The following is a 127,772-nucleotide window of genomic DNA, read 5'->3' as shown; positions in this document are numbered from 1 at the left end:
ACCCACAACTTCTGGAACCAAAGACTGTCATCTATCGCTCTGAAACCACTGTAAAAAATTCAGTTATCAAGACAAAAATCTGAAAATACACATATTGCAGCATGGAGATGTTGGTAAAAATGATTGATTTGCTCCATAAGTGAATAACTGGTGTTTAGCTATGTCATTATTGCATTGACTCCAGTTGTTCCCATGAAGGAAAAATTTTAAATGCTGTGAAAAATTCCGTTTTTGAGGGTCAATTTTTGATAAATCAAAGGAGGAGAGAGGAAATAGGTTTAAGAAGTTTTACAGTTTTTGAAAAAAAACTGAGTGATGTACTTCATAATTTTTAATAGGTTTAAATGTACAAAAGTTTCTTCAACATTGAGGCTACAGTTTGATGAAAGTTCTGAAGCTGTAGCAAGTATGGTTGATTTGTTATGAATTTTCAAAGGTTTGAACTTTAGACGCTTGCTGTAGCACCACCATCAGGACTATTGGCTTGGGTTTACAGCTGAGGTAATCTGGCATGAGACTGGACCTTTGTGCAAAATTTGGTGAGCTTTCGTCCATGGTCCAGTCCAAGCTATTTGTTTTTATTTAATTTAAAGGCTTGCTGTGATGCCACCGTCAGGACAATGGGCTTGTGTTTTATGTTGAGAACATCTGACATTTCGATCTGTCATCATCATCATCCTTGCTGGGTCTTGAACCCACAACCCCTGACACCAAGCAGCAGCTCCGAACTCACTGAGCTAATTGGCTGGAAGTGGGGCCTGCTGTGTAGCTTCATTTGTCGACTCAGGGAGTCACTGTCCGGGCAGCTGTTGTCAAGGCAGATTTCAAAAATGGTCAAAATGTCAGAAGTTCTGTTACCTGAACAAAAATCTGATAATACATAAATTGCATCTTGACAGCATGGAAATGTTGGTGATTTGTTTTTAACTTGAAGTGTTTTGCTTCATAAGAGAAAATTTGATGTTTAAAAATGCCACTCTTCCATTGACTCCAGTTGTTCCCATGAGAGCAGAATTCAAAATGTTCTCAAAAATTCAGTTTTTGAGATAAAATTCTGATATTTGCCAAACTCCATCAACCATGACTGCAAAATATTCTCAATTTTTTTCAGGAAGATTGAAAATGTATTTAGCAAGAATTTGATAGTATATGTTTACAGTACTGTTTACAGTCAAACATTTTGATGCACTGTAGGCTTAATTTTTGATAAATCAAAAATCCGAGAAACAAGTTTTGTGGAGGACGGTCTGAAGATGCTCTCTAGCAAGTTTGGTGACAATTGGGCAAAAATTGTGGGAGGAGATAGGTTTTATAAGTTTTACAGGTTTTGAAAAAAACTGAGTGATGGACTTCGTAATTTGTAATGAGTTTAAGTGGACTAAAGTTTCAGCAGTATTGGGGCTACAGTTTGGTGAAAGTTTCAAAACTGTAGCATGTACTGTTGATTTTGTAGGTATTTTTAAAGTTTTTAAATTTAAACGCTTATTGTGCCCCCCCCAGGAGGAATATTGACATGTCCTTGGAATTAAGTAAATCTGGCATGGGGCCGGACATTTCTGTAAAGTTTGGTGAGTTTTCGCCCATGGGAAGTATGACTTCCTCGGAAGAAGAAGAAAGAAAGAAAGAAAGAAAGCAAGAAAGAAAGAATTCCTAGGAATACAATAGGTTCCTGGCAGCTTAGCTGCCCGGACCCTAATAACACTAATGTTCAGAGCCCTGGAGTGGCCATAGAGGGGAGATATGCATCGCAGCCACGTTTCACCACATGGAGCGAACATACGAGTGTTTCCCTCGTTTGGTTCATTCCACTCCGGGACTCCGGAGGTTCTGAGTGCCCGCTGCACGGCTGGGCTCCGTTCTATAGGAGACCGCAGCGAAACTCAGTAGCGCCGAGATCGAAAAGTGGCCAAAGTTATGTCGATTGCTGCTCAGCGGCTTTTACCGATCCCCAGACTCTTATGCCGTTCCTCGGAGTGGTGTGCCGCTGTTAAGCCGCTGATATTCCACCGACACATGACGGTGTGTGTCGCTACAGACTGTTTGCTTCTGAGAGACTGTTGGATGGGAAATGTATACATTGTTGTAGTCTTTTTTGACAATGCTTACTTAACACATCGCCGTAAATAAAGGAACGTAGGCTATGTGTGTCTTTTGGATATTATGTTGGTGGGATGTAGGCATAGAGACAGTAATGAGTTCCTGTTAACTGTTTATTTAGAATTGTATCATTAAGCAAGCGTGATCATGGACAAATGTTTTGTTAAACAAATCACAGTCAGCGGATTGCTGTTACTCTGTAACCCGTCGCCCAGAAAAAGGATGCAGATATTCGCATTACAATCACAGTTATATTTTTGCTGTTGAAGTGTTATAATTTGTCATTGGTCAAAAAAGGTGAGGAGGTCATGGTTTGGACTTGACTCTCCTTTCGTTGGTGCACAGGCTGGTCCCAGCCTCTTGGCAACACGATTTCTCCAATCCGTGAAGACATCGCCCTGTGGAAAGAACCTCCCTCTTCCTGGTCTCTTCCTGTCTCATCCTGCACTGCTTCTGCACTACTTTTGAGTTCTTCTAAGTTTCACTTTGCTATCATTCCACAGACAGATAACGCTCACCACAAGGTCATATGCATGAGCAGGCAACATTTTACAGAGATAAAGGCAGCTGTGTTCTCTCTCTTATCCTGGCTTGTTTCTCCAATGTCTTAACCCTTCATAACATGGGGTCAATGCTTCTGTCAACCTCATCAATCAACAGGATAAGTACAGCTCTATATGGGGACATTATTAAGTGAACATGTAAAGTAGCATATGACTAAAAAGGTGAAAAACTATTAAATCTCAACAATTCTTGCGATATGATAGCAAAGTAATATGTCTAAATTTGGGCCTATAAACTACTTAAAGCTAATGAAAGAGATAGCCTTAGCTAACATGGCTACTGTGTTAGCCCAGCCACCGAAGCCAGTCTGACTAATCGATAGCAGAAACTTTGAGCCAACTAAACAATACTAACTGACAGGTTTGCTTTACTAGGAGAACACAAGAATACATTACTTCGTATAAAATCTACTTCGTCGAACATTAACCATTGTGGCATATTATGTATCATGTTCACTATGCATTTATTATGTATCATGTTCACTGTACATTGAGATATGTTTTAACTATAGTTGGTTGGCTCAAAGTTTCTGCTATCAGTTAGTCAGACTGGCTACAGTGGCTGGGCTAACAGTAGCCATGTTAGCTAAGGCTATCGCTTTCATTAGCTTTAAGTAGTTTATAGACCCAAATTTAGACATATTACTTTGCTATCATATCGCAAGAATCCCACGTGTAATTACTGTCTATATGCCTACATCCCACCAACATAATATCCAAAAGAAACACATAGCCTACGTTCCTTTATTTGCGGCAATGTGTTAAGTTAGCATTGTCAAAAAAGACTACAACAATGTATACATTTACGGCAGCACTTGTCGTAAAACCAGCCCAGTGGCATTATATTTGCATATCCATCAGGGGGCGGTACCGATCCAACAGTCTCTCAGAAGCACAACAGTCTGTAGCGACACACACCGCCATGTGTCAGTGGAATATCAGCGGCTTAACAGCGGCACACCTCTCCGAGGAACGGCATAAGGCTCTAGGCATCGGTATAAGCCGCTGAGCAGCAATCGACATAACTTTGGCCACTTTTCGATCTCGGCGTCACTCGCGAAACTCCACTCAAAAAATGCTGATTTTACACACAAAACGTTCAGAAAACTATGAGGAGCACTAAAACTCAACAGAAAGAGGTGTGTCTCAATAAACCTATTATGAAGACATGTCGGCATTGACTTTGAGTCAGTGGGTCAGATGATCTGGAGACTACTAGGGAAAAATATAGATTTGACATTCAAAACATTACTAACAAGTTAAATATTGTTTTTTGCCAAATTCTACAAACACTGGAACCAAGGTATGAAATACAGAGCAGAAAATTTCTGTCTTTTTTACTTTATCAACAGTGATATGTTGTGGTTTCTTTCTTGAGACAAATGTTCTCATTGTAAGTCGCTTTGGACAAAAGTGTCTGCTAAATGCCCCCAATGTAAATGTAAACATAAATGTTCCAGCTCTTTATGATGAGACGATTGAAAAGACCGTAACCCTTCGCGGCCACAGAGTCCTACGTGAACCAAGGACTGCCCATTTTATTGATAAAGAGTGGGAAACACACTCCTACATGCTACAAACAAGAGGGATGCAGGAGACTCATACCGGTGCTAATCACCACTCAGAGAAGTGCACTCACCTCTGAGCATGCTGTTCAGTTGCTGTTCCTGAAGAAGAACATGCATATTTGAGGATGAATTGAAATATGCTCAGGTTTACATAATACAAGTTACTACAAATAAAGGTTGATTGGTTGATTAAATAATCTCTGCCTTTTGTTCTCTGTCCCTCCAGAGCTCCCACAGCAACATGTCTGTAAGGAGGAGGAGGCTCTCGCTGACCAGCAGGTCTGTAACCAGGAGAGGAACTCCAGTCTGGACCAAGAGGACCCAGAGCCTCCAGAGATTAAAGAGGAACAGGAGGGACTCTGCACCAGTTGGGAGGGAGAGCAGCTTGTACTGAAGGTTGAGACGGATACCGTCATGTTGACTCCAACTCATGAGGAAATTGACCACAGTGAAGCAGAACCAAAAAGTGACCACCAGCTCCTCTCTAACAACTCTCATGTAGCTGAGAGCCAAGATCAGAAAGGAGGAAAACATGGAGATTCAGGATCAGCTGGAGATGGAGATCCAAAACAAAAGAGAAGACATCACGGAAGCAAAAGACACAGTGATAATGCAAAAAACTCTACCTCATCAGACATTCACCACAACACTCACCCAGGTAAAAAGTCTTTCAAATGTGACACATGTGGAAAGGCTTTTAAGTTTAAGTCCCTATTGAATGCACACCTAAGAACCCACACAGGTGAGAAGCCTTATTCTTGCCAAACATGTGGGAAAGCTTTCACTCGAAATGCTTACTTAACAGGCCACATGAGAATCCACACAGGTGAGAAACCGTATTCTTGCAAAACATGTGGGAAAGCTTTCAACCGAAGTGCTCACTTAACAGTCCACATGAGAACCCACACAGGTGAGAAACCGTATTCTTGCAAAACATGTGGGAAAGCTTTCATGACTTGTGTTGAATTGAATCGGCACATGAGAATCCACACAGGTGAGAAGCCTTATTCTTGCAAAACATGTGGAAAAGCTTTCAGCCAATGTGCTCACTTAAAAGTCCACATGAGTACCCACACAGGTGAGAAACCGTATTCTTGCACAACATGTGGGAAAGCTTTCAAGCGAAGTTCTCACTTAACAGTCCACATGAGAATCCACACAGGTGAGAATCCATAATTTTGCAAGACCTGGGGGAAAAGTTTCTCTGATCAGTCTGCTTTGAAGAGACATTTGAGGACACGTACAGGCGAGTAGCTTTGTATTTGCGAAATATGTTGGAGGTGATTCAGTTCTAGTGTTTCATGCATAATTGCAGAACTGTAATTTGAAATTATATACTTGAAAAATCCTCAGAGGTTCAGTATACACAGGAGAAATGATGAGCTGAAAGCTGAATGTGTACAATTTCCACTTGAGAAGTTGTCACAATATATGTGTCAATATCTTTATGCTGACTTTCCCATATTTGTGAAAATGATGATTAAAAAGTCAAGCTAATCGGTCTCGTGTCCCACCTATTATCGCTCCTTGTGTCATGCTTTTCTATAAACATTTATATGTTAAATACTTGTAGTTTTTCCAGTAGCTTCCATGTAAGTAACCAAAAAGTAAGCTGTTAGTTGAAAGTAGCAGTTTAGAAAAGAGTGGCACGTTTCATTGTGGAATTAAGCAGAGTAGATCTACACCTTAATACAAGGAGTACAACAGACATAGTGTAAACACAGTGTGTAATAACAGTATAAAAGTGGTGTTAAATAAAGTTAATTAAAATAATATAAATAAAGTTATGAAAGTATTTTGTCCAAATTATTTATTCAGGTTTAAAAGTGTAGTCAGATATGTTTTAAACAAGTTCTGAATAAAATGTGTTGAGTCTGAAGCGGAACTAAAAGCCTCCGCACTTCCCCTGTCGGAGCTTAACAGCGTGACACTCAGCAGAAGTAAACAGCAGCAGCTAGTAGCATTAGCTGCCTGTGTGTGATGAACGAAGTGGAAGACGGTACTGAGTCACAGCGCAGCTCGTTATTGAATTAGTAATTAAAGAACAATGAGTTCAGTTGAGACTTTGAGAGAGTTTGTCAACGAGCGACTAACTGCTGCTGCTGAAGAAATATTCCGAGTTTTTAAAACAACTATCGTCCAGTACGAGGAAGAGATCGACCGGCAGCGCGTCATGCTGGATATCTGCTGGAAACCCCAAGTAAAGTTACACAGGATAGGTGAGGAGAAGTTTCTTATTTTAATAACACTAATGTTCAGAGCCCTGGAGTGGCCATAGAGGGGGAGATATGCATCGCAGCCACGTTTCACCACATGGAGCGAACATACGAGTGTTTCCCTCGTTTGGTTGATTCCACTCCGGGACTCCGGAGGTTCTGAGTGCCCGCTGCACGGCTGGGCTCCGTTCTATAGGAGACCGCAGCGAAACTCCACTCAAAAAATGCTGATTTTACACACAAAACGTTCAGAAAACTACGAGGAGCACTTAAACTCAACAGAAAGAGGTGTGTCTCATTGAACCTATTATGAAGACATGTCGGCATTGATATTGCGTCAGTGGGTCAGATGAGCTGGAAACTATTGGGAAAATGTAGATTTTATATTCAAAACATTCATATTGAGGAAAATTATGTTTTTTGTCAATTAGTATATACACTGGAACCAAGGTATGAAATACAGAGCAGAAAATATTTCACAGAAAAAGCTATTCCAGCTCTTTATGATGAGACGAGAGGAAAGGTGGAGGATCGCTCCAGTCTGCAGAGAGAATTGTGCTCACCTGCGATGGATGGACTTCACGGGCCACAGAGTCCTACGTGAAGCAAGGACTGTACATTTTATTGATAACGAGCGGGAAACACACTCCTACATGCTACAAACAAGAGGGATGCAGGAGACTCATACCGGTGCTAATCACCACTCAGAGAAGTGCACTCACCTCTGAGCATGCTGTTCAGTTGCTGTTCCTGAAGAAGAACATGCATATTTGAGGATGAATTGAAATGTGCTCAGGTTTACATGATACAAGTTACTACAAATAAAGGTTGATTTGTTTATTAAATAATCTCTGCCTTTTGTTCTCTGTCCCTCCAGAGCTCCCACAGCAACATGTCTGTAAGGGGGAGGAGGTTCTCGCTGACCAGCAGGTCTGTAACCAGAAGAGGAACTCCAGTCTGGACCAAGAGGACCCAGAGCCTCCAGAGATTAAAGAGGAACAGGAGGAACTCTGCACCAGTCGGGAGGGAGAGCAGCTTGTACTGAAGGTTGAGACGGATACCGTCATGTTGACTCCAACTCATGAGGAAAGTGACCACAGTGAAGCAGAACCAAAAAGTGACCACCAGCTCCTCTCTAACAACTCTCATGTAGCTGAGAGCCAAGATCAGAAAGGAGGAAAACATGGAGATTCAGGATCAGCTGGAGATGGAGAGCCAAAACAAAAGAAAAGACATCACGGAAGCAAAAGTCACAGTGATAATGCAAAAAACTCTACCTCATCAGACATTCGCCATCACACTCACCCAGGTAAAAAGTCTTTCATATGTGACACATGTGGAAAGGCTTTTAAGTTCAAGTCCCTATTGAATACACACCTAAGAACCCACACAGGTGGGAAGCCTTATTCTTGCCAAACATGTGGGAAAGCTTTCAGCAAAAGTACGTCCTTAACAGTCCACATGAGAATCCACACTGGTGAGAAGCCTTATTCTTGCCAAGTATGTGGGAAGACTTTCACCCGAAGTACGTCCATAACAGTCCACTTGAGAACCCACACTGGTGAGAAGCCTTATTCTTGCCAAGTATGTGGGAAGACTTTCACCCGAAGTACGTCCATAACAGACCACATGAGAACCCACACAGGTGAGAAGCCGTACCCTTGCAAAACATGTGGAAAGACTTTCAAGCAAAACAGTGAATTAAAAGGTCACATGAGAATCCACACTGGTGAGAAGCCTTATTCTTGCAAAACATGTGGGAAAGCTTTCAGCCAAAGTGCATCCTTACCAGTCCACATGAGAACCCACACAGGTGAGAAACCGTATTCTTGCAAAACATGTGGAAAAGCTTTCAGTCAAAGTGCATCCTTACCAGTCCACATGAGAACCCACACAGGTGAGAAACCGTATTCTTGCAAAACATGTGGAAAAGCTTTCAGTCAAAGTGCAAACTTAACAGTCCACATGAGAACCCACATAGGTGAGAAGCCATAATTTCACAAGAACCGGAGGAAAAGTTTCTCTGATCAGTCTGCTTTGAAGAGACATTTGAGGACATGTACAGGCGAGTAGCTTTGTATTTGCAAAACATGTTGGAAGTGATTCAGTTCAAGTGTTTCATGCACAATTGCAGAACTTTAACTTGAAATTATATACATGAAAAAATCCTCAGAGGCTCAATATACACAGGAGAAATGATGAGCTGAAAGCTGAATGTGTACAGTTTCCCCTTGAGAAAATGTCACTATGTTTATGTGTCAATATCTTCATGCTGATTTGCCCATATTTGTGAAAATGATGATTAAAAAGTCGAGCTAATCGGTCCTATTTGTCCCACTTATTATCGCTCCTCCTGTCATTATTTTCTACAAACATTTATATGTTAAATACTTGTAGTTTTTCCAGTAGCTTCCATGTAAGTAACCGAAAAATAAGCTGTTAGTTGAAAGTAGCAGTTTAGAAAAGAGTGGCACATTTCTTTGTGGAATTAAGCAGAGTAGATCTACACCTTAATACAAGGAGTACAACAAAGTGTAAACACACTGTGTAAAAACAGTATAAAAGTGGTGTTAAATATAATTAATTAAATTAATATAAATAAATGTATAAAAGTATTTTGGAGTTTGCTTCGCAACTGGGCAACATTTTTGTCCAAATGATTTATTCAGGTTTAAAAGTGTAGTCAGATATGTTTTAAACAGGTTCTGAATAAAACGTGTCGAGTCTGAAGCGGAACTAAAAGCCTCCGCACTTCCCCTGTCGGAGCTTAACAGCGTGACACCCAGCAGAAGTAAATAGCAGCAGCTAGTAGCATTAGCTGCCTGTGTGTGATGAACGAGGTGGAAGACGGTACTGAGTCACAGCGCAGCTCGTTATTGAATTAGTAATTAAAGAACAATGAATTCAGTTGAGACTTTGAGAGAGTTTGTCAACGAGCGACTAACTGCTGCTGCTGAAGAAATATTCCGAGTTTTTAAAACAACTATCGTCCAGTACGAGGAAGAGATCGACCGGCAGCGCGTCATGCTGGATATCTGCTGGAAACCCCAAGTAAAGTTACACAGGATAGGTGAGGAGAAGTTTCTTATTTTAATTATAGCTGCTGCGCAGCAATGGGTCGGGTCCGGGCTATTTTTGGCAAATTTAGGCAATTCTGAGCAACAAACAGGAGAATAGGAAGACAAGACAGTTGACAACAATGTTCATTTTGGACCACTTGAGTATTGAACCCACAACTTCTGGAACCAAAGACTGTCATCTATCGCTCTGAAACCACTGTAAAAAATTCAGTTATCAAGACAAAAATCTGAAAATACACATATTGCAGCATGGAGATGTTGGTAAAAATGATTGATTTGCTCCATAAGTGAATAACTGGTGTTTAGCTATGTCATTATTGCATTGACTCCAGTTGTTCCCATGAAGGAAAAATTTTAAATGCTGTGAAAAATTCCGTTTTTGAGGGTCAATTTTTGATAAATCAAAGGAGGAGAGAGGAAATAGGTTTAAGAAGTTTTACAGTTTTTGAAAAAAAACTGAGTGATGTACTTCATAATTTTTAATAGGTTTAAATGTACAAAAGTTTCTTCAACATTGAGGCTACAGTTTGATGAAAGTTCTGAAGCTGTAGCAAGTATGGTTGATTTGTTATGAATTTTCAAAGGTTTGAACTTTAGACGCTTGCTGTAGCACCACCATCAGGACTATTGGCTTGGGTTTACAGCTGAGGTAATCTGGCATGAGACTGGACCTTTGTGCAAAATTTGGTGAGCTTTCGTCCATGGTCCAGTCCAAGCTATTTGTTTTTATTTAATTTAAAGGCTTGCTGTGATGCCACCGTCAGGACAATGGGCTTGTGTTTTATGTTGAGAACATCTGACATTTCGATCTGTCATCATCATCATCCTTGCTGGGTCTTGAACCCACAACCCCTGACACCAAGCAGCAGCTCCGAACTCACTGAGCTAATTGGCTGGAAGTGGGGCCTGCTGTGTAGCTTCATTTGTCGACTCAGGGAGTCACTGTCCGGGCAGCTGTTGTCAAGGCAGATTTCAAAAATGGTCAAAATGTCAGAAGTTCTGTTACCTGAACAAAAATCTGATAATACATAAATTGCATCTTGACAGCATGGAAATGTTGGTGATTTGTTTTTAACTTGAAGTGTTTTGCTTCATAAGAGAAAATTTGATGTTTAAAAATGCCACTCTTCCATTGACTCCAGTTGTTCCCATGAGAGCAGAATTCAAAATGTTCTCAAAAATTCAGTTTTTGAGATAAAATTCTGATATTTGCCAAACTCCATCAACCATGACTGCAAAATATTCTCAATTTTTTTCAGGAAGATTGAAAATGTATTTAGCAAGAATTTGATAGTATATGTTTACAGTACTGTTTACAGTCAAACATTTTGATGCACTGTAGGCTTAATTTTTGATAAATCAAAAATCCGAGAAACAAGTTTTGTGGAGGACGGTCTGAAGATGCTCTCTAGCAAGTTTGGTGACAATTGGGCAAAAATTGTGGGAGGAGATAGGTTTTATAAGTTTTACAGGTTTTGAAAAAAACTGAGTGATGGACTTCGTAATTTGTAATGAGTTTAAGTGGACTAAAGTTTCAGCAGTATTGGGGCTACAGTTTGGTGAAAGTTTCAAAACTGTAGCATGTACTGTTGATTTTGTAGGTATTTTTAAAGTTTTTAAATTTAAACGCTTATTGTGCCCCCCCCAGGAGGAATATTGACATGTCCTTGGAATTAAGTAAATCTGGCATGGGGCCGGACATTTCTGTAAAGTTTGGTGAGTTTTCGCCCATGGGAAGTATGACTTCCTCGGAAGAAGAAGAAAGAAAGAAAGAAAGAAAGAAAGAAAGAAAGAATTCCTAGGAATACAATAGGTTCCTGGCAGCTTAGCTGCCCGGACCCTAATAACACTAATGTTCAGAGCCCTGGAGTGGCCATAGAGGGGAGATATGCATCGCAGCCACGTTTCACCACATGGAGCGAACATACGAGTGTTTCCCTCGTTTGGTTCATTCCACTCCGGGACTCCGGAGGTTCTGAGTGCCCGCTGCACGGCTGGGCTCCGTTCTATAGGAGACCGCAGCGAAACTCAGTAGCGCCGAGATCGAAAAGTGGCCAAAGTTATGTCGATTGCTGCTCAGCGGCTTTTACCGATCCCCAGACTCTTATGCCGTTCCTCGGAGTGGTGTGCCGCTGTTAAGCCGCTGATATTCCACCGACACATGACGGTGTGTGTCGCTACAGACTGTTTGCTTCTGAGAGACTGTTGGATGGGAAATGTATACATTGTTGTAGTCTTTTTTGACAATGCTTACTTAACACATCGCCGTAAATAAAGGAACGTAGGCTATGTGTGTCTTTTGGATATTATGTTGGTGGGATGTAGGCATAGAGACAGTAATGAGTTCCTGTTAACTGTTTATTTAGAATTGTATCATTAAGCAAGCGTGATCATGGACAAATGTTTTGTTAAACAAATCACAGTCAGCGGATTGCTGTTACCCTGTAACCCGTCGCCCAGAAAAAGGATGCAGATATTCGCATTACAATCACAGTTATATTTTTGCTGTTGAAGTGTTATAATTTGTCATTGGTCAAAAAAGGTGAGGAGGTCGTGGTTTGGACTTGACTCTCCTTTCGTTGGTGCACAGGCTGGTCCCAGCCTCTTGGCAACACGATTTCTCCAATCCGTGAAGACATTGCCCTGTGGAAAGAACCTCCCTCTTCCTGGTCTCTTCCTGTCTCATCCTGCACTGCTTCTGCACTACTTTTGAGTTCTTCTAAGTTTCACTTTGCTATCATTCCACAGACAGATAACGCTCACCACAAGGTCATATGCATGAGCAGGCAACATTTTACAGAGATAAAGGCAGCTGTGTTCTCTCTCTTATCCTGGCTTGTTTCTCCAATGTCTTAACCCTTCATAACATGGGGTCAATGCTTCTGTCAACCTCATCAATCAACAGGATAAGTACAGCTCTATATGGGGACATTATTAAGTGAACATGTAAAGTAGCATATGACTAAAAAGGTGAAAAACTATTAAATCTCAACAATTCTTGCGATATGATAGCAAAGTAATATGTCTAAATTTGGGCCTATAAACTACTTAAAGCTAATGAAAGAGATAGCCTTAGCTAACATGGCTACTGTGTTAGCCCAGCCACCGAAGCCAGTCTGACTAATCGATAGCAGAAACTTTGAGCCAACTAAACAATACTAACTGACAGGTTTGCTTTACTAGGAGAACACAAGAATACATTACTTCGTATAAAATCTACTTCGTCGAACATTAACCATTGTGGCATATTATGTATCATGTTCACTATGCATTTATTATGTATCATGTTCACTGTACATTGAGATATGTTTTAACTATAGTTGGTTGGCTCAAAGTTTCTGCTATCAGTTAGTCAGACTGGCTACAGTGGCTGGGCTAACAGTAGCCATGTTAGCTAAGGCTATCGCTTTCATTAGCTTTAAGTAGTTTATAGACCCAAATTTAGACATATTACTTTGCTATCATATCGCAAGAATCCCACGTGTAATTACTGTCTATATGCCTACATCCCACCAACATAATATCCAAAAGAAACACATAGCCTACGTTCCTTTATTTGCGGCAATGTGTTAAGTTAGCATTGTCAAAAAAGACTACAACAATGTATACATTTACGGCAGCACTTGTCGTAAAACCAGCCCAGTGGCATTATATTTGCATATCCATCAGGGGGCGGTACCGATCCAACAGTCTCTCAGAAGCACAACAGTCTGTAGCGACACACACCGCCATGTGTCAGTGGAATATCAGCGGCTTAACAGCGGCACACCTCTCCGAGGAACGGCATAAGGCTCTAGGCATCGGTATAAGCCGCTGAGCAGCAATCGACATAACTTTGGCCACTTTTCGATCTCGGCGTCACTCGCGAAACTCCACTCAAAAAATGCTGATTTTACACACAAAACGTTCAGAAAACTATGAGGAGCACTAAAACTCAACAGAAAGAGGTGTGTCTCAATAAACCTATTATGAAGACATGTCGGCATTGACTTTGAGTCAGTGGGTCAGATGATCTGGAGACTACTAGGGAAAAATATAGATTTGACATTCAAAACATTACTAACAAGTTAAATATTGTTTTTTGCCAAATTCTACAAACACTGGAACCAAGGTATGAAATACAGAGCAGAAAATTTCTGTCTTTTTTACTTTATCAACAGTGATATGTTGTGGTTTCTTTCTTGAGACAAATGTTCTCATTGTAAGTCGCTTTGGACAAAAGTGTCTGCTAAATGCCCCAATGTAAATGTAAACATAAATGTTCCAGCTCTTTATGATGAGACGATTGAAAAGACCGTAACCCTTCGCGGCCACAGAGTCCTACGTGAACCAAGGACTGCCCATTTTATTGATAAAGAGTGGGAAACACACTCCTACATGCTACAAACAAGAGGGATGCAGGAGACTCATACCGGTGCTAATCACCACTCAGAGAAGTGCACTCACCTCTGAGCATGCTGTTCAGTTGCTGTTCCTGAAGAAGAACATGCATATTTGAGGATGAATTGAAATATGCTCAGGTTTACATAATACAAGTTACTACAAATAAAGGTTGATTGGTTGATTAAATAATCTCTGCCTTTTGTTCTCTGTCCCTCCAGAGCTCCCACAGCAACATGTCTGTAAGGAGGAGGAGGCTCTCGCTGACCAGCAGGTCTGTAACCAGGAGAGGAACTCCAGTCTGGACCAAGAGGACCCAGAGCCTCCAGAGATTAAAGAGGAACAGGAGGGACTCTGCACCAGTCGGGAGGGAGAGCAGCTTGTACTGAAGGTTGAGACGGATACCGTCATGTTGACTCCAACTCATGAGGAAATTGACCACAGTGAAGCAGAACCAAAAAGTGACCACCAGCTCCTCTCTAACAACTCTCATGTAGCTGAGAGCCAAGATCAGAAAGGAGGAAAACATGGAGATTCAGGATCAGCTGGAGATGGAGATCCAAAACAAAAGAGAAGACATCACGGAAGCAAAAGACACAGTGATAATGCAAAAAACTCTACCTCATCAGACATTCACCACAACACTCACCCAGGTAAAAAGTCTTTCAAATGTGACACATGTGGAAAGGCTTTTAAGTTTAAGTCCCTATTGAATGTACACCTAAGAACCCACACAGGTGAGAAGCCTTATTCTTGCCAAACATGTGGGAAAGCTTTCACTCGAAATGCTTACTTAACAGGCCACATGAGAATCCACACAGGTGAGAAACCGTATTCTTGCAAAACATGTGGGAAAGCTTTCAACCGAAGTGCTCACTTAACAGTCCACATGAGAACCCACACAGGTGAGAAACCGTATTCTTGCAAAACATGTGGGAAAGCTTTCATGACTTGTGTTGAATTGAATCGGCACATGAGAATCCACACAGGTGAGAAGCCTTATTCTTGCAAAACATGTGGAAAAGCTTTCAGCCAATGTGCTCACTTAAAAGTCCACATGAGTACCCACACAGGTGAGAAACCGTATTCTTGCACAACATGTGGGAAAGCTTTCAAGCGAAGTTCTCACTTAACAGTCCACATGAGAATCCACACAGGTGAGAATCCATAATTTTGCAAGACCTGGGGGAAAAGTTTCTCTGATCAGTCTGCTTTGAAGAGACATTTGAGGACACGTACAGGCGAGTAGCTTTGTATTTGCGAAATATGTTGGAGGTGATTCAGTTCTAGTGTTTCATGCATAATTGCAGAACTGTAATTTGAAATTATATACTTGAAAAATCCTCAGAGGTTCAGTATACACAGGAGAAATGATGAGCTGAAAGCTGAATGTGTACAATTTCCACTTGAGAAGTTGTCACAATATATGTGTCAATATCTTTATGCTGACTTTCCCATATTTGTGAAAATGATGATTAAAAAGTCAAGCTAATCGGTCTCGTGTCCCACCTATTATCGCTCCTTGTGTCATGCTTTTCTATAAACATTTATATGTTAAATACTTGTAGTTTTTCCAGTAGCTTCCATGTAAGTAACCAAAAAGTAAGCTGTTAGTTGAAAGTAGCAGTTTAGAAAAGAGTGGCACGTTTCATTGTGGAATTAAGCAGAGTAGATCTAAACCTTAATACAAGGAGTACAACAGACATAGTGTAAACACAGTGTGTAATAACAGTATAAAAGTGGTGTTAAATAAAGTTAATTAAAATAATATAAATAAAGTTATGAAAGTATTTTGTCCAAATTATTTATTCAGGTTTAAAAGTGTAGTCAGATATGTTTTAAACAAGTTCTGAATAAAACGTGTTGAGTCTGAAGCGGAACTAAAAGCCTCCGCACTTCCCCTGTCGGAGCTTAACAGCGTGACACTCAGCAGAAGTAAACAGCAGCAGCTAGTAGCATTAGCTGCCTGTGTGTAATGAACGAAGTGGAAGACGGTACTGAGTCACAGCGCAGCTCGTTATTGAATTAGTAATTAAAGAACAATGAGCTCAGTTGAGACTTTGAGAGAGTTTGTCAACGAGCGACTAACTGCTGCTGCTGAAGAAATATTCCGAGTTTTTAAAACAACTATCGTCCAGTACGAGGAAGAGATCGACCGGCAGCGCGTCATGCTGGATATCTGCTGGAAACCCCAAGTAAAGTTACACAGGATAGGTGAGGAGAAGTTTCTTATTTTAATAACACTAATGTTCAGAGCCCTGGAGTGGCCATAGAGGGGGAGATATGCATCGCAGCCACGTTTCACCACATGGAGCGAACATACGAGTGTTTCCCTCGTTTGGTTCATTCCACTCCGGGACTCCGGAGGTTCTGAGTGCCCGCTGCACGGCTGGGCTCCGTTCTATAGGAGACCGCAGCGAAACTCCACTCAAAAAATGCTGATTTTACACACAAAACGTTCAGAAAACTACGAGGAGCACTAAAACTCAACAGAAAGAGGTGTGTCTCATTGAACCTATTATGAAGACATGTCGGCATTGATTTTGAGTCAGTTGGTCAGTTGAAACTATTGGGAAAAATATAGATTTTACATTCAGAATATTAATAACAAGGAAAATGATGTTTTTTGTCAGATGGTACAAACACTGGAACCAAGGTATGAAATACAGAGCAGAAAATATTTCACAGAAAAAGATATTCCAGCTCCTTATGATGAGACGAGAGGAAAGGTGGAGGATCGCTCCAGTCTGCAGAGAGAATTGTGCTCACCTGCGATGGATGGACTTCACGGGCCACAGAGTCCTACGTGAAGCAAGGACTGTACATTTTATTGACAACGAGTGGGAAACACATTCCTACATACTACAAACAAGAGGGATGCAGGAGACTCATACTGGTGCTAATCACCACTCAGAGAAGTGCACTCACCTCTGAGCATGCTGTTCAGTTGCTGTTCCTGAAGAAGAACATGCATATTTGAGGATGAATTGAAATGTGCTCAGGTTTACATAATACAAGTTACTACAAATAAAGGTTGATTGGTTGATTAAATAATCTCTGCCTTTTGTTCTCTGTCCCTCCAGAGCTCCCACAGCAACATGTCTGTAAGGAGGAGGAGGTTCTCGCTGACCAGCAGGTCTGTAACCAGGAGAGGAACTCCAGTCTGGACCAAGAGGACCCAGAGCCTCCAGAGATTAAAGAGGAACAGGAGCAACTCTGCACCAGTCGGGAGGGAGAGCAGCTTGTACTGAAGGTTGAGACGGATACCGTCATGTTGACTCCAACTCATGAGGAAAGTGACCACAGTGAAGCAGAACCAAAAAGTGACCACCAGCTCCTCTCTAACAACTCTCATGTAGCTGAGAGCCAAGACCAGAAAGGAGGACAACATCACGGAAGCAAAAGTCACAGTGATAATGCAAAAAACTCTACCTCATCAGACATTCACCATCACACTCACCCAGGTAAAAAGTCTCTCAAATGTGAGACATGTGGAACGTTTAAGTCCCTATTGAATGCACACTTAAGAACCCACAGAGGTGAGAAGCCTTATTCTTGCCAAACATGTGTGAATGATTTCAGGTTTCCTTCTGACTTGAGAGTTCACATGAGAACCCACACAGGTGAGAAGCCGTATACTTGCAAAACATGTGGGAAAGCTTTCAGCCGAAGTGCTCACTTAACAGGCCACATGAGAACCCACACAGGTGAGAAACCATTTTCTTGCCAAACATGTGGGAAGACTTTCAATAAAAACAGTAACTTAACAGTTCACAAGAGAACCCACACAGGTGAGAAGCCGTATACTTGCAACACGTGTGGGAAAGCTTTCAGCCGAAGTGAATCCTTAACATTTCACATGAGAAGCCACACAGGTGAGACACCGTATACTTGCAAAACATGTGGGAAAGCTTTCACTCGAAGGGCTGACTTAACAGTCCACATGAGAGCCCACACAGGTGAGAAACCATTTTCTTGCCAAACATGTGGGAAGACTTTCAATAAAAACAGTAACTTAACAGTTCACATGAAAATCCACACAGGTGAGACACCGTATTCTTGCCAAACATGTGGGAAGACTTTCAATAAAAACAGTAACTTAACAGTTCACATGAAAATCCACACAGGTGAGACACCGTATTCTTGCCAAATATGTGGGAAAGCTTTCAATCAAAACAGTAACTTAACAGTTCACATGAAAATTCACACGAAAATTCACACAGGTGAGAAGCCTTTTACCTGTGATATTTGTGGAAGGGCTTTCAGGCTTCATACTCACTTAACTCGTCACATGACGGTCCACACAGTTGAGAAGCTGTATTCTTGTTAATAAATGTCAAGATGTTTAATGATTCATGTGTTTTGTGTCAAGACAGTCCACATTAAGCCATGGTTTATTGTTTATTGTTTATTAAGGATCCCCATTAGCTGGTACCTTAGTAGCCAGCTAGTCTTCCTGGGGTCCACAAGGAACAACACAGAATATACATAAGATATACATACATACATACATATACATATACAAAAACATCACATCCTCAACATATCATACATTTACACATACAGTCTATCACAATATACCTAATGTTGAAAAGTTAAGACAAACATTTGAAAATTTCCACAAATCTTAAAGAGTTTTACTTACTACTTTTACCACTCGTACTCATGTACAGCTCGTATAAAATAGGATTTCAATTTCTTTTTAAATACCTGTTTCCTTTCAGTACAACAAAGGTAGTGAGGCAAATTATTCCACAGAGTTATTGCTCTATAGATAAAAGATTGTGATAGAGCCTTAGTTCTTGGGTGAGGCACGTCCAGCTGACCATTGCTGGACCCTCTACCATCTGATCTACCATCAGCCATGAGAGGGAATCATGCATGCGGTTAACATTTGATCGGGTTGAGCAGCCCAATAGCAACCGTGCAGCCTTATTTTGGGCAATCTGCGGCTTTTTGAGCTCAGTTTTGGCAGCAGATGCCCAGACCACAGAACAATAATCTAGGTGGCACAACACCAAACTCTGCACAATCTGACACATTAGGGGTCAAGCAACAAAGGAAGCACATTTCCTGGAGATACCAACAGCTCTTCCCATTTTTAAGATCGTTTGATTAATGTGATTACTAAAGGAAAGCCTGGAATCCAACATTACACCCAGAAGTTTAACAGTTTCTGCTTGTTCCACAGTTACATTATTCAACTTTAAATCCAACTTTGGGCTACAAGATAACTTATGTCTTGAACCTATTAAAATACTTTTTGTTTTAAGAACATTAAGGACTAACTTATTACAAGAAATCCAGTCATGTAGAATTACCAATTCCTTATTAAGGACATCGTTCAACTCACTTTGTGAAGGCGCAGCATAATACAAGGTTGAATCATCGGCATAAAACACAATTTCTGCTCTGTCAGTAGCCCAAGCAAGATCATTAATAAACACGGTGAACAGTAAAGGTCCGAGGCAGCTGCCCTGAGGCACACCACATACTAGATCCCTACTATTTAATATACCACCATTTAAATGCACCTGTTGTGATCTCAGATAGTTATGAGTCCACATTAATGCCAGTGGACCAAAACCATAACATTCAAGTTTTTTTTAACAGGAGAGTGATCAAGCACATCAAAGGCAGCAGTTAAGTCTAACAGCACAGCCCCCACCATTAAAGAATTGTCAATAGCTCTAAACCAGTCATCAGTCATTTTTATCAAAGCAGTGGACGTGGAGTGGCTAGTTCTATAAGCATGCTGAGACATAGTTATCAAATTATTCGTAAAAAAATAATCATGAATTTGCATATATACAACTTTATCCATTATTTTGCTCAGGGCTGGAATAATGCTAATTGGTCTAGAGTTGCTCTCATTAAAGATTAATTTCTTATCTTTGGGTATGGGGATAATTTTAGCTGTCTTCCACAACAAAGGAGTTTTGCAGATACGTAAACATCTATTAATAATATAGGTCACTGGAGATGAAATACAGCTGGCAGTAATCCTTAACAGTTTACTGTCCAGGTTATCTACACCGGCTAATTTATTGTCAGGAAGAGCACAGAGAAGCCTTTCCACCTCATTGACTTCAACCTGGTGAAATTCAAAAGTGCATACTTTGTCATTCATTATAATGTTCGTGATTATGTCTTTGGATCTATGGTTGTCTGGGGTGTTCATGCTTTCTCTATGTTGAGATACTTTTTTTTTAATAAAGAAATTGTAAATAACATTTGCTCTGACTTTCTGAAGCTTTGTCTTTCTGGTAACAGCAATTATGTTATGGTCACTAAAACCAATTGGCACAGAGACAACTCTAGAACATAGGTCAGGAACATTAGTATAAATGTGATCAATACATGTATTCAGGATGATACCATCACTATCTATACTATTTCTTGTGGGCAGAGTGACAATCTGATACAGGTTGCAAGCATTCAAAATAGAAAAGGACCTTGTTCTTGTTTGTACCAGGCCTACCCAACCAATCTATGTTCATATCACCTAGTAAGTAGATTTCATTATTCATGTCAGATTACGTATCAAACATATTACACAGATCATTAAGATACAGAGCATCAGCACAAGGAGGACGATCGAAGCAGCATACCAAGATAGGCTTGTACACAAAGAGCTTCAATTTCATCCTTCATTAAATCCTCACGTACTTTGGCAGGAAAAATATTCTGAACATAAAATTGACCAAATTGATTCCTATCTTTTCTAAAAATAGAGAACCCCTCAATATTTACGTCTACGTCAGTCAAAACATCATCAAGATGTGTTTCAGAAATGGCAAGAATATTAATACTATTACTGCTAACAACATTTCTAATTCCTCGACCTTATTACGCAAGCTGCATACATTAACATGAGCTAAGACTAGCCCCTTTTCAAGACCCAGTTCAAGTGTCAGGAATGACATTAAAAGACATATGGACTCAGTAAAAAACAGCAAAAAGCCATGCTAAACCATGTTAAAGGAGCCAGGGAGTTATTTTTGAGTCTTTTGACATTCTGGGAAAGGTGAAACACGATTTGAAACATTAAAATGTTAGTTTCTGTGAGTTCTAGACTTGGATTCTCATAATAATAAGTTAAAGTAGTTCATCAGTCGGAGCCTAAGAATCACCACTCGGAGCGACTGAAGATCATCATCGTCATCCTCTTCATCATCTCCAGCATCATTAACAAAGACGTTGCAGCGACAGGCTGTTTAAGAAACCGTGTGAGCGATTTCCAACGAAAGAAGTTCAGGAGAAATTTGGTTAGGGCTCTGTTTGCATTACACTATTCTCTTAATATTTGACTGCTTTCACCCTACCTGCAATTTCACCATCCGCCCATATTTCATTCATAAACTCATTACATTGGTCATTACAGACTCAACATCCTCCTGAAACCTGTTAATCTTGTCATTTGTTTAGTTGCCATCTCATTTACTTAAATGGGAATAAATAAATGGGAAAAAATCGTCTGTGGAGGTTTGTTTTACTGTGGAGAACCAATGGTAACTGTGTGTAGAAGCCACTATTGCAGTAATGAGATTAAATACATTGATTTGAATAAATTGATATTGATTTAAGTTAACCTTGTCTAGTCGAATTTGATTAATTTCCTCTGGATCAGTCAAAGAGATAAAAGAACGGAGGTGGTGCTCCTATTCACGAGTGCTTTATTAATCTCAAGTGATTGATACATTTATTTATACGTAGTGTTTCTCCTACATTAGCATGAGAATAAGTCGACAGTTCCCAGATTTTACTCCACATTAAGAAGAGATCTTAAATGTTGAGTATAAACGGGAGGAATTATTACTGCAAAAACCAACAAACGGTGGAGATAATTATCTTGAAAGTACTTTATATACTGCTGTGGAGTTTAACCTATGAAATGCATACTTTATTAGTAGATTTATATTTTGTATTAAGCAATGTTTTAAAAAAAGGAAATTAATACAAGTACGTAAAGTAGCCTAAAAATGGAAATACACAAGTAAAGTTCAGTACTTCAGTAAATATACTTTATTATATTCCACTTGTAGTTGGACAACAACACAATGAACATGGTCAAACAAACAAAGTATTTTTATTTCATATCATTTTGTTTTATTCGTTTTTTGTATTATTTTATTTTATCTCACCTTATATTTTGTTTTAATTTATCTCACTTTATTTTATTTTATTTCATTTCATTTTATTTTTTCTTCATTGAACTGTTCATTTAAAAGCATCGACCTAAAGAAGTGCCATCACGAGTGGGGGAGTCTGTTACCAGATTAACATTTATATACTTACCTTTTTTTCTGTTAGCTTTTTTTTTAATATATATTTTTATAACACCCAACATAAAAGTAAGACCATAATTTTACTCAATACTCATGAAATCTGACCCACTTTAATCATTATTATCTAAATTAAAAGACATGTTGACAGCGCGCCACCCCTCCGGACCGAGTTGGTTTCGCCCGTGTGTCCCCAGCATCAGACGCACATGTTGGGTGTGTTGTGTTGAGGATTGCAGCGATATTTCAGCGTTTCTCAGAGCCGTGTGTGCTGTCACGGTGCTGTCTGCTCTCTACAGACCGCAGTTAACATGCGATAAGCCTCACAGTCAATGAGAAACTCTTTAAAAAGCAGAGTTACTGGAGGAAACAGAGCAGAGGAGGCTGACACGCGTCCCGACGTGGCTGCAGGCGGCTGCTGAGTGACTCCACCTGACTGAAGGTATGTCCGCAGACACACACACACACTGCCTGACTGTCCCTGTGTGTGTCTCTCTGTGTGTGTGTGTGTGTGTGTGTGAGCCTGCATCATCCATTTAATAATCGATACATAATGCACATGTCCGTGCACAGTCTGCTGTGCGCTGTGTCGCCGGCTAGCAGCTCTGTTAGCTTCCAGTCAGCTGTCAGAGCTCCATGTGAGCGTCACACTGCTGCTGCTCCGCTCCATGAAATATTAATGAAACCTGATTCAAGAGCAAGAAATGAGACGGTTCGTGGAGGTGATTCGGTGTTTATGTCTGTAAAAGAGTCGCTTTTTGTTCAGTGAATGAGAAAACGCCGAGTTAGCCGCCGGGTGCTGAGCAGTGCCACGTAGCTAACCGGCTAATGAGAGCGGAGCAGCCGGGGAGGATGTGCACAATCACTGCAGGAGGACCGGAGGGCTGTGCAGGGGCCGAGTACTCGGATACTTCACTCAAGAAGGAGTACTGATAACACACTGTGCAGAGGCCGAGTACTCGGATACTTTACTCAAGAAGGAGTACTGATAACACACTGTGCAGAGGCTGAGTACTCGGATACTTTACTCAAGAAGGAGTACTGATAACACACTCTGCAGGGTCCGAGTACTCGGATACTTTACTCAGGGAAGAGTACTTATACCACACTGTGAAGGGGCTGAGTACTCTGATACTTAATTGTTACCACACTCCACTGTGGAGGGGCTGAGTACTCGGATACTTAACTCAAGAAGGAGTACTGATAACACACTCTGCAGGGTCCGAGTACTCGGATACTTTACTCAAGAAGGAGTACTGGTAACACACTGTGCAGGGGCCGAGTACTCGGATACTTCACTCAAGAAGGAGTACTGATAACACACTCTGCAGGGTCCGAGTACTCGGATACTTCACTCAAGAAGGAGTACTGGTAACACACTGTGCAGAGGCCGAGTACTCGGATACTTTACTCAAGAAGGAGTACTGGTAACACACTGTGCAGAGGCCGAGTACTCGGATACTTCACTCAAGAAGGAGTACTGGTAACACACTGTGCAGAGGCCGAGTACTCGGATACTTCACTCAAGAAGGAGTACTGATAACACACTGTGCAGAGGCCGAGTACTCGGATACTTCACTCAAGAAGGAGTACTGGTAACACACTGTGCAGAGGCCGAGTACTCGGATACTTCACTCAAGAAGGAGTACTGATAACACACTGTGCAGAGGCCGAGTACTCGGATACTTCACTCAAGAAGGAGTACTGATAACACACTGTGCAGAGGCCGAGTACTCGGATACTTCACTCAAGAAGGAGTACTGATAACACACTGTGCAGGGGCCGAGTACTCGGATACTTTACTCAAGAAGGAGTACTGATAACACACTGTGCAGAGGCCGAGTACTCGGATACTTTACTCAAGAAGGAGTACTGATAACACACTCTGCAGGGTCCGAGTACTCGGATACTTTACTCAGGGAAGAGTACTTATACCACACTGTGAAGGGGCTGAGTACTCTGATACTTAATTGTTACCACACTCCACTGTGGAGGGGCTGAGTACTCGGATACTCTACTGATACCACTCTGTGGAGGGGCTCATTACTCGGATACTTTACTCAGGGAAGAGTACTAATACCACACTGTGAACGGGATCAGTACTCGGATACTTTACTGATACCACTCTGTGGAGAGGCTGAGTACTCAGATACTTAACTGATACCACACTGTGAAGGGGCTGGGTACTCGGATACTTTACTCAAAAGGGGTACTTACACCACACTGTGGAGGGGCTGAGTACTCGGATACTTTACTGATACCACACTGTGGAGGGACTGAAGGAGTACGTGGATACCATATTGTAAAAAAAGTACTCCATTACAAGTTAAAGTCCCGCATTGAAGATGGTACTTAAGTAAAAGAACTGATACCACACTGTAAAAATACTCCATTACAAGTTAAAGTCCTGCATTAATAATCCTAACAAACTAAAAGTATTGATGCCACACTGTGGAGGAACTGAGGGAGTACTCGGATGATTTACTGAAGGGAGAGTACTGATACCCCTGCAAAAAAATACTCAATTACAAGCCCTGCATTAAGTGCTACTTAACTAAAAGTACAAATAACACAGTGTAAAAATACATTACAGGTAAAAATCCTCCATTGAAAATGCTGCTATTGTGAAAGTACACAGACGAGCTGTAAACCGTAGTGAGAAGTGTGTCGTCAGAACCTGATTGGCTGGATTATGAAGATTTTTCTCTAGTTTTAACTTTAGACGAGCAGGTTTTTACTTCACGGAGAGACAGAAGGAATATGTTTTCTTCTCCTGCTGACGGCTGAGGTTTTAATTTCTTTGTCTCCTTCCCATCAGGCTTTGAGGCTTGCTCTGCGACACCATGAGCTCCAAGGTGTGTAAGAACTGCGGCAGCTCGGACATCGATGTGGACCAGGCGCGAGGCGATGCCGTCTGCATGGGCTGCGGCTCCGTGCTGGAGGACAACATCATCGTGTCCGAGGTGGAGTTTGTGGAGTCGGGCGGAGGAGGGTCGCTGGCTGTGGGACAGTTTGTCTCCGCAGGAGGTGAGAAGGAGGAAACGACCCACCTGTGGACGTGAAATACAAATAAGAGGTCGTTGTACTCGAGTGGCTCAGTTTTATCTCCATTTTTCCTCCATATAAAAGAAAATTTAACATTAAAATGTGTTAATAACTGATTACTTATACAAGAAAGTCCGTTTTTCCTCATCTGAAGTCGTAGGAGACAAAATCATTTGTTGGTCGTGGATGTTTTGAAGTCGTCGCTTATTGTCCAAATAATCAATCGATTGGATTTGATCGACAAAAGTCTTGATTTTCATCTGCATATTGATGAGACAACCTCAACTCAAAGTCCACTTACTGGTTGATTGTTGAGCTTTCAGCCACATCACATGGTCTTGATCGGTGGGCAGAGTTTGTTCAGGGACTTTAAGGACATCTCGTCCTCGTTTGAAGCCACCGTGAGAAATAAGAGGTCGTAAAAGTAAACATCCATCATCCCACGACGGCGATATGAAGTAAACACAATTTACTGATGAAGACAGTGTGATGGGGTTGAAAGTTAGTTAGTAAGTTAGTAAGTGGATCTTGAGTTGAGATAGAAAAAGTGATTTTAGCATTATATGATCTCCTAACATGATTGTAAAATACTCATTTTGCGTCGTATCTTCCTGTTTGGTGTTGAACAGTTTCTGTTAAATTCGACCTTATTTTTTAAAGTTGAAGAGGATGAACAACGTTAGGTCCACCTGCAGAAGTTTAAGTCCTGGTGTTTATTTTAAAAAGGCACTGAAGGAAACATAAAATCAAGAGCCACTGGGAGTCGGAGAGTTTCTCCTTGTCAGATGAGCGTTTGGTGTTTTAGGAACAGTTTGGGAACACTGATCTGTGTGTGTGTGTGTGTCGCTCCACAGCTTCTTATCAGTGTGTAACATTTACCTCCAGATTACGTCTGACCTTCAGCCTGCAGGACTTTTCCCTCCTGCTGCGTCTGCACAACGTGTGTTAGATATATTTCCTGTGTGGTTGTTCCCTCGACTGTCCACTAGAGTGTGCTGTTGGATTACTTCTCAACCTCTCAGAGGGGAAAAGTTAGTTTTTTGTAGTCGTTCCTGGTGGGGACAGATTTAAAGCTCCCATTGGGAACAAAAAAATGAATTATACTCTTTTATATTAAAGCCAGGACAGTAAAGAAATGACAGTTAATCTTGCATTTGAATTCTGTAAACGTTTGCATTCATATTAACAACTCGGATGTGATGATAAAGGCTTTAAAAGTATGGAAGTATTTGGTTAAAGTCCCTTAAAGGTGTTTGATTTGACCCTTTAAAGCTGAACCTGTACCTGACGTGAGTGTGTCTGCTGTTTGTCTTCAGCTGGAGGAGCCATCCCGTCTTTTGGAGATGGACACTACACAGGCATGGGGAGAGAGTCCAGAGCTCAGACGCTGTCCAGAGGTGAGTTACCAGCAGGGGGCGCCACGTGTCTGCATTGAAGCCTGTGCTGCACGTTTAAGCTGCTGCTTGAAGGAGAAGTGTTTGAGGGTTGTTGAGGGTCAGGATCATCATTCATGCACATGTTGTGTACTTTTATTGTCTCTATAGACGCTTTTATTCAGCACACAGATGAGGTCAGTCCAAGAAGGAGACGGAGAGCCTTAATTCATGTGGATTTTCTGTATATTTTGTTTGAATTGCAAATGTTCTCTTATGAAGCAGCTGTGTTGCAGCACGTCGGTGTTTTAAACCTCGTCTGACACAACAGCCGAGTAATTAAAAGCTTCTCAGGGCAGATTTACCTTCAATCTTTTTATCCTGTTTGCTCAAAGAAACTCCTCAAACCGCAAACGCACCTTTTCAAGTCCCAGCAGCCTTTATATTCTCGATAAAGCTGTTAAATCAAACGAATGCTGTTAAACATCTGTTTTATTAGGTGAACTCCGTTGTTAAAGCCAGACCTCAACTGTTGAGTGACAGACCCACACAGGACTGTGGCGGTGTGGCTTGATCTCACCGGTGAAGCCTGTCAGAAGAAGTTTTATTCCCTCCGTCATGGAGGTGATGTTTGATTTAGATTATCTGACCTTAGAAGGAGGCACCAAATCACACATCTGTCATCTTCTGAGCAAGTCCTTTTTTTAAAGTGTAATAAGAATGATCTATGCTGGTTTCACTTTTGTTCCATCTCTGAAATGTTCCTGCATGCTGTCCTGGTTTCTGGGACCTGTGTATCACTCGTTTCCCACCTCAAGACTCTGCCGCATTTCAGGGAAAATGACGGTACGTCTGTGCTGCAGAGACGTTATCTTCTCACAAAAGATGCTTTGATATGGAGTGAGCACGTAACGCGTTTCAGAATGTGAGGCGGCGTGTCCCCTCAGTATTGCCGTAGGGAATGAGTTGCTCATTTACGGCGATGTAGTCGATGACTGTCAGCTGTCGTGGATGGATGATGACGTCGTTCATCGGCTCGACCCTTGGACGACATCACCCCGTTGAAAAACTGTCTATTTCTAGTTCACTTTTTTTCTCAAAAAGCATGTGGAGGAGGTGGCAGTGGGTCTCTATTACAGAGCTCCTCTTGTTTGGATTTTGGCAGCTGGACAGAAAAACTTTCAAGAGATTTCACTGAATGAGTCAAACTGTAGGTGAGAGGAGGATGTGTCCTCCCTGCTCCAAGAGGGATTACTTTTAGAGTTTTCTGTGTCTGTGTCAGCTCGTAACATCGGGCTATCAGTGTATCTGTCAGGCTCTCAGTGAACCTGTTCCTCATTCTTCTGGGGACCCTGAAGGGACCCTCAGGGGCCCTTGTTGGCATCCCTGAAAACTCTCACTGACACAGGAGTTTCATCTCAACGACTCCAGTGTAGAAACACGTCGACAACTTGCATTTAGAGACCAAATAAAACCCCGTCTCTCTGCTGAGAAGTGGCAGACTGCCGGGCACGGAGCCAGAGCTCGGATACGACGGCGAGCAGCTGGTTACTGCGGCGACGACCGTCTGCTCCGCTGATGATGTTTCAGCGACGAGCTGCAGAGTCACAGAGCTGTCAGACTGCAGCAGACGCTGAGTAATGGGACTGTGTGTGTGTGTTAGAGCGAGTGCATGGTGGATTAGTTTAGTGTGTGTGTGTGTGTGAGAGTGTGAGGAGGATGAGAATTGGGGAATACTTGATATATTCTGACGGTGTGCATGAGGATAAAAGTTTTATAATTGTGTGTGTGTGTGTGTGTGTGTGTCACACACTGATTAAAGGAGTCGTTTTTTGGGGAAGTGCACTTTTAACTGTCGCCCTCCTGCTGAGGATGAGACGAGAGGCTTAGCATAAACAATGGAAACAAGGAGTCTGTCCAAAGCTGACAAAAGCTCACTGACGGACCAGTTTCACAGCCGACATTTTGACTCGCAGATGTAATATAAAAAAATGATGCTACATTCAAGTGAGCTGTTTGATTAAACACACCTTTGGACAGAGCAAAGCTAGCTGTGTCCTCCTGATTCCAGTCTGTATGCTAAGCTAAGCTAAGTGGCTGTAGTGTTATGTTTTTATGGTGCAGACATGAAATCTTTGAGACGAACTATTCCTTTAAGTGTGTGTGTAGGAGGTGTGTGTTTTGTGTGTGTGTGTGGAAGATTACGTTTTATTGTCGGTGGTTTTGGGAATACCCTCATGATGCTGTGTGTGTCTGTGGGGAGATTTATGGCCGTCTGTGAGTCTGCAGCTCTTCTTCTGCTTCTTCTCTCTTTGTGTCCTCCAGAAACTTTCCCCAGCGGCCGTCTGCGCCTCCTCCGTCTCACCGCCGACTGATTCATATCTGGGAGCTGAAACCCGGCCTCCTGCTGTATCAGTGTTGGACGATAACGTCTCACCGGTCTCTCATGTATCGGTCCACAGTTGCGCCGCGGTGTCGGCGTCGTGACTGGAATTTAAATGTAGCTTTTAAAAAGCGGCTCCGGGCGAGATTTATGTATGAAAAGCGACTTTGTGTGAGTCACAAACTGCAGCTGCAGTGAAAGGTCTGATTCCCTGCAGTCTGGACGGAGAGCTGGACGGTGTGTGAGTGTATTGACACAGTGATACAGTGATATATGAGGCATCGTCCGTGATGCTCGTTAATATTAACACGAGTCACTCGTCATCATCACCTCGTCTCTTCAGAGGCATATTTAGTGTTCAGGCTCAGTCTCAGTGTTTCCAGCAAACAAGCTCACAAGTCTGAAAGTTGACACGAAGAGATTCCTGTTAAAGAGACGACTTCTGTGATCCGGCGAAACTAAAGGTTCACTGAAGAGCTTTCTCTGGAGCTTTCAGTCACATGTCACTGTCTTCAGCTCTTCTTCCGCGTCTTCTTCCTACGTCTCCTCCGCGTCTTCTTCCTCGTCTTCTTCTTCTTCCCCCTCCTCTTTCCACGTCTTCTTCTTCCTCTGCCTTCTTCCTCGTCTTCTTCTTCTTCCTCCTCCTCCTCATCAGTATAGTGTGTAAATGCTCCGTGTCCATGACTTTGACTCTGTAGTTTTAGTCTGGTGTTCACAAACGGCTGATGCTATCTCTGTTATTCAGCTTCTGTGTGCAAGATGAAGACTGAACTTTCCCTCTTGTTTTCTGCGTTCAACAAACACGAATGACAAGTTGTTCCTGTGTGTAGTTGGACTGTATGTGTGTCTCTCTACCTGCTCTCTAACTCAGGTGTGTGTAGTCACTTGTGTTAAACCTCCCTGGACGGTTTTCTTCAGATTCAGTGGACGTATAAATGCCACTCTGCTTCGGGGTTGTCCCAGTTTTTCTTCATGTAAATGTTATGAAGTGTTATTATTATTTTTTTTTTATTCATTCAGAGCCTCCTGTTATGGAGTCAGTTGCTGTTTTTGAGGTTTGAGCTGAAGAGTCACGCAAAGGGCAAGAAAGTAAGTGAGGAGAGCGCTAATTACAGCTGCAGCGCCGAGCGTCTGCCCTACTTATCATCTGAGAAACGAGCTCGCTAGAAAATTAGGGTAGCAATTAACTTTCATCTTCGCAGTAGCTGCTGCAAACCCAAAGCTGCACATACAAAACTGCTTTTGTACCTCCGTGATGTTACATCTCTGAAGTGGGGTTTATATTTGGGGGGTTTTATTTGGTCTCCTGCTTCGAGGTCTTTGGTTAGTTCTTGTTTTTGATCGCGTCTGTTTTTTTTGGGTTATATTTGCACATATTTATGTATTTCAGTACCTCGTGTCCTCTGTTGGGTTTAGTTTGGAAACAAAGTGAAGTGATGTTGAGCTCGAGGAAGCGGCGTCGAGCATCAGAGCAGAAGATAATCACGCAATTATGTTATCTTCATTTAATTATGGTTTAAAATCTGATCAGGCAAAAAATAAACAAGCAGTTAGATGACTGCTAAAGAAGAAGATCCGTGTGATTTAATCGAAAGCTCCAGAACCATAAATAATAAATTAGACCCGTGATGAGATTGTTTTGTTGTCGTCTTCATCTGAGTCGATGCAGCAGCTGTATGGACTCATCCTGCTGGAATAATGAGAGACAGAAGAAGAAGAAGAGAAGCTGAGACCCAGACGTGGTTTAGTGTGTCTGTGTGCGTCTGTGTGTGTGTGTGTGTGTGTCTCATGCCGATGTTGAAATCTTCTGGTTTCACTTCTGAAAGTGTGTTAAACCGAACATGACGAAACACGATGAGCTCAGAGCCTCTCACATTCCCAGACACACACACACACACACACACACACACACACACACACACACACACACACTTCTTTGTATGATGAAACTCAACATGGTGAGCTCATCAGAGGCCATGAACTCCACACACAAACTCTTTTGCGTGTGACGACACAGTTATGCAGGCTTGTGAGCACACATGTTTATTTGCACACATGTGTATAATCACGCTGTCTCCAGGCGTGTGCGTCGGGACAGACGGTGGTGTTTACGTGCTCGTGTCCTGACGTGTGTGAGTCTCGGTTCATATTTGGGTTCAGACTTTCTCTGTGGTCACTAACGTATCAGATGATGGTGATGATGTCACCTGAACTCGACATGGAGACGTGTGGGACTACGTGTGAACTTTGACCAATCACAGCTCGTTGTTATTCACCAGCAGCAGGACGTGTAAATGTGATCAGGCAGCAGAGACGGACTCGTTCGAGGGTCACGATTCTCAGCAGCCAGCAGCTCAAACTAGAGGAGAGGAGGCAGAAATGATTATGTGAAGTTTGGGTCGGCGATATGAAGACGAATAAAATCCTCTCATCACCACGTCAAAAGATTCGATGTCACAGTATTAATATATATTGTGAGATGAAAATACTACTTCTTCGCCTTCGTCGTTGTCTTCCTCTTCCTCTTCTCCCTCCTCCTCTCGCCTCCTCTTTGTCTTCTTCTTCTACCTCGTCGTCTTCTTCCTCTACCTCTTCGTCTTCTTCTTCTACTTCTCTTCCTCCTCCTCCTCTCGCCTCCTCTTTGTCTTTGTCTTCTTCTTCTTCTACCTCGTCGTCTTCTTCTTCTTCTTCTTCTACCTCTTCGTCTTCCTCCTCCTCCTCTCGCCTCCTCTTTGTCTTCTGCTACCTCTTCTTCTTTTTCCTCTTCCACATCTTCTTCCTCCTTCTCCTCTTCGTCTTCGTCTTCGTCTTCGTCTTCTTCTTCTTCTTCTTCTCTTACTCCTCCTCCTCATCAGTATAATGTGTATTTCCCATTATCACCTGATTAAACCTTTGAACTCTGCCGTGAACTTTCTACTTAAATATATAGTTTTCTTCTCTCTTTGTTTCACTGATGTCAGACGGCCGTTGACCCATCGTACACGTTTGAATGAAAATGGTCGCCATGTTGCCGTTTACTTACATGTTTCTGTGTACGTGTGTCTCTTCAGCCAGACAGAACATCAACACTCTGGGCCACCAGCTGCAGATGAACCAGCACTGTCTGGACACGGCCCTCAACTTCTACAAGATGGCGCTGATGAAACACCTGACCCGTGGCCGCAAGTCCTCCCACGTCATCGCCGCCTGTATCTACATGGTGTGCCGCACTGAGGGAACGCCACGTATCCTTAATGTTCATCCTCTTTTCTTTTTTATCAGAAGAAAAATGTTTTTGAGCTAGAAATCAACATGTATTTGAGGCTTTAATGATGCACACGTTCGCGCGTCTTAACCTGAAGCAGGACGGCACATCAGAGTCTGCAGGTAACTTGTGATGTGAGCCAGCGGAGGACAGGCCGCCTGCCGCTGTCTTTCTTAATGTTTCATAATCCGCTAACGGCAGCTTATTGAAGTGGAGAGTGACGTGTCATCGTAGGGATAATGGGACTTTTAGGTTCATCCTTTTTTCATCAGCAGGGCGGCTCTCTGCTTTTTTGTGCTGCTGTCGGTTTGCTCCTGACTCACTTCGCCTCCGAGGATGATTCTGTTATGTAACGGCAGCACAGGACGGCCTGGATAGGTTTACCTAATGAAAGAGGGCGAGGAGGGTGTAATGCCTTCCTGCTGCATTGTTTACCAGGCTTTTGTTTGTGTGTGTGCGCAGGCCTGTCTGTTTATGCATGTTTGGAGGAGTGAGGCCGGGGTAAAAATAGCTCTGCTCACTTCCTTTTCCACAGCTGGGTGAGTCGGTAATGTTGTCGCAGGGGAGAATCAGGACAAAGATGAAGGCTGAGGGAGAACGGAGCGAAAAGAAAACATCCGTCTAATCTGGAGTTTAATTTAAAGACGACCAACCGCACAGAAAACTGGACTGTTGGCATCTTAACTTCTTTCCTGTCATCCGCCTTTTTGTCTTTCTGACCAAAAGTCAGGGAGGAAGGAAGGAACGGGAAGAAGGTGGAAGGAAGGTCATTTATTTGTCATTTTAAAGCACCACGTTGCAAAGAGAGGAAAATCGTCAAAAACGTGTGTCCTTTAAAACCGGCGCATCAAAACTAAACCGTCATTACCCCATCAATCAGACGTGTCAGCTCGTGGACCGGCTGTCACTGCGCAGAAACTTGATAAATGACAGTAAATTAACAAAGCGTCAGTCGTCGATCCGGTTTGTTGCCTCTGTTCCATCGAGCTTCCTCAGAGAACTGGAAACGCAGCGTCGTCTCTAAGAAGGCAAGAAAACGGATGGAACGATGACGCTATTTTATATTTTGTTATTTTAACTATTTCCCAAAACTGGCTTCATTGCTCCTGTTTTCGTCTCAATAATGCTCCGTGCACATATAAAACGGAGCTTCCAGCTTCTCCTGCGTGAGTTTCTATCCCTCTTTAAAGAAATGCATTACCTTGCGTTGAGCACTAGGGAGCGTACGTCTGTAAATAAGGACACAAAATGGCGTGCGGCTAAACACACAGCAGGACTGAGAGTTTCTGTTCAGAGGAACATGAAGCGTTAAACGGTGAACTGCAGTTAAATGTGACAATACAATGAGTTTATACTAAATAAATGAACTGAAGTACCTCAGCTGAGTACATGTTGGAGTTAAGTTGGTTAACATTGGATCCTGATGTGAAGACTTAATCAGTGGAAAGCTTAAAGCTAATGCAGTTAGCTGTGTGGTCGCTAAATCCTAAATGTCAACAAAATAAGAGCGTTAGTGTTAAATAGGATGTATCGCAGTAAACCTCATAATCTTTGTCTCAGTTTGTAGCCTAAAAACATTAATCGGCTAAAGAACAAAACACTGAGGAAGTGATGCAGCCGAGGAGAGGCTGCGATGAGTCGAATATTTACCCACTTTTTTTAGGCTCTCCGTCAGTTCAAACATCTTTTCTCTGGATATTTAAATACGGGAGATTTTGGGCTTCGTCCTTCCTGTTGCACAACACGAGGTGTAAGGTCCCAGATGTGTTGAAGGACCTGCTGTCGTTTATTTTCCTGATTAAGGGAGTCGTCTTTAATCTCCAGACGGCGCGCTCTGGGATTATCTTTTCCATTTCATCTGCACTGCTGCTAATTCCATTGTGAGGCCTTTTCAGAGGAGCCCTGGCTAATCCACCCGGGGCAGCCTGGAGACAGGTGCTGGGAGGGATGGGACGTCCAGAGGCTGAGGAGGCAGGCGTGTGTGTGTGTGTGTGTGTGTGTGTGTGTGTGTGTGTGTGTGTGTGTGTGTGTGTGTGTGTGTGTGTGTGTGTGTGTGTGTGTGTGTGTGTGGGTCGTCTGGTTGGAGGTGACGGGTTCAGACTCTCATTTGATTTACTGTCACAGCTGACAGAGCCGAACATCGTTTCACTTTCTATTTCATCATCAGTGGGACGCCGGCGTCCTCTGTGCAGGTGTACGCTCACAAAATACACTTCAGATAATTAGTCGAGCTCTTCAGGTGAGCATGCAGGCGTGAGAGCACATTTTTAAACGAACAAAACACAATAAATGGCGTGGGATCATGGGAGTTGTTGTCTTCATTGTTAGACACACAAAAATTGTTGCTGAAAATCTATCTACAGGTTTCTCTGGTCAGAACATTGTTGGAAACATTCGGGATGATATTTGTGCACAACTCAACAAAATAAACAACAGTCATTTTATATCTTTGTCGTTTGATCTGACGGTATGGAGTCTGATGTGGGGTTTTCTCTGTGAAGGAAGCTGTTGGTCACAAAACTGAATGTTCTGGTCTTGTCGCCTTAACCAGTTGTCCTCAGACATGCTGCTGGATCTCAGCGACCTCTTACAGGTAAGACTACAGTCAAATTTTAAACAAATGATCATTGTCACTAAAGTTTAATCTGCTGATTATTTTCTCGAGTAGCCCACGAACAGTAGAAAATAGATGAACGTGTCAATCATGACTTCCCAAAGCCCAAGTTGACGCCATTAAATGTCGTTACAGAGGGGACAATGGATCGCAGTAAAAAACACTTGTGAATATCATCACATGAGACCTGACAAAGCTGTCCAGTGTGATAACATACAGTCTTACAGGATGCTCTGATTTATTTAGGGGAAGCCCGCATATTTTCAGTCATTCCTTAACCCTGAGTGTGTCAGCGTGACCGAAGGCTTTTTAACAAGTTAAAACAGATGTGTGAAAGAGAGGCAGCTAATTTGAACACTCCGGAAGCTGAAACCATAAAATATTTGACATTTTTGCCTGAAAATTGACTTAAATTGTCAATATATTATCATAAAAGTTGCAGTTACTTCCCTGTTTATCGATTAATTGCAACTCTAGATAAATCGCTGCTCTTTTCTAATTGATAAATGATTTATTTTGCGTAGATTAATTCAGTAACTGTGTGAAAATGAGTCTCTCGAAGCACTTTAAAACCTCCTAAACTCAAAAATAACTTTGAAGACAACTTTTTAATCCTCTCTGTAATGTGTGTCGATGGCTCCCACCCTGTTACCGCTTAAACACACACTCCTACCACTCACCACCAGTCCCATAATGCATCTCTGGCTAACCGCTCGGTCCTGCAGTCATCTTGCGTTCAGACTTTCGCCCATGTAATTAAACCTGACTCGTGTGTGTGTGTGTGTGTGTGTGTGTGTGTGTATATTTAGAAACCCCTCCATTTGTCTGCATATTTAATGGCAGCCGATTCACAGTGAGTCAGGGGTGTGGTGGTGCTGGACATTTCTCAGAGTCACAGCTGGTCGGGGGGCTTTTATTTTTATGCACCCAGCTGTCCCGGAGGAGCCGGCCCAGCCCGCCCCTCCCCCGCCGTCCACACCCTGGCATGAGGAGGCTGGGAGAGGATTTGGAGTGGATTTTGGGTGGGTGGGGTTGCGTGGGGGGGTTGTTATTAATGTCCAGCTTTAGCCTGCTGCTGCTGTGGCTGCAGGGCGGAGATATTCCACCAATCACTTTTTATGGATCCACACCCGGGACACTTGTTCTGTGCTGCATTGTTTGGATGAATGAAGAGCTCCGTCAAGCATATTGGTTCAGATCAATACTGGCTGTAAATATCAGCTGTTCTCTGCTTCTTCTGATGCAGTTCAGGCATCCAGATTTGTTATTAATTGGATCACATGCTCTGGATGTTTTTCACAGTAAGATTGCGAGTCTCTGAGCACGTGCAGGGTTTTGAACAACAGGTGTTTTTAAGAAAGTGAACATGTGGAGGATCCTGCACACTGACCACCGCTCCATCTGTCAGGGATCTCTTCAGGCCATCGAGAGGGGAATAAAATAATGTATTTAAAATCTCTGGACAGTTTACAGAAACATCTCCTCTCTGGGAACAGTTCTTATTTATTGGTGGACTTCTTAGTCTTCTGTCTTTTTATTGGGAGGAAAAAATACATGAGCATTTTAGGAGGACGTTTGGCTGCAGAGGAAATAGTTTAGTTTTTATCTTGACGGGGATGATGCTCATTTATGAACATAAAAACGACTGTGGATGAGGCGAAGTTAGCCTCAGACAGCTAATTTTCATCTTTCCAGAGGTCCAGAGTGTCGGAGGACTCGACATGAGTCGACTCGAGTCAGATTGTCACAAATTTGAGACGAGCTTGACTAACGCTGATAAAATACTCGAGTTTGACTCGACTTAGACTTGAGCCAGACGTTTCAAGATGACTTGATTTTGTGTTTTCAACAAGGAGAGGAATAAGAACTCAGATTGCTTCACTGAGAGTAAAAAGATTATCAAAGATTTAAGTGATATAATACAATTTTAGCAGAAACCCAAATATGATCAGACTCTATGAAAGACAAGCTGCAGATCTGCCAATAATCCATCTTTATTACTAAAATATATATCTTTACATGACGTATCAAATTCACCGGTCTTATATTTTTATGTATTCATGCAGCGCGGCAGAGTTTAATCACTCAGAAATTGCTGAATTTGACACGTCTGAAAACTTTCTTCTTTGGTCCGAACACGATTTAAGAATCCGTGTGACTGAACTCTGAGCTCAGGTCTTCAAATTAAATTTAATCAGCACTTTGAACTGCCGGCAGTGGAGGTGTTTGAGGGTTGAAATCGAGAACCTGAGACGAATATAATCCCCTCTGCAGTCCGCCGCAGCGCTAAGTGAAACTTTCCGGGTCGAGGGTCAACTCCGAACGATCAGAAACACGACGAGGTTACTTGATACTTCACGGCCGAGTCTCAACAGGTGGACGCAGCGACAGACGGTTCAAGGAGAAGAAATTTCAATTAAAGGATTCCTGATGGGACAAAACAGCTGCTGTCAACGAGTCTGCAAGTATTCAGCTGCACTGCAGGCAATGGAAAGAGGAAGGTGTTGAAGGCAGACAGAAGATTTGATGCTGGTATTTGCCAGTTATAGACGTGGATGCCTGCTTAGTTAGCACTAAACGGCCCTTGTTGGCTGCTTTTTGGCCAACAATCCTAAGTAGAAGGTAGATCGACATGTTCTTGATTAGAAATGGCTATATTGGCGAGAGTGGTGTCGAAAAAACACGTCTAGTTTCCCCTTTTTTGAATGATGAATCCCTCTACAGTCACCTGCTGGTATGGAGAGTTTCCTCTTATGCAGACGCAGAACATACAAGCTAGTCTTTCTGGTGTGTTCAAGTTGCCTCACAGTCGGCCTTTGTTGCCGCTAGCTCTTGGATGTTCGCTCCGTGTGTCTGGGCCCACAGCAGAGGGGAACTGCAGAGTAAGCTGATCCACTACGAGCGACACCGTGTGATGGATATAAAAATGTTGATTAGTGCAGCTTTGAAATACTTCAAAAGTGTTGTTTTTGTTCCCGAGTTTCTTGAGACAGTCAACGGTCATGAGTGACGACCCACATCCTTGTTTGAGCTGTAATCACACAGTCCTGCTTGTTCCACTTCCTCCTCCACCAACATTTCCGCCTCTGTGTACAAAGTCTTTGCTGGAATTCACTTCCCAGAATAGCGGAGCAGCATCTGCGTCCCTGCCCGACTCCAGAGGGGTCTGAGAGCGAGAGTCCGTCTGTCTGTCACCCCCTCACCCTCCAGCTCTGGAGGTCTGAAGGAATGACAGAGATCTGACCCGAGTTCATGACCTGAATCCTGCAGCTTTCACTGCCGTCTGCTTCAGCTTTCAGCCCCTGAAGCCTCCACAACTTGATTCTGGGCCGTAATGTTGATAATTATTGTAGTAGATGATAGATGTGCAGCCCTGTGGCTTTGTTATTCATCATTAGATCCTTTCAGATAGAGCGGGGGAGCGTCGGGGATGACAGAATTTACTGCCGAGCCTTCTGGAGGTGTTGTGGGTAAAACACAATGAAACATCTGTGAGGGGAGGTGCCAGCATGATAACCCTGATGACACACTCGCCTTCACACACCACCACCAGCCGCCTCCACCCCTCAAACATCCTGCAACACACCAGGTTTCTGCTCAGCCCAGTTTAACTGCATCGTCAGGTCCTGTAGCAGAGAGTTTAAATGTTTCATCACATATTTTATCACATTTAGGACTCGATATTGTTAGAAACATTCTAATTATTTGTGTGTTCAGTACAAATATGAAAATTATATGCTTTCAGTGCATTTTTTTGAGGAATATACACGTTTTTCCTCTCAACTCTACTTTGTTCACTCAACTTATATGAATGTGGCGGTGCAGACGTCTGTGAAACGACTAATAACTGAGTGAAAGTGTGAAAAGGAAATCGATCCGAATGATATTTTGATTAGAAATTAGCACAGAGCTGTTAGTTGAGAGGCTGTATGAGAGGGAAAAATCGCTTCAAACCGCCCAGCGCTGAGCTTTTAATCACACATATTGATGTGACATGTTCTGCTGTAACCTTCGGGTCGATTATATAACCAGAACACTTAACCTGACGGTGACGCAACAGCCTTATTTCATATCCCAGCAGTCTGTTTATTACTCTCAAAACACACCAGTCATCCGCAGTCACATCCCAAACTGATGCTGAGCTGTGAGGGCCAACTGAGGATGTACTGGATCATGTTAACACCAAAATCCAGTTTTTCTCCGACACACACACTTTGCTCTTTGTTTTAAATGATTCGTGTCCTCCACAGGTGAACGTCTACGTGCTGGGAAGAACCTTCCTCGTTCTGGCCAGAGAACTGTGCATCAACGCCCCGGCTATAGGTACACACTTCACTTACCGTCACTTTTTTCTACTGGACTCGCTCTGCAATACTGCGTTGAATTAAGCCCTCAAAATTAACCAATATTTTCATTATAGAGTAATTAGTCTTAGAGCTGCAACAATTAACTGATGAATTGTCAACTTTTAAAGTCATCACCAACTTTTCTGATAAGAGACTGATCAGTTTGAGTCAAAAGTCCCAATTTTCTGATTCCAGCTTCTTAAATGTGAATTTTTTCTGGTTTCTTTCCTCCTCTGTGACAGTAAACTTGAATATCTTTGGGTTGTGGGCAAAACGAGACATTTGAGGAGATGCTCTTGGGCTTTGGGAAACACTGGTCGACATTTTATAGACCAAACAACTAATGATTCATCGAGAAAATAATCGACAATGAGAACAGTTGTTAGTTGCGGCACTATTTAGTCTAATATTCTGTCATTGCTGATGTGATGATTTGTTTAACAGGGCTCAAACAGCTTTTAAGAGTAAAATGCAAGCACTTAAAAGATACCTAAACTAAAAATTATATCAAAGCCTTCATCTAATTGCTTTAAGCTGCATAAAATTATTTTACTGACTTCCTTTAAACCCCCAGCAAGCGACGCATACCGTCACTTTTTATTTACCCAGATCCTTGGTTCATTTTGTCACCAGGACACAAGCAAATATGATGACGGGATCGTTTCATGTCACATATGATGGGATTTTGTGGTTTGTGGTGTATTTAAAGTCGAGCACACTTCTAACCTTGAAAACACAACTATTCAAATTAAGCATTTTCCAAATTTTCAAGAGTTTTAATGTAGTTTTCTGTAACCTAAGTGTGCTCTGTTCAGCTGTATTAGTCAACAAGACCATGATAAACACCAGGTCTGGATCAGCACATCTTATCATAGATATATATTTGTATTATCATGGTTAAAAGGAGAGTCCCTGCTTTCATCTTATCAACAAGACTCTCACAGATCTGTTGAGTAACTCATCTGTGGCCTCAAGAACCTCCTGTTGTCATAAAACCAAGCTGCAGTTCACCCTGCAGTAACCAGAGGGCGCTGCAGCCCCTCTAATGCCCCACTCCCTCACCCAGGCACCATAATAACGTGACATCTGTGGCTTCGATCACATTATAACCTTTATGTTTTATCATCAGGTGTATAGGCATTCTTGTACAGAACACATCTGGTCATCTCTAACAGCATCAAGCTGTTAACAGTTTTACAAAAGACACAACGTTTCTGAGGCCGTCCTCTGAAGTGCAAAACAACTCTGTTTGACAAGATTTCTACTTTTTTTTGCATTTAGATTCATAACACTACATAAAGTTTGCTCCTCGTGTAATATTGCTGCTCGGACTATAGTAACAACATCGTATATAGACTTGCAATTACACAATTTTGAAGCAGTCCCTACTTGTTCCAGTTGTGGAGCTCAGCTTGATTACATAACCACAAATCACTGTATTAATGTTGTTTCTACAGCAGCCGCAGCCTTTGAACACAGGCATCAGAGCGAATAACGTTAACCCGGTACTTAAATAAAAAAATAACATTAAATTAAATAAGATAAAACAACAGCTCCTTGGCTTTTTAAAATAGTCTCTCAAAGAACTAACCAGGCCATTTAGTGTGACATTAGTCAAGTGTCTTTAATGCTACATTACGTTGAAGGCTGGGAGGCGACGATGAGCCTAATTCCCATCAGCAGTCCAGAGCAGCTTATGCATAGAACACCAGCTCTGGGATCTGTCCTCCCTGAACTCCGGTCCCGTTGGTGCTGTCGGAGGAGCACTGGAATTGAAATGTCACCTTCCCACACTGCACCTCCGTCATGCCCTCCTGGCCAAAATAGCTCAGTTCATTCCCGTCCAGCACGGCGCTCACCGTGTAGAAGGCGTCCTGCTCCACCTGAACAGGATGCTCAAACCACACCATGAACGTACTGCTTGACCCGTCTGACACAAACTTTGTCAGGTTCTGCGCCAGCGTCACCCCCTGTCTCTTCAGTTCGATTTTGACGCTGTACTCGGCTTTGCCGCCGCTCGACCCGTACAGCCCTAGACCACCGATAAAGATCCTCTTGTCCACCGCGAACTGAATGCTGTCGCACCGGCCGCGGTAGCGCCACTGATTGCTCCGGTAGGCAGAGGACTGGAAGCGGTGGCACCTCTGAGGCGCCAAACCCTTCCTGGCAGACAAAGGGAAGTCCAGTTGCGGCTTTTTAGCCGCAGTGTACCACAGAAACACATTGTGCGTCTCCTCCAGTGTCAGGATATCACATTGCGCCGCGCCATTGGCAAACTCCTCCAGGCTCATGGTGGGGATGCGCACCAAGAACAGCGCTTTGCCAAGCACCTCTCTTTTATTACGAGTTGTCGGACCCAAACCTTGTCTCTTGCACTCCGCTGTGGCCCAGTTCATAACGGCCTCGAAGACCACCACCTCCTTGGTGTTGAGCGTCTCCCTCTGCAGGATGATCTCCAGCGTCTGCAGGTCGATCTCACAGAAGCCCTCGGAGCAGAGCGAGAGCTCGGCCTGAGCGTCGATCACCTCCCAGCAGCGCTGCGTCAGCTCGGGCTCCTCGAACAGGCGGCTCTGGGACAGTAGCACGCAGGCGTTCTTGGCCTCCAGGCTCGTTTCCAGGAAAGTGACGCAGGCTTTGGCCAGTGCAGGAACGATGTACTTCTTGGCGGCATACAGGGTGGCCAGCACCGTGTCTGCCTCCAGGTCGATCTCATCGCTGTACATGTACCTGCGAGAGGGTAAATGACCTGTTAGTTGCTGCAATTTAAATGCACCACAAGGAACTTTCAATAAGGAGATGGTTCAGGGGGCTATTTTTGTATTGGATGAGTCCTTAAATAAAAAAAAAATGTTATGTTCAAGGACTGAGGATGAATTGAGTGATCTCAGTCTGACTAAAGTAGCTGCTCTGTAGCCTGGTGGTGCGGCACTGATCGTCATGGGGCCGCCAGAATTAACAACAAATGAAAGTTCCCTCTAGCTTTAACCTACTTCGACAGAGCGACATCTTCTTTAACAATATATCACACGACAAGACTTTGGGTCCTCTTGGAAGAGCTGACCTCTCTCATGCCCACTGCATCAAATACCCACAGAGGAGCAAAATGGAAAAAATGATAATCTTTTTTCTTAAAGAGGATTGTGTGCTTAACACATGATGCCCTTTCCACAAAAAGCCCAACACGCAACCGTCCGTGGGGCTGGCATGAGCAACAAAAGCCAGTTATTTATAACTACTAGTGTGTATGTACTGTATTCCCCTCTAAGAAAATTGTCAGGCTGTGGATGAAGGAAAAAGGGAAAAAATGTTTCTAGTTGGACAAAGAGCGCTGAGAAAACCAGCAATTACAGAGCGCTGTGCCGCTGCCACTGCTCTCTGGCGCTCGCAGCATTTTGGCATTCGCCTCCGCTTAGCTTTGGATGAGTAATAATATGCTTTGAAGTGACACTGACTGCGCTTGTCATCTCTCCTTCTGGTTGGCTGTGTGTGAGGGATGGTGAGTGGCTTACTTCAGCAGAATTAGAAAAGCAGCAGGTTCCACATCTGGGATATGGATCTCAGACTCCTCCTCCGCCAGATCGCCGTAAAACATGGCACAGAAGACCGAGCTTCCCACGGCCAGCACATACTGGGAGGGAGGGAGGGAGGAGACAGATGCGTCAGAGAACGAACACATGCGAGCGGATTCACTCGTCTTCAAGTTCAATAAAAGAGCACAAGTAGTTCTTTTCAGTAGCTGCAGAGAGACACAACTTCTCCTCTGATCTAACAGACAAACAGAGAGAGAAATCAAAATAATGTGGTAAAATCTCTTTACCTTGTGTGCTGGAACCTTCTGCGATCCCCCCGTGGGGCCAACAATGAAGTGGACGTCAGCCATCAGCTCATTGTTAAACATCAAGGCGTTCCTAAAAGCAGAGCAGGTTTCATGAATAAGCCTTAATCAAGTATTGTATAACATCAAGTCCTCCCACACTCTCTCTTTGCCCAGAGACATGGGTTTGGGAGGATACAGCAACGGTAGCAGGGCTGCCGTTTGCTTCTTTATCAATTAATCTGCTGATTGTTATCTTGATTAATCGTGTGAGGAAAGCTCGTAAGGAGCTTCAATTGACTGTCCAAGAAGAACAAAAAAAAAGCAGAAAATATTCACAATTGAGAAGCTGGAGCTACTTAATGTTTTAAATACATGCATATGAATCATCTGTCCTTTACAGCACTTAAAGTACAGACTGGGCTAAACACAAATCATGTGAAATCACTCAAAATCAGTCAAAATATCAGGTTGAATGAAGTTTCTTTACATTTTTGCTGAACTTCTTTCTGGTATTCTGCATTTTTAAAAGAAATCAACTGAAGTGTAGCATTTAGGCATGATGCATATGATAGATCAGACATGAGTCTTGACATTTTCTGCAGCAAATGCTCTGTTTTAACCTTAAAATGCTATATAGCTGGTCATTAATGGGTTAAGAGTAGTGTAACTAAAAGAGTAGATTGCAGGAGTGGTTTCCTCCAAAGTAAAGCTCCACTATTGAGTGAGGCTGCTAAAGGCTGAGTTTAATGACCTTGTGGTGCTTTTTTAATCACCTAAACAGAAAGAAATCTGTTGTTTTGTCCCTTGCCATGCTTAAATATACTCGAGAAGAGTAATGTAACTGAGAGAGTAGATGCTGCAGGAGTACTTTCCTCCAAAATAAAGCTCCACTAATGAGTGAGGCTACTGAAAGCTGAGTTTAGTGACCTTATGGTGCTTTTTAATCTCTCTCTTTTTTTTTTTTTTATCACTACCACGTTAACACAGTGAGTTAGAGTGGCTCTGGTGCTCTGTCACTACTTCATAGTGATCTTAATGTTGCTTTCTGGTCGTTCATGCGCAGATATTAGGGATATTTCCAGCAGTTTAGCAGCAGATAGTTGGACCGGGAGCGTGTTCAGGTACCTCTCTCTCAGTGTGGGGTGGCTGCACTGCCAGCTGGGTGGATCGACGTTGTTGTTGTTGATGTTCTGCTGGGTGGTCGGGGTGGTCGCCGCGCTGCTGCTGCTGGCCTGGCTCACCTGCACCTCCTTGGTCTTCTCGGTGTCCGCCACCGTGGTGCCGTTGGACAGGTTGGTGTTGTTGGTGTTGGCGGCGGGGTACAACTCCGCAGCCATCTTCTCCTCCTCCTCCTCCTCCGTCTTCCTCTTCTGCTGCTGCTGCTGCTTCTTGCTCGACAGGGACAGAGTCAGGATCTCATAACATACCGGCAGCCTGCCCGGGAGCTTGCCGACCTTCTTGGACTTTTTCAGCGTTTCTGGCAGAAGGAGTAGATAAGTCAGACACCTCATGATCCGGCCATGATGGAGCAACCTGCAGTCTGCCGTTGGCATCGGCACAAGCAAAGCGGTCGTCTTCTGGTTGTTGGTATCCGGTCAACTGAATCTCTCGCGCGCTGAAAATGAACTAACTGACGGCCGGTTCGTCCGCGGAGGATTCAGCCGTTTTTTCCTCAATGAGATTTAAAACGATATCGACGGCGAAGTTTACACGACAACATGTAAATATCCGTCCAGCGTCCAACTTCGACCGCAAGCACTTTTCGCTCCGTTTCCTGGCGGTCACCTCATCCTCTCCGGACGGAGAAATGTCCGCTTGTTTTCCCTTTTTTCAGCGAGTAGGTAATCCGGATAGTCGCCGCTGGTATTCAAGTCCCTTCCTCCGTTTTCCCACCCCGCCTCTGCGTTAATCCCGTCGGATACTTGTCCCTCTCTCTCCCGACCGACTGTCGACCGAGGCGAACCCAGCTGCCGTGTTCCTCCGGCCGTCCTCACCCGAGGTATACACTCATTTGTGGGGGAGTTTTTAAGGTCTGCTTCATTTTCTCTGCGTTTTTTTTCTCCCCCCCCTCTCGTCGTGATCTCCTCGGACGCCCAGGGCTCGCTGAGGACCAATCAGATCCACGCCCCGCGGTGACGTCAGGAGAGCAGAGGCGCCTCCCCCAGCAGCTCCGCAGAGTGCGTCACCGGGCCGAAGCCCCGCCCCCTGATCAGAGCCGCTACAGGTGTCGTGCCAAAAAGTGATCGTCTGCCAGAATCTGATTTCCGGCCGCGGGAGCGCGCACAGCAGCCCGTTGAGCGGTAGCGTTTAAACGTCTGGTTTTCTCTGGATGAAACGGTCATAATATGCAGATACACACAACTGTACGTCCGCAATTATAGCAAAGGTATGTGTCTTAGAAAGTTTAACGTTTGTTGTTACGTAATTATCACAACTGTGGCCAAAAGAAGTGGAGTTTGTAGCGAAATCAGGCCTGACAATTACGTGATAGACATGTCCCTATGTGCTTGGTATGTATGATGCCTTTTCTTTAGCCCTGTCTTATGAATTAGACTGTAATGAATGTGATTTATAGGTGTGGATTTTCAATAAAGAAATGATCACTTTTGCAATTATCCTCGTGACTCTGCATTATCTTTTATCTGATCTGGGCTCTACATTTGCTTCCCATGTTGGGATGTGTCTTGTACATCTAATATTCTTGTTTATGCCTACTCTTTGGAGACAATACTATGAAAGACATGATTCGGGAGGGTTAAAAGCCTATAAAATAACAGTTTTCACCTGCCAAAAAGTGATTGAAGGACATATACAGTTATTGAAAAGTTATTTCTGCCTAAATATGACTTGATCTCTTTCTTGAGCTTCATAATATAAAGATCTGAGCTCACAGGACAGCTTGAAATTCTTTTAAAGGACCATTACAACAGAAAATGTGCCTTTTCAGCTGCCAAAAAGTGATTGAAGGACATATACAGTTATTGAAAAGTTATTTCTGCCTAAATATGACTTGATCTCATTATTGAGCTTCATAATATGAAGATCTGAGCTCACAGGACAGCTTGAAAATCTTTTAAAGGACCATTACAACAGAAAATGTGCCTTTTCAGCTGCCAAAAAGTGATTGAAGGACATATACAGTTATTGAAAAGTTATTTCTGCCTAAATATGACTTGATCTCATTCTTGAGCTTCATAATATAAAGATCTGAGCTCACAGGACAGCTTGAAAATCTTGTAAAGGACCATTACAACAGAAAATGTGCCTTTTCACCTGCCAAAAAGTGATTGAAGGCCAAATACAGTTACTCAAATGTTATTTCTGCCTAAATATGACTTGATCTCATTCTTAAGCTTCATAATATAAAGATCTGAGCTCACAGGACAGCTTGAAAATCGTGTAAAGGACCATTACAACAGAAAATGTGCCTTTTCACCTGCCAAAAAGTGATTGAAGGACATATACAGTTACTGAGAGGTTATTTCTGCCTAAATATGACTTGATCTCTTTCTTGAGCTTCATAATATGAAGATCTGAGCTCAAGAGACAGTTTGAAATTCTTTTAAAGGACCATTACAACAGAAAATGTGCCTTTTCACCTGCCAAAAAGTGATTGAAGGACATATACAGTTACTCAAATGTTATTTCTGCCTGAATATGACTTGATCTCATTCTTAAGCTTCATAATATGAAGATCTGAGCTCACAGGACAGCTTGAAAATCTTTTAAAGGACCATTACAACAGAAAATGGGCCTTTTCACCTGCCAAAAAGTGATTGAAGGCCAAATACAGTTACTCAAATGTTATTTCTGCCTGAATATGACTTGATCTCATTCTTAAGCTTCATAATATGAAGATCTGAGCTCACAGGACAGCTTGAAAATCTTTTAAAGGACCATTACAACAGAAAATGTGCCTTTTCAGCTGCCAAAAAGTGATTGAAGGACATATACAGTTATTGAAAAGTTATTTCTGCCTAAATATGACTTGATCTCTTTCTTGAGCTTCATAATATGAAGATCTGAGCTCAAGAGACAGCTTGAAAATCTTTTAAAGGACCATTACAACAGAAAATGTGCCTTTTCACCTGCCAAAAAGTGATTGAAGGCCAAATACAGTTACTCAAATGTTATTTCTGCCTAAATATGACTTGATCTCATTCTTAAGCTTCATAATATGAAGATCTGAGCTCAAGAGACAGCTTGAAAATCTTTTAAAGGACCATTACAACAGAAAATGTGCCTTTTCACCTGCCAAAAAGTGATTGAAGGCCAAATACAGTTACTCAAATGTTATTTCTGCCTAAATATGACTTGATCTCATTCTTGAGCTTCATAATATAAAGATCTGAGCTCACAGGACAGCTTGAAAATCTTTTAAAGGACAATTACAACAGAAAATGTGCCTTTTCACCTGCCAAAAAGTGATTGCAGCTCCTTCCTTGTAACTTGAAGAAGTTTTCTGCCTCAAAATGACTGATCTTTATCCTGAAGCATCATATGTGACAGATTACCACCTCACACTGGCCCTTTCCACAGTTTAAAGTAGTGAAAAGTAGTGGTTAAGATATATTCTTCAGAATATAACTGATGAGTGATATGAAGTGACTTTGAGGCAGAGCATCCCTTTCAGTCCAACATCAGGAGCATACTGTGAGCTCAGATCTTTACATTATGAAGCTTAAGAATGAGATCAAGTCATATTTAGGCAGAAATAACCTCTCAGTAACTGTATTTGGCCTTCAATCACTTTTTGGCAGGTGAAAAGGCACATTTTCTGTTGTAATGGTCCTTTAAAAGATTTTCAAGCTGTCTCTTGAGCTCAGATCTTTATATTATGAAGCTTAAGAATGAGATCAAGTCATATTTAGGCAGAAATAACATTTGAGTAACTGTATATGTCCTTCAATCACTTTTTGGCAGGTGAAAAGGCACATTTTCTGTTGTAATTGTCCTTTACAAGATTTTCAAGCTGTCCTGTGAGCTCAGATCTTCATATTATGAAGCTCAAGAATGAGATCAAGTCATATTTAGGCAGAAATAACCTCTCAGTAACTGTATATGTCCTTCAATCACTTTTTGGCAGCTGAAAAGGCACATTTTCTGTTGTAATGGTCCTTTAAAAGAATTTCAAGCTGTCTCTTGAGCTCAGATCTTCATATTATGAAGCTCAAGAAACAGATCAAGTCATATTTATGCAGAAATAACTTTTCAATAACTGTATATGTCCTTCAATCACTTTTTGGCAGCTGAAAAGGCACATTTTCTGTTGTAATGGTCCTTTAAAAGATTTTCAAGCTGTCCTGTGAGCTCAGATCTTCATATTATGAAGCTTAAGAATGAGATCAAGTCATATTCAGGCAGAAATAACATTTGAGTAACTGTATTTGGCCTTCAATCACTTTTTGGCAGGTGAAAAGGCCCATTTTCTGTTGTAATGGTCCTTTAAAAGAATTTCAAACTGTCTCTTGAGCTCAGATCTTCATATTATGAAGCTCAAGAATAAGATCAAGTCATATTTAGGCAGAAATAACCTCTCAGTAACTGTATATGTCCTTCAATCACTTTTTGGCAGGTGAAAAGGCACATTTTCTGTTGTAATTGTCCTTTACAAGATTTTCAAGCTGTCTCTTGAGCTCAGATCTTCATATTATGAAGCTTAAGAATGAGATCAAGTCATATTTAGGCAGAAATAACCTCTCAGTAACTGCATATGTCCTTCAATCACTTTTTGGCAGGTGGAAAGGCCCATTTTCTGTTGTAATTGTCCTTTACAAGATTTTCAAGCTGTCCTGTGAGCTCAGATCTTTATATTATGAAGCTCAAGAATGAGATCAAGTCATATTTAGGCAGAAATAACATTTGAGTAACTGTATTTGGCCTTCAATCACTTTTTGGCAGGTGAAAAGGCACATTTTCTGTTGTAATGGTCCTTTACAAGATTTTCAAGCTGTCCTGTGAGCTCAGATCTTTATATTATGAAGCTCAAGAATGAGATCAAGTCATATTTAGGCAGAAATAACCTCTCAGTAGCTCTACTATGCCTTCAATCAGTTTTTGGCAGCTGAAAAGGCACATTTTGTGTTGTAATGGTCCTTTAAAAGAATTTCAAGTTGTCCTGTGAGCTCAGATCTTTATATTATGAAGCTCAAGAAAGAGATCAAGTCATATTTAGGCAGAAATAACTTTTCAATAACTGTATATGTCCTTCAATCACTTTTTGGCAGCTGAAAAGGCACATTTTCTGTTGTAATGGTCCTTTAAAAGATTTTCAAGCTGTCCTGTGAGCTCAGATCTTCATATTATGAAGCTCAAGAATGAGATCAAGTCATATTTAGGCAGAAATAACTTTTCAATAACTGTATATGTCCTTCAATCACTTTTTGGCAGCTGAAAAGGCACATTTTCTGTTGTAATGGTCCTTTAAAAGAATTTCAAGCTGTCCTGTGAGCTCAGATCTTTATATTATGAAGCTCAAGAAAGAGATCAAGTCATATTTAGGCAGAAATAACTTTTCAATAACTGTATATGTCCTTCAATCACTTTTTGGCAGCTGAAAAGGCACATTTTCTGTTGTAATGGTCCTTTAAAAGATTTTCAAGCTGTCCTGTGAGCTCAGATCTTCATATTATGAAGCTCAAGAATGAGATCAAGTCATATTTAGGCAGAAATAACTTTTCAATAACTGTATATGTCCTTCAATCACTTTTTGGCAGCTGAAAAGGCACATTTTCTGTTGTAATGGTCCTTTAAAAGAATTTCAAGCTGTCCTGTGAGCTCAGATCTTCATATTATGAAGCTCAAGAATGAGATCAAGTCATATTTAGGCAGAAATAACTTTTCAATAACTGTATATGTCCTTCAATCACTTTTTGGCAGGTGAAAACTGTTATTTTATAGGCTTTTAACCCTCCCGAATCATGTCTTTCATAGTATTGTCTCCAAAGAGTAGGCATAAACAAGAATATTAGATGTACAAGACACATCCCAACATGGGAAGCAAATGTAGAGCCCAGATCAGATAAAAGATAATGCAGAGTCACGAGGATAATTGCAAAAGTGATCATTTCTTTATTGAAAATCCACACCTATAAATCACATTCATTACAGTCTAATTCATAAGACAGGGCTAAAGAAAAGGCATCATACATACCAAGCACATAGGGACATGTCTATCACGTAATTGTCAGGCCTGATTTCGCTACAAACTCCACTTCTTTTGGCCACAGTTGTGATAATTACGTAACAACAAACGTTAAACTTTCTAAGACACATACCTTTGCTATAATTGCGGACGTACAGTTGTGTGTATCTGCATATTATGACCGTTTCATCCAGAGAAAACCAGACGTTTAAACGCTACCGCTCAACGGGCTGCTGTGCGCGCTCCCGCGGCCGGAAATCAGATTCTGGCAGACGATCACTTTTTGGCACGACACCTGGATAAAAATACAATTAAAGAGAAGGTCGCTTAAATACGAGCCTGCAGGCCGGCAGCGATGAGGCGTCATGACCCCGAAACGTACAACACGTCGTCCAAGTTACAGTGGGACACCATGCTCTGACGTCAGCTGCGATTTACGCCTTACTCTGTGTGTTATTACCGAGGTGGAGAGGCTGTGACGCGTCCCAACCCTCAGTGCATGAGCCCTCCTCGAGGAAAACACCCCACTAATTAAAACCACAGTCAATAAATTCTTTATTGTGAAGTTATTAAATGGTAATGATAAGCACATATATAGTTATATACTTATTAAAGAGAGTAACATCACGGTTTATATGTTGCATTTGACCATGTTGTCATTTGGTGTGGACTCAATGGGGCTTCCTGGTGAAATGAAGATGAAATTCAGTAGGAAAAAAGTCTCAAGCAAGTCCAAAGTCATTTTTTCTTAGGCAAGTCAAGTTGTGATTTACATATAAAGGGAAAAAAACCCTTATTTTGTGTGTTAATATCAAGGTGGAGAGGCTGTGACACGTCCCAACCTTCATTACATAATCTTTCCTTAAGGAAACCCCACTAGTTAAAACCACAGTCAACAAATTCTTTATTATGAAGTTATTAAATGATAATTATAAGCACATATGCCGTTTTACATCATAAATACTTATTTCAGCCTCCAAAAAGACAGTAACATCACAGTCCATATGTTGCATTTGACCATGTTGGGACTTCCTGGTGAAATAGTCATTTTTCCTTGAGCAAGTCAAGTTGAGTCTTTAGTTTAAGGCAAGTCAAGTCCCTGCAGCCTTTCCTGCACTTTCTGATCTTTATAAAGAGAAAAGACAAGGTAACAAGATAAGAACCTGTCTGATGATGACATTATTGCCCAATTTATGTAAGCGGTTCAAAAAGTCTGATTTATTTCCTAATTTTTGTTTAGCCAGAAATATTCCCTCACGACACAATATTACATTGATTCTTTGAAAAGCGATACAGTATATGCAGATATCACAAAGTCTGCCACGATATGAGACAACATCATCTACCCACTTAACACAATCCGTTACAGAAGAAGCTGCCACCGCTTTGTTTTTCTGTTTTTGGCCATAAAAGAAGAAAAAACAAGAACACAAAGTTTAAAATTAGCTTTAGTCCGTGGCATTTTACATTATATATATTAGCCTAACAGCTAGCAGACATTTCCTCTACTCATTATTTAAAATTTTTCTTCCTCACCACTGTTTTCAGTCACCACATCTCCCAAGAGAACATTTCAGCCTTGCTATTGTTGAAGCAGAGCAGCTAATGGTGTCGTAACCAGAGCCACGAGTTTGCGGACTGCTGTGTTGAATGCCTGTTTTTCTGTGGTCAGTAAATATCCTCATCATCTTGTACTTGGCTGCTGGCAATAACGCTGTTTGAATGTTAAGGAACAAGGTGTGCTCGGCTGGAACGGGGTGACACAGACGTGCAATGAGAGTTTCAAAATAATGGCACATCTTTGAAGTGATGAGAAGGATCAGTTTTTTCACGACACCCCTAATATCTGACCAAACGAACGAGGTGACATCGTATCTACATATTACAGTGACGTAAAACCTCATCAGTGTTCAGTCAGGTTTGGATGAGTGAGGGCTTCTCCTCTGATTATCAACAATCATACAGCAGAAACTCAAACAGACCAATTTATAAACCCGCAGTAACAAAAACATAGACCAGAATCCTCTGCAGCTCCGAGTCAGTTTGGGCTCTTGAGGGACGGGACGGGCGCAGCTTCCCCCCACAACCGACTGATAACACTTTAATGCTATTCATGCAGCTCCGCTCCCACATTTGATTGAAAGGAGCGAGTTCGCGGACCCGTCTCTGGGGGTGGTCCAAGTAATTTTGGGGGAATGTCGGGAACAGAAGTAGAAGCAGGCGATGCGGGTCGAGGGGGGAAAGTGGCTACACGAAAAAAGTAAACTCCAGCACTCCATCACAGAATGACTCCTGGGCTGTTTGAGCATCACAGATTGATTATACTCGACAGTGAAGGAGGATTCCAGGTGCATTTTTTTTACCCCCTTAAACAGCCTCTTTTTTTTTTTTTCTATGGAGATCTTGCCTGGCCTCTTTACAGATGGTGGAGCTCGGAGCAGTGATGGCGAGCTCTGCAGACGTATCATTACATGGTGCGGAGGGGGGGAGGGATCAGCCTGGATCTGATTACCAGCTGGCTCCACCAGCTTTCCACTGGACTGCTCTTTAAACGCAGCCACTGACTTCAAAGATATTTGACTCCACTGTCATGAAACTCTTCTTTTTGTCTCCGGGCTGCAGTGGAAAGAGAATTCCTCCTAATGTTAGTATTAAATTAGATTTCCTAGCAAGGTAAAAACCACTTTCAGAATAAAAACTCAAACTGGCCACCTGCCAGGCTGTTTCATGGCAAAAGCAGGTGGTTCTGATGGTTTTCCTCTCTCCAAGCTGAATCCAAAGTATTTTCCATAAAGTTTACGATACGCTGCACTGTACAAGTTTCTCAGAGACATTGGAGAAGCTAAAGGTTTGTGATTGGAAGGCTGCCCATTCAAATCCTTTCGCCAGCTGTGAAAATCTGGACGGAGACACTGAATGAGGAACAGGCTGCTTCGAGGTGCACTCGAGCTAAATGCTAATCCTCAAGTTCTCCGCTGGAGCCAATTAGCAGCCAGCGGGAGGAGACTGGTTTTACTGGGAAAACACACAGGTGCTAATGATTTAAATCTGATTTCAAAACAGCACATTTTCTTTGGTTTATTTACTGCTCAGACGCAGGTGAACCAAAGCTCACCAACAAAATGCGTATGGACACATAAGCAGCCCGTTTATTGGACAGCGTTCTTGTTAAAGTGTCATCCTGAGAGAGTTTTGGCAGCAGGTTGAGAGAGCCGAACAGACCCGATATCAGCCCCTGAGAACATAGCAGGATGGACTCGTATGCTCCCTCCGCCATGATTTATCCTCTCCAGGAAATCACACGAGACAGACAGAAGCTGAATGTGATCATTACAGGATACTTATAACCATAAACTGTGCAGTTGCTTCAGATTACAGTCGTCTTCTTGAAAAGGAGCTGACGTCCAGGCTGTCTCAAATCCCTCCCATGATCCCTCGTTTACAACTCCCTATATCATCCACCTGACTGTTACTAAAATTACGTTTTTGGACTCCTATGAATCAACAGTTTGTATCATCACTTCTTTAAATTTCCAGGGAGCGTTTTCGGGATCGTTATTAATAAGTAGTGTTCATACCGTTGATGGCACTTTTTAGAGGGCGCTGTGTATGTAAGACTTATTTTCAGACATAATAACGCAGAAAAAGATGCTTGGAGTATTTAACTTAACTGCTTCAGTGCTCTGACGTCTTTTTAGACATTTATGTTTATTGTTGAACTGTAAAATGTCTCTGTTACATATCTTTGTCACAGGTGTTTGGTAACCACATTTTAAGGATCATTACAAAACATGTCTATGTACCGGCATCATGCCCAAAAGTCTGACATTGATCGTACTTTAATTTTGATAAAGTACGATCAGTTCATCTTCAAAAAAATCTGCATCTGGATCAAAATACAGTGCTAGATCGTTTTTTTACATCACATTTTTAGTATAAATAACTACGTTAAAGAACCAGAACAAAAGATAAAGAAACAAAGAACTGCTTCACTGTGATTGTTGGGCAAATGATAAAAAATCCAAACTGAAAAAGCTCCATATTTCCACATATTTCAGTGTTAAGGAATCTATTAAAATGTTCTCTGTCCAACAACCTGATCCGTTTACTTCTCTGGTCCACTGCCCAACTTTCCACATCAAACAGGTCTACAAACAGAACCTCCTTTGGCAGAGGGGAACCCAAAGGAACAAATGCTCCTGATTTTTAAAGGAACGACTGAATCTGAACATGCACTTATGACTTTTCTGTCTCCAGACCCGTGCCTGTACATTCCCCGTTTCGCCCAGATGTTGGAGTTTGGGGAGAAGAACCACGAGGTCTCCATGACGGCGATGCGACTGGTGCAGAGGATGAAGAGGGACTGGATGCACACGGGACGGAGGCCGTCGGGACTCTGTGGAGCAGGTAAGCATCGTGTCTGCTGTCTGTGCTGCAGAGGACTGTTTTTTAATTTCAGGTGAGTGGTGCTGGCAGCCGGCCTGTCATCAGAGGATTCCTGTTTCCAGTCCTCTGAGGAGAGAAAGTGATTAACGCTCACTGTGCTGTTGGCATCTAATCACCAAGGTGCCCTTCAACCTCAGATACTCCTGAAACTCTGCCCAGTGACCATCAGTATTAGTAACTCAGCCTGAAGTGTCTCTTTCTAACCTTACGGTACAATAGGCTCATAGGGGTGAATATCAGTGGATTTCGTGACTCTTGGAAGTTTACTGCCGTATTTAACTTCACAAATAGTGATTTTTATCAATGTGAGGAAAAGATTCAGTGCAAAGGGAACATGTAAATGAACCTGTACAAGGCAAAATATGATGAAAACATAAAGAACACCCTCAACTTTAGATCCTTTTTCATGCACTATATATGAACATTAAGGCAGAGGACTGTGAGCTCAGGGGAAGATCAATATGATACGTTGTTTTTATGCCTTAAACTGCATAAATCTTAAAAGAAATGTGTGAAAATGTTCAATTTTTAAACAAGTAAACCCCCCCGTTAGCTCAAAGTGCAGAATTAGCTGTTGGCATCTTGCCAGCTGGATTTTTAATAAAGAATTGGATCATTTTGTAAAGAAACGTACGAGTAGGAAAGAGTAATGAGTGCTGCAGAGGTTCGTCTTGCTTTGTAGTTCTTCTACACACAACATGCAGCGTTTATAAGTTCACACTACACACACACACACACACACACACACACGCGCCCGTTGCTCACCTGGCGTGTCTGCTCGTCCCCGGAGTCATAGTCCCGCTCAGAGCCGCTGTAAATCAAACTGGTGTCCGCGTGTCTCAGAGGCTTCTCACACAGGTGAGAGTTTAGCGAGCAGCAGTTAGCGGTTATGCTGCCCCCTGTACTTTTGGAGCTACCTTCGAATTCTGGCCATTTCTTACAGATTGCACCTTTTAATGCTTTTACTTGTCACCTGGTAGTTTGTGTGTGATGACCGTGTGTCAGGGCTGCAGCATGCTAAATGCCCTTTTACAGATCAACAGTATAACACACAGACATCAGACAAGGGACACTATAAACAGGGATGATTTGCCCACCGACAGTCCGTTGGCAGGTGAATCCTGACACTCACCTGCGTCTTTCACTGCTTTTGCTGCCAACTAGGTCACAAAATGTATTCTGGCCTTTTGACTGTTGGTTGGTCGTCTGCCAGAGAGACTTGTGGATGAGAAAAAACCTGAGCACCTCCCTCAAACCACACCACAGTTTGTCCGGCGTTGATTTACCACCCTGCCCGTCACCCTGTTTGTGTGAGTTTTGTGGTGCAGTTCATGTGAAACAGCTGAGCTCAAAGCTGCCTCTCCTCCTCGTTGCGTCTCAGCTGGTGTCAACCTGAATACACTCAGCTTTGACGCATTACCAGCCAAGACGTCTTGAAATCGAATCACCGGCTTCCTCTGCGCCCTGCATGTTTACGTTCACGGTTTCAATTTTCGTCTTTCTCTGTTCCTCTGCTGCATTGCCTGAATAATTAATCGCTCATCATAAATCATTGAGAGGGATACAGTCGGATGGAAGGAGGAAAAGTTTGTTCCCAAATATGATGCGGATCCCGCTGTTGACGAATGGGAACGTGTATCTGCAAAGAAGCTCTTTAGGGTGGAAGGAATTTTTTAAATTGCATCACTTTTAACGAGTTAAAGGACAAAGTTAACTCTGCATTAAGGGAAGAAAACTAGCAACTTTGAAGTTACATGGTTTCAAGGTGGAAGCAGTAAAGTGTTTGAGAAAGTCCTCAGTGGAGCTAAAAGCCAGCACTTCAGTCCTAAAGGCTGTTAGAAGTGTGCATGTACAAGTAGCCGCATCTATCTTTTAACAGGCTCTTGAGTGAGGCAACTCTAATGACGGTTATATAACTGTTCCCCTTCAAGGCTCGCGCTGCAACTCATTGCATAATATTAGCGTTGTTGTTACTCCTTTTTAAAACTCGGTTGTCGTGTGTGTGGGCGGACTGTTGGCTCTGTGAGCTGAGGTGCTCCTGTCCTGTCGGCTCAGTCCTTCAGTCTTCAAGGTGCACACGCAGAGATGCCTGAAAACACAACACAATATTTGTGTGTTCAGGCACATCTGAGCCCACGTTCGAGTGCACACGAGCTGTATAAGTGTGTGTGTGTGTGTGTGTGTGTGTGTGTGTGTGTGTATCAACATTTTTTTTTTCCAAAACATGGAGAAAAATAAATCTCCATGTCAGACATACATACTGAAATCCTTGAGGCAGGAGTGGTTATATTGTGAAGCCGGTTGGATGTACTGCCAAATTCTGGTAAACAACATCGTATAGCAGTGAATTGAACATTCACGTCACATGCAACAGCTCCAAAATAAAGGGAGCAGAGACGTTTTATTATTTTGTCACACAGGTTGACGTGTATATAATGCTGATGTTGTTACGTGGCTGCTTGAACCTGTCGTTTAAATCTCATCACGTCGTTTTATTTTTCCCTCCTCAGCTCTTCTTGTCGCCGCTCGTATGCACGACTTTCGCCGCACCATGAAAGAAATCGTCAGCGTCGTAAAAGTGTGTGAAAGCACGCTAAGGAAAAGGTGAGTCCAAAGCTTAACTGTGTTAAGCGTTAACGTTGAGATAAAGTCGTTTTGTGCTTTTATAAACGACTATTTAACTTGACATTCGTGGCAACTTCTCCTTCGTTAGACTGGTCGAGTTTGAGGACACGCCCACCAGTCAGCTGACCATCGAAGAGTTCATGAAGGTGGATCTGGACCAAGAGTGTGACCCGCCCTGCTTTACAGAAGGACTGAGGAAGAAGAAAGTCAATAAGGTACAGATTTTAACACTCAAACCATCAGGAGAAGCAAGTGCTCAGTTAATGTCACAATGACAAATGATCATTTGAGCCTCCACAGTCCAGGAACAAAGATACAACTGGTGATGTGTCACTCAGTTTGTACTGTGGTCTCTCGCCAACAGAAACAAATTAAACTTTGGTGTTTCGTACTTTTAGTAGAAAAAAATGTTCCACTGCAAGGAAAGGCAGCGGCTGTCAACCACCCACAGTCCTTGTGTTATGATTTTCTTTTGTTCTGAGATGTTTTACTCTGTAATCGTTTCACCCTGTACTCTCTGATGGGTTTGGAAGAAGTCTTTAATTCATCTTTCTGTCCTTTGTCTTCCTCCGTCTAGCTGGAGATCGAACTGAAGAAAAAGATGGATGACGTTGAAGGTATGAATGAGACGTCCTTGTCCGTTTGCCATCGCATCAAAGACGTCTTCGCTCTCAGGCTACCTGTGTATTTTTATTTTTGCAAAATGAATTCAGTTTATCTCAGTTTCACATTCATGATGCTGAGAAAGAAAGTTTGGTGAGACTTTTTGTGTTTTCTTCGACCTTGACTAAATGCAGATCAGTGTTGGATGTGGTCTGTACACAGAAAGGAAACGGCTCCCTGTCTTTTGTCTCAGCACAACATGTAATCAACCACATATTATATTACAGTAGTCACATAATATATTGTAATTATGGCAGATGTAATTTAAAGGGTTCAGAAGAACCGGCTGTGACCAAGGACACAAAAGAAGTATAATTTGTATTCCCGGCATGAATTGTACACAGTCATTTCAGGGACATGAGAAAAAGTGGCATTTCTACATTGCGTATAAGATTATTGATCCAGGAGTCAGCGCTCGAGGTTTAACTCTGATGTTTAATCTTCGACAGACGAAATCCAAGGCTACCAGGACGAGATCGACGCGGAGCTTCAGAGCAGCCGACCCAAACTGAGAGGAGTTTACGCCGCCTACACTAAAGAAGGTACGGAGCAGAGAGGAAGTGCCGGCACAGTGTCGGTCTGAATTTATAAGGAAGTATGCACATTTAGTATTTAGAAGCTGCATCCACACCACATAGATAGAAATCAGCACCATCTACTCAGTCATGTCTGATAGGAACAACCTTCTTAGAGGGATTTTAGTCGCATTTCTAACGCTGGAAGTTTTCGCCTTAGGCGAGTCAGCGGCTGGTTCAGAGCCAGTGCCTACTCTGGAACCAGTTCTTTGCGTTTCGACAGCCAAAAAAATGTGGTCCTTGGACCGGAAAGCTGGTTCAAGAGCACTGCTTACTCAGGGCCTGGGGGCGGGGCTATCGTGGCCAAGGACAAACTAAAACTGCTTATGAAGGCCATGTTTAAAAACCAGAGCTTGTGTAGCGTCTTCTGACTTCTCCACGGGAGAATTAACAAAAGATTTTCACCATGGACGCCAAATCGAAGCAACAGTAGTCCCAGGATGAAGGCATTTTTTACCTTTTTAATGCTTAACAGGATCTAAAAACTGCATATTATCTGTCAGTCTCTCTTCGTAAAGCATCGCTGCATGATTTGGCTGCTGGTTCTGCTGCAGACTCGTCGTCTTGATGCAAGAACTGAAGAAATTAATACAGCGTCAGTAACCGAGCCAGCTGCTGACTGGGTTGAGTGGGACGTCTAAATACAAACATCACAGCGGGAAACGTTTGATGTGCGATGATGCTTTTATTTATCTCGCTGTCAGTCAATCAGACAGGAACACACACACACACACACACACACACACACACACACACAAACACACATGCAACCAAACACACACACACATCAGAGTGCGCTACCTGTCACTCTTTCTCTTTATCTGTTTCTACCTTTGGCTCTTTATCTCTGGCCCTCTGTCTTTGTCTGTTTCTGTCTCTGTCTCACACACACACACACACACACACACACACACACACACACACACACACACACACACACTCTCCTCGTATCCCCCTGTTTTCTCGCAGTAGGGGGGTTTGCAGGCTGTCACTGATTTCAGGCGAGTTGCTCCTCCAGCTGCTGCGACACTTTTCAGATCCGGCGGCGTTTTTTCGTTTCTTTCTCAGACTGATAACTGAGTTGCTTCTCTGACTCGTGGGTCGATATCTGTGCGGGGACATTTTAATTATGGCTGATTAAAGGACACATTTTTAATTAGATTCCAGGACTGCGAGAGGACGGCCAAAATTATGATCCAATTATTTTGTCTGGATGTGATTATTTATCGCTGTTTCTGTTCTCAGTTGTTTGGGAAACAAAATCATTTGGCGTTTTATATCAACATCATCTGTAATCTTTTACTACTGTGGTTGTTTTTTAATTGTGAAATTGAAATTCCGATAATTATACCCAGCTAATTATACAATCTGACTATAAACTGTAACCCTCTGCTGCCTTACAATCCTCGAGGGAACACCGAGGAGTCATGAACTGTATAATAAGATACGACGTAGTAAAGGTGAGATAAACTGTTATAATCAGCACCTGCCACTCATTAAATGCGAATAAAAACCTACATTGGTGAATAAAATAAATTAGATCAGCCTCCATGTGCTGGATGCTGCAGTGCAAACTCTCGTCAGGACATTTAAGTCAATTGATCACAAAAAGTGTGTCGATCGTCCTGACGGGACAAACGAAGAGCACGGTTGAAAGAAAATTTCCCAAAATGGCTTGATTGTGATTTTCTGACATTTCCTGTCACGACTCAGTAGAAATTGAACCAGTGACCTTCACTTTGCAGGATAATAATTATTGCTTGCGTCTTACAGACTCAACAACTAACTGATTAATTGGAGGAAATGATTTGCAGACTTATTGATAATGAAAATAATCAGATGTCACAGCCCTAAATGTTGGTAGACTTACTGTGGCACTAAGCTCATGCACCATAATGTCAACTACTGTTGTTCCACTTCTGTACTACATCGGGGCTGATGTGGTGAAAATGTATATTGTTACAAAATAGATTAAACTTTCAGTGTAAAATGACTCAAAAGATTTCTTTTTATTATTTTAGATCACCAACATTTGACCTATTGTATCATTTCCTATTAGAACAGTAACATATATTAGTTTCTTTCTCTAAAAGGAAATTATTTGCTACATTTTTACAGTTTAATATGTGATTATTGTTCCTGTCAATCCTTGAGCCTGTTGGGTGACTGTGTTTAAATTAAAATCAGGGACCTCCTGGGGTTTTAAACATCTGTCAAAGGTCCTGAGCTAAGTGAGAAGTTGCTGAATTGCTCTGTTTTGGTTCGGTAGCTGTAAATGTTTGTAGAAGATTTAAGTTTCAAGCTCCTGTTTTTGTCTGGATGATGTGTTTTGACAGATTTGATCCAGCTGGTCCTGACCTCTAGTTTCATAGTTGTTGCAAACAAACTTCCTTAATGGGATCAATTAAACGCCACACTGACTCCACATCACGCTCTCTGTCTTCCTCTCCCCCAGACTGTGTAGACGACATCGAAGAAGTCATCTCCACGTCGTCTAAGATTGAAGACGACGAGGAACAGGAAGAGGAAGACGAGCTGCAGGCTGTGGCCAAACACTTCGGCAAAGAGCTCGGCGAGCTCACGCTGGAGGCTCTCATCAAACTGGAGCAGAGGGGTCCAGAGGAGGAAGAGGAGAACCAGGAGGAGGGGGATGTCCCGAAGAGAAAAGCCCCGACCTTGGCGTCCATCTTGGGCACGATGCCCACTGCAGCCACTCTCGGCCTCAAAGAGTCCATCAGCGACTGCATCGGAGGAGGGAAGGAGAACGGTGAGTGCGGCTTTATTTTTAAAATGAATTGTTTTATCTGGTTTCATCAGACTGAACGCCTCATTTAAAGCAGAACAATCCCATTTGGAGTCACGTTAACAGACATTAGATCAACCAGATCAGAGTGTTTCTTGGATTTCTGAGACGTAATAATCTCAGAAAACGGCTCTGAAGTTTCTCACCGTGCATCGTTGTCACACTTGTTTTCTGACGCGTCATCTGTTTGTGCTCTGGGATACTTTCCTCTTTTGTACTTTGATGCGTCATCTGTTTGATCCACGCTAAATCTCAGCACACAGTATCAAGCAACAACAATCAGGCAATTTGGAGAATCACATGCTTTTAAGACAACAGTCCGGGCATTGTATTGTTCCACTGAGTAAACATCTTTGTAAAAGCAGCAGTACCCTTGAGGATGATCTGATTTATGAATGCTGCAGTGATACAGCTCATCCTTGACTGTGTCTGGTACCTACCGTATAACCATAATAACCCATAATCAAGTTAAAGAATGCTCTCTCGTTTTTAATTGTCGTAATTACCTCTGTTCCACAATGAATTGGCTGAGCTGCGTGTGAAATTTGTCATCCCTTATTATATTTTACCGTCTTTAGTACACTACAGACAAGAAAGGAGCGTGTGGGAGACGTTCAGGAGACTCAGAAGCTGGATTGTTTAACCCTTCAGGCGCCTGTCGTGTGGATCTGTGCCAACATACTGGAAGTTCCTGTTGTTGTTTTTGTTCGTTGGAGGCTCATTTAAGGAGGCCTCTCTGGAGAGGCAGTCTGTTGATTTGCAGTCTGCTCATTTGCAGTTGCAAATTAAAGCAATTAAACTCAGGTGAACTCAACAGACAGGAGAAGTGAACTACGGAACAGAACGGGTTGTTAGATGAACATCACCTGATCAAATTATAGGATCGTCTACGGTTCAAGGCTTTATTGGTCGTAAGTGGTGCGTGTGGACTTGAGTCACATGACTGGGGCTTGATTCAAGCTCAAATCAGACTGTTATTAATGGATGGATGGATTAATGTTATTAATTGGACTTTTTTGTCTTGAGTTTGGGCGTGTTGTTCTTGACTTGGAACTTGTTCTGGGACTTGTTGGTGTTAAATTCAGACTTGACTTCGTACTTGGTCCAACATCTAGATTTCTGACTTGTTAATTTTGACCTGGAACTTGTTCTGGGACTTTACGTTTTGACTTGGACTTGTTAGTGTTCACTTATAACTTGTTCATCTTAACTTGGGACTTTTTGTTTTGAGTTTGGACTTGTTGGAGTTTTTGTTCTTGGCTTGGAACTTGTTCTGGGACTTGTTGGTTTTAAATTTGGACTTGACTTCCTACTTTGTCTAAAATCTAGATTTGGTTGGTGTTGACCTGGAACTTGTTCTGGGACTTGAGACTTGTTGGTGTTCACTTATAACTTGTTGCTCTTGATTTGGGACTTGTTGGTCTTGACTTTGGACTTTATGTTGTTGACTTGGAACTGACTTGACTTGGGATTTGTTGGTCTTGGGTTGTGTGGTGTTAAATATCAGAAGGGACTTGGGACGTGGTTTTGATTTTGGACTTATTGGTGTTCACTTGAACTTTTTCTTGGACTTGCTGTTAAATGCAGACTTGATTTGGGACTTGTGGGCCGTTGTTTTGGGACTTAATAGTCTTGAGACTTGTTCATGTTGCCTCACAACTTATTCTGGTACTTGTTGATGACAGTTCACCCGATGTCTGTGTCTGTAAATCTGTGAAAACAGCTCACAGATATATTGTTTGTTTTGTTCAAAGGCGAGTGTGCGTTCATGTTAGTGGAGGAACATGTCACCTTGTACAACAATGTGGCTCATTGATGTGTTTTTTAATAGTTTTTGGGCGAAGGATGGAGCTCTGTGGCGCAGAGGAAGAAGATGGCTTCAGTACACACAATACTTGTTAGCAGGATTCCAGTCAGTTTATTTCGGTGTTGTCTTGGGATTTTGTTGACAGTAAACAAAGAAATAACATGGACAGACTTTGAGTCATAATGACTGTTGTGTACCGGCTGTTATTCACATGCCACAGTCAGGTAACGTGAACCTAAATGAGCCGAACACATGAACAGACTGAACTTTACTGCTCTGGTTAGGACGGGGAAAAAAAAGGAAAACAAACCGCAGTGGTGATCACACCCTCTGTCACAGTGACTTATTAACAGTTGCAAAAATAAAACAACTACGGGGATCCATCATGCGTTGCCTATAATTACCTAATTACATGAGTAGGATGTTGTGCGCCCCCGCCCCTCCTTATCTGGGTGTGCAGAGGCGTTGATGGATGCGAGGTAATGGTGCCGTGCAGCTACGTCTGTCCTGATGAGGAAACCTGTGTTTTTATGGCTCTGAGTGGGAGGACGGAGAGCCGGGAGAGGTCCGGAGGTGGGAGGCGAAGTGTGTTTTGATGGATGGATGTGGTGGAGAAGTGGTCTAATGTTTGGCGAACACTGTATCTTAAAGGTCACGTCTGAATCGCAGCAGAAGCTTCTTTGTGGCCATAAACATTGACCCTCACACCTCCCAAAACAGCACTTCAGGCTGAAGGGATGCTGCTTAGAGTGTCTTAATGTTTCAGCGGTGCTGAAGAGAATAACATGGTGTATTTAACTGTCTGTAATCTGTTACACATTAACAAGACTAAGAGTCTGCAGCCATGCTAACGACATTGTGAGGCTTTACTTGGGTACAGCAGTGCTGAGGTTAGCCCCAAGCACTGCTGTACCCAAGTAAAGCCTCGTGATGCTAATGTTGGCATGCCAACACGCTTACACTGACAGCGTCCTGAGTGTCCAGTCAATGGCTAAAATGTTAATTATGCTTCATTTAGTGGCCACATCAATTCAATATGATGAAGGTTATCAAGTTAAATGCTTAAATACAAACCTGAGACTGAGAAGGTTTCTGTAAAAACCCATATCTGAGGTCACACCGGCCATTAACCTGATGAAAATGTCCCCCGATCACGCCGCTGACCTCATTTCATCACGGGAACAGACGACAGGGTCGAGGTTAAGATTGAGACGAGCCACAGTCACCAAACTGCGATGAATCACGGCCCTCTGAATCATGAGCTCTAATGTTAATTGTAAATTTTTTTGAAATGGGTTTTTTGTTAAAGAGTGACGTTAGTGTGAGTCATCCTCTTCAAGACGACGTATCACCAGGCTCATCGTACGCGTGTTCGTGAATGACAAAGTCGGCATTATAAAATGAAACATGGCGGCGATTAAAGGAGGAGGCTGATCTCACCAGGGAGCTGTGTGATGAGAGGTTAGCTGAGAGTGTGTGTGTGTGTGTGTTTTCTTTACTCTGCTTCGACAGTGTGTGTGTTGGCGCTGTCTTCGACTGTGCCGCCATGTTGTTGTGGACGTATATGGATCTCAGGAGACCATCTTAAAACAGAGAGTTCCTGAATTGCTGCTTTTCGTGCATAAATATTGTTATTAAATAATAATAAAATAAGAATAAAAGGCTGTTCACACCAAGAACAATCAGTATAACTGTAACAGTGACACTGTCAGCATCCACAAACCGCTGTGTGTTCCAGCTGTGGCAGCGTAGAAAATTGACCTGTTACTGCTGTACGTTGTGCAGAGAAACAAAAGAAGAAACCCTCAGATGAATATGGTATTACTGATTTCTTCAAAGGTGAGGAGTGAGGACAATCTAGCACTCTGTTTATAAGAGTTATCCTCTTTTGGAAACTAATTTTATTCATACTTTTGGTTGAGGCGACAGAGTAGACCGTCTAAAAAGTGTCATCTAAGTGCCGTCATTAAGTTTACATAAGAGGTCGTCTACAGTTAGAAACCAGTATGATGAGCACTCCTGTGACATTATATTTTATGAAAATGTCTCCAAAATCAAGCTGGTTAATGGTCCTGTAAATTCAGATGGATTATGATTGGCTGGATCTGATACCGTTCCCCACCTTCCCGGCACGGGGATGAATGTCGGATGCTCGCCAGGCAGGGATGTGAGCGCTGATCCTCCGTGGTGACGGGAGACAGTTGGAAGTTGCCGTCAGAGCAGCAGTTGGAAAACGGCAGCGACCCTGAGGCGACACGACACGACAACGTCATCATCCATCGCTACGTTTCACTGCAGACATCGTCATCGACTCGACTCCCACATGTCTTAATCAGAAAACACTACATACATGATCCAAATCAAATCCAGAATATTGTCATAGTCTGAGTAAAAGTGGAAAAGTGTGCATGTGACTTTAACCTCCTCCATGTTCGCTTTGTCTTGTGTTTCATGTTGTTTATTTACGTGTGTGTAGAATCGAACATGTGTGTGTGGTTACGCCTTGACTCAGTGTGTGTGTGTTGGTTTATGTGTCTCCATGGTCCCCAGTAAGTGTTTTCCTGCCTCTGTGTGTTTGTGTTCGGAGGCCGGGTGCAGATGGAGGTTCTGTGGCTTCAGCCCCGGTCCTGGTTTGGTTCTGGCTTCGGCTAATTGTGGTCGACACGGGCGGAGCAGGAGGGTTTGGGGGGGGGAGGTATCGTGACCCCCCCAGAGCTCAATCTTTGAAGTATTAAGTGGACAGGGTACCTTGTCATTAGGGCTGAGCCTTTCATCTGTGCGCTCCAGTGTGTGTTGCTGAGTGTGTGTGGACATTGTTAGCGGAGGGCAGGGCTCTGGAGGAAGAGAGGAGGGAGGGGGTATTTCTGGATCCTCTCAGGAAACGAGAACAAGAAAGGAAACAAAGTAAAAAAGAAAACGGGGATAATTTGGTCACTTTGAGGAAGAAATACAGACGTCCACTCGAGCTTTGGGTTATATGGTTGTGTATTTCCTAGCATGAATACATAAGGGTCGTTAATTTGGTGAATTTCAGCTGATTTTTATCCAGATTTTACATCACAATCACCAAGAAGACTCACCTGACAGAAGTTTACCATAAAAACAAAGACCTTTTATGATGTGAGGACATTTGACTCTAAGCCTGTGATGAAGGCTGAATCCAAATGTCCACCGTCATCACGTCAAGTCTGCAAGGGCGCGAGACTGCAAGGCTACATAATTCAAATGTTTAAATAAAGTCATTGTTTTAAACATTCAGAAATGTCTGCAGCCTTCGTTATTGAAAGACGTCCCAGCAACGAGCCCTCAAAGTCTGCAAGAGCAAATCCATCCAGCTCATCCCTTATTAATTCACAGCAGCCTAAATTACTTAATAAACAATTAATGAGTAAATAATGTTGCTTCTAGTCAATGAAAGTGATAAATGTAGTAAGTTTCAGCCCATTAAATAGATTAAATCCATTAACTTTTAAGCCTTTCCTTCCTTTTAAGACGATGAGCTCTGGATCCATTTTGTGAGCGCTGTCGTCACTGCACCGCTGACAGCTGAGCCTCCCTAGTTAAACTCTTTTCTATCTCTCTTCTGCTGTTTAACGCCGCTGCCTCATCGACGGCCCGTCTCCGTAATGGCATTTTCATTAACTGGTGCAGTCAGAGAAGAAGCTGAGAGCAGCCGGGGCCGGGCCGGCAGAAAGAACGTGACTCCGGCACCTCCGGGTGACTTTGTCACATTCGTCCATAGCCGAGGTCTTCGGGGAGCTCGGCCTCGCACCATTAGAGGCTGCATTGATTGAGGCACACTGTTTTCAGCGGAGCACTTAGTTCAATCAATGACGTTTGGCCTGACCTTAACTACCTCAGTGAGCACAGCTCCCCAGCTCTTGTCAAACCATTCTGCCGTTTTTATTGCCTGAAATCGTTTGGGGAAAAGAGCCGTTTGAAGTGAAACTCTACATTTCAGCGGGGTCTCTCCCTCTTTGATGAACCAGGTTAGTTTTTGAGGATCTAACTCGGTTCCACAACCCGTTTTTTCGTAACCATTTAACAGGTGTTTGGCTGCGTTTTTAAGGAAAGCGTCGTTGCTCCAAAGACAAGGAGTTGTTGTCCTGAAACATTTTCTACCATCCATCCTCCTCACTAACACCAATTACTGCAGTAAATCGTAGCTCTCAGCATTTCGAAGCGTGGCAGAATCTCTCCGACAGATCTGAGCTCTGACAGCAGCTCTGCTGAGTCAATTATAGTCTTTTAAATGAGCAGCATCTGTCTCATCTCTCTCTGTCCACAGAGGAGCCGTTCAGGGATGAAAGCAAATGCAAAGTCTCATCCTGTGCTTCAGCATCATCGCACTTTACCTCCTCAGCAGTCAGATGTGTAGAAAAAAAGGATCTACAAGCTCCTTTGTGCTGTCTTTTTGGTATGCTAATGAGGAGAGAGGCAGCCCTTCAAAACCAGGAGGTCACCGGTTTGATCACAGCAGACACCAGCGCTCCCGGCGCCAAACGTGACAAAAAACAAAGTGATGTTTGGAAATATCCATAATTCAGTTTAATTTTGAGTGAGACAATCTGCTGTTTTTCTGTCTCGTTTAATTATTTTGAGGTTCATTTAGAGACGTTTCATGTTTATTCAGTAAAAGAAACTTAATTAAATCCAACTTTAAATTGCTTTACTGGTATGACCGAAACAAAACACACTATTGCCAAAGCATTGTACTAATGATGGGTCAGGATAATTACGACCTTGAACAGTGAACTGAACTTAAACGGCACAAGAGAAAAATAAAACCATCCGGACAGAACGATGAACAAACACGTTGGTTATTTTTCTTGTTCTGTTGGAAAATAAGTGTTAAAGGCTTGAAGGCTGCGACCGAATGACTTGTGAAGACAGTTATGAATGTGTGTAACTGTTAAAGAATGAATCAGGAAGTTGTTATACATCATCTGTTTATCATCTCTGACCCCCTTAAAAATCATAATACAAAGACTGATAATTGTTGTTATGCAGGTCTAGATGTTCTGTAAACAGTTGCACACACATTTCTTTTATTAAAGTGTTTATTGTTTTAGTTGCGGGACAACATTTGACCACTGGGACAAATTTGTAACAAGGCCAACCGTCTCTGAGTTTAGTCTGACTCACCAGATGTAGACCGCTTGCTTCCTGCAGTGGAGACACAGTGCCATGGAGATACGTCTGATAATCAGCGGAGACGTTTGTGCAAACGTTAGCGAGCTTTGGTTGAGTTTGTCCACAGCGTTGTGATTTTGTTACCTTTGAGCCAGGGTAACTGTTACTAGGGGTGTAGTTTCATCACGATATGATATGAGGGCCTGTGATCGTTATGAGACGATGCCATATGCCCATTTTACACAATCCGTTATATCATCTCCGAAATTGAAATTATTTCCACACTGCTGACTTATTCCCGTCTTTTTCTCTTTCTTCTTCTCGGCTGCTTGCCATTTTCTTCCGGGCGCTAGCTAGCCGAGTTGCGCATGGACGGAGACGGTGACACAGACGTGCCATAGGAGTTTCAAATCTGAAGGATGGCGGCGATATAAACCGATGTTGTCACTTTAATTCTTTCTTGGGCGTTTATGTAGAGGTTGTAGTTAGCCATGTATTTGTCATGTTAAAGTGTTGAGGACGTATGTCAGTGTGTGCGGTGGGGGAGGGGAGGTGGGTTGAAACACTTGAGTCTCGGCACCTGTCTGATGAATATTTGATTCGGTCGTATTGTTCGAACAGATTTAAACCGTGCGGCCGTCCTCTGCTGCAGGACTGTAAAAAAATCAAGTGTACTGTTCCTTTAATTAGTAATGCCTTATTACTAATTTACGCAGCTAATCCATTCACGAAATTTGCTCGTTCCACTTGTTTCCTGTGTGGAGCTGGGACAGCTGGGCAGGCCTGAGTGTGTGTGTGTGTGTGTGTGTGTGTGTGGGAGGGGGTGTGTTGACAGTGCCTGGGGCGGTACAGTAGAGCTTGATGGACATATGGCCGGATGGACCCGACCTCTCAGAGGAGGGGAGCGACTGGATTGGATGGCAGACAGACAGACAGACAGACAGACAGACAGGTGATGACAGCGCGGGGAGACGGGCGTCGCTGATACGCGGCAGAAAACACAAGAAGAAGAAAAGTCTAATGTTTATTTCAAGCTCCGGCTGCTCTCAGTGGACGGCCAATCAAACGCTCTCAGTGAGTCAGTACAAGCTAAGCTACCTCAGCAGCAGCAGTGTGGTGTTGAATATGAAATCAGGCTGTGTGTGTTAGTGTGTGTGTGTGTGTGTGTGTGTGTGTGAGCAGTCAGTCTCTCTGGTGAGACGGCTGTAGCGGCCCGTCACAGCAGCCAGCTGTGATTGGAGATGATGTGCGTCTTCTGGCCCGGGGAGGGAAATGGAAGCCTCCTCGTCTGCCGCCGCCAGCCTGACGGGAGATGACAGCTACCGTTTAGCAGGCAGGCAGAGGCAGGAAACCGCTTCGCCTCTGGCTGTTACGTCACTGCACATTTCACTGTATCAACCCCTTCTCATCCCCCCTCCTCTCCTCCCCTTCAGTCCTTACACAGCAGGACTGGGGTCCAACCTCAGGTCAGGCAGTGTGAAGCATGAGAAGGCAAAAATAAACAGACTATTCCAGACTTGCATCGTGTCAGACTGAACAAACAACCAGTCGGAAGTCTTGGAGGAGTTTAGGACGGACTGTTGAAGGAAAATGAATCGTCTAGTTTGCAGACTGATTAATCGTTTCAGTCGTTTTCAGTGCTGAAATGTTCCAGCTTCTTAAATGTGAAGATTTGCTGCTTTTCTTTGTCATTTGTGACAGTACATGAAGTATCACTTTGGTTTCTGGCTTCATTTTTCATAATTTTCAAGTTTAAACTAAGGACAAAAACCAGATCCTGGTTCTGAAGCGGTAGAACAAACTAAAAACAGGAGAGACGAGTGTAACCGGGAGCAACCAGATGATCGATGCTGCAAAGATCATGTGCAGGAGATTATCTGTTATATGAAGGTATGTTGCAGGAAAGAGACTCTGAGTCTGAGCAGTGGATCTCCAGGTTTGACATAAATGTAATTTACAGTAAATCTCCTGCACACTTTAGTCCATTCAAATTTAATTTAAGGTGAAGTCTTCAGTCGAAGCGGCGTCTCTGCTTCCAGATACATCAGAGGGGAAGTGTTAATGTTGTCGAGACGAGTTGGAGAAAATGTTTCAGTCGACTTCTGAGGCGGCAGCAGGACGACTGAAGCTGAAACTACTTTACAACAGATTAGCACTTATATGCAGGTTTTTTAACAAAGGTAAACCCTCTTTTTTTCAACTCGACGCAGACCGAGCATCGTCTGAGTGCTGCCTGAACAGAAGACGGATGGAAAGTATTTAAGTGCCAAAGTCTGGACTTCAACCCACGTCACAGCGTCGCACTGGGAAGAGGGCTGAATGTTACCACCTGAGTTTCCATCACTGCTGCTTGTTAGTGGGTTTTCATGTCATGGTTCTGCCATCTTGTGCAGCCCTTGAGCAAGGCAGTGACTCCAGATGTCCAATTTTTAGGATTTGATACATGCAGAAGGCCTTCTTCATCCTCCTCTCTCAATTTGACAAAGTTTTAAGTCAGTTTGGCCTCAAATACAGCTGTTGTCAAACAATCTCTCCACAATAGGGCCGCGACTAACGATTAGTTTCATTATCGGTTAATATGTTGATTATTTTCTCGATTAGTTGACCAATTTTTTAGTTGATTAGTGTTTCCCAAAGCCGAAGACGACGTCCTCAAATGCCTTGTTTTGTCCACAACCCAAAGATATTCAGTTCACTGTTATAGAGGAGGAAAGAAACCAGGAAATATTCACATTTAAGAAGCTGGAATCAAATAGTTTTGACTTTTTCTTGGTTAAACAACAACTCAAACCAATAAATCCATTATAGAAATGGTTGAACTAATTGAACAGTTGATAACTAATTGAGTAATCGTTGCAGCTCCTCTCTACAAATCTAGACATTTTGATCAAATCACACCAGGTCACGTACAGCTGTAACAGAAATGCATCTTAAAATGTCCTTTTCTCTGAGCATTTTAAGGGTTTCTTGTCCTCGTTGGTATAAAAGTTGACATTGAAAGTTTTTGCAAAGATCTAACAAAGACGATGTGATGTGATTAAAAGCTCCAGAGCAGCTTCTTAAAGGACCTTGTGCTAAGATTTAAAACGTCAGCTGTACTTGTCGCTTAGAAAAGAGACATTTTTGCACCCACGTTCAGAACATCACGCAGAGAAGAATCCATTAGAGACGAGACGTGGAGACAGATCTCTACACCCACAGCTCAACAGCAGTTAGCTTAAAAGAAATAAACCAGACTGCTTTGAAACTTTGAGACATTCTCTGCGTATCCTTAACTGACAACAAACACAGAAAATCAATTCAAAGAAGCAGAAACACATGTAGAAATCAGAACCGGAGCTCTTTACACAATCGGACTGATGATGTGGAGCGGCCGTGGGCGGATTTTTCCTTTTGATTCGACGTCTCCTCTTCTGATTACTTCCACAGAGAGTTTGTAAATATTCTGATGCTGATGAACAAGCGGTTTTGGTGCATGTCAGACACAAAGCGCAGATTCATCGGCGTGGCAAAGCCAACATTTGGCTAAACATTCCTGCGGCAGCCGTCTGACATTTCAAAATGTTTGATTCTCATGCACAACAATGCCGACATTAAACAGCCGTTGTTTTCACGACGACATTCTCTAAATTCTTGTGCTGTGCTGCCGAGGCTGCGACCTCCTCCTCCATCAAAGAGTCATTCAGGCTCAGTTCAAGATGTTCTTACACTGTAGATTGTCTCAGTGCCGCTCACTGATTCATTCAGCCTCCTGTGATGTAAGATGTTTTGGAAAATAGGCCCGAATATTGAAGCGGGACAAATTGACAGGACGTCCTCTTTGATCAAAGACATTTATTCAAAAATATGGAAAATGTAGCTCACAGTGTTGAAAAGATGTGTCACTCTCGATACAAACATTTGTGTAATTTATGAGAGGAGACACTGTTGTGGCAGCAACAGATGGCAAAGAGAGGAAAAAACAACATGGCTGCTCATAACAATGGAAACAAAAGTGATGTCATGTCAGTTTATCCAGATTGTTTGCTTCTGTTTAGGACAACAGTTTGATTTGGACACAGATAAACGTTCACTTGTTTGTTCAGATGCTCCAAACGACCTCAGCTTGTCTCCAGAAGTGTTATCACCCAGTAACAATAAAGTCTTAATCGGCCAAAAAATGAAAATGTAGTCGTTATCTGCTCACCTCCATGCTGATGGAAAGTCAGGTGAAGTTTTGTAGTCCACGAAACATCTGTGGAGCTTCGCATCAAAACAAAGTTGCAGCATTCTGCTAAACAGCTGAAGTAGCTGGAGACTTGTTTCATGTTTTAAAATGTACAAAAACAACTGCAATAAAACGGCTCCAGAAATGTTTTGAGGACCACGAAACTTAACCGTCACCACTTTCCATCAACACGAGGGTGAGTAGGTGATGACCTGAAGTTTTATTTTTGGGTGAACTGTTCCTTTAAAGGAGCCACTCTGCGGCTTTTCAAACTGACGTGGCAGGACGCCTGCACAAGCTGGGAGGATGATGTGTGACTCGTCATTGTTCAGTGTTAGGTAGTGAAATCCCACAGTGTACAGCACACGAGTGGCATTCGTCCAATCAGGTGCAGCCAGTAGGTGCTTTCGGAGGGTGTAGCCTGCATTGGTCGAGTGTGCAAAGCTAGAAAGTGTCCCACAAAGCCCCTATGGACACGTACCATACTGTAAGTCTACATTATCAGGAATTGGAATTGAAAAATATATCTTCTCCACCAGAAAAGACCAAAATATAAAGTGTTCCTGTGTGACCCTGTGGACGAGGACACGTACACCAGGTAACCAAGCCGGGGACACAAACACCATCCAGACTGAGGACGGCAGAAACAAATGAATTCATTATGATATCATAAATGTCATCTCGGGTGTGAAACGGCAATAAAATGTCAGGCAGACCAACAGATACTGATGCTCGCTTAATAATCTAATATTGTCACATCCTGTTGAGGACATTCAGATAACACCGGCTAATGAAAAAGTCAGATCTGGACGGAAAAACAGCCAATAACAGAGCTCAGAGGTTATGTTTACAGCCCCGTCTGTCTGTTCATTAGGGTATTTAATAAAAACAGTATTTTTTTTTAGGGGCGTTCGCATCAAAAGTTGCTGTTTCTTGACCTTTTTGCACACATTTCTGAGCATCGCGGCCAAATATAAACAAGTGTTATCCAGAGTGCCTCCAGGAGTCTTATCGTCCACCGCCTCCTATATGCATATATCTCCCCGCTCCCCACTCTGTGTCCGGGGGGGCGAGGAGCAGGAGGAGGAGGAGGAGGAGCAGGTGGTTGAGTGGGCGTTCACTCTCAGTCTGGGCTCCTCCAAGGTCGGGGAGGTCAGGTTTTAATGGGCCTGCCCGGCCCGCCCGTGTCAGCGAGAATCTAGCACTCTATTTATTGCCTCGGCCGGCTGGTTATTTCTCCAGGGCAGAGCTGGCACCGAGCCTGATTACCTCATACTGCTGCAGGGAAGGACTTTTACACCACGAGCTGTTTCTGTTTTTTTTTTTTTTTTTGCATTTGAGGCACTTTACCGTCAATCTGATCCATAGATGTTTTAGCGTGAGTGGATCAGTGGATCAGGAGCTAAAGAGTGAACGCTGCAGCATCCTGCAGATAAAACACGTCTTCACTGTTCTGATCCGTTTCTCTGAAAGCTGTTTAATAAGAGTCGAGCAAAGTGGAGGTTCTGCGATGTGCAGGTTAATATCAGCTCTTTAATATTGATTACTAGATGTGAGCAACGTATGTTTATACTTTCGGCATTGCATATTTATTGAGTTTTGTAGATTTTAGATCTGTTTATTGATACTTTGATACTTTCACCTTTGATATTTGATATTTGTCTGTACTGCTGCTGCTTCACATCAGTTTCCCCTCGGGGGAAAATAAAGTTCTGTTATCTTTCGGTTCAAATTCAAACCTTTATTCAAGCTTTGAAGATCACTGATATCTGCCTCATTTGCATTGATGTTGAGATACAGAGAAATACAGAGTTAAAGAGACAAAATAACAAGAAGTGAGTTGAGATTATCGTCTTGAAATTGTCTTAAAAAAGGCAGGACTTGAAGCATAAGACAGGAAGTGTAGTAAGTATTAGTAGCATCCTGTCGTCCAGTTCCTCTTCAATAAACATTTCCCAAAATGTTGGACTATTCCTTTAAGATTTTCTTTGTTCTGATGACTTTTGAAACCAACTAGCTCATCAGACAGGCTCGATTTTCATCTCATTTCCATTCCCAGATTCAAAACGTTGTGTCCTCCTCCTGGAAACACGCGTCGAGCAGCCGGTCTGTTGAAATTCTGTCTCATACCTTCACAAAAACATCAGTCGTTTCATCTTGTTGCAGCAGCTGATTTCACTTCACCTTCAACAGTCTCATCTAAAAGCCAGAGTCCTGACAAATTGAAATATCTACCTTCATGTCGGCCTCTCCTCCCCGCAGCCCCCGTGGCCGAGCTCGGTGCAGGTCGAGGGGCTTTTTAGTTTGCAGGAGAGGATCAGGATTGTTGCTGACATGAAGAGCTGCGAGTCTGGATAATGTGGGAGCCTTTTGAAGTGTGGATGATGGGTGATCCTGCAGCACCGGGGCTACACAGGCCCATTCATCCTCCAGATCACACACACACACACACATACACACACATAACACTCTTTGTTTTTTGGAAAAGGGGAAGGCGGTGGGGGTGAGAGCTGGAGTGAGGGAGGGTGAGGACAGGAGGTGTGGAGGAGTCAGCAGACTGACGCTTCCTTTTAATTTAACCAGCATGACTTGTTTCATTTTTATTCTCCTCTCTCCCCTCGTCTCCTCCGTCTCCTCAGATCAGGACGAAATGAAACACAGCTCAGGATTAGAAGGAGATCAGTGAACTCCTCTTCAGCCTCCATGTTCTCCCTCTTTTCTTCCATCTTTTTGTCTCCACCTTTCTCCTCCTCCTCTCCTCTGTCGTAGCTTCTTTCTCTCATTCGTAACCTCTCACTTTTTAACTTCTTTTCTGTCTTTTCTCTCTGCCTCCTTTGTCTTCGCTCTCTCTCAGCTGCTGTCTGCTCGTTCCTCCATGTCGTCCCTCCTGCTGATTTTCTCCATCAGTCTCTTTGTCTCTCAATCTCCTACCTACCTCATTCTCTCCCTCTTAATCTTTCCTGCTCAGCCTCTCTTTGTCTTCCTCTGCCTACTTTTTCTCCCATCTGAAACCCTCCTTTTGCCATTTTCTCTCTGGCCTTTTCTTCTGCTGTTTACCATTTTTCTCCCTGCCTCTGTAAAGGACAGGGCTGGCATTACTCTATTTTTCTTACTGTCGACAAATCCCACGAAAAGACCAAAACATCACAAAATCCCTGTTTTCCAAAAGTCAACCAGATTGAACGAGTTTAAAGGTGCAACGTGAAAATATGACCACAAGGGAACCACTAACCTACTAGCTGCTAGTTAGCCCACAACCTGTAGCCTGTATAACTGGAGAGCACCACCAGACGTCCGCTCTCTACATGCTCAGCCCCAAAACCACCAATGAATTGATCTACTTACAAGTGTTTTCATATGTCCGTATTCTCTTTAAGAGTAATTTAATGCAACAAATACAAACAAGATAACGCAGATAAAGCGATTACTGTGCTGCTTAACGTTTCTCCATGATGCCCTTGTTTTGTCTTAAGATATAAATCCAGCACCTTCCTTTACAGCTGTTTGCTTACGCCTCCGCCTCAGAGCCCTAACTCAGTTTCAACAAGGCTGCAGCAGGTTTTTTCAGCTCACTGCAGTCAAGTAGAGCCAACGTTGGCAAAAACCTGGTCAAGCCAGCTGCCACTTGGATTTTCTTGACGTGACATTGATCTCCGTTGTTGCACAGAAACTGTTAAACACACATGAATCATCTGTTGAGCCTTTTTTTTATTAGTGTTATATTTGTGATTTGTTTTTAAAGATGGGAATCCTCCAGCTCGGAGCTGAAAACACAGACGGGTCAGAGTATCGGAGTGTAGAGAGACGAACCAACACTTTGTTAGTTTTGGTCTTTTCATTGGATTTGTGGACACTGAGAAAAACAAAGAACAGCAGCCTTCTCCTTTTAATATCTCAGAGTCTCTTACTTTCTATGTTTGGCTCAATCTCTCCCCCTCCCTCCCCCTCTCAGGTCTTTTAAATCTCTTGTTCGCTCCCCCCCTCGCCGCCTTCAAAAGGCCGTCTCCTTCACCTGTTTGTTCCTGCAGGGCACATTTTCTCTGTTTCTTTGTGCTCTTTTTTTTTTTTTTTGTTCTTCTTCTTCTTTGGTATCAGAGAGTGTCTGCAGCAAAGCGTCTTTATCCTCCTGACCACATCAGACAGCTCTGCCGCCGCCTGGGACACTGCGATGTGTGGGAGACGGGGGAGGAGGGGAGGGGATTTTAGGGGTTTTTCTGCAGCAGTAAGGAGGGAGGAGGGGTGAACCTGGGGTCAGGTTACCTGTCTGCGAGGACCAGCGGAGAACAAGGTGATAGAGTTAACGGCTCGCGGGCACGAAGGCGATGCAGATGGATCAGACGGCTGCTGCTTTGTTTCTTACTCGATTTGTCTTCAGGCGCGCAGGATCCTCCAAAAGAAATGTATCTGGCATCTTGTTTTGCTGAACGCGGCGCTGTGTGGCGCACTGCATCCTGGTTGTTGTAGGTTTTCTACCCCTACCCATGTTTGCTAACCATCCATAGAAACCGACATTAACTTTCAAATCATCAATTACCAGGTGACTCACCTTTCCAGGTGCTGACTATGATGTGGTCATTCCAGCATTCATCCTTTTTCTCTCCATGCTGCAGACGTTGCATTTTGCGAGTCTGCTGTTCGAGCCTTCTGCAAAGTTATTATAGCCAAAGGTTTGCAGCTTGTGCGATTTAAGTGTCCTCATATCTGCATCAGGATACAGAGAAAATGTAAACTTTTCATTAGACACTTTATCTAATGAGTCACAATTAGCCATCATCTCGTGTCGTACCTGTTCCCCCTTCGTCCCTCCATCACTTCCTGCTTTTCTTTACGTCTTTTAAAAATAATTTATTCCCTCAGTCTGCATTTTCTTGGAGGACGGCTCCTTCCCTCTCCCCCTCCTCCTCCTCCTCCCTCAGCAGGAGGTCGGAGGTATCTTCCAGAGGGATTTATTGTTGGACAGCAGAAACTCCTCGGACAGAATCGCGGGGAATCCTGTTTTTTTTTTTTTTATTTTGATATGCAGGCAGAGCTGATCTCTGCGTTTTTCTGAGCTGCTGCCAAAAAGACCTCAGGCTTCTGTCAGTGTGGACAGGAAGAGGAAGCTTCTCTCTCGCTGCGTACGAGGTCATCAGGGAGGTGATTTCTGTTTTCCTCCGGGATTAGGGAAGTTTTGTGGAAGTGCTGAAAGTCTTGGCCACTTTTTTTTAGGCTAATGAGATGATGTAATCCTCGTCTTATTTAAAGGGACACTAAATGTTTTTGGCCTGCGACTGTTTCCACTGATGGAGGCCAGACGGCTGCAGAGAGGTTTTGTTTTCTATTAACAAGACGACGGCAGACTTTCTTTTTTCCAAAAAAAAGAGGGGAAAATAAAATGATCTGTGTTTGAACTCTGATATCCACAGTTAAACTTTGTCACCTTCAAATACGAGTTAAAAAATTCTTCTATTTTCTGCCTCGCACTCTTCCTGACTCATACTTCATCTTTACCTTCCTCACGCTCAGATCCTCAGGTCCTGCAGATTCTTCTACACGCTCACCAAGAACAATTTTATGGGTTTGATCAAATTAGCGAGTGTAGATATATCAAAGCAGCGGCTGAATAATAACTCTGTAATTGCTCCCTCCCTCCTCCTCTCTCCGGGGTTGGACCGGTGTTATCAGCTCTGCGTCTCTGCCTCGCGGGGGTCTGCCAATCTCTCCCAGGGCTTGTCTCCATCTTATCTCGCCCTCACACTTCACGGAGAGGAAGTTCTTAGAGGGCTGGGCCCGACAGATAGCGACTGACCCGTCTCTTCCCTCTGGAGCGGTTTCTTTTTTAAGCAATGACTGACTAGATTATCCTCCTGGCTGTGGGGGAACACACCCTTTGCTGCCTGAGGAACGAGTGCACTCCTCTTCCTCGTCGGTGCACCTGTCTCTCCTTAATGAGGCGGGAAAGCTGCCTGTGGACTCAGGTGGCACGTCTTTGAAGTTGCCGCCCTGTTGGGAGTTTGAACTCGAGGAAGGAGGGCCCCTGTGAACGCGTCAAAGGCAGAGAGCTGACAGAAGTTAAACGACTCCTGTAAACCTGCCGCTTTTAAAACGCTTCTTTTCCAACTTTCCTCCTTTTGATTGACTGTCTGATGTCTGCAGGCAGCCAGAGAGGAGCTGCACTTTGTTCCAAAACTGCTAATCAAGGTGGAGGATCTTTGGAGTGAAAGCTGTTGAATTTCTACAGATGGTTTTTCTCTGCGCTCACACTTCTTTCCTTTTGTTTCCGTTATCAAAGCCGATCAGATTTCCTTTCAAAAAATCCCCCCTCGAAAATTGAACCGTGTGCACGTCGAGGGACTCAAACACCTCGTTCTTTTACCAACACATTAAAATGTCTCTTGTTTTTCTCTCACAATCATCTCCATCGCAGGTAAAAAGCGAGGGGGCCGCGTCTCGCAGCCCGAGAAATGCAAATTTCAGCATCTCCCTGTTTCAAAATAAGGCGTGCCGCAATCTAGAAAGCGTATCGTAATTGAAAAGAAAGTGTGTTGAGGTAGATCCGCTTAAACGCGAGTTAAGCCTATTAACGTCTTATCAGGAGTCACAGTGCGTTTTATTTGCTGATTAACCCCCGATGGAAGATGCTCCGCAGCTCTTTCCACGAGGACGAGATGCAGCAGGATGTCGGAGGCCGGCTGCTGCTTCCTGTTTCACCCCTCTGGGACGAGGACACTGCCGTGAAAATGTGCGTTACAGCAAATTTTCTAAGTGTGTCCGTTCTGATTTCTGTCTCCCTGACAGATGGTGCTGCTGACAGCGGGGAGCTGGACCTGAGTGGGATAGATGACAGTGAGATAGAGCTGGTATGTACCTGCTGATGGATGAGATCCACTCCAGCTGAAATGCTGTCCTACAAAAAAATACTCACTGAGCTATATTCGGTTTCCTGACGATGCTGTAAGAGCTCTGAAAACAGTCACATCTGCTTTTGTTTTGAACTGAATTGTTCTGTATTTACTTATTTTAAATGTGACATTTTTCAGTGGACTTTAGGTGAAAGTGTGATCATGACCCAAAACCCAGGTGATCTAATGAAACAGGGAACTTTCATGCAACAAAAAAGCCACTTATTTATAATAGAAGTTAACTAGAAAACATGCATAGGATTCATGTTACAGCATATTTTGTAGTAGATTCATGAGGTCAAGATGTTTTTTATTAAGTTAAATAACCTCAGACGATTGTGCCGCTTCCTTGGGTTTTTGCCCAAGTTGCACGATGACGTAAAGGATTTAGTCAGCGACGAGTCATGTGGTGCAGTTATCGTCCTCCTCCTCTGACGCTCCCTCTTCCTCTCTTCAGTATCTTCTAAGCGACAAAGAAATCAAAGTGAAGACGGCGCTGTGGATGGCAGAAAACTCCGACTACCTCAAAGAGCAGAAAGGTACTTTCAGAGTACAGCATGTAGTTTAACTTTTATTTTCCTTCTGGTTCGTCCCAGACTGAACCTTCAGCTTTCAGTATTTTACCAGCCAAAGACAGTGAAACCTCCAACTGAACCCACTGTGTCATATTGATGTGGTTATCTCCGAGTTTGTGTGTTCAGACTGTTTTTTGTTTCTGCTTTCAGAGAAGGACGCAAAGATAGCGAAGGAGAAGGAGCTCGGGATCTACAAAGAGAGGAAGGTAACTGAATTCAGCCTGAAGGACTTCAATTTAACGGTGGGCTGATCGTCAGAGCGCTACGCAGACAGCAAGCTGATCGGAGGCAGTACGGTGGTCAGAGGCGATGTAGACGAGGTCTCAAAAGTGTCTTTGATGGATCATAAATCAGACAGAAAATGGGCAAACGGACTGAAACACAGACAGTTGGTGAGCAGAGGAAGAACCAGTCAGATGTGATGGGACGTTGATCTGTTCAGGCCCTGAAACACAAAACAAAATAGGCGTCATGAACGTACGTCAGTGCGAAAAGGCCACCTGGTGCAACAGTTATAGTTATGAAGAGCATCCTCCCAAGGTTTCTCAGAGATCTCCTCCTCCAGATCCACCTCCCACAGAGCTGTTATAGAGTTCAATGTAGAAATAGATGTAGGAAAAGGATCTGAAAATAGATTCAATGCAGGTAGCGACTTGAGAAATGCAATATTTTGTTACAGCGAGTATCCCTAACGTCAGTTGGTGAGACAGACGCTGATGCTGTGAGACAGACAGATGTCCAGATAGACTAAACACAGTCAGACAGGCAGTGAGTCCTATGAAACTGGTTCCCTCTCATTTCCCATTACTGGTTCTGGCTCAGCGTGGACCCTTTGTTAGAGCCAACATCTGTTCACTGGTCTTAACTAGCTGGATTAACTGCGGATCTAATGAGACATGCAGCCTCCTGACAGCAGCGGTCCAACCAGCAGCACTCGCTGACAAATGAGTGAATAAATAAATAAAATGGAGGACAGTCTTGTTATTTTCTGTGCATGACAAAGTGAGCCTCCCTTTGGAAAAGCTTCACACTGAACGTCCAGAGTTGATTAGCTGCTGGTGTAGAGGTCAATTTGCTGTCAGCTGAAGAAGGATTTTAAGTTAAATTGCCTGAATCTGTGAAGAAACTTGAGAGATTTACGCCGCTGTTGCATGAAATGTGTTTAAAAGTTTGTTTTCAGTAAAGAGGAACTTTAACAGCTGATCTGCCGCCATGATTCAGAGGGAGGTCAAGGTGAACGTGGAGTAACTGAGGCTGGGTGATAACCCCAATCTGCTGTCTTAATTGAGATAAATTGCCGATTTACACAAATGTATTCAGCTGTAAATTTGCTTGCATGGATGTTCCTCTGGTGGTCTGAAATTACTCACGCTCTTTTTTTTTTTTTTTTTAGAGGGCAAATCGTTCCCAGCTGGGATCTAAATGGTTTAATAGGAGGACAAAATATTTCCAGATAACATTTGACCCTCATCTGCTGATTAGAATTGGAGTAAATTTAGTCAGTTAGAGAGAATACAAGGTCTTAATCATGACCCGGTTAAAACGTGGTGCCGTCATCGCAGCCACGATGGTATCGGCTGTTTACAGGAAGCTTCAACATGGACGAACCTTTAATATTTGTACCTGTCGTGAAGGGTTTTTAACTTTTGGATGGATTGCCATGAAATTTGGTTCGCACGTTTGTCTCTCTGAGGATTAATTGTAATAACTTAATTGTCCAGTGCTTCAGCCTGCGAGCTCACGTTTTATGTGCTTACGTTACCTGTCCAGTTGCGTCCAGTTTGCAGGTCTGTCCAGCAGCAAACTAGTCATTGCTGATCAAATATTAATCATTATTCTGTCACTGCATTGCCCATTTCCCACCTCAGATGTTGACCTTTCAACAGATATTACTCAGATGTTTTTGCACATGGGGGCTCAGGGTTCAGCCTTCTTGACAACATCTGATTTATACTAATGTTTTAAACCTCCGACAGCGCCGAGGACCCACAAAGAAGCATCCCCCGATCCGGGCCAACACCGCAGATGAGGCCATCGAGAAGATGCTGGAGCAGAAGAGGATCTCCTCCAAGATCAACTACGACGTCCTGAAAGACCTCAACGTGAAGCCCGGCTCGAGTCCGGCTCGCAAGGTTGAGAGCCCGAAGAAGGAACCGATCGCCACGAGACTGACCGGGCGCAACCGCAATCCTGCTCGATCCTCACTCAGCCTCAGCACGCCGCTCAGCACGCTGGGAAAAAGGTGCGTGTGCTGCCTGTTTTATACATATCAGTCAGTTTCTATCAGGTGTTTGGGTCCTGATTTCTTTGGAATAGGACACCTGTTATATTAAAGTTTGTCCTGGGGGGGCTCCGGTGTTGAGGGCCAATCCAAACTGTCTGGGTTCTGCCTGTGAGGAAGTCCAATATCCAGTTGCAGAGTGTTGTAATCAGATTCATGGTGAGATTGAACTGAATGCTGAGCTGAAGTCGACAAACAGCATCGTGATGAAGCTGTTATTTTCAATGTGCATGAGGAGCGAGTGGAGGGCCGTGGATGTGGCACCCTCTGTGGATCTGTTGGTTCTGAAAGCATAATGATGAGATAAATATGTGTATCAGTCTCCACTCCACACTGTGAGCATGTTAAACAGCTCTGATGTGAACATTGTAGAGATAACGGCTGTTAGAGGGCAGTGGACATGACATATATATATTATAGATCTAGACCGACATGTTTGCAAACTGACTTCAAATCAGATTTCAGTCTCCACTCTACTGTGAGCATGTTAAACGGCTCTGATGTATGTTCTGTAAACAACGTAAAGATAACAGCTGTTCTGCCCGTTGTGCCTTCATTAAGAGGTTCTTTTCTAAATAATGCCGTCTGTGAGTTTCTCGTGCTACTGCACAAACAATTTCCTGCCTGTCATCTTAAATACTCGTGAATATAATCAGATAATTACTGTGTTCCCTCCTCTTGTTAACACTATTAACTGTAATGTCAACCACCAGTATACCCCTGATAAACAACACCTAAAGTACATAAATCCATATTTAATTATGTTTGGGTCTGCTGAGTCCCTCGAACCATTAAATAATCCTCAATGCAAACAGCAGATGCTCGATTGAATGAAGGGCGAGATGGATGGAGAGTGTTTACTCGCATCTGATGCAACACCAGCCGCTCCTCCGCTGCCACCGGGTCAAATCCACCCGTCTTTTTTCTTTCCTGGCACGTGACGCTGGCTTCGCTCCATAACGATGAGGCGGCACTTCTCCTGTCGCCCAGAATAATCACCTGCGACAGGAGGACAGATGCTCAGTTTTCTGGGTTTTTTTTTTTGCTTCTCTTGTGGGATTTTCTCTTTTTTTTCTCCCCCACCTTCTCTGCCAGGATTTGTCTCTGGCTGTAGCACCCCCTCCTCCCTCTCACGACATGCATTCACAGGACTGATCCACTCCGAGCCTTTCAGACGAATTTAATGGGTTTTCTGCAGCACGGAGAAAAGCTGAGAGGTTTTCCTCAGTTTGTTTGCTGTTGGTGGAAATTGGTTTCCTATGGCTCTGTTTTTAAACCCCTTTCAGTTAATGTTGGTTTTAGGGACCATCTCGGAGCTTTATAGGAGACCTATAGAAGCAGATGTTTAGTGTTTAGGGGGAAGCCCGTCCCACCTCCCCTACCTTGTTCTGCGGTTACTCATCTGGTTGCAGTTTGCTAGGCCTCCATAAAACCTATCCTCCACTTGAGAAGTCTGCGTTTTTATTGTTTATTTCTTATTTAAGGAGTCTTTTTAGCACCAGTCTCTCCTCAAGTCAAATAATTGTATTTATAAAACACCCTGTAACAAAATGAGTCCGTCGCACAGATAGAAACGAGAGAGCAAACTCATTACAGACTCTAACGATCGAGGCCAGGGAGTGTTTCAATGTGGCAGAGAAAATGACCCTACGGGAACACGGCATGATGTTCATTTTGTAAATTAGCAGGATATGCTTCAGGGTGGGGCCACCACGGCATGTCCCTCAGGTTCTCAGTTCATCAGATCCAATCAGGATATCCTCCACAGCTCCATCCTCTCGCCCAATTGTGGTCACTTTTGGCTTCAAAAACCAAAATATAGACTCCCATAGTGTCGGACTCGAGTCAGAACGGTAGTCTGCAAATCAGTGGGTGATGTCAGGGTGGAGTTACACTTGTTAAAGACAAGACAAGTATTAAAGACAACTGGAAAAAAGGAGGAAACAGAAACTAAAAACCCTGAAGAAAAACTGAAAAAGCTGAAAAAGTAAGAGAAAATAAGAAACACAGAAAACTAATTAATGAAACAAAAGAAAATGACAGAAAAAAGAAAAAAACAACAAAAAAACCTTGAAAACAGAAACTGAAAAACAGAAAACAAACGACCATCACGCTCACAGTTTGGAGGAGAATCTCCACTTTAACACTGACAACGTGATTGATGACGCAGATTATCAAACATCACAGTTGTTCCCATTTAGAGGATGTTAATGTGATACTTTTTTGATCGGCGTGGGGAAATTGCCTTTGTGTTCACAGCCCTCCACAGGGAGGTCAAAGGTCAGCCCCAGCACTGTGAGGCTGGCAGTGAGACCGTTTTGTTGCTCGAGGACACTTCAGCAGAGAGCGTCTGTCTGTCTGCTTGATGAGGCTTTAATCTTCATCCGCCTGCTGAAGTACGTTATTCATCCTCCACACAATGCTCGAGGACAGTAAGAGCTCGGACGATGAAATGAAAACACTTTGCTGGAGTGGATCCTCCACGTCCCAAACACAATAAAGGATGAGGGCGATCATACCGGAGCCGCACAATTAAACATTTAAAGAGCTCAATCTAATTTTCATGGGAGGATTCGGCTGTTTTTGTTATTGTAGAGAGTCTTTGCATTAATTTAACCCAATGTCTCCGTAAACCGCATCAGTAAATCAGAAGTATGTGTCGCCTTATGTTGACGGAAGACGGGAGCAGGAAATGGACGTGAATCTGAACCTTCCCTCAGCTTGAAGGAGCTTTATAGTGAGTTTCAGCTCATTGTTTATCCGTCAGGCCAGATATTTTTACCTCAGGAGGTGGTGGAGACCAAAAACAGAGCTAAAAGAGAGTAAATATTGGACTTAAATTCATCAGGTGACGCAAACACGACTCCAGATTAATGATTATGTTGCTCTGACTGCTGGATGTGTAAATAAGCAGCTTTCGGAGCCCCAAGAGGCCAAAAAAGTCTCTTACTTTGAATTATACATGATCCTTTTTTAAATTGCATGTTTAAAACACTGCTGAGGCTGTGAGTTAGCCACATGTATGGCTCGGGCACCATTTCCAAACTTCAGTGCCACGTTCAATAGTTCAATGAACTTATTCTGAAACCTCAAACCAAAAATGTTTACCAGAATATGAACTGATCGATTCACAGATAAGACAACGGTCCAGTGTTCCTCCTCTGTGAGATTTCTCTGCTTTTTCATGTTTTATATCCTTTTAAACTGAACATCTTTGGGTTTGAAGTGTTTGAAGATAGGGCTGCAACTGTTTGGTCTAAAAAATGTCAGAAAATGTCGCCCAGTGTTTCCCAAATCCCAGGATGACGTCCTCAAATGTCTTGTTTTGTTTTAACAACCCAAAGATATTCAGTTTACTGTCACAGAGGAGGAAAGAAAGTAGAAAATATTCACATGTAAGAAGCTGGAATCAGAGAATTCTGTCTGTTTCTCGAAATAACACTCAAACCAATAAATCGATTATCAAAATTGTTTGCGATTCATTTAAAATTTGACATCGATAACATGGATCATATTTTAGTTGGTCTAAAACTAAAACTGTGTCTTGACCCCGGCAGTGACAGAAGTTTACAAGCAGCCTCCGTGATCACACCAACACCATAACAACAGTGAAAGACAGCAGAGCCGAGGGGCTGCTGGATTTGAGCTGCTCCAGTTGGCTAATGGCCGCTGCCAGAATGGCAAATCTCTTCGCTGGAAAGCCGACATGCTCCATGAATGAAAGACGTTCTCCAGCTTCATGTTTTGGCTGTGATCTCTCTGAAGAAGGAGCTTCACTGGCACAAGCCCCATCTCCTGTTTTTAAGAATGGACGCTCTTTCCTGACGTGTTCGACCTGTTTGAATTTTTAAACCCATTCCTGTCGTGTCAATGAATCATTGATGGACGTCTCTGTTGTGAATCATTCATCCCTCGCTTTCTTTCTGTCTTTTCTTTTTCCTCAATGGAAACGTGCTTCATCCATTTATGCAGAAATTGCTGAACTCTGCACTCTGTCGTGCTGAATGCACAACAATGTTTTCGACCCCTGCGGTTTCTCAGTTTTGAGTGTCTCTACCCACAAGCCATTAGGAGCGAGACACATGCCCCGCGGCCCAGTTAGCAGAAAACATGGTGATAATCTCCCCCATTCTCTCGTAGCATGTCAGACGCAGCATTGGAATGGAAAAAAAAATCAGAGGAAAGACAAAAACGATCTCAAACAGCGACCGTTGAGCGCAGAATGGTCTCTTTCAGGCCCGGCGGTGGAGGAGCAGACCGTTGCTCCGGCCCCTGAAAAGGTTGTTGTGCTGGTTATTGAAAAAGGGGAGAGGCCTGGTGTCAGGGAGACCTATGAAAGTGCAGGAGAAGGCCTGCTGACAGTGCAGCCATTGTGCCTTGTTTCGAGGCCTCGCTGAGGGGCTACACTGAGGCATTGTGCTGCTCCGGCCTCCCCTCCCTCTCCCGGTTCCTCCTCCGGGCTTCTCCCAGCGCTCCGCTCGAGGGTTCGCTCGGCGTCGGGCTCTGAAGATCAGCCTGGAGTTTTTCCTCTGGTGCTCTTCCTCTTTTCCCTCCGTCTGATTCTGTCGAGCTTCATATTTTCTCCTCCTTTGTGTTTTTATTCAGGACAGACTCCGGCCATGTAGGTACACTTCATCTGAAATTGATTGTCAGATCATATTTGGCACCTGAACCACCCAAGTAACTGAAGTACAGTAAAGGTTCGATTGTAGAGAATATCCGTATCCAATTTTAATTAAATCATGAAAACCATTGAGGGCATATGTTCATTTTCAATAATGCCAAGGGTCAACTTTACACACAAGAGACATCCACAGAGCGCGGCAGTATCACAGCTTTAAATCAAACTTTAGGTACGATGGTGTTAATGTGTTGTTAAATGTTCGCATGCAGGACTTCCAGCATTAGTCAATCACTTGATTGGATCCGGTATTGACTTTGGGACCAGTTTAAAAATGGAAATGATGTTTGACGGCACGCTGCCATTAAGGATTTTTTGATTAAATAGAAACCGATATCTGTCTCGAGCCACAGAGTGATTATTCGTCACTCTTTGCCCTTTTTCTTGCAAACGGCACCAAAAATAACAAGTCAGGTTTTTTTGAGGATGTCTGTTTCTGTTTCGTCTCTCAGGAATTGCTTCATTGCGGCTTCAGTCAGTCTCAGCTGTGGTCGACCGGGTTGTTTTAGTTGCTAAATGTGTGTTTCTCTGTGTTTGTTGGTGTAAATTGTCTTTACATACGAGCTGTTTGTCTCAGATCTGTTCCCAGCTCGTCTTCTGTGCCTGAAAACAATCCCATTTTCTCCACCTTGCTCCCATCATCTCCTCCACTTTAGAAAAGAGCCCTCACTCCCTCCATCTCTACCTTTTCTCCCCATTTACCTCTCCACATCTTTCCATCACCTTCCTCTCAGCGTCTCTTTGTTGCTCGTGTTATTTCCCCTCCATTTCCTCTCACTTTGTTTACCATCTTCTCTTCTCAAACTTTGTCTTCATCCCACTTTTTATCCTGTTTTTCTTTCCTCCCGACCTCCTTCTAACTTCTCCGCCTGTCCTCTATTCTCTCGCCTACTTTTTTTCTAATCCTCGCCGTGTCTCGCAGTTAAAAGCCTTCAGCAGCAGCTACAGGCCTGTTGTATCACTCTGCACCATCAGGTCTGCTCTTGCTTTGGGCTTTTGCAACTCGCTAACGAGTTCTTTGCCTTTCTTGTCCTCTCTCTGTGGTTTTTTTTCCCCCTCCCCGTTTTGTCTCTTTCATCTTCTCTCCTGATCTCTCCACTGAAGTGTTTGCACTTTAGAAAACATGGTGTAAATTCGCCTCGCTTCACCCAGACAAGTTTGATCGCAGGACTTGAAAATGAGCAGCAGGATTGGAGTGACGACAGAGCGGCGAGTTTGATGAGACCACTTAGAATAAACAGAAAGGAGCCACGCTTTTTTATAACAAAGGTGTTTGTTTAGGCTGACATTTTACTTGACCTGTTTCTGTTCTGAAATGTCAGATTTATTTTGTAGATAATATGAACCCAAAGCTTGCAGACGATTGGCTTCAGTCAGTGCTAATTGCTCACTTGTAGAGCCGCAACGATGTATTGATCAAAAGAGAATTAATTGGCAACGATTTTGAGGATCGGTTAATCGTTTCAGCCATTCTTCAAGCTGAAATGTCAAACATTTTCTGGCTCCTGCAGGGCTGAAGACTCAACATGTCCATCGTACCCCCCACAAAAAAGTTCAATTGGATGTGTGGAAAGAAAAACAGGGAGATGAGGTTCATATGCCGTTTTTCCACTAGCACTTTGGCTGCGGCAAGTTGAGCCGAGCCGCGCCGGTGATGGACCTGCTCCAGAGTCGGGCCAAGCTGCAGCCGCTCCACCTCCAAGTGGGCCGCGTTGACAACTCACGATTGTGACCAACCCGTAACGAGCACCGTCTCCCTCTTAAATCGATACTGAACTCGTGTCTGTGCAGAAACCTGAGAGAAAGAGGTTTTTAAAGTCGGTGTGTTCAGCTCTCAGAACTTCTGTAGCTTCTAACTGAATCTCTTTAGTTTCTCTCGTCCTGTTTGTTCTTTCAAACATCTGCTGTGTTTTACTGCTGCTGAAAACACATTTCCTGTAATGCTGCTTCATGATAAAAGCTTTTAAATGACTAAATGACGGGGGGCTTTTATTGTGAAGAAGTTATAGGAAATGAAACGTGATTGTAACTGAATTAGCGGAGCCACTTTGGTAGCGGTGTTTCTTCGATAGTACTGCAGGGATCCGGACAAGTGCGTCATCGCTTTAAGACACACCTTCAAGCAGGTAGACCAGCTGTGACAGAAATGCAAACACCGAGTAAAACCGAGTAGAGCCAGGCCGGCAGATGTGATGGAAAAACTGCAGTAGTTTGGGCAGCACTTGCTAATTGGAAACGCGGCTGAGACATCAACCAAATGCAGACGTCTTCTCAGTAAGAAAATACTCCCCATACGTCTTTCCAACGTAACTTCTATTCGTTGCGCGAACGTATTTGTATGATGTGTTGGGGTCAACAGGTTGTTTGTCTTTCAAAGAAAAGGATGTTAACAAAAAAAGTGAGTCCTGTCCATGATGGAATAAAACATATTTGTTTCTTGACAAAATGTAAGATCAATCCCAGAATGATTTAGTTTGTCCTTTGTGTCCCTTTTCCATTCTGTTTCCTTTTTGATCTTGAGAATCAAAGCGTCTCTTGCTGGACATTTTTCATCTGACCACCACGACCGGACTTCATAGCTTTATAGCAGCAGGTCTGCAACACTACTCTCTCTTGTCTTGGCGTCTGTCCCTCTGTTATCTCGTCTTTGTCTCTCGAACGTCACATTCCACCTCCCTCCCTTCCTCCCACTCCTTTCCCCTCCATCTTTCACTCTGTCTTCCTGCTAACTCGGCCCTTCAGGGACGACAGAGCCCCGCTGTACTCGCTGTACTGGACAGTCGTTAGGTTCAGATGTCCCGTGCACTCGTTCACTTCTGCCCCTTTTTCTTTTTCTGCCCCCCTCCTTCTGCCTCTCCACCCTCCACCTCCTCCAGCCAGCTGCCAAACAGACCCTCCCTGTTCCCTCCATCCCCACTGGAGGATGGAAAAGCAGTCTTCCAGAAATAGCCCAGATAATTGCCCTCCAGTGATATTTTTTCCTCCTCTCTCTTGCTTTTTTTTGCGCTTCTCTGCCCCTTCATCTGTTCTTTTCCCATTCAAAGCTTTTTTTTTTCTTCTCTTTTTAGAGAGCTTGTCTGATTCCAGCGCTTTTTTTGGGGAGAAAGAAAAGAAAAGAAAAAAGAGAATTCCTCTCTGCATTTTTGTCCTCGGAGGGAGGGGAGTCACAGCAACCACTTCGGTCTGTGTTGGTTTTCCAGAAATGTAAATCGGAGCCACAGACTTAGCCAGCGCTGCGGAGAAACTGGAGAACTCAGCAGTTTTTCTGGCCAGATGTTGCCGCTGCCACTACTTCTCCGAGGCGGTGCCAGAGGACGGGGCGGGGGGGGGGGGGGGGGGAGAAAAAAGAAAATACTTCCCATTTTGGTTTTTGAGTCTGTCAGAGCAGGTGTCATGAGAAAGTCAAAAAGTCACCCGAGTGTTTGAAAAACTTTAGAGAAACAGGAAAAACTGAGCGAGCGAGAGCAGCGAAGTTAAACCTCCACCCGCAGCGGAGGGGAAAACTGGGGGTCGCTCTCTGCAGCTTGTATCATATTTTCCTGCTCGGCACACTGGATCGAAGAGGATGTTTTTCCTTGTTATACGACCAGCTGTGTTAGGGGAGGGTGTATAATTTGTCTGTGGTTTGCAGCCCCTCCCTGGAAGCCTGTGATCCCCCCTCAGCACTCCCCCCTCCTCGCCCTCCCCCTTCCTCCCTGCAAACTGTGACCAATGAGCCGTTGGATGCTGGTGGAGGTTAACAGACAGACAAACAGACGGACAGAGAGGGTCGTGAGCGCTGCCAAGCCCACCCAACATCCACCACTTCCCCACCAATACTTACTGGGACTCACGTGATGGTCCACATGTTGCTGATGGGATTAAAAGCTTGTTTCTGCAGAACGTGAGCTTTTCAGGAATTCAAGTTACAACAGTTGTTTGTTTTAAAAGCTGCAATTTTCAAACTAAATGCAGAGTTATGTAGGAATTCTGAGTCAACGAACGAGACTAAGTCAAGTAGATTTTCGTCAACAATGGTGGTTGTTGAATGGTGTGTTAACAACCAGCCAGATTACTGTGCATTAGCTGTGAGCTAACGAGCAAATGCAAGCATCGTGGATGTGTGTGTGTGTCGGTTTGTTTGAATTCAGGTCAACTCCCACTGAACTCAGCACTCAGCAGAGACTCTGGTTCTGGTTCTCTCTCTCCTCTCTGTAACGTTACATTCATAAAGTAAAGTACATTTCCCCTCCAGCTCCAGTCAGCAGTCAACATTACAGAGCATAAACACCCGACAGTGGAGGTCACCGCCGCAGATCACTGCTGCAGTCAGGTTGATAAACAGGAGTGAAGATAAATCCACTTTTCGATCCCAGAAGTTAAAAAGTCATCTCTGAGCTCTCCTCCCGTCGGATCAGAGCAGATCTGACGTGACTTTGTGTTGTGATGCTGGTGTGTGCAAACATGGCGTCTCCTTAACCTCACGCACCAGATGGTTTGTCTCATGCTGTTTGGAAACGAGCAGGCACTTGCAAAAAAATACTTGGCAGGTGATGGGAGATTCGAGAGAAGAGCGAGAACATCTTGTCCATGGAGAAAAGCCTTCAGTGTCATTCTTTGCTCTTCATTCAAAGAAATAAACTCTCCATTCCTGAAATAACTGATGCTAAAGCAGCTGTGTTAACCTCTTGAGTAGCTGCCATTGTTGTTTTCAAACGAACGTCACGTCTCAATCAGTGCTCGTAGCTGCCAGTAGTTCCTCACAGGACGGTTATTGATGTTGCAAATTCAGCTGAAGCAAATGCATGAGGAATTTAAAATCTGTAACTTAACGACAGTCGCGCATGATGTTTTGGATTTATAGGATAACATGTTAACTGAGCTCCACTCCACAGTAATCTGGATACTTTGAGTATTTTGCATCATAATCTGGCCAGTGATGCCATGACGTGCAAGTCCGTACATGACAGTAGCTGCCAGCAGCTCCCAGGCCCGTTTCACTGCCGGTCGCATGTTAAACGAAGCTCGTTTCTCACACATTTACATTCAGGTCTTTAGCCTCCTCTCTCATGCAGAGGGATGTTCACATATTTAATCCCTCCTAGCCGCCACCCTCCTCAGACGAAACCCATTTCTCATGAAGAAATGAGAGCATCTCTTTGATTCTGGACATCCGGCTCTGCTTGCAGCAGCGACAGCAGCTTTCCCTCCGCAGCCTTTTCCATCCAGCAAGCTTTCAACGGCCAAACCTTTGTTCTCCAGCGCGCCTCGCACTGTAACTAATGGGACAGCCAGGGCTGGAATTTCGAGGGGGAACTCTAAAACTGGGCCATTTGGAAAACATCCCAGTTTTTATCCACGGCTTAGCCACGGAAGAAAGCGAAAACAGCCCAGCCAGCAACCGAAAATGTTGACACTAAAAGACTTGATACCATTGTGGTAGTTCATGGCCTCACAGAGCCGCAGCGTAGCTTAGCAGATGAAGACTTCCCCCTGGAGCCACAAGAAGGGACGCTTTAACACTCAGATTCTTCCTCTTTTGTCCCGCTTTATCTTCACTCTCAAGTTGGTCCCCGCTCTCTTAAAACCCAAGATGATATATTAGTTTCATTTTTATATTTTACCCCCCTTACCCGCTTTTAAGTTTTATTGACACCATCCCCCCCCAGCTATTGCCAGTTGTCAGCCAGTGGCTAAACGGCCTCCCTCAATCGCCTTTTCAGCTCAGGCTTAGTCTCATTGGCAGTAAGCTGATTAGGAACGAGCCGCTAAGCCCGGCAGAGACTGATAGCCTAACAGAGAGAGTTGCGGCGGAGTGGATGAGTGAAGGAGGGTGAGACAGACGAGAGAGAGGGGAGGTAGCTGGTGAAAGGATAGAAAGTGAGACAGGGAAGACAGGAGGGAGGCTGAGATTAAAAGATGGGAGATGGGACGTAAAGTTTTGTGGTTTGACGTCTCTGGAGGGTAAAATATGCTGCCTGTGTTGTACTTCTGTGAACTAGCGGCTGAATCTGTCCTAGTTTGACCCGAGTCGAGGAGGAGGACGATCGGCCAACAGAGAGTCATGAGCCGTGAAGCGTTACAGAAGCGAGCGTGGCTGAAGGGCAAGAAAGGCATAAAAATAGATAAAGCGAATGTATGTACTTTAGTTGACAAGTATGACGAATGGATGAGTCAGATGAAAGAGTGATCGTTGTGAAGAATTGTATGGGCTTGTGCGATCTTTAAAACACTGAAGATGAAAGACGCTGAAGAGAAGAAAGACCAGTGAAGATGTTCTGTCAACACAAAAACAAAGAGGAGGCAGAGCAGGAAGAAAGACGCTATTTACATTTTCCTTTCATGCCATTAAATGCACTTTCATTTACACTCGTTCCACATTAAAGTGTTAGCCTGCGTCATCTTTACAGCTTTTAAAAGAAAGTATTCACATGTCAGGGCTGCAGAGATCCTTCGAAAAGAGCTGTGATTGGTCAACTCACGTTTTCTCCAGTGAGTTTCTGACGCTGGTGATAATTGTTGATTTCTACGGCTTCTCTGCAGCGAATAAAAATACTTATACTGTGTTCATCCCTCCAGTAGAGATAACGAAGAGACTTTGAGGCTGGTGAGACTTGGTGTTAACATCTGTCCTGAGTCAGTTCACACCTGTAATAAACACATACATCACTGGCACAAACAGACATGATGTTTTTTACACAAAGAATAGAAGAATTTAATGTAGAACATTTGCTGAATTTACAACACGGTCAGAATAGTCAAGAATTTGTCATTGACGACGTTTCACAAAGTATATAAAGTTTCTCCTAACTCAACAACAAAATCGTGCAAATTTTTTTTTTTTAAGTTCCTCCTCACTTCACAACTCTTAAAATTATGTGATTTGTTAAGCAAGTCTGGAGTTTTTTCTTTTCAGATGCATCAAAAAAGACAAATACAACTTCAAACCAGCAAACAAGTTCCTGTCCATGATCCGAGTACTGGGTCATTAATACATTTGAAGCCAGATATCCAAACAAAAATATACTTGCACATGACATATAACCTCTATAATCCATTGGCCATATGTTGGATGGAGAGAATCCTTCCATTTGGATAATATAAACCTTCTGGACAACAGAAAGCAGAAGGCCATCATATTAATATTGCACCAGTTGAGGGGACATCCACTGGGCCAGAGCAAACAATGAAAGTAGTGAGGACGGGTCGACTTCGGTCCTACATATTCTAGAAAAGGTTTCAAAAATGGCAAATATTACAATATTCGATATTATCTAATATGAGTCCAAGCCCACTTGTCACCCATCACCATGTGCAGTATATGCTTAAAGAGTTAGTGTTGGTGAATTCGTAAACCAAACATTAATCCCTCAAGTAAACAGACTTTTAAATACAGGGGACTTTTGAAGGAGAAAGAGGAGACTGTGACTTTGATGTGAAGGTGAATGAAGCGAACACTGTTGGAATAAAACAGCAACAACGCTGATGGCAGCGCTGAACCATTTACAAAGAAAATGTACAAATCTGCATCACAGATCTATATTAAAACTGTGTTTTATATGACATGACATTGTTACATTAATCAGTAAAGAGTTGACTCAAGCTTTAATGAGGTAAAGGAGGCAAAAGAGACATACAGGAATCTTTTTATAGAGACATGAGAGGGGAAAGTGCAGACAGAAAAAGAAATGGTGTCGGAGGAAAAGAGAAAGATGTGACCTCGTTGTGGAGGTGAAGGAGGCAGGAAGAGACGAGCAGCGACGGAGAGATTACAACAGACAAACGGGAGAGCTGTTACCTTTTTTAAAAGAGGTTAAGAAGTGAGGCGGGTAAACAAACTGAGTGGAAGCTGAGACCTTTTCAAGAGAGAGTTCGCAGGATAAAATACAACCTGAAACACTTAAACACTCTTGAAAAACTGGTTATTGATGATGTATCTCCTATGTCTTCCTCTGTCGACTGTGGATGTCTGACCTGACCTGTGGCAGCATGTGGTTAAATCTTCTATAACCGTATGTGTAACTTGATAGAGTGATTCATTTCATGTCATGATACAGCACCACTCTGCCTGTCGATCTCATGCTCCATTTTAACCTCACTTGAAACCTAGATGGACCAATCCACCGATTTCTTGCAGAGAGAACCATGGCCTTCGACTTGGAGGTGCTGATCCTCATCTTGAGTGCTTTATCTGATTGCAAACCGAAGACCATAATGGTCTGATGAGGCCAACAGAGCCACATCGTCTGCAAAGAGTAGCAATTCTTAGGTCCCCAAAATGGAGACTCTCCTACTTCTGGATGCACCTTGTGATCCTGTAGATGCAAATAACAAAAAAATAAACATAATCTGTGACGGTGGACAACCCTGGTAGAGTCTAGCTGAGAACATAAAACAAGAAATCAGTTAAAGCACAATTAAAAATAATGAAACTAATAGAAAATGTTTGTTTTTTTTGAGTTCCTCAGAAAAGCCATTTGCTTCTTCAGTCAGCACGTTTCAGGGAGGAAATCCATCAAAGTAGAGCTCAGCAGTCCAACATCTGTACAATTTTTTTAACCAGAAAACGGACCAGAATTCAGTGCAGCCACTGTATAATGTGTTGAGTTGAGCATAAAGAGGCAACATGAGGTTTCCAGACTGGAACGTCTCATGTAGAAGTAGCTATTCAGTGCAGTAATTCAGCTATTCAGCCGTCATTGATTATATTATTTACCCTTGTCCTTTTCCTCCTGTGACATGGCTAAATATCCTCTGTGAAAAAGGCAGAATTATTCAGAAAATAACCTTGGAAACTTAATAATCAGATGTTATGCAGCAGTGGTATCCAAACGGTGGAAGATTTGTCCCTCAGAGCAAAAGGAATTTCAGCAACAATGTGCAGATATCATGGTGACGGTCATGTTATCCTCCGTCTGGATGATGGTATGGTAAATATGACAACTATGGCATCTAAAGGGAATGTGTGCTTGCACAGATCTAATTGGCCAACAGCTTGTGTTACATTTTGTTCCAACAAACCATGAAAATCCATGGACAATCCTGCATATTTCCTGAAAACTGGTAGAGCTGCTGTTGGTCTGAACACGTCCCTAATTCCTTTCTCATGGACATGTCAGCAGGATGCACATGTGCAGACAGCTGGTCGAGCCATCAAACCAACGGGTTTATGTTGCAATGTATGCAATGCAATATATCACAAATTTAAAGGACAGAAAGACAAAGTTTTCTCTTAGTTTTCCTGACTTTTAAAGAATAGAGGAGCTGAGCACAAAGTCTGTCAGAGGAAACTACATAGCAGTATAATTTTCATTAATTCACTACTGACACAAAAACTGATGATACAGCTGCAGCACTGTAACGGTAATTATGTAAAACTTTAATATTTTTACATGATGGAGAGCGATGAGGAGGACAAGTAGGAGTTAAAGTCACAGTGAAAAAGCCTCTTTTCAGAGCAGCAGATTAGAACAAATCCAGGAGGAGGAGGAGGAGATGTGATTCAGCAGAAGAGGAGGATGTTCAGTACACCAGGTTCCTTTTTGAAGAGATGAGATTCTCGCCTACAGTGAAGCTCTGATTTCTGGACTGAAATGGTTCGCCGATAAAAAGCCTCTTTTTATCAAAGCGCTGTAATTGAGCCTCTTACAGTCGAATGTGTTTTACTTGTTAAATTAGATTAAATGTGCGTCGGATGCGTATCAACCTGTTTTGAGTTTTTACTTGTTGACCAGTAGTAGGAAGATGGAGCATGTTTTTTTTATGTATGGCTGTCACATCCTGCCAACAAACACAGAAGAAGAAGAAGAAGAAGACTGCTAGCAAATAAACACGGATGTAAAAAACGTAGGATTTGAAATATTTAAAAGAAATTGGCTTTGCAAATGTTCTCAGAGGAAGGAAATTAATTCAACACTTTTTGTGAGATCTCAATGATGCACATAATTCATGTCGGTGACTCATCACTGAGAGTAAAGTTTTAATTGTTTACGAGAAAACTTCACAGGACGCCTTTCAGCCATTTGGCTTGTGGATGAATCTCCAGTGTTCAGATCCTGCAACACTCTCTGTGATTTCTCTGACACACATTTTTAAGGAATACTTAAATTCACAGTACTGTCTCTCAGTCACAGCAATGAAAACAAAAGATGTAGTTTGATGTGAAGTAGCGTTGGATGATGGGAGTTGTCGTCCTCGTTAAACAACCGGCATTGCAGATAATGCAGTGGCGTGGAAGAAGCAGAAAATGGAAATACTCAAGTAAAGTACTTATCACAGTATTTGAGCTAATATATTTACATTATCATTACTGAACGAGTATCAAGAACAAGAAAACAGACAAACAAGCAGAGATAAAGACCCAGAAAAGTTGTTTATAGAGAAGTCCGAGTGAGAAACTGAGCCCAGCTTCACGTCTCTGTGTGCTGTGAGATCCTGAGGTGGTGGGCAGCTCATGTGTGGGGGTTGTGTCGTCCTTTCTGGGAGCGCTACATATGGCCCTTTTGTTTTCCTCGGGGAGTGATTTATACACAACCACTGTGTCGCACAGCGAGGCCCTGCATCCACTGGGCGTCAGGAGCCACTCCCCGCTGCTGTAAACTGTCGCCATGGAGACGGGGGTCTGCCAAAAAGTCTGCCGCCGGCAGCGCCGTTTGACGGCCGTTTGACCTCCGACCTCCACAAGTGACTCCAGGACTCTCCCAGTGAGCTCAGATTAATCGCCCCTGTCACACAGAACGCTCCAGAGTGTAAACTGTGGCGCCCCGAGAGCTCGAGTCTCAGTGTTGGTTCAGAGGTTTGAATCCCGCCGGGACCACACAGGAGAACATTCATGCTGCTGTCATCATCTACAGTGTACGTTTCAGGTTTTATGTTGAAGGAAAACAACTTGGTTTTCTCGTTTTTTTTGTGATCAGTTGCGTTGACATTGTACGGGAAAGCTGCTGCCTTCATGAAGGTTCATACATTTATTGATTTATTCATCCATCCATCCGTCCAGTCGTCCTTTCTTCCTTCTAAGTTAAACTTTTTCTATATTTATTAACAAAATCATGCAAAAGAAATGCAACCAAAATATCTCATAAAATGGTGAAAATTATAAAAACTATGAGCCTTCATTGATTTAAAAAACAGAAGATTCTTGCAAAACAAATTGCAAAAGTGGTTTTGAGTTAAAACATTCAGTGTTTCTTCTCCTCAAATGTGAATATTTGGTCATCGTGACCTCTGGGACCAATATGGCCAATATTATCTGCAACAACTAAACAGCAAAAACTTAAGATATTAATCAAGAAGGTGATTGGCAGATGAATCATTAATTTACATAATCATTAGCTGCAGCACTGAGACTTAATGCGATGCCTGGCAGTGTGATTCATGTGTTTCAGACACTTATAAAAGGACATCTTGGCTTTTGGTTTTCTTTAAAAAGGTGTCGTATCACAAAATAAAACCAGTAACAACTCATCACAACTTATACCATCAAGACAAATAGAATTAATGAGATCAAACAGGAGTCATCGACTTCAATTAACGCAACAAAACCAAACTAATTTGTTTCTTTACTTCAAGGAGAATCTATAAAAGTCAAATGAAACTGCAGTTGGAGTTTTTCTCACAGTCGCTGTGTCGTACAAAGATTTAACTAAACTGAGATCAAGGCAGAGAGTCGACCTGAATGAGAGTGAATAGAAGAAGGCCATCTGCCTGTCTAGAAAATCATTAACACATCCAGCATGTTAACAAAAGAGCTCAACAACACAACAGTTTGAAGAATCAGGAGCTCCACAGAGGACAAAGACGAAGCAAACACACATGTGATCATGTAGAGAGCAGCAGACAGTCACCTGGGTCCAAACCACTGAAAGCAAGTGAAATACTGAGAAAATTAACATCTGATGGAGTGAAAGAGGAGCTGAGCAAAGTCTGAAGTGTGAGCCTGAATACTAACGTGATGTGATTTCCTGCTGAGGGGTGGGAAGCTCGTTCCACAGGGACGGATTTTAAACGCTCACTTCCTCTCTGATAAAGAATTTCTGCATGCTAATTAAGGAAAGTTTCCCTGACCGAAATGTCAATAAATCCCCAAACTACGCAGCATACAGCAGTCTGCTCTGCGGACGACTCCTGCCATTTCTCACATAAAATTAAAAGGCTAAAAGGCGATGGCAGATAATTAAATAACGAGAACAATGTATGAATATGCAGCTCCCATCAGCCTGGTGGAGCTTTAAAGTGAGTTTCAGCTCATTGTTCAACTATCCGGCCCATAACTTTGCTGTTTTAATGCACTCTGCGCTCTCATAGGGCCTTTTTAGAGCAAAAGCTTTAAAAGCCCTTTTATACTCTACCTGCTCAGAGACTCGCTGATGAACAAAGTGGAGCGTTTAGCAACGACAGAGACAAGTATTTCCCTCGGGAGCTGGTGGAGACCAAACATGGAGCTAAAAGAGAGAGAAGATTGGCACAAACACGACTCCAAATGACCGACCATGCTGGGAAACAACACATTTCAATCATTATGAATGTTGATTGCTAAAGTTAATGACTAAAGACTAACGTCGCCATTGGAGTTTAGATTGGTTTCCTATAAAGCGCTTTGAAATCCTGCAACCGGGTACAAGATCTCACTGGTAAATGAAAGCTTGATTTTACGATCCAACCCTTCGTGCTTTGCTGTCTCCATTTTGGACCAATGTTTTTTTTTTTTTGGGTCCATCTGTTCGTCCCTTTCTTGTGATGATATCCTTGAGAACGCTTTGAGGGAATTTGAGGGATTGTGGTGGTCAAAGTTCACAAATTTTTGGCCATTACTCAACAATTCACACGATGATTCCAACAAAATTGTACCCAGATGTCTGACGGGATAAATGTATTAAGTTAAGATGTTTTTATATCCAAAAGGTCGAGGGGTCAACTTCACTTGACTTTTGCAAGGAGACAATACAACCCCGAGGCAGAAGTTCTAGTTTCCTTTGAATTTTAATCTCATTTCTCTATTTTTGTGTCCATTAATCATCAAAAACTATGGACCTTTTTTATGGGGGAAAAGTAAAAGCAATATTTATTTTGTTTATTCCTTTCCTTTTTATTTCCTGAATGTTTGTTCTCACTCGTTGACAGATGTTACGACACCCCTCTGACTCCAGACTCTACAGCAGCTTTCATGCTGTATAAAATGTGCAACAACAACAATAATGTTTGTTTGATGGATTTTGCTGCTTTATCCTGTGAAGGAGGCGTTTGAAGTTTTAAGTCTATTATGGTAAACATTGTAGTGTAGCATGTAGAGATAAAGTGTGTTTTGTCCTTTTTAAAAGAAAAACTTTCTTCTAATTATGACTTATGAAGTTGTTGCAGCAATTTTACCGAGTTGGAGACATCAAAGCCTGCAATTAGTTCTACTACCAGGTGCTTGTTTTTATTTTGAAAAGCTTTTTTCCATCTCTTTAAATTTATTTTTCTTTTCTTTGAGACCTCGGTTCACTTCACGGCCCATTTAAGGAAACTCGTGCTGTAAAATTCATCCACACCTTTGTCGCATTTCGCTGTTTTGCAGCTGGAGCTTAATGACAGTCGAGGTAACAGCGTTGAGTTGAGGTTAAAGGGCGATTTCACTGCACCAGCTGCACCGTCGCAGAGTCAGAGAGGTGAAAAAATCTACATGTGCAATAACTGAGAAGAAAAATGTGGATGTTTGTAATTTAAGCATCACAAGTAATTTAAGACCTGAAGTGTGTCGAGGATCGAATTTTTTCTTTTTGTGTTTATTTTAGAAAATCGAGTGTGACTTCGTCGCCACGAGGTCTGACTTTGTAGTGACACGCCTGTGTGTGTGTGTGTGTGTGTGTGTGTGTGTGTGTGTGTGTGTGTGTGTGTGTGTGTGTGTGTGTGTGTGTGTGTGTGTGTGTGTGTGTGTGTGTGTGGAAAGATCATACTCATGTTAACCCTTTGATGTCTCTCAGACTTCATGACTCTGATCTGTGTGTGTGTAGGTGTGTGTTAATGGCATGTGATCCTCCCCGTTCGTCTGATTAGTGGTGTGTGACACTGTGATCCTCCCCTCTGGTCACGCCACCAGCTAATGACATCACACTCTCTCACACACACACACACACACACACACACACACACACACACAGGACAGAAACACACACTGCGATCCTTTATAAAACACTTTATGATTTGCTCTTTCGGTCCCAAACATACGTTTTCCCCTCCATCGGAAAGCCCGACTACATGTCTGATTTGTCACACTCCCATTAGTGTTTGTGTGTGTGTGTATGTATATGTATGTGTGTGTGTGTGTGTGTGTGTGGAGCCCGCAGCCTTTAAGAGCCCCCTCCCGTCCAAATGAATGTCTAATCTCTGTTCACAGGACCAGTCACGGTCCCCAAAATATCTGCGAAGGACGAGCGGAGCGCCGCAGTGTGCAGCCGAGCGCTAAATGACCCAGAAATCCCATCCATCTGGAGAAATGTCACAGCTCTCATCAAACAGCCACGCATGGGTTACTGGCTTATTAAATATGGCCTCCTAAGTGTGTGTGTGTGTGTGTGTGTGTGTCAAATTATCTCATAAGCACAGAGAACGTGATGGAAATCCCCCCGAAGTGACGTCGTTGGGGTGTGGCCCATTTTCCTTAAGTCCAGCCTCTTTGAGATAATTGATGAGACGCATGTGAACACATGTATTTATGACTACGGGTGTTTTCTGACTTAAAATATTGATTGATGCTTATTTTAGTCACAGATATTGATAACGTAGGATTGGAAACAAAGGTGTCAGCTGCTGGAGAAGTCGTCTTTTCACCCTACAGTTCAACGGCTCCTTTTCTTTACAAGTTGAATTATAAAACAGGTTTTATCATAGAACTCGCAAAACTGATCTAGATGTCTCTTACAAATAATCCTAAAGTCTGAACCAAAGACTAATGAGTCAAAGACGGGCTGGTTTCATCAGCTTTGTCTTTTTATTTTGTGAACAGAATATCAAAAACTGAAAAATTGTCGAAAGCCAACTTCAAATATCTCTTTAAATTTAGAATCTTGGTTGACATTTGATAAATTACACATCTTTTTAAATTAACGCAAGGATTGTTTTTGCAGAAAAACAACTGTATTTTCAGCTACAATAGTGTTTCAGCTTGACTTTCAAAACCCGTCCCGTCAGCTAACTGACATTATAGATATATATAGACATATAGACATATATTCGATTCTCAAACCCGTCACTTCACCCTCTCATGACCCACTTCTGCTTCGTTTGCGTGTCCTTGCGGTGAGTCTTAAAACAATGACCCGCTTTTCCAGATCCCTGCAGTACTATCGAAGAATCGTGGCTCTGCTAATTCAGTTACAGACACGTTTAATTTCCTATGACCTTACCCCCTTTATTCAGTCATTGAAAAGCTTTTATTATGAATCAGCATCACAGGAAACGTTGTGTTTCAGCAGCAGTAACTAAACATGAGTCCTGAAACAGTAAAACACAGCAGATGAACACACTGACTTTTAAAAACCTCTTTCTCTCAGGTTTCCTGCTCAGACATGAGTTGAGTATCGATTTGAGGGGGAGATGATGCTTGTTGCGGGTCGGTCACAGTCGCTAGTCGTCACCATCGCCGGCTCGGCTGAACTTGCTGCAGTAAAACTGGTGATGGAAAAGCAAACGGTTTGACAATGTCATCAAGCTTCTAGCACAACCTATTCAGCAGAGAGACGTACAGGTTTCTGTCCATTGTTGTCTGAACCAACACGTCCACACTTTAAGGTTCAAGGTGATTCGTTCAGCAGTTAAAGGTTATTCCAACAATTTAATACAAAGTCCTCACACGTGTAGCAGCAGAGTGTGTTTGTGCACACGTGGCCGTCTATATAATCCTGTCTTCTGTGAATCTGCAGTACCAGGTACTGTGTGTGTGTGTCTGTGTGTGTGTGTGTGTCTGTGTGTGTGTTGAATGGGGTCAGCGCTGCGTGGACCGTCCAGCGGAGAAGAAAACACAATCAGTTCTTTTGGCTGAATCTGCGTCTCCTCCTGCCAAGCTGCACACCGGCCCACAATGCACTGCAGCCTGCTGAATGGACACAACTCTCACAAATGAGAGTGTGTGTGTGTGTGTGTGAGTCTCTATTGTGTGTTTGTATACAAGGTTGTGTGTACTTTGTGTCTGTGTGTGTGTACTTTAGTGTCTGGGAAAGTATGAGTGGGCACCATGGTTGCGTGTGTGTGGGGTTTTCTGTGATTATGCCTGATTTAATTGTGCTGAAGGAGGCTGTGTGTGTCCTGTGTTTGTGTGTGTGTGTGTCCCCTGTGGATGTGTGTGTGTTTGTGTCCTGTGTGTATGTGTGTGCGTGCCTCCGAGGACCCAGCCAGTCCCCAGCTGGAAAATCGAGTTGGAAGCTCAGATTATTATCATCATTTATTTACATCCGAGCTCATCGCAGAACTAATTTCATTCAGCTCCCAGTTTGCAGATTATTCCTCCTCTCCGTCTCGGCCTCCCTTCTCGTTACGTTATTGATTGGATTATCGTATGAATAATGAAATTATAACCTGACGTCGGTTTGTGGGTTTATTCCGTGCAGCAGCTCAAACGCAGACGCAGTGATTGGAAACAGAAGTCAATCTAAGAAAACAAACGGATGCAATCACCAGCGAGAGGCTCGTAGAAACGTCTCACCTCGATGCTAACGAGCTAAACAACCACAAAATGTCAACAAGACGCAACAAACACGGCCGATGTAAATTAGAAGAGACGCAACACGCCGCACGGTTATAAGATCTATAACATGACAAGGGGGGTTGTATTAAAATGAAAATGGCTCTAAGGCAGAAAATGAAATCATAGGAGTGAACGTGATAATGAGAGAGTCGACAGCAGCTCCTGGTTTCATCAGAGAATCTCTCAGTAATCCAGTTTTTAGTGTTTTCTGTCTTCCTGAATAATTCCCATTATAATGTGTCCAAAGATGCTGATTAATGGGGACAAAATCACGTTGCTGACGATGTTTTCAAATGTAGAATCCAGATCATGTGTGAGCGCCACGAGGACAAAATAAGACGAGTGGAAAAAGTCAGAAGTGGACGGTCAGAATTTTAAGAAGTGAAGAGGCCCTTTCTGAATTATTCATAAACGTCTTCCATCCAAAACTCCGGGCTGCTGATTTGCATTCACTTTGACCAGATCTCCTCCTGCAGATGAGCAGTTACACCACAGTAAATAAAATCCTGAGGAGCTGCAGACTGTGGGGAGAGTCGACAGTCGAGGGTAAACTTAAAGTACAGCTCTGCTTTCAGCTCAATGCAAACGTCAGCATGTCGACATCACGTCCTTAGTTGCTTACTGTCTGTAAGGAAAGTTGATTTTTTTTGTATCTCATTTCCGACTTCGGGATTGAAGGTCGGGTTGGACCAAAATGGCGGACCGTCCGAGCTAACATCGCTAAGATAAACATCTTATTTTACTCTTAAAGCTCATTTTTCTTTGTAACGACCATTCGAAGCTCGTTGTGACCTCTGACCCCTCCTCTGACGATGTCGCTCCGTCTGCAGCTGAACGGCCGTTTCACAATGTTTTGTCAAAACAGTAAAATATGTTCAGCCCTGGTGCCTTTAGCTGAAGTGAACGTCTTTAAATGTCGCGTTTTGCCCAATCGGATACAAAAGTACTCGATTACATTGATATAAAAACAAGTAAATTGTATAAGTTAGGGCTGCTGATCAATGAACTGATTCTTTACAGCTCAGTAAATATTCAACGTTGAGTCACGTGGGTGAGTTTATCTGACCGGTTGGATTAGTGGTACTGATTATTGATCTGCATGTGATTGGAGTCACAATTTTTCAGATCTGATTCTCAGATTTCCTCTAAAACCACTCCCTCATTTCCTGCTCCTATCCTTCCTCTCTTCCTTCCCTTTGCTCCTTGTATCCTCCCTCCTTACCTCCTGCTTTGAGATGAATTACTTGTATTGATTATTAAGCCTCGTGTGATTGGAGTCACATGCAGGTCAACGATCTGTTGATGGGACTTTGGACGTAATCCGACTATCAAATTTCCTCTCAGTCTACTCCCTCGTTTCCTGCTCCTATCCTTCCTCTCTTCCTTCCCTTATCTCCTTGTATCCTCCCTCCTTGCCTCCTGCTTGGAGATGAATTAGTTGCATTGATTTCTGATCCACATGTGATTGCAGTCACATGCAGGTCAACGATCTTCTGATGGGACTATAGATTAAATCTACTCCCTCGTTTCCTGCTCCTACCCTTCCTCTCTTCCTTCCCTTATCTCCTTGCATCCTCCCTCCTCACCTCCTTCTCTGCTGCCTTGTACCCTCAAACTCTCCCTCCCTCTGTTCTCGCTGCCACTAGTCCATCTTATTATTCTCCGGCTCACTTCCTCCTCTTCCTCACCCTTTTCTCACCTTCTGCCTGTTTGCTTGCCTTCATCCCTCCCTCCCTCCCCCAGTGTCCGGGTCAGGGCCCAGGGGAGCGACTATAGTCTAGCACATGTACGGGGGCCCTGAATAGTTCTCTCGACGGGGAGCGGTTCGCCGGCCTGGTTGGGATTTTCTAATGAGCTTTGAGAAAGGAGGGGGGGTGTGAAGAAGCCACATTCACTGTTACCCGTCCTCCTCCCCCCATCTTCCCCTGGTTAAGGCAGATTAATTAAAAGCTCACTCCCGCTCTCTCTCTCTTATCAGCGAGAGTCGAGCACTTACTGTAAGCCTCCAGGGAGGGCTCAGTGCCGGGCCGGGTGGGCAGGGAAAGGGGGCGGGGAGCCTCCGGGAACGATGCTAATTCCAGCCAGTGGGACGGTGGGACGGCTGCTTAGGAATTACTGCTGGTGGTAACGTTCATCGCTGATTATCTCCTGCCACTGTCTAGGAAGAGATGGTGCTCACAGACAGACCGTCTGCCTGTCACTCACAGTTCGGGCTCATTTCACATTCACACCTTTTTTTTTTTCTTTCTTGCCGGGTAATCTGAGCCCGAAGCCAGCAGAGACTCAAAGACCGGCCGCAATAATCGAAATGAAATCCTCAACCGATATTGTGCCGACGAGTAAATCCTGTAATAAAGAGTGTAATGAATATATATATATATAAATATTGTAATACTGGTTACAGGCAGACCTTTAATAATATCCAGCTGTGCTCTCAGACAGCAAGAGTCAGCAATAATTGTTGTAAGCAAAGACTATTAATAATACAGCGATTATTAAGGATTGTTATATTTTTCACTTCTTCGCCCCCCGAGGCAGCTGTGAAGCTCACATTTCTCATGGGAGTGTGTGAAAACTATCGGGGGTGACAAGAAAAGAGGAAGCACAAATGAGGCCTGGATATTTTTTAGCCATATGAGACACCAGCATCTCAATCTATGAGATTAATGGCCTTTAATTGTCTCCTGATATCCATCGTGCCCAGCAGAAGACTCATCATCAACATATGTGATCCTTTGACTTTTAATCTATTGCGACCACGAGACTGAAATGTGACTTTATCCATCCCTCATGTGTCGATATTTAGACAATATCGTGTTTTAAAGTTTTGAATATCATGTAAATACGGAGGTAACGGCGAACATTTTGAGATGGTCTCTCCTGGAAGATGTTTGTTGTGTTGCGAACTAAAAAAGTGAGTAAAAGAAAGTCAATAAAAAACACTTGGCAAAGAAGTTCAAACCTTTTCTTACTTTGTCACCTCACAAGCAAGAAAACAACTTTCCTCCAGTCTTTTTTCTGTACTTTTTCTTTTCAGTGCTGAAGTTGACCTTGAATGTCAGGCTGTCGGCTTCAGTATGACGTTGGAAAGGTGTTGAGGGCTCCTAAAGCTGTTCAGCCTCCTGCCAACACTTTTGATGGAGTGCACTGGTGCCTTTGTGTTGTTTGGTGATTTAATCAGGAGGCTCTGATCCAGGACGATGTTAAAGAAACAATAACTGACAAAAACACCTGATCTTTCATACATTTTACATCCCAGCCAGGAGCACATACAGGCCAACAAGATATATATGTAGTATGTGCAGTACAAAGTTTATCCACCAAAAACTGCATCAATAACGTCAAAAACAGAATCTGGCCTCAGAAGACCCAGTATGATTCAGGGTCTTATTTTGAAACCCTGCTCGTACTCTCATGACATTAAGGATTCATGTAATCACATTCATTATTACAGGATTTTACTGTTGACACAATGGAGACGCTGGATTTCATTTAGATTATGAGTTGTCTGTGTTTCAGTGTCGTGCGTTGTAAGTCTCGTACCGAGTCGCTGGCTTCAGGCACCAAACCTCACAAACAAGCAAATGGAAATGAAGGACGAGAGACTGTAAATGAAACCGACTCGGTGTCCTCGCTGCTGAGGTGAACAATGAAATATAATCCCAACAGTCCACAGAGAGGAGAGAGGTTTTATTGTCTCCTAATGTCTGGAAAAATAATGTCTGGAAATGAATATCACCGCTCTCTGGCTTTGGGAGGTTCATAAAATCTGTACATTTAATTCACTCGTGGACTCGCTGGCATTTCCGACTGAACTTCAGGTTGAGTTATGATTCTTCATTTTCTACAGAAACGTGACTGTAAGGTCGTGAAACCGAGCCGTTACTGAAAACAGGGAGGGATTTCCTGTGTTTGAATGTGTTTCTGTGTTTGGAGCTGTGGTAGTTGAAGCAGAATGAGGTAAATTGAAGTAAATGTACTCAAGTATTCTACTTAAGTACAATTTTGAGTGACTTGCATGTGAGTATTTGCATTTTAGAGGCAAATATTGAACTTGCACTCACTGCATTTATTTGAGAGTTACTTTTTTACGTTTTTATCGTTAATCGGAGCCAAAAAAACCTCATTTATTTTATCAACAATCAGAATAAAAACTAGAATTACATCACGGTTGTACGCCTTCATGCATACATGACATGTTGATGTTTCTGATCTGCGGCGTTGAATTATGGCCTTTGGAAATAAACCTTTGACCACCGAAATCTAATCAGTTCATCCTCGAGTCCAAGTGGACATTTCTTGTAAATGTGAAGAAATTCCCTCAAAAAAACTGTGCTAATGAAATCTAAAGTTTCCGTTGTGCTGACGTTGTGTTGTCGTTGTTTGTGTTGCAGGTTGCAGCCGTTCATCACCGGTCAGCCCAGCAAGAAGCTCGCCGTGGAGCAGGTGAGCTGCCGTTCGTCTTCATCACATCTGCTCTTCGTCTTCCGTCACTCGCTCGCTCACTTTAGGCTCCTGCTCGCCCCCTCCTGCACTTAACAGACGTGCACACTCAAAACGTGCACGATCACTCAGTCACCCAGTCAATCACTCGGACAGATAAGTTCCTGCTGCACTTTTTCCTCCGAAACACTCACTCAGTTATTCACTCACTGCTACAGAGGCTTATCTGCCTCACTCTACACAACAGCAGCCTGACCGTCATCACTGTTACCAGAAACTCTTGTCGAAGAGCTAAAAATGGCCCCTTTTACTGATAATTCATACCCAGAGTAAGTTCCCGTACTGTTTAGTCCCTGTGAACATATTTTGCCATATCTTAGAGACATTACAGGGGAAACATACCACATCTTCAGTGTGTGAGCAGTGGTTTAAATTTAGATTTTTACATCAATGTTGGGACAGTACATGCCAATCTTTAAGGGCACAAAGTGGACCATTCGTACATTTTCATCAGCAATGTAGTTATTGACTTGTTGTGTAACAGTGCGTTCACCACCAGCGAAACAAATGTTCGCCTTGTGTTACTCGCATGAGTTTGACCTGCAGGATTTGTGTTTATTTCCGTTACTCTCGCATTATCTACTCGTCCCAAACAGCCTGATTGCTTTATTGTATATTAGTTGTAAGATAGCGAGCAACGTTAAGGAGATTGTGTGTGTTTGTGTGTTTGAATTCAGGTCAACCTCTGACTGAACTCAGCACTCAGCAGAGACTCTGGTTCTCTCTCTTCTGTTTCCTCTCTGTGACGTTACGATCATGAAGTACATTCCCGCGGATCAGTGCTGCAGTCAGGTTGATAAACAGGGAGTGAAGATAAATCCACTTTTTAATCCCAAATTAAAAAGTAATCTCTGAGCTCTCCTCCCGTCGGTAAACGGCTCCGGATCAGATCAGAATCTGATGTGACTCTGGGTGTTTATTCCTCCAGAAGGTTCTGGATCTGCACCCGACTCTCTGCCCCTACAATTTACTGCCAGTAGGAAATATTCAATGTTTTGTTGACGATAAGAAAAGTACAGATTATCACCAGTTACCTTTTTAAAAAGATATGAAAACACTAATGAAGCTGTGACTGCAGCCGGACGCTCTGTTACTTCCTGCCGGTCTCTCCATTAAAAGCCGATCACTGATTGCTCTCATCTCCTGCAGAGCAGAGGGGATAAATAAATCTCTCCTCCGGCCGTGTGAGAGGTGAACCTTCACTTCGTCTTTGTTTGTCCTCTATTATCACTCCTCTCTCTCTCTCTCCCTCCGGTGTTTTCACTGCTCCTAAAACTCTGACAGGGTCTTAAAATAAATACGGCCTTAAACTTGAACGTAAAACCGTCTTAAACAGCACTTTTAGGAGACTCGTTTTTTTTTTTTTTTTACCACCCTGCAGTGATGGGCTTCTGTTGGCCCGGTGCCGGCTTTTAGATGGATCCACAAAGAACAAGGTTACTGGTACAATATGTGTCCTATCTGCTGCAGAAACCCAGGATGTCTTTGAACAGTTAATTTCAGGATGTCCTCATTCTGCACATTTATAACTTCACAGCGTCCATCAGACATCTTCAGGGAGAAATAGGACAGATTGTCCAACTTTGTTTCTTAATTTGATTTTAAATTGGTCCCAAATTCAATCACAGGTAGCTTTACATCCTCTTCAAAGTCTGAAACTGCTGGACTTAATATACACTCTGTACTCATATCTCATTTTACACATTGCTAACTGTCCTTTCTTCTCCTCCTGCTTCACTCCACTGCTCATCTGCCTCGTTTCTCATGATTTACTTCTCTCTCCTGACATCTTCCTCCTCATCAAGAAGCGAAGTGGCAGGAGTTATTTTCAGAGTCCAGTGGTTGGGGAAAGTTTAAAGTCCATTGTGAGTGACAGTTTGCTTTAATGGACATAAAAACTGCTGGTTGAAATCATCAGGACGGGAAGATGAACAACTGTGTTAGAGAATATACGGCTGCTGGAAAAAGTTACAAGCCCTGAAGGGACGAAGTCGACTACAGCTGATGCGTTTTAGTAAGAAACATCCAATCACAGAGCTTCAACTTCTGTCACTGAAGCGAGATACTTCTTCATGATAAAACATCCAGCAGTTGAAATTAACATTCAGCAACTCAGATGTATTTTGTCCCTTGTAGCAACAACGAAGCATTTTCGTGTTTGACATGTAGCACGTGCTTTGCTCTCTTGTGACGCAAAATGTTCAACATTTACATTTTAGGACATTTAGCAGACACGTTTGTCCAAAGCAACTTACAGTAATTCACACAGGCGTTCATACACTGATGGCGGTGGCTGCCGTGCAAGGTGCCGACCAGCACATCAGGAGCAGTTTGGGGTTCAGTATCTTGCCCAAGGACACTTTTGACATGCAGACCAGGGGAATCAAACCAGCGACCCTCCGATAACATGGCGCTGGCTCTACCCCTGAGCCACAGCTGCCTCACATACTCGTACGTAAACAGAGCTACGTGGAAACAAGTGTTCGAGCAGACTCGTGTTTCTAAGTTGAGGAAGTTAAGGATATCAATTGAGGGCAGCTATCAAAATAAGATTGTACATCGGGGGAAACAGTGACTCCTCTATTCCAGTTACTCCTCCATCCTCTTCTTGTTCTCCTTTTCCCTCATCACTCCCTTCATGCCTCTCTCCCTGGAGTCCTTCTCGCTCTCCTTCCCGTTAATGCTTCGCTCTGCTGCTGTCCTCTCTTTCCCGTCACTCTCCTTTTATATTTCCTCTCCTTCTCCACATTCCTTCCCATCCCTCCATCTCCCTCCTCCTCCTCCGCCTCCCTCAGTCTTTGTCTCCCTCTCCATCATGTGCTGCTGGCAGCTCTGAATGGAGGAGCTCGGGGAGCTCAGGCTCTGTCAACCAGGAAGAAAACATTGCCACGAGGGGCCAGGTCAACAAGGCTTGTTACTTAGCAACCCCCCTCACCTCCCCCTGGGAACTGGAGGCAAACGGCCGTCACCATTGGCTGAGGCCGCCCCTCGCTCGCTGCTCCGGTTATGTAATGTTGCAGCGACAGGACCGGTCTGAAAAGAGATGTTTGTGCTCTTTCTGTTCATCACTCGACAAAAAAAACCAATTCCCTTCAGCCTCGTCAGTGACCCGGCAATTAGTCAGTACATTTTTCAAACAAGCCGAGGGAGGAAACGATCGCTTTACAGACAGAGAAGGAGTTGATTTCTGCCAGTTGAAACCGGCCCAGCTGTTCTCCCTCTTCCTTCAGACTGACTCTCAGGCTGTGGAGGGAGCACACAGCGCAGTCGGAGACGTGGGGATTTTCAGAGAGGCTTAGAAATCTGAAAAAGGGTGATGAGGTCACGGGAGAGGGGCTCTGAGCTGCAGACGGTCGCTCTGCCGTTGCAGCTATAGTCTGCTTATGCAAGCAATAGTCTTGGCAATTGATGGCCGAGTCTATTTGAAGTTGGTTCTCAGAGAAGCTGTCAGGCCCGGCCAGCGGTAAACCACATGACGTGCAGTGTTTTCAGCTCGTCCTGTAGAGAAGCTGCGACCTCCTCGTTCACCCCGACGAAGCCGAACCTCACTGAGAGGCTGAATTAGCTTCTTATTAGAGTTATTTTATACACAACTGTTTGAGAAGGAAAAGCAGAGAGAGTGTGCATAGAGATGGACAGGAGAGGAAGACAAAGAAGAGAGGAGGCATGCTGAAATTAAAGAGAGAGAAACGAAGCAGGGACGGTTAAACAGACTATGTGGTCCGTTCACTGTATTTAGAGCTGGTGTGCTGAGAAAGATCTGGATACTGACTTTAAAACTATCACCAAAATAAAGCTAAACCAAACCTTCCACTAGTTTTATGCCACTCGTGGTTTCAGCAGCTGTTTGTCTACATGCGAGATGAAACCTGTACATCAAGTCATCAGTTTATCACCAGCAACAATGCTTTCATTGCAGTACTGAAGAAACTTGCACAAAATAAACTCAGAAAATGCCGAGAAAGTTAATATTTTTACACCTCTTGTCTTTACAAACCAGAAAAATTCAACCGTCTGAATTCAAGTTTCTCTCTTTTAACGAACTAAAACGAGCTTAACTGCCGTTTTAACTCATTAAACTCGACGTTAAAGAAATAAATCTCCACAAAAGCGACACTGAATCACGTGTGGTTTGGTTGAAGCAGATTCCTCCAGTGTTCGGTGTTACTGCCTCTTATTTGTTGTGACTGGAGTTTTGTTTTGCGTCGTAGAAAACTGGTTTAATGCTGATTAATTCATTGAGCCACTAATTATGCCAATCACGACGGGGGCTGCGTGTCGAGAACCCGTCGACTGCACAACAAAAAAGTGCAGCTCGTGATTTATATCTGTAAACGTCACAGGACACGATGACTGCGAGTTAACCTGCAGTTCTCTGCGATTTATCCTCGTGCCTGAGCGTTTCATCCAGACTGTGGTTTTTGCTCTCAGTTAATTTTGTCCTGCCGGTTGTTCCATGCGTGAGTAACTGCAGGCGATCACATGTCAGAATCCTCACACCAATAAACCCTCACTGAGCCGCCGTTTCCTGGTTTCGAGTGGCATTCTCACTCCTAATGAGCAGTTCCCTCGTTAAAGGATGGAGAGTCGGACTGAGTGAGAAAGAAGAGGGTGAAAAGTGAAGAGTTTGAGGATTTGCTTCTAATGTACAACATTATCTTTGTCTGCACACACAGACCTTTACCCCGACACATTTAACAGCTCTAATTAGTCTGCATCGTCGTGTTTACGCCCAGATGTTTCCTTTTTAATTATTTTTTAAGGTCCGGCTCTTGTGATGAGGAGTATTTTACAAGGATCCAATGAGAGAAAAGAGAAGAACAGCAGCCGGCTTCTGATATTTGCAATTTTTTTTACACCGTGTAATCGTTGGCTGTATATCAACATCTGAGGAGGAAGTGGGAAGAAATCGAGGAGAGCCGGAGCCGAAAATGAGAAACGATGTTTAATGGAACAAAAGGAAGGAGAAGAGGAGGAAGTGAGGGAAGGATGTGGGCAGAATAAAAGAGAGGAAACATGAAATGAAAGAAAAAGGTAGGAAGAAAGGAAGGCAGGAGGAGGAAATGAAAGGCAAATTGGAGGCAGAGATGGCAGGAGGAGGAAGCCCCCAGCTGGGACTCCAACAGGCTGTTGCCGAGGAGAACAGAAATATCTCTCCGTCACACTGTGGACCCTCCACCTGCTTCTCCTCCAGCTTTATAATTAGCCCTGGCTGAAGGGAAAGTGAGAACACGCAGGTTTCCTTTTAGTCGCTGTGGAAAAACTGCAGATGACGGGTTTCCTCTGCAAAAATGTACATTAGTCTCACTCCAAAGCAGCACTGAGAGTCTGGTTTTAGATATTTTATTAGTTTCCCCGTCCATACGCAGGCAGAGAAGAGAGGAACTAAATTAATCCACCGCAGCGTTGCACACCTGTCCTCCCAGGTGGGATAGTTTGTTTGGTATCTATACGGTTCATCGCTAAGCAAAATAAATAACGTTCAGACTGAAGTCGAGAAGTCGTTCTTCACGACGAGATGAGTTTTCCGAGGGGAAATTTTCTTTGTTCTGCAGCAGCTCAGATTTAGAAACACATCGCTCAAATCAATCGTCATAAAGTGCAATACGTGGAGCCACAGTGATGTCTGGCATCTTCTACCAGGGCCAAGACACATCAGGCTGAACGTTGGGCCTAGATGTCGGCAGTCGGTGAGCGTCTGCGGGCCTCATTTTTGTGGTGTGTCCTGCTCGGTTGGTACCAGTCGGCCCTTGTTGCTTTTCGGCCTTTTGATCAAGTAGAATCAGTGGCGGAGATCATCGCTGAGAGAAATCACTCGCCTCCACGCCGCCTTTGTTTGTTCACACTGAACCAAGACACCCCGAAAGAGGCGTGGCAGTACACATCATAACACTGAGATCTGTGTGTTAATATGAAAGTGTTGTGATCAGTAAACAGCGGACCCTGTCTGGCTCTCACTTGCAAGGAGGGATTGCCATAGACAGTAACTACTGTACAACAACACAATAGTGGAAGGCGACAAAGACATCATACGTTCTTTGCTCATAATCGCCTCCATTCAACTGCAGGAGCCGCCTGGCTCTGCTGCCGGGGACAGACGCTGCTTTTCGGGCAGTCCGTGTATAAATTCAGTATTTTTTTCCTCATATAAGATGCTGACGACACGACCTGCGACCACACTACTGTTGTTTGGTCCTGTAACGTTGCCTTGTGGGTCGAAATGTGGGACATTTCTCTTTTGTTTGCTGAGTGAAGGATCTGTTTAGTTGTCAGACTGGACGCCATCAGACCGACACACTACTGACCGACGCTGGCAGCTTATCTATACCCACAGACGGCGAGTCGACGTCTCTGCCTCTGTAACTTTCACATATATCGTCGCAAGATTCCCGTCTTGAAAGGGCAGTGTGCATGGGGCTTCTGATTGGCTGTAAAGAAACACAAAAGGAAACAAAGCAGAAGTAGCAAATGATCTTTTTTGTATTTCAACCTAGCGATGATCATGATTTTATATCGTCTGCTGCAGCTTTAACTTCCCACTGGTTGAACGGAACAAAGAGTGAAGCCGACCCAACACAAACTTGCCGTGTTTTTGCACTGTGGTCGTTTTCTGTGATCAGATGTACTAAAACATGAAATGGAACATTTAACGCTCGCGTGAATCTGCAGCTCTGACGTTTGTTGTTTTTTATTCCACCGCTGGAAAACCGTCCTCTCTCTGTCCTCGCCAACCTTTTTATTACACCGGTTTATTTTCTCTTCCTGCTGTTTTCTGATCAGGAGCGGCTCCATCTTTGTCTCCCAGAATGCAACTGGAAAAAGCCTCTCCCGGTTCCAGACCCACGGGGGGGGGAGTCGTCACATTCTTGAACGTTTGACATCTCCACGAGGACGATGTTGTCGGGGTGAAATTTAAAGGGCGCTCTAATTACATTTCTGCCCCCCTGCTCACCTCACCCCTTCATTTTTTAATTTCACAGGCTTTTTATGAACTTTCGAAGGGTATTTTCGCCCCGAGGCTCCGGTTCAGTTCTGACCCTGGTGTGACTCCGCTGGTGACTGTGCAGATTTTTTTAAACGTAGAATCCTTAATGAGAGAATAACGAGCGAAGTGTAAGATGGTAAAGGTTGCGGTCACGCTCCGACGCGGTGTTAGTCACATGTGAGATGGAAATATCTGTGCGTGTCCTCCACCTGCCCTACAGCACCGTCACCGCCATGTTTATTATTATTTTTTTTACCATTTTAAAGGAAGTGGGACATATGAGATCAGATCTAGTTTAGATTTCCCTGGAGCGCTCGTGTGTCACGCAGAGGAAAATATTAAAAACACACTCCACTGCTCACCACCAACAATATTTCCTGTTTGCTCAGAACTCCAACCCCCTGCCGCTGCCTGTGGGAGCCGCCGCCGCCGCCGCCGCCGAAGCAGTGGTGGTGGAGAGCGGGCCGGTCGTCTACGATGAGGTGGCTGGTGATGAGGAAGAAGAGGACGAGGAGGAGGCTTGTGTCAGCGCCATGGATCTGTTCGGCAGCAACGGTCAGTTCAAGCAGTTTGTTTAACGTGAAGTATGATGAAGCTGCACGACAGTCGAGACAAATTAAAACTCGTCTCCTCAACTTTTGAATTTCGTTGACACCGACAGCGCCGCAGTGTCAGGCTGCTTCGTCGCTCCTCAGTCTGGACTCTGAGTGTCTGGACTGTGAAGCAGTTCGAGTCACTGTTTTAATGAATGTGCCTCTGTGGGTCACGGCTCAGACTCCTGGTATGTTTTAATGAGCCCTCGCTAAGATTAAATTTCTTCACTTTTCGTCTCTGGCTGTTAAACTTTAAGGTCTCCGACTCTGCCACAATAAAAAGTCCTGAGCTGCTTAATTGATTCCTGTAGGGAAACTCTTTGTTTGTACTCCTGCCCCCCCCCTCACGGTGAGGTCAAAGGTCAGGGTCGGCTTCAGAGCGGCACCTCAGGAGCTGCTGGAGACTCGAGTCGGTCACTGAGAAGTGACGGTTTTCACATTTTACTGGTCTGACCTGTTGTTGCCGCTCATGAAGTCACACCACACTGAGCTCTGTGGATAAACATGCTCACTCAGTCACACAGGAGCAGGCCGTTAAAATCACTGTTTTCTGGTGAGCTCACTTCTGTGGAGCGTTTCTCAAAAGTCACGTTTCCACCACAGGAATTAACCTGAGGCACGAGGAACCTTTGGAGGAACTCGACACTGTGTTTCTGCTTCACGGACACATTTTTTTTTACGCCCCAGAAGTCCCACGCTCAGAGCTAGAAACTTGCAGCGCCACCATTTTTAAAATCTGCAGCCTCAGACCACTTTGTTTCTGTTCATTGTGCTGTAACATGTCAACATGGAGCGACAGAAGAAAGCTGACAGCATCTGCAGCAGCAATATTAATCCAAAAACATCCATTCATCTGTTTAATTTAACTCCTGATTCTCTCCTCAGTGAATAAACGGTATCTAATCCGTCCGTCTGTGTGTCTCTCCCTCCAGAATATGGCTGCGACGCAGATTACGATGAGGGATTCTAGCAGCGGTCTTCTCTGGGTTATTATCTCCAACTAGTTTGGACAATATGAACCCTTCAGCGCATCAAATGTTTACTAGCAGGGACTCAAACCGACTGCAGCTACAGGTGGAGGAGCTGTGATGCCAGGAGGAACGAGGGATCCCCATCAGGAATAAACGGGAATAAAAATCACACTCCTGCTTCCATCTGGTGTCCCAGCTGGACTAAACTGGGAGGACGCTGACAGAGATGGAGATGTGGAAATAAGGGATACAGGTATATTAATCAGTGTGGTGCAGATAATACTGCAGACAGGTGGGAAATGTTCCAGTAGGTGTTGGGTTTGTTGTTTTGCAGGCTGGAGGACATTTAGGATATAGAGATATAGAGCGCCCAGTCGATTTTCAAAATAAGACACCCTGTGCAGACTTTCACTCATACATCAGATCATTGTAGAGGACATCTATGATCTTAATCCTTCACGCTCCTCTCCCTCACGGGACCTCGTTTCTGGAAAAATCTTTACGGTAGTGAACGGAGAGAGACAAATATATTTTTGATGTGATGTTTGTCAATTAAAAAGATCATTTTTGAACTCGAGAAAGTCTCAGTTTGTGATCAAACTACTGAAATATCAGACTCTGAAAATACGTCATTATAAAGACAACACAGCCGACGGTCTCGTCTCTGAACGGTCCCCGAAACTCATCACTGAAACCTTTCACATGACTGCAGTCGTCAGGTGCCGGCCATGTTGGTGTTTGTGACGTTTATTGAGCAAGACGAGCAACTTTCAACAAAACTAAATGATATTTTACAATCTTTACGACAAACTAGACTTTCTAGACCTGCAGGATTATCTTCAAAATTGACAAACGTGTCATTCATGGCACCATTGAAACAGTATCAAAAATATATTCTCTTCCCGTTGACTCCTGTACAACTTTTTTCTGAAATACTGTAAGGTCCCATGAGGTCGACCAGAAGCTGTGGGACTTTCGCTGTCAACAAATCGAGCAGCTCCACTTCTGAAACGCTCCCGTTGGGGAGGACGGAACAAAAACGTGACGCAGCCCAGAAGTCGTACTAACACATCACTTTTTCACTAAACTCAGCGCGGTCTTAAACTTGATGTCTTCTGTCCTGCAAACTATGAAACCAGTGTTGACTGTGAAGCACTCAACAGGGGACAGGTGCTGCGTCCCCTCTGGACCGGAACACTTCCACCCCGGCTCGGTCGAGGTTCTGAAGGTTGTGATGAAGCCGATCAAAACGCTAAAAGTATTATCCTTGAACTTGCACTTTGCATCTTAACACTCGAGTACTTAACAGTATGAGACTTCCTGATCACTGACTCTGTTAGAAACTGTGCTGCGTCTCTAACAACAAGCTTCAGGTAGCGTGAGATCAATCATCGGTTTCAGTATTTGCGAAGTACAGGAAGTATTTTTCCTTCGTTTCTGGTTGAGAGGAGGTTAATCTATAAACAGCCTCAGTGTTCTGATCAATATTTATGAATGCCTTAGGTGATTAGCGGAGCGACACATGCTGTCTGCTCTGCTTAAGCCCAAAGTATAACAAAGAGGTTGCCTTCAAACAATGTGTGCCAATGTTTGCTGAGATGTTATTAAATCTAAAAAATGTGGAGATTTTAATTCCAGATAGAGTTCATATGAGGAAAAATGAGAGTTTGATTGATGGTTTGATTAGTTTTACGTTATATTTTAATTTGGTTTGGGCTTTTTCTTAATTGTTTTTGGCAGAATTGGTTCTGTATGATTAATTTATGAGACCGTATCATTTGATTTATGTTAAATATTCTTCAAAGCCAGGATGTAAATACATTCTCTGCAATATTGTATTTTCCAGATGACGAGGGAGCCCGATCAGAGAAAAGATCTGTTTTGTATTTAAGCTTTTATGATTTTTGTGTCGGGAGGTGAAACAGATTGTGGCCTTTTCACTGTGTCACACAAACGATAGTATTTAACGAGGCGTCTGCTCGACGGCTCGCCGCTGCTGCTACAGGTCCTGATGTTACATCTGCATTCTGTTGTGTGCATTTGCTGCTACAGTAAAGATTTCACTACACGGGGACAAAAGCTTGTTGTTGTTTTTTTGCCTCTGCACAATCACTTCATTATGTTAACGTACAGGCTCGGGGAGTAACGGGATTATGTAACTATTCTAGTCTGTAACCTGCACGTCTGCACACGTGACGACATCACTCAAGCGTAAATCGCAAGTTTCATCACGACACGATATTTGCTGATATCACAAAGTCTGCCACGCTACAGTGGCCTGCGATCGATATGAGACGATATCATATGTCTGCTTAACACACAATATCAATACAACACACAAAAAGCAACTAAAATATGATTTGACAATTTTATTACTGAACTCTTCAGTGGAAATATTTTATCAATGGTTACAGACATTTAAATGGAAAACAATCTATTGTTTTTAATCAAAAGAGAAACAAATAGACTCTTGTCGACCTTCAATCACGAACATAAACCACGAACATCTATAACTGCTGCTGACTGAGTGAATAAAATCCTCTTCGTCTTTTTCTTGGCTGCTTGACATCTTCTTCCAGGCGCTAGCTAGCACTGTTTACAAAGGAGATGGACACAGACGGTGACACACACGTGCCATGGGAATTTCAAAATAAAAGGTGTATTTTAACGATGGCAGTGATATGAATCTATGCGATTGGATTGTTGATCATTAAATCGATATATCGATCCGGAGAGATGTATCGTTACACCTGTAGTCAAGTGAAACTGAATACACGAGTGTGTTTTCTTACAGAAGACACTCATTAAGATTATATGCAGGTCATCTTAATGATATTTATTTTCTCTCGTCATTGTTTGCATGTTTGTTATTGAGCTAATCCAAAAGTAACGGAAAGTAATCAAGTTACAATTATTGAATATTGTGATACTTGGATTACATTACTGACTACATTTAACAGGTAATTAAATGTATCTGAGTGTATTTTTTAAAGTCACCCTCCTGTTGACGTATTAACTCAGAAATGATCAGCAGAGAGTAAGTACAGTTAGTAGAGAGTGATTTGCAGATTGGACCCTTTCCCACTGAAACAGAAGCCAGATGTTGTTGTGGTTCTGGTCCAGTATGAAACGGATCTAACACGGTTGTTAAAAGTGAATGTTTACATGTCTACATGACGACCTGAAGGACTTCCACATTGTTTCAAAAGATTTGTGACCCGTCTCGCCTGACGTCGAGTGAAGACTTCCTCTGTACTTGATTGACGTGGGATTAAAACGTAACCTGACCTCGTCTCGACCCGACTTTGACTTACTGTCAACTTACTTACATTTTGTTTCTACTGACACTGAATCCTTTATTAGACGGACAACAGTTAACAGACCGAGTATGAAACAGGACGTCACCTGGACTTGAACCAGGTATGTTGTGGTTTACAGTCGCTGCTCCAACACCTCGACTCGAGACTTGGTGCGGACTTTCTCTCAATTTATCCAAGAGTTGTCCTTTGAAAGACTTAAAAAACTATATTTTTAAATGATCATCTCCTGCTTCTGCTCGCCCACCGGGTCTGTCACGTATTTCAGCTGAACCCTGCCTGAACTGGTCCTGACAGACGAGAGCATCGGGTCTATTCGTGACCCGACACCATCCGCCATCAGCAGCGATGCTTTTGATCAGATAAGACGCTTCACTGGATCATTTAACGTCTGTACAGTATTTCAGTTTTCTGAAGGTATTGTTTCCAGAGATATTGGGTGTCTGCGGGTGTGTGTGAAGAGCTTCCACTGAAAGATGAGTCACTGTTCAGCGTGGGAGGAAATCTGAAACTGGAGAGGCACTTACGTCAGATGATGAATGCCGAGCTCTTACACGCAACATTTTTTTCTTGCCGGGGCGAAACACGCTGACAGAGATACTGTTTCAGCATCAGTCAGGAGACTCAATCTGAGCCATCTTTGGAAATGCTCTGACGCTCGGGCCTTTTGTCCGAGCCCCATTTTTGGAGTTTTTTTTATGTGTCGTGCGAGTTTGTGTAAACAGAGAATGAGACCAGAGGAAAGTGGTGCTGTGTTGTTTTCTTTCCCACAGAGGAGTTAATGTCGACCCTGGTGACTCAACATATCGACAGTTTACTGTTCAAATGTCGATACTTTGAATGAACTTTAATAAAGAGCAAGTAGAGATTGTGTTTTCTTACCAGACCCTTTCAGCTCCCTGAGGATCTCCCTCCAGCTGCCATCTCGTTCAGGTTGTTGTAGTAAATGGAGACGACTTGAGCTTCCACCTTTTTCTTCTCCATGTTGCACGTTCAACCAGAGCACTAGGAATGAAGCTAGGCTTCAGTCTCAAACACACATGCACATCCGGCAAGTTAGTAGAGATTGGCCAGTGTTCGTCCCAGTGACAATGATGCACTAGAAACCTTTTCATAACTTTAAAACCCGAGGTTGACTGAACAATGTCGGAGCCGTTTGAACAGTGACGTCACAGCATTGCACTGGAAAAGTGGCAAGAGACTAAATCTGAGCTTTCTTCAGAAATGCTCTGACGCTCAGGCCTTTTGTCAGAGCCCCATTTTTGGAGTTTTTAATGTGATGCTGCACGTTTCCAGAGAAAAACTGCTGCTATGTTTTCTTTCCCTGAAAGTCACCACAATCTCTTTAGTTAATGGAGGAATTATTGTCGACTCTGGTGACTCAACATATCGACAGTTTAGTGTTGAAATGTCAATACTTGATATCTTTAATAAACAGTTTTCCAAGCAATAACAATGTAATCTACGTAGCCTGAAATCACACCATAAAGGGCTTTACAAACATACAAACATACATAGTTCAACTCCCAGACGACTTCCTGCAAAACCGTTTTGTGCTTCTGTTGAAATTTCTGTCACTGAAGAAATATTCTCAGTCCCACCCACAGATTTGGCTTCATTGCCTTGCAAGGCAGCAGATTTGTGAGATCATATGAACCTGCAAATCCGTCGTCAAGAGGTTAGCGAAGCTGCTGCAGCACCAGTTCGGTGGAAAGGATGTTTTCAGTGACTCCAGTAAGAGTTTGATTTATCAGCTGGCTCCTCTGGTGGCAGCGCTCTCCCACTGCTGATCTGCCCGTGATAGACTGATGGTTCATCCAGTTACCGGTCAAGTATTTCTTTTGAAAGAAACAGTTTCAAGCAGCTCCTTTTCAGAGTGAGGCTCTGGAGGTCGTACCTCCTGAAAAATTTAAGATTCAAGGACTGTTTTCTGCCTTCTGGTGACATTTAAGAATGGAAGTAACAAAATATTAAGTAAGATGCAACAGCACATCTAGTCAAATACATTCAATTACACAATGCAGAATAATTCACCCTCTAGCATAAATCTGTGGCATAAAATAATAAGTATAAATAACTAAACAGGGAGAGGACAATGAAAACAGGAGTCTCCCAGGAGGAAACTGTCTAAATTATATCAACAGTAAATTAAATTAAATTTGTATATGTGCCGTCATAAATCCTGAAAACCATTTGGAAAGCAACAGTTACATTTAAAGTTTGTGTTTGATCAACTGGGGTTTGACACATTTACAGTTCACAGTGTGATGAAGAAAAGTTGTAAAGTGTTGGACAGATCTGACGTCAGTGCTCAGAAGTTTATCTGCTGTCTATTTAACAGCCATTTAAAGTCCTGCACTGTGGAAGAAGTGGACTTGTTGTTATTCGCTGTCAATTTGTATCAGATGCAGGTTGAATCACCAACAGTTTCTGTCTTATATTCTTTTCCTCTTCTTTGCAAATGTCGTCAGACTCGCTGCAACTTCAGGATTTCTGTTGGAGCTGCACTTTTTAAACCATCAGTCAGTTTCAGAGGAAAAAAGGTTGACGTCTCATTTTTTGGACTGAAGTCTTCATACGTGCGCGGCTCTGTCAGCGCGGGGCGGCTGCATTAAACAGGATTACTGCCGTCACTGAGAAACTGCTAAATTTATGGAAAACGATTGATGTCCCCAAATTCTTCTGGAGGTTCTGCAGGTAGAGTGTGTATTTCTTCCTCGCCGTCAAGGTTTGGATGTCGGGCTCTGCTGCTGAACCTGTTTAAAGAGCGTAAATCATGTGAATGTCTCGGCCCGGCTGTGAACTGAAGACCTGAGATGTTCGAATCGACTTCTGACTTTCTGAAAATCGTGACATCGTTTCTTACTAAAGAAACATCACTGTGCTTCTTTAACAAAAATGTGGATTCATTTGACCGGATTTAATGATGAGCTTTAAGTTAAATATTGAGTTTTCTAAAAAAAAATTGGATTCAGAAGTTTGAGAAATTAAAAGCTGATCACTTAATGCTGCATCGAGACGTTTAGGATGTCTCATATTTTACTTATTAAGAGCAGAAATCCAGTTTTATGAAGACAGTGTTGGTAGTTTGGAAAGCTGCACATTTAATCTGGATGAAGCTCATTAAAGCTGTGAAACTTTAAACACTGTCCTCACTGCACGTGAGCGTCTGATCAGCTACAACATTTAAAGGACTCACAGGTGAAGTGCTGCTGGGAAACACCCCTCACACCAGTGGCAGTGGGATCCCAGTCCAATGGGCCCTTCTGGACCGCAAGACCTGCTCAGGGATGACGCGAGCAAAGTGACGACAAAATCCCCAGATCAAGTATCCATGGGACGTCTTCGGTCCGCTCCACCTTGAAAGATCTGCCACCATCGCCAGACACAGCCAGACAGCCCCAAAGGTGAGGTGTTTCCAAGCCTTGACGGCTCAGAGCCAAGTCTGATCCACGGTGGGGCCTTCGTGGATTGGACTTGGTCCAGCACTTCCCACGGACGCCTGAAGGCCGGGCCCACAGCTTGAGCTCTTTGTCACGTTCCTCAGGTCGTTAGCGAGGTGTGCTGACCTGCTGCTGGAGCCGCTGCAGAACTTTGCATTGTAACGAGATGATCGATGTTTTCCAATTCACTTGTTGGTCCCTTTATAGATGCATTTGGAGAAAGACATCTAATGAACCAAATGTGGAAAGACCATTCACTGAATAATGAAAACAATCTGTGGCACATGTTTGAACACGTCCGTGTTAAAAAGGGCCTCGTCTTAAGAAATCCCAAGATTCAGTCACCGTGACCGGTTCACATGAAGTGCGTCTAAATTAGTCCTATTAACAGATTATCAGACGGCGTGAAAATGTCACGAGTGAGCCTCGAGCTGTCTCGGGGAATTATCGCTCCTTCATAGCCGCCAACATCTGAACCCGGCTTGAAACAGAACCGACGAAGCCGCGGGTCTTTCGGAACAGAGAAACTATTAAATTACACTCCGTACGACCCTCCGCTGGTGTCCCTTTTCAGGTTGACTTTTCTCCTAACACGGCCCCGGAAAATAATTTCATGCTTTATGATGCTGTGTAATTGTGCTGTCAGGTCAGCTTTCTGAGGCCCGTCTCAGTTTTCCACCCACCCTCCTCTTCTCCCCGAGGCCCGGCTGTACCTACGCAGCCTCCACTCCCCCAACACTTAGAAGTTTGACTGAAACTTTAATCTTCCACCGGCAGCAAACTTTTTACTGTAACCTTTACAGTGCAGCTGAGGGACGCTGGGAGGAGGAGGAGGACAAATAAAGTTGGCTGTTTGGTTTCTCAGTGTTTGTGACCTCGGCGCCCTTCCTCACTGAGAGCAAGCGGATTCCTTCCGCCTGTGAAAAAAACGTCCTTTATGCAAGTTTGATTAAACAGGAGCAGCGGGTTTTTTTTTTTTTAGCTGAGCCAGATATTTATTTCTTCCTCTTCCTCTCTTTGGCTTCAAGCGTGACTCTGAGGAAGACGTCAGGATTTTAAAAAGAGAAGCGAGTCCTGCTCCTCTTCCTCCTTCGCTTAACTTCCTCCCTCCTCCTCCTGTTTCCTGTTTCCGTCGGAGAAAGAAGCACAAGCAGTTTTGTTCTTCCTCAGGTGTTTTCTTCTTCTTCTCCCAGCATCCCTCTCTCCCATCAGCTCGCCTTTCTCCAACTTTTCCTGCCCCATTATCCTCCATCATTTAATTTCTTAGGTTGTCTTCCTCGTCCTCTTTCTCGTCTTAAAATATCATCCCTCCATCTTCCTTTATCCTCTTTCTATTTTCCTTCTCCCCTCACATTTTGCCCTTCAACATCCTCCTCCTATTTTCTTCCTTTGCCACGCCTCCTCTTCTCCTAACATCCCTCCATCCTATCCTGACGTCCCATCACTCACTCTCCTCTCTCCATCTCCTCCTCCCCCCCTCTCGTATTTTATTTCCTCCCTCCTGACAGCTGCAGTTTAGCCACTTTACTAACTTCTCCCCCGAGGCTGTGTGTGTTTGTTTGTGTGTTTGTGTTGGTGGTGTTTGACTCAAAGGCACCTCTGCCGGGTGAACCCACCTCCCTCACACACTTCTATACTTGCGAGGACACATCACTGCAAAAAGTACATTTAAAAAAAAAAAAAAAATTAAACAAATTTCTAGTCAAAATATCGTTTTTGCATCTTTTTAAGTGACATTTTTTCCAGTCCTGACCCTGAATCAACCTCAGCCCCAACAAAAAACCAGATCTGAACCCTCAAAAAGCCCTGAAATGTCCCCGTCCCTCCACATTTTATAAACTTGTCCTCACTTTCCAAACACTTCCCAGAATTTATTGAACTGTTTTTGAATATAAAAAACCTTCTAACTGTCCAAAATGTCCTCATACTCGTCTCCTCACTTTCAAAAATTCAATTACCCTCTTACAATATTTATTTACTTTATGAAAATGTCTTTTCTCTCTAGAGGTGTCCTCACTTTTCTAAATTGTCTGCCTCTCAAGGTCTAAAAGAGAAAACCGGTCCTCACAAGGACAGAAGTACAGGAACACACGAACACTTTTCTTTTTCCCAGGCCCGGACCCGGCCGCCTCGTCTCTTTGCCAGAGTCATTTTCCTAATAATCCCACCCTGCCTGCCCTCAAACTCTCCTCCCCCCCTCTTCCTTCTCCGCACTGCGTTTTCCTGCATCAGCATATCAAACTCACCCCGCCCCGATCCACAACCCTCCCCAAACACCACATCCCCCCCCCCCCCCCCCCGCCTCCCGGTCGGCGTCCTCACCCCAATTATTTCCCGGGACCTTCGCTCAGAGGGATTCTTTCACCCCCCTCGCTCTGTTGTGTAGTCGGGCTCCTCGCTAACCTTCCCTCCACTGCAGGCGACGGCGTCCATTGTGTAATAAATACGTGGAGGTATTCATGTTGCCCCCGGTGACACATTTCTGTGGATGAATCCCCCTGATAGGTGGCTTTAGAGGGGGGATGGTGGCGTTGTTGAGGTATTCCTGCACAGACAGTAACCGAGCAGCAGCGGGAGCTTCTGAAGGACAGAACAGACATCAGGTTTAAAATAGACCAGAGCAGACACAAACTTTCTCATCATCTCCCGTCACACTGATCGACTGTGTCGAGCTTCAGTCAGCGTCCTCTCCTAGATGACTTCTCTGCCATTAGTCTCTGTAGCTCAGACTTCATCCACACTCGCGTCTTGTGACTTTCAAACTCATCAGATTACTTTCTGTCTTGTAATCTGGATTATCGAAGTCGTGATCAGCGACACGTTACAAGATCTTTCACAAAGAGGGAGTCTGTTTGTACTCCAATCCACGTCTTGTCATGAAAAAACACAAGAAACGAGCGGCCCGAGTTGTTTTCCAGCCGATTTGCGGCGAACAAACAAAAGAAACAAAGAAAAGACGACAGGTGGGAGAGCTGGAGGTGAATAAATATTTGTGAAATTAAGACGTCTAGCTGTCTGCTCGTATCGAGCTCGGCATTGATCACAAGACTTTTATATCAATGCATCAAATATTTACCTCAACAGAAACTCCTCCTTTAGGCTCGGATCAGGATGAAACACCTTATAATGCAGAAACTCTTTCAAATCTCTCTGCTTGCATTCTGAAAGTTATCGCAGCATCGACTACTTTATCCCCCGTCACGGCTGATGGACTGCATCTTTTTTATTTACCTGTGTTTTGTTGGTCTAATCCAGCTTTAATGGGTTACTGTCTTTCAGGGAAAGTCAAAGTCAAGATTTTATATACGAACTGTGAGATGCAGAGGGAAAGTCATCCACTGCTAGAGGATTTATGAAGCTGTTTGAAAAAGGAAAAGCTGCTGAAGTCGAGAAGGTCACTGGGGGTTATTGAGTTTGGGGCTCAGGTCGTCTCATTAAATCTTATATTCTTTAGATTAAACTCTCCTCCGGCAGCCCAGATGTCTCCTCGTTCACCGAGAGCAGCAGTGAGTCTCTGCAGTTTGGTTCTGGAAAGTTACAGTTTGGTAATTTTGTGTGACAATATGTCAGTTTGGCAGTTGTATCTGAGCGAGAATAGGCCACCACCACCGCAGCACTTACAAAAAAAAAAAAGAGAGAGGCATAATGTGGAACTGGCCCTGGCCACTGCTGACAACGTTTGCATCTTCTCAGAAAATGTATCTGGGAAAAAGCCACGGCGTGACTCTGAAAACCCTCCTCTACAGAGGGAGCTGAACCGAATCGGTCTGAACGGCGTACAAAATGAAGAAATTAGTCTTGGCTCGGGAGCCGTCCAGCCTCTTGGCTCCACAGCCGAAGCTGAATCCGCCGCCACGGAGCGCCGAGCTCCTGTCGTCCCCCGGTTCACAAACATAAATCCTGGACGTTTCTTGGCTCGGTGCGTGACTCAGTAAACAGAGGGAGGAGGAGCGGGAGGATCCAAATTGTTTCTCTGCAGCCACAGATGAGTTTGGTGCTCGGCTCGGAGCTCTGTGTTGATGTATGGTCCCATCTCTGTAATTGAATTCATTAAGGAATAACTGAACCCCCGTCTGTGGACACAACTCCCATGACAGCCACCTCACACACACACACACACACATGCATCTGTATGAATGCAAATGTGCTCGTGTGTCGGCGTCAATCTTTCCCACAGCCCGGCTCAGACACACACACAAGTGGACTGACACATGCATGACTACAGACACAACATACACACAATTCAGAGACGTGTCCAACGGTCTAAACATATCTGAGAGTGTGTGAGCGAGCCAAGATGAACACAGCGTGAAGCAAAGTCAGTGAAACTTGGGATCTAATTTGTGCATTGAGCAAACATCAATTTGGTGATTTGCAGGCACGAAGACGTCTAGACATCGAGTTAAAACTGGACTACAGTGGGCTG

The 127,772-nt window shown here is 43.3% G+C and overlaps 3 protein-coding genes across 4 annotated transcripts; 2 read left to right on the top strand and 1 right to left on the bottom strand.

Annotated features, from left to right (window-relative positions):
- Nucleotides 1-17,139: 17,139 nt before the first annotated feature.
- Nucleotides 17,140-18,283, top strand: LOC311273613 (uncharacterized protein). Its single transcript, XM_084380740.1, has one exon. The coding sequence runs from the start codon at nt 17,176-17,178 to the stop codon at nt 18,232-18,234; it is 1,059 nt and encodes a 352-aa protein (XP_084236866.1). The 5' UTR covers nt 17,140-17,175; the 3' UTR covers nt 18,235-18,283.
- Nucleotides 18,284-22,372: 4,089 nt separating this feature from the next.
- On the top strand, nt 22,373-118,665 carry brf1a (BRF1 general transcription factor IIIB subunit a). Of its 2 annotated transcripts, XM_084381577.1 has the most exons (19): nt 22,373-22,631; nt 25,008-25,216; nt 26,551-26,631; nt 32,041-32,214; nt 34,796-34,827; nt 39,099-39,171; nt 54,413-54,562; nt 57,112-57,205; nt 57,315-57,441; nt 57,804-57,843; nt 58,339-58,431; nt 60,920-61,231; nt 79,192-79,253; nt 79,753-79,834; nt 80,021-80,076; nt 81,847-82,112; nt 107,929-107,980; nt 115,412-115,577; nt 116,548-118,665. In XM_084381577.1, exons 2-19 carry the CDS (start codon nt 25,033-25,035, stop codon nt 116,583-116,585), a joined length of 2,082 nt encoding a protein of 693 aa, XP_084237703.1. In that variant the 5' UTR covers nt 22,373-22,631; nt 25,008-25,032; the 3' UTR covers nt 116,586-118,665. The 2 variants fall into 2 exon arrangements, with proteins under 2 accessions (XP_084237703.1, XP_084237704.1); XM_084381578.1 differs by lacking the exons at nt 32,041-32,214; nt 34,796-34,827; nt 39,099-39,171.
- LOC311274130 (BTB/POZ domain-containing protein 6-B) lies at nt 40,288-45,122 on the bottom strand. Its single transcript, XM_084381559.1, has 4 exons — nt 44,137-45,122; nt 43,012-43,102; nt 42,704-42,822; nt 40,288-41,921 (listed from the first exon to the last, which is right to left on the bottom strand). Exons 1-4 carry the CDS (start codon nt 44,562-44,564, stop codon nt 40,889-40,891), a joined length of 1,671 nt encoding a protein of 556 aa, XP_084237685.1. The 5' UTR covers nt 44,565-45,122; the 3' UTR covers nt 40,288-40,888.
- Nucleotides 118,666-127,772: the final 9,107 nt, after the last annotated feature.

The sequence above is a fragment of the Pagrus pagrus genome, assembly GCF_965226575.1.
Source record: "Pagrus pagrus genome assembly, chromosome: 18".
NCBI classification, from domain to species: domain Eukaryota; kingdom Metazoa; phylum Chordata; class Actinopteri; order Spariformes; family Sparidae; genus Pagrus; species Pagrus pagrus.
Note: the sequence above shows the minus strand (reverse complement) of the source record. Positions and strands in the feature narration are given on the sequence as shown.

What these genes read in the sequence shown, in the direction of transcription:
- LOC311273613 (XM_084380740.1), top strand. Translation starts at nt 17,176, where the DNA reads ATGTTGACTCCAACTCATGAGGAAAGTGACCACAGTGAAGCAGAACCA.
- brf1a (XM_084381577.1), top strand. Translation starts at nt 25,033, where the DNA reads ATGAGCTCCAAGGTGTGTAAGAACTGCGGCAGCTCGGACATCGATGTG. An exon ending in CATCAACGCCCCGGCTATAG is followed by an intron (nt 39,172 to 54,412) that starts GTACACACTTCA and finishes TTCTGTCTCCAG; the next exon opens with ACCCGTGCCTGTACATTCCC. An exon ending in GGAAGAAGAAAGTCAATAAG is followed by an intron (nt 57,442 to 57,803) that starts GTACAGATTTTA and finishes TCCTCCGTCTAG; the next exon opens with CTGGAGATCGAACTGAAGAA.
- LOC311274130 (XM_084381559.1), bottom strand. Translation starts at nt 44,564, where the DNA reads ATGCCAACGGCAGACTGCAGGTTGCTCCATCATGGCCGGATCATGAGG. An exon ending in CACCCCACACTGAGAGAGAG is followed by an intron (nt 43,103 to 44,136) that starts GTACCTGAACAC and finishes CTCTGCTTTTAG; the next exon opens with GAACGCCTTGATGTTTAACA. An exon ending in GCTTTTCTAATTCTGCTGAA is followed by an intron (nt 41,922 to 42,703) that starts GTAAGCCACTCA and finishes ACCCTCTCGCAG; the next exon opens with GTACATGTACAGCGATGAGA.